Source organism: Ochotona princeps, chromosome 22, assembly GCF_030435755.1.
Source record: "Ochotona princeps isolate mOchPri1 chromosome 22, mOchPri1.hap1, whole genome shotgun sequence".
NCBI lineage: Eukaryota > Metazoa > Chordata > Mammalia > Lagomorpha > Ochotonidae > Ochotona > Ochotona princeps.
This window is the reverse complement of record NC_080853.1, coordinates 10737878-10845900: the sequence shown is the minus strand read 5'-3', so window position 1 is coordinate 10845900 and position 108023 is coordinate 10737878. Positions and strand designations below refer to the sequence as shown.

Genomic DNA, 108023 nt, shown 5'->3' with positions numbered 1-108023 from the left:
CTGCCCACCCTGGTCAGGTTGCACCTTCCTGTGCCTTTCGCATGTTGGGAGAGGGTTTAGGTGTCACAGAGGCTCATGCTTAGAAACCACCAAAAGCCCCCAATAAAGCATCCAGGTGGAGCAGCTGCTTTTCATTTCTAACCCAGTGGGGTCCAACCAATTCTCATCTCCAAAGCTGGGGCCTGAGGGGTGGAGATGCGAGGCTCCTGATTCCGTTCTTGGTAAGAACAAGCAGTAGAGTTTGGGGTGTCAGGTTGCCAGGCCTGTGGCTGGTTTCTAGAGACTTTCTGCAGCTCTGACCCCACTGCACTTGGGCATGGTGCTGTCCAGCTCACTGAGCATGCTGAGCCATCCAGGGACATCAGGCAGGTAACCAGGGAATGGCCCTCCACCCATCTGGGGGTGGGGGGAAGAAATGAGTTAAAATTCTCAAAAGAACATTAAAGTGAAGCATAACTGATGGAAGTAAGGCATAGTTGTATTTATTTTTTTAAAAAAATGACAATTTCTGTATCGTTTCATCAATGGAGGAAGAAAAAAACAGCCAGGGCCAGGCCTAGGGCGAGGGAGACCACAGACAGCAGCTGGCACTGCCCATCCCCTGGCTACTTGAGCACTGCCACTGGCCCTACACATTCATAATTTTTTCAAAAAGATGGATTTATTTTTATTTGAAAGACAGAATTTACAGAGAGAGGAGAGACAAAGATGTTCCATCTACCGGTTCACTCTCCAAATGGCTGCAATGTCTGGAGCTGAGCTGATGTGAAGCTAGGAGCCAAGCACTTCTTCTGGATCTCCCATGTGGGTGCAGGAACCCAAGGACTTGAGCCATCCTCTGCTGTTTTCCCAGGTCATGGAACTGGCACTCATATGGGATGCCAGTATCACCAGCAGAAGATCCGCATGACACACCTCTGCACCAGTACCCTGCCCCTCATAACTTAACCTGAGCAACATCCTCATGCCTAACCTAATAGGAGTATTCTCTCTCCTGCAGTGAGGACCTGCCCTTCTCCAAAAAGTGAGGCTCACCAATGTCAGTCTGTGTGCCGTTGGATTCTCTTCTCATTCTTCCTTAATCACATTTCCATATACCATCATCCCGGGTGAAAATGCCAGCCTAGCCATCAGCAGCATTTCTTGCAGTCAATGTGCCCTCATAGCATGGGTGAAGAAGAAAAGCCCCATTTTGGCAACTGATCTTGAAGTTGCCGCGGGCATTTACTGCTCTTGCCCTTGCAGCCAGCAGCTCGCCCTGGTGTCAGGATTTCAACTCTGGTGCCCCCTGGGTTGCTCTGCTCATCCACTGCTCTTTCTGTACTGGATGTGGAAGTGTGACACGGGCATTTCATTTCCATACAGTCATCCATTGGGCAAGAATAGCCCATTGCTGGCCGGATCAGTCACCCCAGCTGGAGGAGTCACCCACTTCTTTGCCTGTCATCTTGATGACATGAGGAGCTCAAAACAGCCGAGGGCATATTCTCTGCTTCTGGTTCAACTAAACCACTGAAGTCCAAGAAGCATTCTTCCCTTAACAGCTTATTCTCTAGATTACTCAAGTCCAACGTTTCGTGGATGGGAAGGAGTCTTGTGGATGAGCTCTGCTTTCCAGGGCCCTGTCTGCATGTGCATGGTCAGAACTCAGGCAAGGGGTAGGCTTTTACCTGACAGTTGAGCTGCCAGCTAGGACACCTACATTACACATCTGAGTGCCTGGGCGTTAAGTTCTGGCTCCATTCCCAATTCCAGCTTTCCTGGTAATGTGTATCCTGGGAGGTGGCAAGTGAACTCAAGTAGTAGATGGTCCTTGCTGCTCTGCCATGAATGTTAGGGCAGACTGTCTGAGCAGGGCCAGAGTAACACTGTTCCAGAAAGCTAATCAGTCGACTCCCTGCTCCCCTGCCCATTCACCTCTAAGGCACTCAGACCTTGCCAAGCAATGCCCTGCCGAGAACACAGGGCAGGTGGCAGGGCTCCAGGAGGAAGCTCTCAGCCCTGGCCCTTAACCTAAGCAGCCTGGGAACCAGGGACAGGCTTGCCTGTGAGTGGAACCGAGACAACAACCTACTTTATCTCCCCAGAAGGATACCAGCCTACACGATGAATCCTTTCCTTTGATCTCTTCTGGAAGCCAGCTCTGGGTTTCCAGCACCCTCCAGCAAGCCTGTAAGCCCCTGTGAGGTCTGTTCCCACGCTGGCTGGCGCTCTGGGGCAGGCTATGCCTGTCAGCCAACTCCAGGTCTATCACCACTGGGAAAGCACTCGTGTGCATTGCGCTACTTCAGCTGGATCTGAAGGGAAGTTGTGGGACTGACAGCCCAGGAGGGACCTGCGGTGCACTCGAGCACTTACACTGTGCCTTTGCTACTCTGGGTCAAGCATTCACCTGCTCACAGCCCTGGGAGGCAGGAGCTTAGCTCCCATTTTACAGGCAAGAAGACTGAGGTTGACAGAAGGTAAGGAACGTGTTCAAGTGCATGAGGCAGAACTTGGATTTCAACTCAATCTCTCTCCTTTGCTTTTCTAAATGATTTATGGAAATCGCTCCTACTTAAGCAGCGACACTCTGCACACCATTTTGTTGTGCCCAGCTAGACTGTAAAGCCACTATGAGCAGGCCCATGTCCATGTGAATGCATGCCCAGCAGAGCCTCAGCTTCTGGAATATGAACATGGGAACTAGATGAGACCTGTTAGCTCTGGTGCACACCTCACTCCCAGGGGCTCAGGACTGACCTGGTCAATGACACACTACGCTGAGTTAACCTCAGCCTGACCCAAGCCTTTCTGCTCCCAAACTCCATGCTCTGTAGTGGCTACACTCTGTGACTAACACACAGTCACTGTCCTTTATTTAGCATGTTGGTGTTTGGGTTCTTGACAATTTGTCACTCTGGCAGACGATGGCAAAGAAAACTTGGTGCTTGCTTTGGCTCATTTCTCCAAGTGCTTCCATGGCCCAAAACCCTACACTGTAGCTGCTGGATCTCACATCTCAAGCCGGGACTCAACAGGGTCACCAGATAAACAGGTAGTACCAGTCTACCCACCCCTTCCCCTGTGGTGGGAGAGTGCGTGTTTGTTGTTCTTAGTGTGTTCCACATTAAAACTCTGCAGACACTGCCTTAGAGATTTCTGGGACAGATTTTTTTTTTATGTAATTAAAAGGCAGAGAGAGAGAGAGCTCCCATCTGCTAGTTCACTTCCCAAGTGTCCACAAAAGCAGAGGGTGGGCCAGGTTGAAGTGAGGAGCTGCATCTGGGCCTGCACGTGTGTGCGTGTCAGGGGCTTGAGGACTTGAGCCGTCAGCTGCTGCCTCCCAGGGTGCGCATCAGCAGGAAGCTGGAATTGGCAGCAGAGCTAGGACTCGGACGAGGCACTGAGTGTGAGATGTGGCTGTCCTGCAGGCTTATCTTTGTCGCTATACCAAATGCCCACATTTGGGGCAATTTCTGATGGTGTTCAAGCTGTACCAGGGTTCTCTTAAACAAGCCTCCGTGCTCCAAAGACACCAATCATGGTCCACTGCAGTTCATTCTCCTGGGAATTAGGTCCAGTGAGCCCACAGGAACCCAAGGGATCCGTCAGGTACTACCTGGAGATGCCACGGCAGAGAAAAGAGAGGTAGGTGGTGATGAACTGCCCCCACGGCCTCCCTGGCATTCAACAAGAAGCCAGCTGCCACCTCAGCTCTGAGGGGGAGTTTCTTCTCATGTTGTTTCCTAAAATAAAGGCCGCGTTAGGTGGTACCTCATTGATGTTTTAATTTGGATTTCCCTTATTGCCAGGGAACTTGAGCATTTTTTCATATGTTTATTTGCCATTTGGGTTTGTTCCTTTGTGAAGTGTCTGCCCATTTCCCGTGCCCATTTCTTGAGTGGCTTGTTTGTTTTGGTGTTTTGGCTGTTTTGTAGTTCTTTGTATATTCTGGAGATTAGTCCTCTATCACCTACGTAGTGCGCAAAGATCTTCTCCCATTCTGTGGGCTGCTTTTTTACTTTATTGTTTCCTTTGCTGTACAGAAGCTTCTTAGTTTGATGTTATATGTTGTGTATAAACTAAAATTGAAATGTCAATGAGGTGGTCACAGAAGGTGGTTAAGAACTCGCATTTACTTTTAACATATTGGTTACTCATTACTATGTCAATTAATTCCATAATGATGTAAATTTTTGCTGATGGTATGTTGGAGCTTTTAACTGATCGGGATGATACTCTGTTGGCTCTGTCTTCAGACCAGAGAGGGTAAACCTAAGAAGCTGTTGAACTTGACTGGACAATAAGATGCTGGACTCTATGTTTGGTATATGCTTGCAATGGGGGAATCTCAACTGAACTTGAACTGTGGTTATGCAACAAGGTGGAGGAATCCACCATGGTGAGAGGGTTTGGGGAGGGGTGGGGAGAATCCAAGTACCTATGAAACTGTGTCACATAATACAATGTAATTAATGAATTAAAAATAATAAATAAATTTTAAAAAAGAGAAAAAAAGTAAAGGCCGCACGCCGCTCGGGAAGAACAGGGGAGCAAGCAAAGCTGTGAGCCCAAGGAGGGCTGGTGAGATTGTCTGCTGCCCCCACCTCATGGGTCAGACGAGGAAATGGAGACCCGGATGCATGGGCTAACTAGTTCAAGGTCACACAGAGCAGCAGAAAGAGCAGCTGCAGAGTCCAGGGCAGAGCCCGAGACCCTACCTTCCAAAAAGCACTCTACATTATATAGCAATCCTCGAGGCTTCCATCTTTAGTCCCAGCTGCTTTAGAAGACAGGACAGGAACGGGGCCAGCATGAGGGCGCAGTGGGGCCAGCCACACTGGAGTGCCCGTTTGGGTCCCAACCACTCAGGGACTAGCTTCCTGCTAACGTGCTGGAAAAGCAGCAGAGGTCGGCCCAGGAGGTGAACTTCCTGGCTCCTAGTTTTGGCATGGCCCAGGCCTGGCTGTTGCAGCCACTTGGGGGAAGAACTAGTGGACAGAAGACCTTTCTCTCTGCCTTTCAAATAAGTAAATCTTAAATCAAGAAATAAGACAGGACAGTTGGGTGTCTGAAGAGGGCTGAGCAAGTCAAGGTCCTGAGACCCTCTCTGTCTGCGGGTACTCTCCCATGGCCTTGGGCTCCCCTCTCTGCCAAACCATTCACACTCCTCATTCTTCAAGTCCCCAAAGACCTGCTACTCCTCTGAAAGCATTCCTTCATTCTCCAGGGCAACTGCTGGGCCCATGCCCCATGTCTGCAGGCCCCAACCTGGGCTCGTCCTATGGGGTCTTCAGGGTGGCATAGTTCCTCTCCCCTAGAATGCAACAGCCTAATATACAGAGGAAGCAATGCACCAAAATCACCTTCACAAAGCCCAGCAGCAGCGGATCGAGCAGGAGGACACAACTTTGAACCACAGCCTGCATGTGGCTTACTGCAGGCTCCCAGTGTGAAGCCAGGAAGAGTTAACTGCCTCCACAGGAATCTGAACTGGGGAATTTTGCCACAAAAGGAGATGGTACTCCTGGGGAGCCAAGGAGCTTCTGGGAGTTGACCGGGAGGTGCTGGATCCATCAGAGTGACCCAGAAAAGCCCAGGAGGTGGCCACCTGGGGACTGCAAAGCACCCGCAAAGATGACCTTACCTGGGGGAACTGAACTTGGGGATCTGCTCTGCAGAGCTCCCTCCAGGAGGCCAACCTGCGCTTACACCAAAACCACTGCTTCCCTGTCTGCCTCCAGACTTCAGGTCTGTAAAATGCAGAGGGAAGAAGGCAGCCTGGCTGGGGAAGATGTGACTGAACGGCCACTGCCACCCAGGGCTTAGGAAGGAAATAAAGAGTTAACAACAGCCCCAGAAGGCCCTACACATGCACAAGGTACCCTAGAGTTTGGGGGTTCCTGGACCCTGGCTCTCTGAAGGGCATGGGAAAGGAACACACAAGGCACTGGCATGTGAGGTCTCATTATCTCCAGTTTATTTCCATGTGCTTGTTTACACACACACGACATCTGTGTACATAGCAGCAACAAGAGCCATCTCCAAATACAATCTGGTACCCAGACAAGGACAGACACCACGGGAAACAAGGTGCCAGGGACCAAACCTCAACGCAGGGAGGCAAAAGCCACAGCAGGGGTCAGGGCTCTGGGACTGCTGAGGCCCCCGCAGCCCCCAACTCAGTACCTGGAGCAGCATACTCTCATCAAACCACGCCATGGGAAACCCAGGGCTCCACCATCCCAGAGATGCTCATGTCTCAGGCTTCTCTTCAAAAGCCAGGATGACCGGAAGGCTCCGCCAAGAACTGGGCATTGAGGCAACTGCCACATGCGTTATTCCTCGTGTACCTTACAAGATCCTCCACATCTGGCAGAGGACCAGGAGGCTTGCCTGCCGCCTCACCCTGCCGGGGCTGGGCTGAGGCCTACTTGCCTGAGTCCCCTACTCACTGCTCCACCTCTGTCGGGCTGCCTCACAGGGGGTTCCTGAGGGAAAGGTGAGAAAAGGGGGGCTGAGAACCAGCAAGTGGTGGGAGCTGAATGCTCCTCCATGCCCACTTGGTGCCAAGCCAGAGTCACGGCCACCTGGGGATGCGTCTGGAATGGAGCATGACTAGTGAGCTTCTGGGAGCTCATTCCCCTGTGGGGCCAACAAAAAGACACAGGAGAAGATGCCAGCAGGCCCCTGCCCCTGCCCCACCGGCCCTCCCACCCGTCTCTGCTCTACCCCACATTCTCATTGTCTGTGTTTGTTTCTCTCTGGGTACAATACTGTCACGTCTTATGTTTGGAAGGATAAAGCTAACCTGTAGCTGGGTGGGATATAAAACATGTATTTTAAATATACCTTTTTAGATATGTGTGTGATCCATATATATAAATTGCCCTGAAGACTTGCCCTCAAGCTTCTGACAAGCTAAGCTTAACTTGGGCCAGTCACGTGTAGTGTGCATCAGTTAATGTCACCAGGCCTGATGGGAGGGAGGGTGCCAGGGAGGCGTCCTGTGTTGGAAAGTTTAAGCAGCAGACTCGGACCGAGAGAAATGAGGAGGTGCCGGGTCCCAGGGTGTGAGCTGTGCCTTTGCCAGCTGGAGGCAGCAGGATTCCTACCCTTGCCAGCATTCTCCCAGCCAAGGCCACCGGATGGCTAGGGTGGACGCTGACAAGAGCGGCACAGGGGAAAGCCAAGGTCAGTTCATGGCAAGGGCAGGGGGACAGGCCCAGGTTTTGCCTTGTTTTGTAAGAAGCGGCTATGGCCAAAGCTGTTTTGGCCACAGGGATGCCTGTGCGAACAGGCCGGCTTCCTGCCGCTGGGGGCACAGCACCTCACACCAAGGAATCAGTTCGATTCTTGAAAACGCCTTGGGCCACAGCAGCACCATCAATGCCCAGCCCAGCCCAGGGTATGTAGCTAGGAAAGCTTCTGTCTAAACAAGTGTCTCCTGAAGCTGCTCAGGCTCAGCCTAGATCCACCCAATCACAATGAAAACAATGCTTTCCAGTTTTCCCATTTTATTCTTCATAGAGAAAGCAACTGCACAAGGTGGAATTTAATACTGTGAGCCAAGAGCCTGGTTTATAAAAAGCAAATTAGTGTTCTAAAATAGACCCTCAAAACCAGCTACAAGTGCCAACGCAGGGCCCAGGGGCTGCGACTTGCCCTCCCAGGACTCTGTCCATGAAGAAATGTAGGCATTGTCAAAACTATAAAGTGTTCACTTAAAGTACAGGCGGAAGAAGAGGGGACAAGATAAACTGTCGTTCCAAAAAGGGCCATATAAGAACAGTCAACCTGGAGCGGAAACGCTGATTTCCGTCACATGGGGAATCGTCTAGTGTTCAGTGGCAGAGGCACGGCAATTTTAAGGGCACATTTTGGTTGGGGGCTCACAGCCCGCAAGCCGGTGACAAGAGGGCGGGAACGAACGCTAGAACCAGGGGTTGGCTTTCAGGCATGAAGGTGCTTTATGAAGAAGCCAGCTGGGAACCGAAGTACCTGCAGACCGACCGGAGGGAGGTGCTGCTCCCGCGCACCACGAGGGCCCTTCACACTGAAGGACGCCGGGCATGAGGCACCAGCAGCTCAGGACCGCTACGCTGCCCTCTCCCCTCCAGCCACTTGTGGGGGTCCTTCCTGCTGAGCCTCAGCTCTCTGTGCTGGAGACAGAAAGGGGGACGTTCCAGGCCACGGTCAGGCCTTGCCAGGGACAAGGAGTGTCTGGCTGGGAAGGAGGGTGCTCAGGACCCAGGCGACATGGCCAAGAGTAGCTCTCCACACTCCACCACCAGCCCCCAAAACTGCCCGGGAGCAGCAGGACCAGGAACTTCGCTGACAACCAAACGAAGGAAGTGAAAACCATGCCGGCCTCGCCCTGCTGCTCCCTGCCGCCCCCCTCGCCCGCTCCCATCTCATTTCTTGTAACCGTCTTGCTTCACGTTCAAGCTAGAGCTCTGGGGCGGGAGTCCTGGTGAAAAGGGCTTCTGGTACCAAAACCTGTACGTCCCATACCAGCCCAGCAAGCCAAACATGGTGCCGAACACCTTCTGGGAGAAGTCGTGGAAGTACACTGCCGTGCATAGGAACATCCACAGCCACACGCAGGTCAGGAGGCCCAGGGCCACCACCAAGGCGGTGACAGCCATGTGCAGGAAGTGGGTCCGCTCTGTCCTTACCGCGTGCAACACGGCCATCTCTTCCACGATCATGAGGGCACAGAAGGCCAGCAGGAAGGAGTGGCCGGAGATGTCGAAGCCGTGCCAGAAGCCTCCCTCCTGCTGGCACTGCGGCTTGCTCTGGAGCCCCTTCCGGAGCCCGTCCAGGGCTGGGGACTGGTAGCAGCTGCCAGTGTAATGCTCGATGCTAGAGAAGAGGGCCGTGCAGACGTACCAGATGGCCGTACCCACCAGCAGTGTGCTCAGCCGCCGCACGACCAGGCTGGCCTTGCCCGTCAGGAGGTAGTTGGTGAGGGCAATGAAAGGCAAAAGGAGGCAGAACGTCCAGGCCCAGGCCAATTTGACAAAGTACCTGACGGGGGAGGAGAGCGCAGGTGAAGAGAGGAGCCCACGCAGATGGGAAGCGACGCCGGGCGGCCATGCAAGCTGCCCACCCGAGGCTACTCCAGCAGAGGCAGAGAGAATCTCTGGGGTACCACCACCTGGGCGCCCCTTCCACAATGCCCAGGGCGAGGGTGGGAGAAGCAGAGTCACACTCCTCACTTTGTAGGTAAGGAACTGAGGCATGGAGAAGTGTCCTGCCCTCGAAGGCTGGCAGTGGTAAAGCCGGGGTTCAAATCCGGGGTCTGCCATGCTGACCACTCTGCCACCAGCTGAGCAAAGTAAAAGAAACTGAGCGCCCATTGCTTTCTCTCCTGCCCTCCCCCGGCTTATACTGAGACGAAGGCATTGTTCACCCCACTATTCTCACAGGGGATCTGAGGTCACACCGTCAGCCCAGCAGGCGCAGCTGACACCAACCTGGCTGGCCCCAAGCCTGGCTACCATCCCACGCTTCTCTCCTCGGCAGCCAAAACCATCTTAGAACTCGCCTTCCCGTGGCCATCCCAGGTTCAAAGCCCTCACTCCAGGTGCAGCGACACCCTAGTCCCCCCGCCAGGAGTTGGCAACAGGAGATCAGAAACAAAGGCTAGACTTCACGGCTACCCCCAAACAACACCGGTCCCTGTGCCAGGCTGCTGGAGCTCCCAGCTCCCGGGGCCAGACACACCTGCCACGTGCTCACAAAAAGGGGCGGCCCAGGGGGGTCCAGGGGCAACAAGCTTCGCTCCCCTCCCCCCTGGGGTGCTGCTACTTCCAGTCTGTTCTTTTAGCCCAGCACTCGGTGTGTGTGAGAACAGCAAGCGGACGGAGGGCAGGAGGTCCCTGGCCTAGCCGGGCATTCAAGGGCTGCCTGGCATAATCTGTATCCTGCCCCAGACAAGCCGGTGGCAGCTGCTTGGGAGAGACACCCCGGGTATTAAGGTGTTACCGAGATAAGCTGGGCTCAAGGGCCAGAGGCACCCAATGGGGTTCACACCTACCAGAGAAGTAGTTTTACCTTCCCGAGTTTCCCTTAACTGTTGCAACAGTGTTTGTGCAACCAACCTATGATCTAGTTTTTCGAAAAGGCCTGAGTGGATGGAGTTACCATGTCCCCAAAGCCCGGAGGGAGATGGCTCTGCAGGGGTTGGCCATGCACTTGGCTGGGAAGGTCCAAGGAGGCCCAGGGGAAAGGTCAACGCCTGGAGGGGTGCTCGTGTCCTGGGTGGGTGCAGACCGAGGAGGTGCTGCCATCTCTCAAAAAAGGCAGGTGCCAACTCCGGACACACCCTGACCCCCCCCCCCCAAGCACGCACACACTCGCTCCCACCTGTCATGTCTCGGCCGACCCCCACGACCTGCGAGTGACAGCCGCTGCCCCGGGTCCCTCGGTCGCCCCCCTGCTGCCACGGCTTCTAGCCACCTCCCCAGGATCAGGCGGCGGCTGTGGGGCGCCCTGACTGACGCGCGGGGGAACACCGGGGTGCACTCACACGTTCAGGACGTTGCGCTTGTTGCTGAGGTAGCTCTCGGGCAGCGGGGAGAACTCCTTCACGAAGGAGCCCGCCACCATGGAAGCCACGAGCGCCCAGGGCAGGTAGCGCCTCACGGCCGCCCGTACCAGCGTGCCCCGCAGGAACCAAGCGCAGCGTTCCAGGTGCTCCATGCCGGCCACCGTCCGCCGCCGCGCGCCTCTCGGCCACCGTCTTGTCCTTCGCTCCGGACAGCGCCGGGGCCGCCTCTCTTAATGCGCCTGCGCACAGCCCGAGTGGGCCCCACCCCTGGCAGAGGGAGGGCGCTCCGGGGCGCGCGCTCCCCCTGGTGGCCGCCGGCTCTCCCTGCAGCGTGCCCATGCTCTCCTTAATATAAAACTTTCGCAACTTCCTTTGAGTTGGGGAAAAAGATTGCGGGTGGATTTGTTGCAGAAGATTAAACGCAGCCGAGTAGGAGCTGGAGCAGTGTTCGCGCCATCGTTTAGTCTGGGAGACTCCCCTCTGCACCTGAGCTGCTGCTTTCTTCTCTGTAAAGTGAAGGAACAAAAGGTCCGCTTTCCCCAAGCGTTAGTTTATGAACTTGGGGGGTCTTGCATGGGCATGGCATCTCAATAGAAGTAAATCCTCAAGCCTGATAAACTTTAGATATGAAGTCGTTATTTTCCCATTTGAGACAAGCACGTGTGTTGAATGAAAAGGCTGGGTGGCGAGGTGTACGGAGACGCCTGAGGGGGAGGACGACTCCGGCACCCTGTCCGCGAGCTGAGTCCTCCCCGCCGGTGCGCACGCCTCTCTTTCCCAGCCTTCAGCCCTTTCCCGAGCCGCTGGTCTCGTTACCGGGGGTGGTTGTGCCTCCCCCCGCGGCTCTGCTCAGGGCCTCCCCTCCCCTGCGGCGTCTCTGTGGGTTGGCTTTGCTCTGTCTGGCCGCTGGGGCTAGGGCTTACCCTCATGTGGAGGTCTTATTTTTAGGTCTGCAAAGACTCATTTCCAGAAAAATTCACACTTCTCAGTGTCACAGATCATTGTCAGTCTGCCACCAGTTCTATAACCCAATATTGTAATCTCTAATTGCTCTTCAAATAACACACATTAAAGCTTAATGACAGGGCCCTGGGCTGTGGCTCAGCAGGTTCAGGCACCTCCTGTGAGGTTGGCATCTGGATCCAGTTCCCTGCCAATGCTCCTGCCATCCACATAGAAAATCGGGATGCAATTCCAGGCTTCTGGCTTCTGTCAGACGAGCGCCGGCCATTGCAGCCATTTGGGGGTGAACCAATGTGGGGAGCCACCGACCCCACAGGGCTGAGGGGCTTCAAGATGGCGGCTGGCTGAGCGCCAGGAGGCGGGACTTGTCCCGCCAGTGGGCAGGCAGGAAGTCACAAGGATAGGCTAATTCTCCCTGGCTGCGATTGCTGGCCTATCAGATAGCGCCCCGTGGACTACGGGCAGAAGTGATTGGTGGAAGAACTGTATATAAGCAGCTCGCTTTTGGCAATAAACGCCCTTTTTTGGTTCTTCTGCGTCTTTTGGGTTACCCTCTCTTTTTGGTTTTGTCTCTCTCCTTTTTGGTTCGTGACATTCTGGTGGCCCTTACGGGGGGAATACAGAAACGGGAAGAATTGGGAAGAAGGGTGGCGAAGAAGCGGGTAGGGAAACTTAGACGGGGGCAGGAGCAGCGGAAAAAAGGTTTTAAAACGCAGCCGCTTTTGCCAGTTTTTCCCGGACCTCCAAGAATATTCCTCGTCATTTTAGTGTCACTGCAGGGAGGCGACAAGCCAATGTATAGAAAATCTGCCTGGGGGCTGGCAAGGAGATATAGCTGTCTAATCCTCCTCCTGCTAGTGCAAGCATCCAATGTGGGCACCAGTTTGTGTGCCAGCTGCTCCACTTCCATTCCAGCTCCTAGCTTATGCCCTGGGAAAGCAGCAGAGGATGGCCCAAGTCCTTGAAATGCTGTACCCATGTGGGAGTCCCAGAAGGAAGCTCCAGGCTCCTAGCTTAGGATTGGATCAGCTCCAGCCTCTGAAGCCATTTGAGGGACGAATCAGCGGACGAAAGATCTTTCTAACTCTCCTTCTCTCTGTAGAATAAAAGATAATACATCTTCATAAATATATTAATTTTTTTAAAAATTTCTCTGTCCATATCTCTGCTCTTTCCTGCTCTACTTTTCAAATAAATAAATGAATAAATAAATCTTCTAATGAAAGTTACAGGAGTGAGGACAGGTGGCATTGCAGTTGGGACTGGGCTGTGCCGTTTGGGCTTGCCGTATTGGCAAATGTCTGGCTCAAGCCCCAACTCCTCTGCTCTATTGCAGCCTTCTTGCCACCCCACCCACTGGAAGGCAGCAGAAAATGGCCTAAGTCGTTGGGTCCCTGCCCTGTGGGAGACCCAACCGAAGCTCCTGGCCCTGGCTTGGTCCACACCCGCCACCCCCTGTGCAGCTGGGTCTTCATCTCTGAACCCACCTCTCTGTCTCTGCTTTTTGAACAAAACAAACAACTTTTAAAAAATATAAAAACCAGCTGATAGCCATCCAACCAGTTATCCACGCAATTACACATGGTGTACATCTGTAGTATTTTTCTACCACAAAGAAAACATACTTATTGAAATACTTATTTCCATTAGCTACATTAAATTATCTCATGTCCCATAGCAAGGTATCCGGTGCCTTGAGGAAAACCTTGTCTGATTTCTACCTGTATCAGATTGCCTCCAATGCAGAGACACAGCAGATAAAGAAAAAGTAATAAATCTTAAAACCTTCTTTTTAAGAGGATTGTGTTTGGGCCCAGCACAGTAGCCTAGTGGCTAAAGTCCTCACCTTGCATGCGCCAGGATCCCACATGGGCACTGGTTCGTATCCCAGCTGCCCCAGTTCCCATCCAGCTCCCTGCCTATGGGCTAGGAAAGCAGTAGAGAATGGCCCAAAGCCTTGGGACTCTGTATCCATGTGGAAAACCCCAAAGAGGCTCCAGGCTTCGAATTGGCTCAGTTCCGGCTGTGGCGGCAACTGGGGGAGTCAATCAATGGATGGAAGATCTTTCTCTGTTTCTCCTTCTCTCTGTAAATTTGCCTTTGCAATAAAAACAAATAAATCTCTTAAAGATGATCATATCTCTAGATTGCATTTACTTAATGAGTTTTTTTTTTAACTTTGCTTACTTTTTTTTTTTGGGGGGGGGGACAGGCAGAGTGAGAGTGGCGAGAGCGAGATCTTGCGTTCGCTAGTTCACGCCCCCCCAAGGATCCCAACAGGTGGGACTGAGCCAGCCGGAAGCCAGGAGCTGGGAACTGCATCCGGGTCTCATGAAGCAGCTGAGTGTTTGCCTCCTGCCAGCAGGTGCATTCCCAAGCAGCTGTGCTGGAAGTGAAGGTAGGACTTTACCCCTGGCCCCCCAAAAGGGGTTAGGAGTGTCTCAAATGGCAGACTGGCCCACTGCCTCACAGTATCTCTGAGCTTTCAAAAAGCTGGGCTTGTAAAAGCAAACACAGCAGACCCTCGAAGCAGCTCCAGGGTGAGAGGCGCCCACCTCACCCACCACCTCAGCAGAAAACCCTCCTCTTAGCTCTCGCGGAACTATGAGACCCTCCGGAGGAGGGTGGGAAGGTTTGCCAACAGCATCAACAGCTGAAAGGTGAGTTTGTTCCATTTGAGTTGGTGTAACTGCATTCCTGCAGAGTGGAGATTGCTCTTATTCACCATTTGACTCCCTCCAAATGGCCACAGTGGCTAGGGGTGGGCCAGGCTGCGAGGCAGGGTGCAACTCAAATCTCCCTCAAGGATGACAAGGTCCCACATCCCAACATCACTCCCTTTTGCTCCCCTAGCAGCCCCCCCCCCCGCCACCGCTACCTCCCAGGACCTGCTCTGGTCGGGGGCGAGCGGAATGCAGAAATTCCGCGACGTGGGATGTGGGCATCTTAACCAGTGGACTAAACACGCGCCCCCATTCCTGGAGACTTTTGAAGACGGACTTCAACTCAGGCCTGGAACTGTGTTGGAGGTCTCTAGCACATTTCCATCCATTTCTTTTAAGTTTCATCCCAGACGAGGAAACACTTGTGTTGTGAGCTGGCTAAAGGTGCTGGGGCAGCTGATGGGGCCTGTGAGGGCTGATTAATGTTCCCAGACGTTAACAAGCTGATTTTTTTTTAAGATTTATTTTATTTTTATTGCAAAGTTATAATACAGACATCTGAGAGTTTCATTACTTGTCAACTATGCAACATATACTTTCTAGTATAAAAAATTTGTGATGAAAATATGTATGTGTTTTCTACTACGTATTCCCTAGAGAGCTGGCTCTTAGACATTTAGCCCCACACTGCTGATCTGACACACACAGAAGGAATACCTGGAGACAGGATCCCAGCAGGCTGCTTGGGATCCCATATCAGAGTGTTGGGTTAGAGTCTGACTCTGCTCCCACTTCTGGTTTCCTGACCACATGCATCCTGGGAGGCAGGAGGTGACGGCACCCACATGGAAGACCCCAGTGGACTTCCCAGCTTCATTCTGGTCCAGCCCAGCTGCTGTGGGCATTCTGGGAGGGCACCAAAAGATATGAGTATCTCTCCCTCTCTCCTCTCCCTCTCCCTCTCCCTCTCTGCCCCTTTCCTCCTTCCTCTCCTCCCGCCTCCCTCCTCTTTCAAAGAAATAATACTTTCCAATAATTTATTGGAAAGACAGATTTACAGAAAGATTTACCTACCATCCACTGGTTCACTCCCCAAATGGCCACAATGGCCAGAGCTGAGCTAATCCAAAGCCAGGAGTCGGGAGCTTCCTCCAGGTCTCCCACATGGGTCCTTATGTCCTTATGCCATCTGCTACTGCTTTCCTAGGCCATAAGCAGAGAGCTGGATGCAACATGAAACTTGGTACCATATGGGATGTTGGCCCTTGCAGGTGGAGGATTGGCCTGTTTAGTCACCTCACTGCCCCCAAATAAATAATAATTTTTTAGATATTAAAAAAGTATGCAGCATAAAATAAACATATTCTGCTAGTAAGTATATGTAGCTGTAGCTAGAACTGCATGACAGTTCATGGTGGGATTTCTATTGGTGTATGAGGCACTCTGACATTTTCTACTTAAATTTTTTTTTAAAGATTTATTTTATTTTTATTACAAAGTCAGATATACTGAGAGGAGGAGAAGTAGAGAGGAAGTGGAGCTGTCGGGATTAGAACCAGCAGCCATATGGGATCAAGGTGAGGACCTTAGCCACTAGGCCACGCTGCCGAGCCCTCTACTTAAATTTAAAATTCAGTTTTCTAAAATGCTAGTCATGATCCACAAAATTGCTCTATAACTTACTCAGAAGTAACTTGAAAACCAGTGCATCAGGAAATGAAAATGTTTGGGCCTGGCACGACGGCTCAGTGGCTAACTCCTTGCTTTGCAAGCGCTGGCATCCCATATGGGTGCTATCCCAGTGGATGAATCTGCCTTTCCAATAAAAAGAAATAGATGGAAAGGAAAGAAGGGAAGGAAGGAAGGGAAATTAGAGAGTGCTATCCCACTGTTGCCCACTAGAGGGGAATAAAAGGTTACAGACACCAGACTTCTGTCCTTTGGAGACAGAATTGTTGGCTGGTTCTGCAAGCGCTTGTTGGAAATAAGTGATTTTTGCACAAGGAAATGTGAAGATGTCCCATATTCATGAATCGGGAGAATTTGTATGTTAAAGTGTTCAGGCGACCAAAGAAATATGTAAGTTCAACATCATTTCTACCAACATTCTAGAATTGTTTTTCATGGAAGTAGGAAAAAAAATCCTAAAATTCATGTTACCCCCAACTAGCCAGGGTAATTATGATAACGTGTCCCATTATGTGGTTTCAGACCACCCACAAAGCAATAGTAAATAAAAGAACTTATTACCCATGTAGAAATGAACATCAACCCATGAACAGAAATGAAGCCCACACGTTTAGTTGATGGAATTCCAACAAAGATGCCAAGAATGCAGAAGATAAATGATGTTGGGAAAACTGGTTTGTCCTCTGCAGAGGAAGGGCATTGGAGCTTTATCATATGCTATGAGCAAAAACCACTCAGAATAGGTGAGTAACTTAAACACAACAAAGAAATTTCCACTAAAAGAAAATTTGGGACCCAGCACAATAGCCTAACGGCTAAAGTCCTTACCTTGCAAGCAGGTTTCAATGTGTTGGTTCATAACAGTACTTATAGAAACCCAGGATCCAACTCCTTGGTTTAAAATTAGCAAACAGGGCCCGGCGGCGTGGCCTAGCGGCTAAAGTCCTCGCCTTGAACGCCCCAGGATCCCATATGGGCGCCGGTTCTAATCCCGGCAGCTCCACTTCCCATCCAGCTCCCTGCTTGTGGCCTGGGAAAGCAGTTGAGGACGGCCCAAAGCTTTGGGACCCTGCACCCGCGTGGGAGACCCGGAAGAGGTTTCTGGTTTCCAGCTTCGGATCGGCGTGCACCGGCCCGTTGCGGCTCACTTGGGGAGTGAACCATCGGATTGAAGATCTTCCTCTCTGTATATCAGCTTTCCAATAATAGTAAATCTTTAAAAAAAATGTATATAAAGATTAATGTAAGGGCAAGTTTTGGAACTGTGATCAAATTTTCCTGGGAGTAGGAACCTGCCTCCCGTATCACAGTGTTTGGAGGTCCTGGCCACTCCCTGGAAGGCCGCAGGGGTGGCTCAAGGACATGGGTCCCTGCCATCCTCATGGGAGATGCTGACTGAGTTCTGGGCCCCTCCTGCCTGGCCCAGCCCTGACTGTTTTGGTCACTTGGGAAATGAACCAGCAATGACAAAAGATCTCTCTCTCTTTCTCAAACCAAAAAAGATTTATTTACTTATTTTTAAAGTAAGACTTACAGATAGAGAAAGGAGATCTTCTGTCCACTGGTTGGTTCCCCAGATGGCTGCAATGACTGGGACTGGGTCCAGCTGAAGCCTGCAGTCAGGAGCTGCACCGCCACACGGGATGGCAGCCTGGCAGGCAGGGGTTTCATCTACTACACCATACCAGCTCCTGAAAGACTTCACAGACCAAAATCAAATAGAAATTATAGCTCCTGATGCCTCCTCACAAAGACCTTTAGCTCTTCATAACCACATCACATTAGAATGCCAGCAACTAACAAGGGGATTAAATTCTGCAAGCACAAAAAGTCACCAAAATGAATGTTCATTTCTAGTCAAAAATGGGTTTTTGTGGGTTTTTTGTTTGTTTTTTGTTTTTAAGATTTTATTTATTTTTATTGGAAAGGCGGATATACAGAGAGGAGGAGAGACAGAGAGGAAGATCTTCCATCCTATGTTTCACTCCCCAAGTGGCCGCAACGGCTGAAGCTGAGCCAATCCAAAGCCAGGAGCCAGGAGCTTCTTCCAGGTCTCCCACGTGGGCACAGGGTCCCAAGGCTTTGGGCCGTCCTCGACTGCTTTCCCAGGCCACAAGCAGGGAGCTGGATGGGAAGTGGATCTGCCGGGATTAGAACCGGTGCCCATATGGGATCCCAGCGTATTCAAAGCGAGGACTTTAGTCACTACACTATCGCACCGGGCCCAGGTCTTTATTTTGATCCTGTTACAGAAAGATCTCAGCTAACAATAAGGAAGGATCCATATTTGATCCACATTTTTCTCAAAGATTTTATTTTAGTTATTTGGAAGAGAGAGAGAGAGAAACACAAAAAGAGAGATCTTCCGTTCTCTGGTTCACTTCCCAAATGGCCGATATGGCTGGGGCTGGGTGTCAGGCCAAAATGTTTTAGTATCTGTGGGGGGTCCCCTTAGTACCTTGGATAGAAAGTATACTTTGTGATTTACTTATTCATTTGTTTATTTTCTGGCTCTCCTATTTGAATGGCAGCTTCAGAGAATAAAGAATGTAGCCGGGAGGTGGGGGTGGAGGGCAGCCTTGTGGCACTGCGGCCTACAGCACTGGCAACCCAGATCAGAGCCCTGGTTTGAGTGTCTGCTCAATGCTGCACTTCCAGTCCAGCTGCCTGCTCATGTGCCTGGGAGGCAGCCAATGATGGCCCAAGCACTTGGACCCCTGTCACGTGAAAGACCGATTCATTGGCTTCTGGCTTCCACCTGGCCCAGAGCTGGCTGTCTCAGCCATTTTAGACAGCCAGTAGATAGAGGAGCTCCCCTCTGTCTCTCCCTCTCTCTGCTCTCCGTTCCGTGTTTCTAATAAAAAAAAAAAATGTTTTTATAAAAGGTTGCCTGTTTCAATCACAGAGGCACCCAAAGTATTTAAAGCAATGTCTGACACTTACTAAACATACAAAAGTTGTTGTTTGCTAAAGAAATGAAAAAATTATAATCAGTGTGCTGATTTAAGTCAATTGTGAATTTTTATAAACAGAAGAGAAATAACTGAAAAGATTTTTCCCCCCTAAGGTAAGGAATTCCCAGAATTGAACATGGTTGGGAAAGTGTTCCATTCTGGTGCATGAAGTAAGAGAAAGGCTGCAATAAACTAATAACTGGTCAGGCAGGCAGCTTGGGGCCTCGAGGAGCGGGAGGGGCAGGAAAGGGTTCCTGGAAGAGGAAGCTGCCAAATGCCAGGCCAGGGCTTGGTTTGAGGAATGGCAGACTGGTCATTCCAGGAAAGGCACCCGCTGGGAGTTGGTGGATGTGAAATAATCCACAGGGTTGGCAGTCCAGCCGTTCTGCCCGTTCAGCCCTCTCGTGCTCAGCGACTGGCCAGCACAGGGCCCCAGCGCTGGGCCCCAGCACTGGTTTCCTCCTTGTGAGCCCTCCTTCATCCATGATTAACCTCTGGCTCCAGGGACTGTCTCGCCACCTCCTGGGGTGAGGCAGTCTGCCTCAGGCCAGGTGCCCTGGCTGCCTGACCCAGAGAGCTAGGCTCCCGGACATACATAATCCCTGGCTCCCATCATCTGGGCCTGATGGGTCCAGGGTTGTCAGGACTGGTGCAGAATCTGATTCCGTGCTGTTAACGGGGTCGGGTGGTGCGTTCAGCACTGTGGCCCTTCAGCTATGAGCGGTCACCTAGCTGTGAGCTTTGAAGACAGCCATCACACGAACACATGAACTTCGTGAATCCTGTGCATTTATTATACAGCAGAAGAACGGTGTAAAAAATATACAGCAGCGACCACAAAACAAGGAACATCAGACTGGCGATAAAACACAGCAAGCCAATTTTATTGAGTTTTGCCTTGTTAGGCATTGTGTTCAGTGCCTTGCTGTTTGTTATGGGGTTTTTTGTTTGTTTGTTCTAATATTTATTTATTTTTATTGGAAAGGCAGATTCACAGAGAGAAGGAGAGACAGAGAAAGGTCTTTCATCCGCTGGTTCACTCCCCAAGCGGCTGCAATGGCCAGAACCAGTTCCAAAGCCAGGAACCAGAGGTTTCTTCCAGGTCTCCCACATGGGTGCAGGGTGCCCAGGCCTTGGGTCATGTTCCACTGTTTTTGACTTCTGTCAGGCAAGTGTTGTCATTACTCCCTCCACAATGGGCAACACCGAGGCACAGAGAGCTAAATGACACAGCAATCACACCCAGCTGGCAGCTAGGCTTCCTGTGCCCCATGGTGGGGGGGTACACTGCCTCCTGGGGCTGGAGGTGCCCCTCTGGCTCACCGTGCCTTGGCTTAAAGCCACCCAGGTGGCTACAGCACTTGGCCAAGTTTGCCCAGACACAGTTGGTAGGACTAAGGAGCCATTTACTACATAGATGAAGCACACAGCCAGAGATGTGAGTCCAAGTCTAGTCTTAGTATTGAAAACCAAACACCAAGCAGGACAGAGTGGCTAAAACACTGCTTGGGATGCTTGTTCTTATGTGGGAGACATGGCTCTGCGCTCAATTCCTTTTTCCTGCTCACATGCACTCTTCCCTGAAAGGCAGCAAGAAGGGGGTCCCTGAGACCCTGTGGGAGAGCTGGACTGACTACCTGGCTCCTGGCCTGGCCCAGCAGATGGGAGCGCTCTCCCCACCCCACCTCACCCAGCTGCCTGCATGGGCAGGGAAACTGTATTTTGCTGGTGTCTGGCATACAATAGGTACAAGAGAAACAGTTACCTCTGGAATAATGATGGTTTGAGAGGCAGATCAGGCAAAGGGTTACCTTCCCCATGTAATGGGTGGGTAGGATGGCTTGGTTCTCCCGTGACAGAGGACCAAGTACCGCCCCCCCCCCCCAGGTTCCATGGGTCCCTGTCCACCCCACCCCGTTGGATTCTTGAATCTAAGCGCAGGTTCGTGGCCTTGGGCCGCACTCCCCACCCGGCACAGGAATGCTGGACTCCCCGAAGCGCCCATGGCAAAGCAGGGGGTGCTGACAATGAAGCTTTTCCGCTCTGGCTGCACGGGGCCGGCGACACAGCAAATTCCACGGTCACACCTGGCGGTATAGCTGCAGGCTGCGCTGCCACGCAGATTCCCCAGTCCTCCTGGTGCTGACGCCCAAGGGCACGGCTTTGAGCTGGGGCAGCTGGGACAGCCGGGCCAGGGGGCTGCTCTGGAGCCCCCAGCACTCTCCAGGGGTCAGCGAGGTCCAGCGGGGCCTCTCTCTCCTGGCTGCTGCCAAACCCACACCTCTGGCACCCCAGGGTGGGAGGTTGGCTGCCTGGCACTGTCTCTGGGGTTGCCTGTGGTTCCGTGCGTCAGGGCATCTGTGGGAAAGCAGCTCCTGGGACTCCAGCCGCGGGCACTGTGCCCCTTGCCCTCTGCTCCTTTTACTGCTATGCCCTCCTCTCTCTCATTCCTCTAACCTCTGCTTGTTCTAGCTTCATCATCTTCTGTCACTTATATCATGATTAAACTCTGAAAAGTTTAGAATCAGCTTGCCAGCTTCCTCCAGAAAAGCTTGTTGGAATTTTCATGGAGATAATATTAAATCTATACATTGATCTGGAGTGAACTGATAGCACATGTAAGTCACCAATTATGACTGGTGGGAGTTCGTGAGGACACAGGCTCTTCCCTCAGGAGTTTATTGGTTTTGGGTCAGGCCCCCCCCGCCTCACCATTTTTTTCTTTTTTAAGATTTATTTATCTTTATTGGAAAGGCAGATTTACAGAGAGGAGAGACAGAAAGATCTTCCATCCACTGGTTCACTCCCAAGTGGCCGCAATGGCTGAAGCTGAGCTGATCCAAAACCAGGATCCAGGAGCTTCCTCTGGGTCTCGCATATGGGTACAGGGTCCCAAAGCCTTGGGCTGTCCTCAATTGCTTTTCCAGCAAGGAGCTGGATGAGAAGTGGAGCAGCCGGGACACAACTCTATGCCTAGATGGGATCCCAACACTTGCAAGAGGAGGTTAAGCCAATTGAGTCATTGCTCTAGCCCATAAGCATTTTTTTTTTTTAAAGGCAGGGGCTACAAAAACAACAACAGCAAAAAAGGCAAGGGCTTTCCATCTGCTGGTTCACCCCCTGATTAGCCACAGCAGCCAGAGCTGCATAGGTCCAAAGCCAGGAACCAGGAGCTTCTTCTTGGTTTCCCATGTGGGTATAGGGGTCCAAGGACCTGAGTCATCCTCCACTGCTTTCCCTGACCATAAGCAGGCAGCTGGATCATAAGTGGAGCACAGACCCATATGGGATGCCAGTGCCACAGGTGTATGCTTAGCCTACTACACCACAACGCCAGCCCCTATGGTCTTTTAACCTTGTTTCATTTCATGAGAGAGGAACCATTTTACAGATGAGCAAACTGAGGTTCCTGAGTTAATGATATGACTTGCCCTAAGTTCTAGGGTGAGGAAATTAGGGGACCCAAGCTTCCAGCTCTCTCTGTGTGATCCAAGAGTCTGCTCTGTCGGGACGGATGCTGGGCACAGCACTTAGGATGCCACTCCTATCAGAGTGGCTGAGTTCTCACTGCAGCTCAGCTGCTCACGTAGAAGACCTGACTGGGGTTCTGGTCTCCTGACTTGAGCTTGGCCCCAGCTGGGCTGTTGCAGGCCTTTGGGCAGTGAATCAGACAGAAGATCTCTCTGTCTCTGTCTTTGTCTTTCAAATAAAACACATTTTTCAAAGAACCTGCCCACTGAGGCGACTCAGCCCGCGGTTAGGCTGGCATGTTGGCATGGAGGGAGTGTTTGCGTGTGCCCGGAGTGGAAAAGCATCTGTGTTTAGACGTGGGTGTGCCATGGGTTTGAGTGGCAGACTCTGTGTGTCTGCTGCTGTAACTGTGACATCTATTTGTGTCCGTGTTGGGGTGCTTGTCTGTGTGGGCACAGTTTGGGGGGCTTTGTGAATATTGCAGAAGTATTTATGTGTGCTGGGTAGGAGGGATGTGGGGCAGGAGCAAGCTAGCTTTCTTGGTATGTATGTTTTTCCTTATGTGGAATTTTAATTTTATACTTGTTGAAAGAACTTCTGAAAGTTACACAAATATTTAATTTTTTTAGAATTTATTTGAAAGGTTGAGTTACAGAGAGAGAGAGAGAGAGAGAGAGAGACAGAGAGATCTTCTGTCCACTCGTTCACTCCCCAAATGGCCCCCATACCATGGTTGGGCCAGGCTGAAACCCAGATCCTGGGACTCCATCCAGCCTCCTATGTGTGTTACAGGGGCCCAAGCACAGACAGTGATTCTCTTTGGAGAAATTAATAGCTAATATTGAGTGAATTTTAGTGCAAACACTTTGTTTTACACATAGCAAGGGACTTTCTAGAACATTTTCATTCATTTATTTATTTTCATTGTATCTGAAAGGCAGTGAGAAACTGAAAAAAAAAATCATCCAGCTACTAGTTCACTTCTCAAATGCCTGTTACAGCCAGATGAGGCAACCAAGCCAGAGCTAGTCAAGGTTTGCCACATGGGAGGGATCCCAGTACCAAAGCTATCTATTGCCTCTCAGGGCACACACTAGCGGGGAGCTAGGAGCTGGAATTCAAGCAAACACTCCAATATGGGAGGCAGGGGTCCCAGCTACCAGCTTGGGTGGGTTTTTTGTTTGCTTTTTATATTTTATTTTTATTGGAAAGTTAGATTTACAGAGAGAAGGAGGACAGAGAGAAGGATCTTCCATCTACATTTTCACTCCCCAAGTGACCGCAATGGCCAGAACTGAGCTGATCTGAAGCAAGGTTCTGGGAGCTTCCCTGGGGTCTCCCATGTGGGTTCCAAGGCACTGGGCCATCCTCTACTGCTTTCCCAGGCCACATGCAGGGAGCCGGAAGGGAAATGGAGCAGCCAGGATATAAACCAGCACCCAAATGGGATCCTGGTGCATGCAAGGTGAGAACTTTAGCCACTATGCTATCATGCTGGGCTCAGCATCATTCGTCCCATTTCAGAGATGCACACAGAATGGCTTAGTAGCTCATGCAAGCATGCCGTGTTAGCGGGTGGGACAGTGTTTGTTTTCAAACACTGAAGCTACACACACCCCCATCTCCACCTGGCTGGGTCCTCTGGTGCACTACATGACCCCTAAATCCCATCAACTATGCTTAGGCTAATTTAGCAAAGCACCAAACACCTACCCCTATGCTAAACACTTCTTGTATCACACTGAATTTCTCGTAGGAGTTCAATAGGGTACTACCTATTTTTTCATCCCATTTTACAGGGAGAGAAAGGAGGTTGAGAGGGGCCCAGTGGCTTTCCCTGGGTCACCTGGAGCTCTCCAGCTCCACAGACTTGGTCCTTGCTCACCAGACCCGTACTTCCCTCTGGGTCATCTGCAGAAAAAGTGGCATTCTCCTCTTGGGCCTGCTTGCCTTTGAAGTGACAGAGATCTTGGATTCATGCTTCTTAAAATACTTATTTTTCATTCATTATGTATTCATCTTTCGTGTATTTGAAAGACACAGAAAGAGATGTCTTCCATCCACTGGTTCACTCCCCAATGCCCCCAGTTCACCAAGCCACTTGGCCTGGAACACTACTCTCTCTGGAAGATTTTTCCTTTGCTTGCCAGAGGCCAGCAAGAATTCCACTGGGGTAAGGATAGGGCAGTGGCTGAATCTGGCAGAGTGAAATCTAGCAGTGAGAAAGGCATTCTTACCCAAAGGTGAGATGAGTCCTAGGGCCTGAGTTTGGGCCATCTCTGATTGCTTCCCACCCTCAACATCAGGAAACCTGCCACAGAGACTGGGCACACACAGCCTTGGCTGATGGGGGCCACAAAGAGGGTCACCCCAGGCAGAGTGGCTGGGGGGTTGCTGTGTGCTTGTTGCTGCCATGCTTTGCTGGGGCTCTGCCGATGTGTGGGGCAGCCGCACAGCTCCTTGCTGGGTGGCTGGGCTGTACTCTCTTCCCTGTCTGTATGTCTGTCCATCCCTGCATGGGGAGGACACAGCTGGCCTCTGCCACCCAGCAGATGTGTGATACCAGGGAAGCAAATCACAGCATGGCACTATTTCTTCATGTGAATAAATATGGGCTTGATAAAAATAACAGGGGATTTCAGAAGACTGAATGAGCGCATCTGTGCAAAGGGGTTACTGCAAACAGAGTGGGGCATTGTCAAGATGCTGCCAGGGCACCTCTGTTTGCTTGTATTAGGATGCCAAGCTGGGAACAGGGTATTATGCAAGGACAGTGCAGGTGCACTACAGAGAGGGTGTGAGGGGCCAAGAGAATGGAGGCCTCTGAGATTTGAGGGAGGAGGATGGGCTGATTTGAGTGGGCGTGTGTGTGTGTGTGTGTGTGTGTGGAGTGTTTTGTGCGCAATGGATGCTTGTTCAACCCATGTATGTCCTGAGCATTCATTACCAGAACCCCAGTTGCTTCGCAAATGAGTTCCATGTCTGTGGGGGCAAGTCATCAAAGCTCACTTGATGAGTGAGCCTCAATATGTTCATCTATGCAATGGGTAGGGCTATCCTCAAAGGGAGCTGTAAAGCCCATGAGTCACACGTGTAAAGTGCCGGTTACGTGGTAGAGGACTGCATGAGGCATTCCCAGAGAGCTGGGTTTCACTGTTGACACACCTGTGCTCCCACACGCCTGGACTGTTTGCATCTGCCTCCCTCAGGCTACAGGGCCTGCCTCCTCAAGAGTCTTGAGTTCAGTTTTACATGGGCGATATCAGAGGTCCAGACAGGCGCAGACACTTGCCTCAGGACACACAGCACTCTGTAGGCAGAGATGGCTAGGTCTCTCTCATCCTGCTGGTGGGGCAGTGATGGGAAAGCCTTGCAAAGGGCAAGGACTTCAGCCCTCAGGACTCACGGCTCTGCCTCCCTGCCTCCCGCAGCCAGCAGCAGTATCCGCCTGGGCTGGGGAAGCCACTGCCGCAGGGAAGGTGTGTGCTTTGGCAGCTGTTACTGTCTGGGCTGCAGAGGCTGAGGCTGGTGGCTACCTGCGGTGGGAATTCCATGTGTCTGAGGAGGACCCAGCTGGAGTAGCCCAGTCCCACCCCTGGTCACACACTGCCAGCTGGGCCAGGGCAGAATCTGGCTGTCTGAGAATAGTTTCAGCCTAGGTGCCTGAGGCTTGCAAATGCTTTCCCTTGGGTTGGGTGCCTTTTTTGTTGTACACCTGCTTTTGCTGCTACAAATGCTTGCTGTTCCTAGCGAACACAAGGAATTAAGGAGAAAAACTCTTCATGCAGAAGTCAACAATTCAGAAATCAGTAGACACGCTGTACAGGCATCAGTATACCCATACAGGTGGACACATACGTGTGTCACACATATGCATCTAAGTGTTCTTGCACACATGATACCCAAGTACATATACACTCACACTAGTACACGCATGGGCCATAAATGCATCCATAGAGCACTTAACATATGCCCACACAGTACCTCCTGTACTGCTAGCGGCACTTCACGAGGGCAACTATCATTCGTCCCATTTAGAGATGTGCACGGAATGGCTGAGTAGCTCACGCAAGCATGCCCCGTTAGCGGGTTAGACAACAGAGTCCTGACCCATGGGCTACTTCATTACATTGCATGGTGCTTTTTCCGAGTGATTACTCAGTGACTATTTGCGCAAAAGTGACATCTTTTCTTTTACCAACTTGCAGGACTCCAGGCTCAAACACGGACGCGAAGCCTGGCTCCACACTGGGCGGCTGACATGACTTTGGGCTTGCTCCCTCCCCTGTCCGGGGCTCCATCTGTAAATTGAGGTGCGTTGGTGTCTGCTGCTGGGTGTGGCTGAGCTTGTGTGTGGAAAGGACTCGCCCTGGGCCTGGTACATAGTAGGTGTTCATTCATTAAGTGGGGCCGCGTTCACTACCCCTTCCAAGGCTGGGGAGCTGTGCAGGGAAAACATTCAGAAAATGCTCATCAGAGGTAAGGTGACTTTGGTACGTCAGAGTTTAGGAGACAGAAGCCTCTGGATTCTGGCTCCTTGAGGAGGGATGGTAAGACCCCCTCTGGGGACTTCTTTCCTTTCCATCCCTATCCCCTGACCGTGACCCTGACCCTGGCCAGCAGCTCAATTCAGCCCTGTAGGCTCCAGGTGGAGCTTAGAACAGCAGTCTCGAGGGGTGAGGAGTGAGGGCGGGGTAGGGAAGCCCAGAAACCAGCAGGCGGAGCCGCCTTGTCCAAATCTGGCCTAACTGCAAGGGGAGGGGGCTGTGAGGCCAGGGACGTCAGATGCCATCAGCTTCCAGGGCACCATTCAAGTAGCCAGGCCGAGTCGAGCTGCCAGGTGGGCCAGGGTATCCACAGAGGCCCCCGCCTCCTCAGTCATTTCCTGCCACCTGCCCTGCTGCCCAGGTCCACTACCTCTTGCTGCCAGTTGGCTCTCTTCCATTCTGCTTCTTTTTCCATTGTCTCCGTCTCCCCGTGCTTTTCTCTGTCTTTCTCTTGTTTTCCTTCCTTCCTTCTCTGTAGCTTGGAACCTTTTTTCCTGCTGTCTTTTGACTGTCCTTCTCTTTTTCTCAACCCTCTCTAGTCCTTTCTGCATCTCGCTCTCAGGCCCCAAGTTGCCCCAACTCAGGCACCAGGGTTGGCCCAGGGTTGGCTGAGCACACTGGGGAAGGTTGGCCCTGCCTGCTGAGGCCACTCACTGAGCCCCCTCCTGTGGGACTGGGGAGGAAGACATTTGAGCTGCTGGTTCCTGGGTGGGTGAGACAGGGCCCTGCCTTTGAAATTGTGGCCCCAGCTCACCCCAGGGCCTGCCTGGTCTGGATTAGCCACCGTCTGGGCATTTTTTTCCACTGCCCAAACCACTCAGCACCCGGTGGAGGGAAAGAAGAAGTATTAGGTACCTAGACCAGAGCTGGGTCAGGAGACCTTTGCCACGTTCCAAGGGGGTGCAGTTTTCTGGAGGAGAATTCTCAGGGTTGGATGCTCTTATGCCTGCCCCTGCCAGGCAGCCAGCCCTGACTGCCCCAAGCAGACTACAACCCCCACAGCCAGCCATGTCCCTGCTGCCTAGCACCGTAGGCCTGGCTGGCCTGCTCCTCTGGGCAGGCCAAACAGTGGATGCCTTGATGATGTCCAATGCTACTCTGGCACTGCCCAGACCTGAGGACACAGCCACGAGGCCCCTGAGTGGCCTAGGGGTGCTCCGGGATCGCCGGAAGCGTCACATCTCTGCCCGAGACATGACCACCTTATTGGATTATCACAACCACATCCGAGCCAGCGTGCACCCACCTGCTGCCAACATGGAGTATATGGTGAGTCCCCCTGACTGCCCCAGTACCTCTTCCAGCAAATAGCAGCCCTTCTCCTAGGCCCGGAGTCATGGCTGGTTCTGAACACCTGGGCCATTTGCTGGTCTGGCCCCACTAGTCAGTGTCTGGGTGTCTGGGTCCTAGGCAGAGGGCAGAAATAAGTCTGCCCATTGTATAGATGAGGAAACCAAGGCAACTGCATGGGGCCTTCCGGGAGTCTGGGGCACAGGAACAACTATTTACAGGGCACCCCAGTTTTCTGCAACTTCCCTCACCCTCACATTGCACATACCCCCAGCTGGGGTTCCAACCCAGGGATACCTGCTGAGGTTGTATGTATTGTATTATTATTATTATTATTTTAAGATTTGTTTGTTTTAAAGGTAGAGTGACTGGCGGTAAGAGTGAATTTAGAGAGAGAGCATCCAGCTACTAGTTCACTTTCCAAATGGCCACACCAGCTGAGCCTGGGGCAGGCTGAAGCCGGGGGCCAGGAACTCCGTCTGGGTTTCCCACATGATGGCAGGGATTGAAGTAATTGAGCCATGATCCGCTAGCTGCCTTCCCAGGTGTGTTAGCAGTGCATGGGGTCAGAAGCAATGCAGCAGGGACTCCTGCGGCTAGCCCACCTACCCCTGGGGTGTGATCTTAAACAGTGTAATACTATTGCTCCAGACCTGGCTGCACTCTGCGGGCTGTGCTTCTACATGTTGTCTCTTGCTCCAGGGCTAGGGTGTGTGTGTGTGTGTGTTTTGTGTGTGTGTGTGTGTGTGTGTGTGTATGATTGTGATTGACACGCCCAGGCTGCCCTTAGCAAGCCCTGGAGCCAGGGAGGGGAAGGGAGGGGGACAGGTGCTGCTGCCCCCAGGCTGAATGAGGCAGCTGGGAAGGCTGCACTGCCCAGGGCCCTTACTCCAGCCTGCAGAGAAGGCAAGTCCCCTGCATGGAGGAGGCAACCTTGCCCTTAATCCCTGCTCCTTCCCGGGACCATTGTCCCCAGGCAACCTGCAGTGACAGGCTTCTGCGCCCTCCCCCACCACACGCGTACACACAGATTTCTTTAGGGAAAGATGGCCCATCCATCCTCTCTACACACAGCTCTGCAGCCGGGGAGCGCTTCTCGTTGGGTAAGAGGTCAGTTCCATCAGATACAGGCTTCGGCATGGAGCCTATGGACACTGCCAAGATGAGGAAGGATGAAGTTCCTCTCCCCATGGAACTTACACTTGGTGGTGGGGGCAAAACATCAGTCACGACATGCCATGTCATGTCATGCCAGGTCGTGTCATTAATGTGCCAGCTCATGCCAGGAGGCAGCACAGGGCTGGGGAGGGGCAGAAGCAGGAGCCAGGAGGGCAGACAGCTCAAGCTAGGTTAAGTCCCTTATTTGTTCACAGACTGACTCATTTACTTATTACCATTTTCCAAACAAATGACACATTTATTCAGCAGCAGCTGGGCATGCGTGGCACTGATTCTTCTTGATGTGTCAGTGCACAGAGCCTGGTGCCCCTCCAGGGACCCGGGGAGCAAAGGATGGCAGTGGAGGTGAGTGTAATATTCAGCAGGTTCCTTCCCTCAGTTTATCCCCTTTGGAGCAGGTGTGGGCCACCCAGTGCATCTGGGCCCACGAACCCTCGCAGCAGATGAAATATGTGGTGGCCATTCCTCCACCTTCTCCAGGAGATCATGCGTGTACCTCTGTCCCCCCACCATCTCTTCCTCACCACAAATATAGGAATCAGAGGATGTTCCCCTCATTCCAGCTGCCCTGGCTGCCACAGCCCCATGAAAGTTGGGGTCCCGTGTCACCTTCTCTCCCCATCCTCATGGGTAACAGTTATGATTTGCTCATAGTTCCCAGCTAAACTGTTGGTCCTTGGGGTCTAGCACTATCATTCCAGAGTCCAAGAATGATTGGAGTAGAGTGTCCATCCCGTCCACTCCCCTGCATCCTCCTGGGCTGGAGTCCCAGGGGAAAAGACCATCGCTGTGCAAGGGCTTCTTGGCCCTAGTCCCACTGTTGCTTAAGGCTAGTGCTTGTGGTTCCTTCCTCCTGAGGAGCTCAGCAGCACCTATCCACTCGATGCCAGGGCTGGCCACCTCTGTGACAACTACAACATCACCATAGTGCAGGGTTAGCACAGTAGTTAAGATGCTTGTCGTGTTCGATTGCACCTGAGTTTGGGAGTTTAAAATTCCAGTGGAATTCAGAGGACACATGGAAATCACAGTGACAAGTAATACAATAGTCCCAGAAGAGAGCCCAAGCAATGCGGATTGCCCCTGGGGCAGAGTGCAGTGTGACTGGGAACAGGTGCAGAAGAGAGAATAGACTTCCCACGGCTCCTTTGATGTCTTAAAAATTAAACTTGTATATTTTCACATTTCAAAATCCAGTTTTAGGTTTAAAAATTAATGGTAATATGAACAGACTTAAAAAAATCTGACAAACAAGGCATCCCCCTGGGCTTAGTCACTTCCAGGGGCTGCTGGAAACTTTTGGGCAAACATCCTGGGATGCCACTCAAATCGAGGCCCTCGGGCTTTTAGTTCAGCAAGGAAAAAAAAAGGCAGCAGACTTGGAGTAGAGACCTGGGTGTGAACCTGCATTTGACCCTGAAGCCACAGCCCTTCCCAGAGCCTCAGTATTCTAATCTGTCAGGTGGGTTTGTGATGGGATTCCAAGGTGATAAGGGAGGTGTGGCTCCAGTTAAATGCCCATCTACAAACACTGTAATGATGCTGCTGGAAGTTTACAACCTTCCTTCCCCCAGGTCTGGGATGAGCAGCTGGCCAGATCTGCTGAGGCATGGGCCACCCAGTGCATCTGGGCACATGGGCCCTCACAGCTGATGAAATACGTGGGCCAGAACCTCTCCATCCATGCCGGCCGGTGAGTGACCCTCTGCCTGCTGTCATTCAGTCATTTGACAAATGTGTATGGGCAACTTACTCCATGTCAGGTGCTATGCTTGGTGAGCGAGGGAGACCAATTCCCTGCACATGCAAGCCTACATTCTGCTTACAGAGGCAGAATGTCACAGAGATAAGGAGTGACTTACAAGGAGACTTATAAGGATGATTAAGGCAGCAGTGGGAGGATGGGGAGTGGGAAGGGCATATCTGGCCCCAGGGGGCTCCAGCAAAGTCTGAGATTGGCAAACCCACTCCTCTGTCTGACCTCTTCCTGCCACTCCCACTTGAACACGGGGTGGGGGGGTGGGGGGTGGGGTGGGGGGGTGGGGGGTGGGGTGGGGGGGGGACCGACTTCCTCAATGAATGAGGGTTGTCACATTTTTACTCTGCCAAATGAAGAGGCGAGAAAAGCAGCGACCTTCCCTGCCTCCCCACACCAGCCTTGGCCCCAGAGGAGCAGGAAGACGCAAACAAGGCTGGTGCTTTCAGCTGTGCTGGGTGGGCACTGGGCCCTGGCTGCCTCTTTCCACTCTGGCAGCCGGCTGGGGGCTAGTGCCAGAATTGGGGAGCAGTGAATGATCCCCCAGAACCTTCCAGAGCAGGCGTTGGGGATGTGCTCTTTTGCCCGAGACTTCCCCGTCCACCGTGTCCAAAACCTTCCCGTCAGGCTCTGCCCGAGCCCCACAAGCTGTCATCAAGAGAGGGTGGTAGTGGCCTTAGGGAAAGAAGCAGCATTGCTGGAAGTTTCCAGCCTGACTTAACCCAAATTTTCTCCCTTAGTGACCCGTATGTAGATCTCTGTCTCTGACAACCGAATCTGATGGGGCCCAAACTGGGCATTCCTCAGGTCCTCAGCCTCGTGCCTGCCTCCAGCCTGGCCCTTTGCGTGACAATGACGAGCGTGAGGACTTAGTGACCTTTTAACTGCAGTTGGGATAAGTCTCCTTATCCCAAGTGATCTTGCACATACACACCTGTGAGGAAGGGGCTTCTGTCCTCATTCTCATTATACAGGTGGTGAAAACTGAGGATGGGGACTGAGGGGACCCACTCCAGGCCACCCAACAGGCGGGGGCGGGGGGGGGGCGGCGCTGCTCCCACCCCAAACTCTGCCCTCATCCCTCACGTTCCCCGCCTCCGCAGGTTCCGCTCCGTGGTGGATCTGGTAAAGGCATGGTCTGAGGAGAAGCGGCATTACTTGTTTCCTGCCCCGAGGGACTGCAACCCACACTGCCCCTGGCGCTGCAGTGGGCCTGTGTGCTCTCACTACACTCAGGTACGCCTCCACCAGAGCTCGAAGTCCCTTAGAGGAAATGCAAAGGGGAGGACCAGAACGAAAACTCAGGCCCTACTGCCTGGCCTTGACTCGGGCGCCAGATCCTGCACAGCTTGGGGAATGTGGATGCAGCTCTGTGGGGAACTGTCTTGCCTAGTTTCTATTTCTCAAGGCTCTTGCTGGCAGAGTCTGCTAATGGCAACTACAGTGTAGGCGCAGAGTAGCTCTGAAAACCCACACAGAAAATCCAATGTGATACAAGGGCATCATCCCTGGCCTTCATATTATCTGAAATTCGAATATTCCAGAATCTGTGACCTTGTGTGCCAGGCCACAGTACACAGTACACAGGCATGAGCAGTCACTCCTAGGCCTCTGTGGTAGTTAGCTGGTTCCATGTGACTGTCCATTCCTAAGAGCTTGGAAGGTGGACATCTCTTTGGAAATTAACACCCAGTCCTCAGACCACAATGCCAAGCCCATGTATATGCAGGCCACAGCTCTACCAGCCTTCCCATCTACAACCCTTTCTATGACCCTGTGGCAGGCTGGGTTCCACCTACAAGAAAGAGTTCATCAACACATATATTCAATGAGAAGCATTGTTTTTGTCCATTCTATTTAACAAAATGTTGGTATAGCAACACAGTAGTTGAGGAGATGTAGCCAGTACGACCTAGAGAATGAGGAGGCTGGTGCTGTAGTATGGTGGGATAAGAAGAGAGGGAGAGAAGAAGAGACAGATAATCCTCCATCTTCACTCCCAAAATGGCCACAACAGCCAGAGCTGGGCCAGTCTGAAGCTGGGAGCCAGAAGTGTCGTCCAGGTTTCCCACGTGGGTGCAGGGGTCCAAGCCCTTGTATTAACCTCCCCTGCTTCCCTAAACACATTAACAGGGAACTGGATTGGAAGTGCAACAGTTGGGACTTGAACAGGTGCTTATGTGGAGGGTTGGCACTGAGGCAAAGGTTTAACGCGCATGCCACAGCATCAGCCCTAATAAATCTTAAAAACAAAACAAACAAAACAAAACAAAAAATACCCTGGAGATTTAGAAATATTAAAACAGCAAATACACAAAATCATGTGAGCAACGACACAGGTGCATTAATGTCCCTGTATATCAGGACTGGCTTTGTGGCCCCCTGAATCCTTCCCCCTGACTCTGCCTTTCCTCAGATGGTGTGGGCTTCCTCCAACCGGCTGGGCTGTGCCATGCACACTTGCAAGAGCATCAACGTCTGGGGCAGCACCTGGCATCAGGCAGTGTACCTGGTCTGCAACTATGCCATTAGGTAAGCACCTACTCCAAGTGCAGCCACACCCTCTGCCAGCCAAACAGGCTTGCACGTTGCTCAGTGGAATTTTATTATTTTCAAGTGCTTTGAAAATATACTTATTTATCCATGTACATGGAAAGCAGAGGACGAGCAAACTAAAGAGCTAGAGCTGGAGATAGAACTAGAGAAAGGGGCAGGGAGAGAGATCTTCTGTCTCTTAGCTTATACCCCCAAAGGCCATTGATGGCCAGAGCTGGGTCAGGCTGAAGTTGGGAACCTGATCGAACTCAAGCCACATCTCCCACTTGGGTGGCAAGGATCCAGGTACTTGATCTGTCATCTTGCTGCCTTCCCAAGTTGCATGTCAGCAGGTAACTGGAAGCAGAACATTGATTCAAACCAGGCACTCTGGTCCAGGCCGTAGGCATCACAGGGGCATCTTAACCATTGCACCAGCTCCACCACAGCCCTGCTGAAGACCTGAGTGAGTCATTGTACCTCCACAGGCCTCAGTTTCCTCTTTGAGGATTAATGCTGCCTGCCTCACAAAACTGAAGGAATGAAATACGAGCACAGGGCTATGTGCTGCTTTGATCGTGCCGTATGCTACTTACACGTGGCCTTAGGTTCTAGCAAGTTTCTCTGTTCTAGATGCTTCAAGTTTTCAGCTTCAGTCAGTGATTTCAATTCTTTGTTTCTTTAAGCAGAACTTTCCCCAAGGGATCAAATTCTTCCAAAAAGAATGAGATTTGCTCTTTTTAATTAAAGATTTATTTATTTTGATTTGGAAGGCAGAGTTACTCAGAAGAAGGAAAGACACAGAGAAAGATCTTTCATCTGTTGATTCACTCCCCAAATGGCTGTAAGGGCTGGAGCTGGGACAGTCCAAACTCAGGAACCTGGAGCTTCTTCTGGGTCTCCCAAATGGATAATGGGGTCCAAGCTCTCAGACTATCCTCTGCTGCTTTCCCAGGCACGTTAGTAGGAAGCTGAATCAAGAGTGGAACAGCCCACGAACCAGTTTCCATATGAGATGTTGGGACTCTACAGGCTTAACCTACTACACCACAGCACCCACTCCAAGAATGACTTTTATTCTATCATCCCAGGCATCCCCACCTAACCCTCCTGCCCCTAAACTTCTGAGAGCCATCTTTGAAACCTGAGAACTGAAGGCGTCTGGCTCACGCCTCAGTGTTCCATAGATGCTCTGCAGGTGTTGGTTGAGTGAATGAGTGAGCTGCATTCAGAAAGCAGCAGTGCAGACTCAGTGCTGTGGGGGACTTGGCTCAGTCATTCAACATATCACTTTTGGAAGAAAGAAGAGCCCACCTCTCTCTACTAGGAGGATCCATGTAAGGGGTTTAAACCTAACATGCTGGGACTTAGAAAATTAATACCACAGGTCAGCAGGGAGACAGGCACTGTTAGTGGGAACTGGGGAAAGTGATTTTAGATCTTCTGGGGAGAAAGTGGAGTAAAAAGGAGAGGCGCCCATGGGTCAGGACTGAGCCACGGGGGTGGGAAGATGAGGTGTGGAAGTGACCCACGTGCTGCCAGGGTCGTCTGGAATTCCTGACCAATAGCTGTTGCCGTACCTCTATAAGCCCGAATCTACAAAGGGCCATGGCCAAATCTGGTCTGCCACCTGCTTTTGTAAATAAAGTTTTATTGAGACATGGCCATGCCATCTTTATTATGGTATCTACAGCTGCTTTCACATGATAGGGATTGTCTGGCCAGCAAAGTCTAAAACATCAACATTCTTCAAAAGGTCATGGAAAATAGATTTTTTTTAAACCTTAAATTTGTACATAATTTGCATTTCCATGAACTTTTTGAAGAGTGTTTGTATGCACAGATTTTAAACAATTTTTGTACCAAAAAGAACTTATCCTCTAATTCTGCTTTCCATATGCGTTCGAAGTCTCCTTGTCTTTGTCCTCTGGTCATTTATGGGGCAAGCTTGCCATTCCATGCCTGCCAGGAAAAAGGGAAGACCCCAAAAGCTGGCAAGTGGGACAATGATGGGATGGAAGTAGGGCCTTATGTTATCAAAACAACCGCTTTTGAGAGAGAATTCATTTGCCATACAACTCATCGCTGAGTTTTAGTATATCACACACACATAAACACCCAGATATACATGCATATATATTTGAAAGAGGAAGAGAGAGTCCCTCACCCTAGACTAGTCTACTCCCCAGATGCCCACAATGGTTGCACCAGGCAGAAGCCAGGAGCCTGGAACTGTCTCCAGGTCTCCCCAGTGGGCAGCAGGGACCCATGCAATTGGACTACCACCTGTTGCCTCCCAGGGTGCACAGCAGCTGGAAGCTGGAATAACGAGCGGGATCAGGGCTTAAAGCAGGCACCTCTGTCCAACCTGAGAGTGTCTTAAACTTAGGCCCAAACACCTGCTCCTATAGTGTGTTGTCACATGTTAAACATTCTGACAAATTCTAAGTAACATAAAGTGTGTGTGTGTGTGTGTGTGTGTGTTTAACAGTATTAAATGCACAACCATATGGAATTACTCCTTGTCACATTGTTGGGCAACCAAATCTTTTTAATCACCCCAAAGAGAAAGGTTGCAAACGTTAAGCACCAACTGCCTGCCTCTCCCTGCTAAAGCTGGTGGTCTTTCTACAGGATTTGATGGGGAACAAGTAGGAGGAATTTGAGAGAAAACCAGCAAAGACGTAGATAGCCATGGCAATGATGAGACAGCAGCTGCCTTCTCCTGGGGCTGAGCTGCACTTGCCATCTATCTATGCCACTGTCACTTGCACAGCATTCATAAGTTAACACGTGTTCTCTCCTCTCATGTCACTTTCTTGGGCACGTTGTCATTCTTATTCAGAGGATAAACTCAAGACTCAAGAAATGAAGCAGCCAATCCTGTCTCCAGTTGGAGGTGCCAGGACACAGGGTCAGAGCTCAGATCTGCCCAGCCAAGGATTAGAGATTACATCACTTACTTGCCTGGCATGGTGCTGGTTGCACCCACATGTGGCGGTATTTGATCTTTGCTGCATCCCCGTGAGGGTGGTGGGGTAGGTGTGAAAGGGGATGTGACTCGCTCAGGGTCACGCTGCCAGTGGCCACCATGCTGTCCCGGACACCGTGTGTAGGTTACTAGCTGCACTCTCCCAGCCCCTGACCCCGCTCCCTGGGCCTCTTCTTTCTCTTCCAGGGGCAACTGGCTGGGTGAGGCGCCATACAAGGTGGGGAGGCCGTGTTCTGCTTGCCCTCCCAGCTACCAAGGCAGCTGCAGTAACAACATGTGCTTCTCCGGCCTCAAGTCTAACAGGCTCGTATGGTTCTGAAAGCCCTGGGCCCCTAGGCCACTTCCAGCCAGTCAGGCAGGAAGGAATTCCCAGACATCTGGTCAGTTGGCGTGAGAAAAGGCCCTCACATCCCTTCTTCTCTTGTCTCTCCCCTGGTCCCTCCGCGAAGGAGACTCCTAGTTTTCATGAACCCGTTTTCAGACAGCCCGTGTTGCATAGCACCATCCCAGTGGCTCAGTTACGCAGCTATGAGGCTTCCAACTCAGTCAACATGACCAATCCAATAAAAGGCATTTATCACGCAGTCTGTAGCCTGGATCCCACCTCAATTCATCCTGTCTCAACCAGCCAGTGCCCGGGCACTCTTTGACTCAGACATATTGCAAGTCCGAGCTTTTTGCAAACTTGGGCCTGAGCTTGTGTTTGCCTTACACCCACCTCTGTTGCAAGTTCCTAAAGCCACTGCTTGGTCTGGACCCTTTTTACAGATGGGTGTGCTGAGACTAGCCAAGGGTAAGACTTAGAGCTTGCAAGTTGGTGCCAGGATTCTCACTGAGTGCACATCCCTTAACTTTCAGAGCTGAGGAGGGAACTTCCAGAACAGGCTGGAAGGAACCCTGCCTTCCAGGGCCCTAGCCTTCCTCCTCTTTATCTCTCTGCCTTGATTTCTATCCCTCTGTCTCCAGTTTCAGACTGTGTGTCTCTGATTCCCAGTTTTTTCTCCCTTATAATCTCATTCTCATTCCAATAAAGAACTTCCCCTCTCCCCACCCCATCCCACCCAGGGATCATAACACACAAAAGTCCTTTTGTCTCCTGAGATAGTAAAATCTCCTCCCTCAGACCTTGCCCTCTGGCGGGGGGCCCACCCCCTGCCTGGCAAGAGGCCCTGCCTGTGAGTGCTCTAGGACAGGACACAGGCCTAGGCTCACAGTCCCTCCAGTGTTCCCAACCAGCCAGCATTCTCCCGTTTTGGTCACTCCCAACAGGACACAGCTGGTGTTATGTGATCCCCGCCCCCTCTTCCCTCCTGGGGGCTCCCAAGAAAGTCCTTGAGATCCTGGGCAATGTTTGTTTCTGGTCCCCTCTCCTTTGGTTCTTGGAGAGTCTAGAGAAGAGAGAAGGGAGTGGGGCGTAGGAAGGAAGCCAGAAGGAACCTGGCGAGGCAAAGTCCTCAGTGAGTGGGTGCCTGTGTTGGGACTCTACTTCACAGAAGAATGAGGGCAGGAATGAGACCACTTCACAAGAGTGGCTCAATAGCTAATCCTCCCCTTGCAAGCCCACTGGTTCCTATCCTGGCTGCTCCACTTCCCATCCAGCTCCCTGCTTATGGCCGGGGAAAGCAGTGGAGGATGGCCCAAAGCCTTATGAGCCTACACCCGTGAGAGACCCGGAAGAAGCTCCTGGTTCCTGGCTTTAGATTGGCTCTGCTGTGGCCATTGTAGCCGTTTGGGAAGTGAATGAACCAATGGAAGATCTTTCTCTCTGTCTCTCCTTCTCTTCGTAAATCTGATCTGCCTTTCCAACAAAAATAAACTAAAAAGAAAGAAAGAAAGAAAGAAAGAAAGAAAAGAAAAGAAAAGAAAAGAAAAGAAAAGAAAAGAAAAGAAAAGAAAAGAAAAGAAAAAAGAAAAGAAAAGAAAAGAAATCCAGGACTTTGAGTTCATTATTCTTAGCTTGTATATCCCTGACTCTATTTCAACGGAGGGTGAGGATGCAAGTTAAAAAACTCCTCTCTTGGACCCGGTGTGGTAGTCTAGCAGCTCAAATCTTCGCCTTGCACGTAAAAGGATCCCATGTGGGTGCCAGTTCATATCCTGGCTGTTCCAGTTCCCTGCTTGTGGCCTGGGAAAACAGTTGAGAATGACCCAAAGCCTTGGGACCTTGCATCTGCGTGGGAGACCCTGAAGAGGCTCTGGGGTCCTGGCTTTGGATCAGTGCAGCTCCGGCTGTTGCGGCCACTTGGGGAATGAATCATCGGATGGAAGATCTTCCACTCTGTCTCTTCTCTCTATATCTGACTTTCCGATAAAAATAAAATAAATCTTTTAAAAAAAGCTTCCTCTCTTTTGTAAAATAATGATGACAGGGAGGGTGGAAAAGACTGGCTGACCTCTTGTCAGTTCTGTAATGTTTTGGAAACTTCAGTGATAATGACCCTCTTGATAGCCAGGAAAGAGCAGCTGCAGGATTTGAATTCAGCATCCTTCATGATGTTGCAACAGCTCCCTCCTGGCCTTCCTGGGTCCTGATTGGCAGGGTAAAGAGGATGCCAGTCACTGGCATTGCTGAGCTGCCTAGGAGGTTAGCATCTCAGCTCTTAATCACCCTGAGTGATCACAGCTCAGGCCATAGTCACTGTTCCTATCCCCATGCTACAGAGGTAAACTGAGGCTGAAGAAGCTGGATTAGAACCAACTCTACAGGATGCTGAATCTTCATGATCGCCCCTCCCACTCACCCAAGATGGGATGTGATGAAATGCAACCCTGTTCAGCTGTTTGTTGGATGGGACTTGCAAATGACCCCAGGTTTCTGGCATGGCTTCGAGAAGAATTCATGGCAAAGGAACAGAGAGCTAGTCGGGCTGGTTCATGCCACGGGCCTCGCACACTGCAGATCTGGAAGGGGTGGAGGTTGTCCAGGAATCCTGGCTTCTGAGCTGCTGTGCCACCTGTGAAGGCATATCTGCTGCCACCGGTCTGTCGCTGTCTCTGTGTCACAATGCTTTTGCCTTCTGTAGACTTTCACATTCCAGTTGTCTCTGATCCCTGATGGTTTCATTCATTCCACAACCAAGAGGGTTGACTCTGGGGCCCAACAGCCTGGGTTCAATTTGAACAAAGGGGCTGTGCATACCTGGCTGAGTTACTGAGGCTGTCAAACTCTTAGCCTCACCACAGACGGGGATGCCAACAGTATCTGCCCCGAGAGGTGGTGCCAAATGTTAGATGGGTAACAGCCCTTGGCACAGTGTATGAGTGTCAACTGGGATCACAGAAGTCATTAGTGTCACTTACGGGACAAGCAAAGGTCCACGGGCAAATTTGGTTCACCCCTTGCTTTGTACATAGTTTCGCTAAAGTGCAGCCTTGCCTGTGGGTTGATCTATTGCCTGTGGCTGCTTCCCACTCTCAGTGGCAGAGAGCACAGTATGTCTGACCCACAAATCCTAAGATATGTCCTCTCTAGCCCCTTGCAGGCAAAGCATGTGAATCTTGGCTCTGGGCAACCTCGCTTAATTCTTGCAGCTTACAATCCTAGTGCAGCCAGGCCTGGCCTGGTGTAATTGCTCAATTGGCTAATCCTTCCCTCTGCAAGCACCAGCATCACATATGGGCACCAGATGCTCCATTTCCATCCAGATCCTTGCTAGCAGCCTGGAAAAACAGTAGAGGATGACCCTTCACATCCATGTGGAAGACCCAGAGGAAGCTCCTAGCTTCTGGCTTCAGATTGGCTCCACTCCGGCCATTGTGGTCATTTGGGGAGCGAGCCAGTAGATGGAAGATCTTCTCTCTGTTTCTCCTTCTCTTTGTAAATCTGCCTTTCCAATAAGAATAGGTAAGTTGTTTTTAAAAACAACAACAAAGCAAAACTAAGGCAGCCATCAGGTAACCAATGGGAGCGCAACAGAAATACAACACTACCAATCAAATAAAGTGTTGCTTGGGAGAACTGGATCCCATGGGAGCCCTTGAAGAGGTATCAGGTAGGTTGGCCTGCAGGGGAATTTGTTTGGAAATAAACTTTCCCATGGTGAGAAGTTGTAGATGCATGGCAAAATTGAGCAGAAGGTCTATACAAGGCCCACATGTCACTATGGCAACTCACACTTCCCCATGCTGGACCTCCAAGGGTGGTGAGAACCTCAAGTTCAGATGGAAAAACCTGGCCAGACTCTGAGAAAATGATGGTGGCATGGGTGACAGTGGAGAGCTGGGGGACCAAACTCAATGACAATCTCAGGCAATCAAAGCAGAAGCAGGGAGCGAGAGCAGCCTGGGGAAGGAGGAGAGGGGGCAGGCGTGGAGAGGAAGCTAAAGGAGAACAAGTAAGGGGGAAGTAGGTGGGAAGAAGCCCCTGACATTGCTGGGGCAGGGACCTGGAGAAAGAGGCAGTGGACAGAGGGACCAGGTCAACTTGCTCTTCTCTAGGTAGAGCAGCCTGAAAGGTAGATTTTTGCGTTAAGGAAATACAAATGTACTGGAGTCCATGCAGCTGGGAAGGAGCTGGGGTTAGTGGATTATTCTCAGCCGGAGTTTGTTTCAGTGCCTCTCACATGTAGTCCCTGCAATATGGTGAGGCATCCAGAGTTCAGAACCCCAGAATAGGATGTGAGATCCAAAAGAAGAAAAGAGGATGGGGGAGAAGGTCCAAAACACTCCAGGTGTGCAGCATGCAAGCACACGAAGACTAAGGGGTTCTGCTTCTGGAAACCAGGGTGGAGATTGGCATGGCAGGCTCCATTCAGGATGAAAGCCCCAGCTGTGTGCCCCCAACTCTCACAGTCCCCAGCGAGGACTATGTGACACGGGCTTGTCTCCTCTGCTGTTAGTTTGCAAGCAGCCTGGGACAGGCCTGTGTCTGCCATGTTCATTTTTCTTTTCTTTTTTTTTTTAAATTTTCTGATAATACTGGTACAGACAAATGTCAGACAGTCCAACATCCCATTGCTTAGATATGTCCAATACTTTCGTTGGCAGTCCATCTTTTGTTTGGAAGTGGAGATGCATGTTGCATTGTGTCTTTGATGTTCTATTTTTCTATCATGGAGTTTGTCTAGCACAGGGCCTGGCCTATAGTAGATGTTCCAGTCTCACGAGATGGAAGAGGAGAATGGGGTTGTAATTCCTATTCCCTTGGGTCTCCACTGGGAGACTCTGGGTCCAGGGACCTCTCTGTGTGCCTCAATTCCTTCTTCTCAAAGTGTAATCCAAACACAGCAATACCTGCATGCAGCTCCCGGCATCCAGTAGGTCTCATAAATTCAGGGCTCCACCCTCCTGTGCTCCTCCACCCTCCTTCAGAGTCTCAGCTTCCTGCATCAGACCACGCCCATGGTCTACAGCCATAAAACCCAACCCATCTGGGACTGTTGCCTCCACAACTCTCCTGCTAAGATCTCTCCCTCAAGTTGGGGGGTTCGTGTCTCTTACTTCTGGCTCTGGCTGCCCCGAACTTCTGAGTGCAGGACCAGGACCCGAATGGACCTCAGGCCTGGCCAGGGCGCTGTTGCCATGGTGACAGCGACCGTCCCCAGTCGCAGGTTCCCTAAGTGACTGGTTACTCTTTAACGTATCCACCCACCTTGGGTGATTAGAAGAATCAATAAGATAACCGGGCGGTGGCAGCTGGCTGGGCTCTCGGCCTTCCTGGTGAACTGGCTGCGGGCGGCCGCGTTGCCACCTGTGTGTGGGCCCTTGGTTCTTCCACGCTCACTGGACTTCAGCTTGGCCATGGTCAGTGTGAATACACCCCTCGGGGCCCCTGTGGAGAGTCGCTATGGTGAGTGGGGCCAGCAGCCATGGCTGGGGGAGGACTGGATATGGTGGGATCGCAGTCCAACTGGGAGGTCAGAAACCAGCCCTGGGTTGTGGTGCTGGTGGGCCCAAGAGCCTTGCATGCCTCCTCTGGAGAAGCAGGAGGTCCGGTGTTGGCCTGTGACAGAACTCCCTGCTGCGGTCTCCACTGCATCATGGCTGATTTGGTGCACCGAGTGCTGGGAGAGGCTGCAGGAGTCCCTTGGGCAAGGGCTTGGCTCCTGTCGGCTGCCTGGAGGCTTTCTTGGGAATGTGTCCCAGGAAGTCTGCAAGATTCCAGGCAGGGTGGGGGTCCAGGTGTATGTCTGCTTGCTGCAGGGCAAAGTGAGGGTTGCAGAGAGCCTCCTTGGGCCGAAGTCATCTGGCCACGGCATGGTCAAGCTGCATTGGGATACAGGGAGGACAGGGGGAGACTCCCAGAGCAGTCCAAATTCCCTGTCCTCCAACCTCATTGGTGCTGGGTAACTGACTGGGGGCAGAGGCCTGCAGCGCGGTTCTGTGGTGGGATGTGGTAAAGTGACAATGCCCTTGTGTTGGCTATGTGGGACTTGGAGGCAAGACCAGGACAGGCAATCCCCTCCTGACTGGAAAGCACTCTAGCTTTATGGCTTGAGGCCGCCTCCAACCTGGAAGTAGCTAAAGGGCCACCAGTAGAGGGAGTGGGGTCAGCCCAGGGCAAGGCATCCTCAGGAGGCAATGCATTCAACCTGCATGCCAACAGGGTAGGACTCGTGAGCTGCAAACAGCACAAGCAGCCAGCGGTGAGTGGGAGGTCCTGCTAGCAGGATGGATGGAGAAGATCGAGGCATCTTCATGCACACACACATTTGAATTGCATGGAATATTCCATGGGAGTGGGATCACCCCAAGAAATGTGACAATTTTGTTTGTTAGGAAGGAGATTCAAGAGAATGTTCATGTGACTTTATTGGCAAGGCAGGAGGAGATGGGGACTACAGTTTGGAGTTCTTGAAGCTTGGGTGATGTTTGTAGCCCTGTTCGGGTCATAGATGCAGGCACAGAGCTTGCTCTCTGGAATTCAGCTGGGCTTGGTTCAGGTTCCATGATTTGAGTCAAATTATTTGGTGCTTCTGTACCTCCCCTGCTTTCTGGAGTGGGTGCAAGGGGATAAACCTTAGGATTAAGGACTCAATAAATATTACTAAGCATCATTGTTAGCTGTACACAGATGGCCTGGGTAGGACAGAATCAGGAGCTGGTTGCTCTCTCTGTTGCAGAGATCTGCTTGGCTTTGAGCAACCATCAAGCATGAGTATGGGATGCAATGGAAATAGCCAAGGCTGAAAGCCTAAAGGGCCTGGGGGCCCACATCCCTCATCAGCTATGTCACCTTGGACCAGACACATTCCCTCTTTGAACCTATTTCCTCATCTGTCAAGTAGAGCTAATATCAGGGTCAGGCTGACTGGGGTGGGGGAGTTAGCATAGTTAAAGGGCAGGTTATACCGCAGTCTTTATGGTTGGATGAGGTTGAATTTGTCTCCAGTAGGGGCCTGAGAGTAAGTTTTGGGGAAGGACAGCCCATGTTATAAGCCCAGGCTAGGGTTAAACAAAAACCCAGTGGAAGCCTTCCTAAAGGATCAAGGAATTACAATATAACCTGGCAACCAGTATTGTCTCCCAGGTCTATATAATGTATTGGATGTCCTTCTGTCCCTTCATCCTAGCTCCTATGTAGTATACTTCATATAGTAAGTATTCAGCAAATATTCACTGGGATGGACAGACAGATGGAAGGGAGGATAGAGGGATGGATGGTGGATGAAAGAATGGATAGGAGAAAAAATAGATGTATCATGAACGGGTGGCAGAATGATGAATGGATGGATAGATGGAGTTGACTCATCCCAGGACTTCCAGAGCTTGACTGGCACACTCAATTTTCTCTGTGGTTTTCCTCATTCCCTTGATCAGGTAGTTGCTGCTGTGAACTGTGATGCTCTGCGTCTTTCCCAGATGACACACTCCACGAGGTCTGAAGTGTCAGTGGTTTATTCTGCCTTGTTTGTCCAACACAGGGACTGGCACAAAACAAACATTCACTAAGCACTGAGGGGCGAATGCATGGAGGAGGTGGAAGGTTTTAAAAAACAGTTTTACATTTCAGGATCTTCCTATCTGGTCCCTCTGCCTTCCTCCCTGTGTGGCTTCTGGTCCTTGTGTTTGTCCCATGGCAGACCCAAGGTGGCTGTTCCAGCTTCTGGTGTCATGTCAACACTTGATTATCTATAGCTGGAGGGACCAGGGGGAAAAGTTTCCTCAATATACTTGTTTCTTTTATCACCAGGCAAATTTCCCCCAGAAACCTTGCAGCAGACTTGCCCAATTCAGACACCAGGGAAGTCTCATGCCCAGTAGAAGGACACAGGAAAGCCACGGCTGACCTGGCCCAGTGGTGCTCTTCTCTTGCAGTTGGCCCAACCCCAACCAAGAGATGTTCAATGGGCTTCTCCATCTCAGCACTGTTGACCTCAGGCTTGGAGAGTTCCCTGGGGTTGGGGGTGCCCCTACCTTCTTGGATTCTACTCATTGGAAACCAGTGCCATATCTCCCCATTAGAGATGCCAACCAAAATGTCTCCAGACAGCCAAACGGGCTCTGGGACACGCAAACACGGGGTCAGGAATTGCTGTGTCAGTGTGGCTACATTTGAGTAGGCTGTTACTTTCATGATGTAGTGTTTGCTTTGGGTGTGAAGATCCAGCTCAGGGTGAGATTCAGGGCTGCCCTGGACCAAAGTAAAGATGTGATGCTCCGGTACACATGTCTGTGTGCTAACTTGATTCCCAGTTTTATTATTTCCATATCTTTGTTCTTTCTTCTCCACAAGTTTTCTTTGCTTATTTGCTTTAGCCTTTTTTTTTTTTTTAAGATTTTATTATTATTGGAAAGCCGGATATACAGAGAGGAGGAGAGACAGAGAGGAAGATCTTCCATCCAATGTTTCACTCCCCAAGTGAGCCACAACGGGTCAGTGCGCACCGATCCGAAGCCGGGAACCAGGAACCTCTTCCGGGTCTCCCACGCGGGTGCAGGGTCCCAAAGCTTTGGGCCATCCTCGACTGCTTTCCCAGGCCACAAGTAGGGAGCTGGATGGGAAGTGGATCTGCCGGGATTAGAACCGGTGCCCATATAGGATCCTGGGGCTTTCAAGGCGAGGACTTTAGCCGCTAGGCCATGCCGCCAGACCCATGCTTTGGCCTTTTGATAAACTGTCTTTCAGGGAGATGTCTGTATTTCTTTTGAATTTTTTATGATTCATGTTTCCAAAGGGCCTAGGGACTTTGTAGAGGTTAATTGAGTGGAGGAATGAATAGGAATATGAATGAGTGAGTGAGTGTGTAGGTGGTTAGGTATATGAGTAGATGGATTGATGGACAGATGGATGGATGGGTAGATGGGTGGGTAGCTGAATGAATGATGGACAGCTAGAACAGGTGAAAGATGGATGGATGAGACAAAAGGGGAAAGTGGGTAACTGGGAAAATGGGTAGATTAACGAATGATGGATAACTTGGTGAGTTTGGAGGATAATGTGTGGGCAGGTAAGCAGATAGATGGGATAGGTGGTGACATAGATGAATATATGTGATAAATGGATGGAAAAGTAGCTGGAAAGGGGTATGGATGATTAAGGGGTAGACGGATACATAGCTGTGATGGTTGAGTAGACAGATGAAAATATGGATGGATGAGATGGGATGAGTTGAGAAGACTTGAAGTAGCAGCACCTTCAAGTACCCAGGGCTTGGCCACTGCTTGGCACTGCTCCATCAGGCAGCATGTCTGTCTCTAGGTGCCAGAAGAGCCTGATGTCCCCCAGATGTGGGACATCGGTATCTTCTGCCTAAAGCCAGTCAGAGGCTGCTGTTGGGCGACTGGCTAAGCAGCTCTCCTGCTTAAGGCAGTGAGGCTGGGCCCTTTGCCTCAGCTGTCTGCTTCTCAGGTGCTTTAGCCACCAAGCAAACGTTGGCATTGGGAGGACTCCATGAGCTCGTGAAGGGGAGATATTCTGTAATTCACAGCAGGTTCTGTTTCTGTGACGTGTGGCATCCCAAAGGTGGCTCAGACTCCAGATGCTGGCCAGCTAGGGACTGTGCTCCCTGAAGGTCACAGCTGTCCCCACCTGTGTTCCCCCAAATATAGCCTCTGCCATTCCCCCCCCCCCTTGCCTTCTCTCTCATTATCTCTTGACTTACCTCAAGGCAAATTTCAGTTCCTGGGGTTCCAACAGAACACAAACCTAGTCACACCTGTGTTTGTTTGTTTGTTTGTTCTTAAGATTTATTTATTTATTTGAAAGGCAGAGTTACAATGAGAGAGGTTTTCCATTAGCTAGTTCACTTCCCCCAAATGGCCACAACAGCGAGGGCTGGGCAAAGCTGGAACCAGGAGCCACAAACTTCATCCAGGTCTCCCACCTGCATACAGGAGCCCAATGACTTGGGCCACCTTCTGCTGCTTTTCCCAAGCACATTAATCATCAGGGAACAGGATTGGAAGTGGAGCAGCTGGGACTCGAACCAGAGCCTATATGGGATGCTAGTATCATAGGCAGTGGCTTAACCCATTGAGTCAGAGTGCTGATCCCTGAGGTAAACGTTCCTAAGCCGTCATACTTCAGGGCTCCATTCCTGGCCTGGGGAATCAGAACTCCTGGGGTGAGCCCCAAGAATGTATATCCAGGTCATCTACAGAACGGAAACCCGTTTTTCACTTGGTTCTGTTTAGTAAAGGCAGAAAATGGTAGCCAGAGTGCATCCTCTCTCCAGTTGGAAATCTCCTGCATTAATTAATTCACACTTTGCATATTTGTTTCCTTCACCACATGCCCTGGGGGTTCATGATGTGCAAGCCATTCCTCTAGGCACCAGGGGAGTATAGGACAAGGAGAAGTGGCTTCAACTTTCTGTAGTGCCTGTCTGGGAGGGGACAAAGCAGCCAGCAGCAGCCAAAGACCTTGTGTTGTGATGCCGACAGCGCAGGAACTGTAGCAATGGGATTTAGTAGAAGGACAGGGGTCAGGGCTCTTGACTCTGGAGCAGGCTGACATCTAAGCTGGAATCTGAAGGGTTGGCAGAGTCAGCCAGGGAAAGAGGAAGGGAGCAGGAGTGGAGAACCAGCTGTGCAGGACCTGGCTCAGGCCACACACGGCTCCAATGCTACAGCTCTGTCGTTAGCGCCATGTTTTCCCGAAAGGATCTGGGACTTTCTGCACTGTTCTGTGAATGATTTCTTTTGTTCCTAAAGACATTAGCTGATTCAAGGGCAGACCTGTGGATTTTCATTGTTTCTGATTCCCAGACCTCTTGTATAAGTGTCAGCCTGTGAGAAGGAAAGACAACTGTTTCCCTTGAAGTCCCTTCTGTGTAACATGGGCAGGGTTTGGGCTACTTTATACTTACTTGAAAAATAAAGGAGGACCCTGTGTGATAGTGTAGTGGTTAAAGTCCTCGCCTTGAACACACTGGGATCCCATATGGGCGTTGGTTCTGATCCCAGCGGCTCCACTTCCCATCCAGCTCCCTGCTTGTGGCATGGGAAGGCAGTCGAGGACAGCCCAAAGCTTTGGGACCCTGTGCCCATGTGGGAGACCTGGAAGAAGTTCCTGGCTTCAGATTGACTCAGCTCCAGCCATTGCGGCTGCCTGGGGAGTGAACCATAGGACAGAAGATCTTCCACTCTGTCTCTCCTCCTCTCTGTATATCAGCCTTTCCAATAAAAATAAATAAATCTTTTTTAAAAAATCTAGCCCCCAAACCATCATCCAGCTAAGCTTGTTACCCGTCATAGCAGCATCTGAGGGGCCGTGCAGCATAGCATGTAAAGTCAGGCTCTTTGGGTTCAAATGGTCCCCGTGTAGCTGAGCAACCTTGAGCTAACTATTTAATCATCTGTATCTCAACTTCTTCATCTGTCAAATGGGGGAGATCACAATACCATCTACTTTGTAGGGCACTGTGAGAATTCAAGATGGGGAGTATTTGTAAAGCTCTGAGCATCTGGCATGTAGAAAGCCCCTGTGCATTTGAGCTATTGTTCTAATGATGTCTATACAGTGTGCACCTGCTATGCGCAAGGCACACCTTCTGAGCTGTGACAGAGTAACAGAAATGAGTGAAGGTCAGGAACTAGTCCCAGAGGCGGCTGGCTGACTGGATGTCAGGGCGAGGCTGGTTCCCAGGGTCCAGGTGCTACGTGAAACCTGGCCATGCTCCTTCAGGGCTGGTTCCCGGGTGTCGTCAGAGAGGAGTGGGAGGCACGGACATGAGGAAAGACACAGCTGCCCTGGCTGAAACCTTGAGTTCAAGGCCCCACTCAAACCACCCCCTGCTGTCACTCCAGGTCTTCTTTGGAGAGGCTGGTATTCCGAGACCTGGGAGGTGGGGAAGCAGTGTCAGGGTTCACTTGGAGGTGGGGAAAGGGTTGTGTGAATGGACCCAGCTCTTGGTCTCCCCCAAACCTGAAACCTCTGGCTGAGACACAGAAGCGCCTCATCTTCTGAATGAAATATTTTATGAAAAGCCTCCATCGTTACCAAGCATTCAGAAAACCAGAGCACGACCCCAATGTGTTGCAAACCCGTATCATCACCCCATAGTGGCACACAAGATTTATTGGGTTATGTTAGTTTGGGGACTACTAGCTAATGTAGTCAGTAAGGCCCAGACGTAAGGTAAAAGTTTGTTTACATCTATCATTGAGTCTTCTAGGCATCCTAGAAGTAGCCCTGCCCAACGTGATGCCCAACATTTCTACTTATATTCCATTGGTGAGAATTAGTCACATGACTCCAACCAAAGGCAAAGGAGTCTGGGATATGTAGTCCTTCATTTGAAGAGCCTCTTATAAGGAATAGCTCCACACTCTGGGAAGAAGAACATGTATTGCTGGCAAAGTTGGTTATTATTATTATTATTATTATTATTATTATTATTATTATTATTATTATAAAGGCAGATATACAAAGAAAGGAAATACAGAGAGAAAGATCTTCCATTCTTTAGTTTACTCCCCAAGCGGCCACAACAGCTGGAACAGAGCCAATCTGAAGCCAGGAGCCAGGTACTTCTTCTGGGTCTCCCACACAGGCATAGGGTTCCAAGCAGGGAACTGGATGGGAAGTGGAGCAGCCAGGGCATGAACCAGTGCCCATATGGGATCCCAGCAGATGCAACGAGAGGATTTACCCACTAGGTTATTGTACTCGGCCCGGCTGACCAGTACTGTTATAGGGTTGCACACACACACACGCACACACACATGCACACACACACACACCCCAAATATGTGTGACTAACACAAAATGCAATTTTTTAGATCAAGTATTTTACTTTAAAAGCATATAGATATAGAAATAGCCATTAAGCAAATGTGTCAGAGTGCTCCAGATGAGTGGCATTTTGGGGAAAGCATGCATACCTTAGTGTTCCCCGTGTTTGTCTTTCAGCTTTGCACAGTAAAATGTTGGAGGAAAGGCACTTGTTAAAGTTCACTGGAGTTACAAGTAACAAAATTACGTACAAATAGGAGCAGATTTACTGTGACCGGAAGGGTTGAGCTGTAACTCTAGAACTGAGGTTGACTTTTTTTTTTCTGTGCAAGACTAGACAGCAAATATTTTTGGTTTCTGCATGCCAGAAGGGTTCGTGGTAGCTTCTCAGCTCCATGGTTATGGCACAAAAGTAGGCACAGTCCCCAAGCAGATGAGCAAACATGACTGTGCTCCACACAGCCTCCCTCACCCACATGGACGGGTGGCCAGAGCTGGTCTATGGGCTGAAGTTGGCTAACCTTTGCTTTTGAGCATGGGATGCTATTTTTAAAAAAAAGCCCTTGAAGCCCAAATGTTTGTTCTTAAGCAGACATGGTATTCCTGGAATATAATTCACCAATCCTTATTAGAAATCTGAAGTCTGTTAACATGCAGGCCCCATGGGCTGGGCCAAAGCCCTTCAGCATGCTGGCTGTCCACCTCATCCACCGTTTCCTCCTGCTTTCTTGTCTGTTCACAAAGATGTTTAGATGTTGCATTTTTTTTATTACCAATCAAAAGTAAATTTCACATATCGTTTTGCAAATGTCATCATTTTTTGTCAAAAGATGTAGGAGTCATAACTCAAACTGCCCTGGAGTTATAGACATCACAGGGCCAACATGAGTTGTAAAACTAGGCAGAGGAAGAGCTGACAGAAAACAGATAGGCGTTACTCGGTGTGGTGGCTATGAGCTGCCAACACATTTCATAAGACATTTCTTCCCTTTAAATAAAAATGTATCACTTAGAAAAACAAACATTTTAACTTGAAGTATTTTAATGTTCAGCGCAGAGGAGGTTGTAAAGTTCTGTGAAATTTCATGAAGATGATCATAGTTTTACACAAGAATAATGTAAAATAGAAAAAAATATAATGATGTTTTCCATTTAGGAAAAGGTATGGGTGTGCAACCTTTGTGTGGTTTTTGTGTGTTCATGAATATGTGCTTGTGGTTCTGATAACAGAGAAAAATCTAAGGAGTACTTCCTAGGGCCTTTACGCATGTGGCTTATTTTCAGGGTGACCCTTGGGGTGCGGACGAGATGGAGGCCCACAGGCGTCCCATGGCCTCAGAGGGACCCTGCCAACCCTGGTCGGTGGGCCCAGGCCTGCATCTGCTTGCCCTCTTTACCGCTGTATATGAAGTTTGGGAAACAGGATATGTTTCTTCCTGAGGGCCGTGGTCAAAGGTTGAAAAGCCGCTGGACAGAATGTTCTCCGAGTTCTTTACAGGCTTAAAAATAGCACATTTTTCAGTAGATGTTCCCACAGTGCTCAGGAACTGGTTCCAGGGAGTATGTGAGCAAGCAACTTTACGTACTTGTGAAGCTGTTTTATTGTGGTTAGAAGCATTTATAACTAGTGTATGAAAGTCTTCATGTAAAATATCCTTTACAAGTGAGTGTGCAGGCTTGCGTGCGAGTGTGGCTCAGTGGTTTCCCTTATGGGAGCCCATCCATCACACACCGGCTGGGTTCATCTCCCAGCTTTGCGCCCAGTGCCAGCTTCCAGCTCGCATGCACAGTCAGAGGTGAAGTTGAAGGTCAAGCACTGAGTGAGTCCCCCTCTGCCAGGCGGTAGACCTGGGCTAGGCTCACAGCTCCTGGCTTTGACCTGGCCCAGTCCCTGATCTTTGAGCATTTGGGGAGTGAACAGCTAGTTGAAGGACCTTTCTCTGTATCTCTGCCTTTCAAATGGATAAACATAATTTAAAAGTGACTTAAAACTTTTGGAGAAAGAAAAGCGTCAAGCCAACAACATTTACAGATGAATAGAGTCCACGTCATGGGCAGGTGTGGGATAGACCACCAAGTCGAAGGCAGGTGTCTCCCACGTAGACGCAGGATTCAGCTTCAGAAGGTGCACATCTGGCTCTGGGGTTGTTCATTTCCCAGCCCCCATTCTGTTATCACTTATCTAGTCCTCACTGTGGGCTGATGCTGTCCTAAGCACGTCATGAGAAGTAGCTACTTTAATGAAAACTGCTCCTTTGGGTGGGCATTGCCATCCTACCCATTTCTCAGGAGACATAACAAGGCCCAGCGCCCTGAAGTGGCTGTCCCCAAACCCCATAGCCCAGCAGAAGCTGAGCTCAGCTGCGAATGCGGGCTCTGCACAGGTAAGGACACCACCCGTGGATGTAACAACAAACCAGCCCCAGTGCAAGATGAGAGTTAACTTCCCTCACACAACTGACCTTCTTTCCTGGCTGGCAGGTGGGTGGGATTTTAGGCACTGCCCAACTCTATCCTCTCCTGGAATCAGGGTCAATGCCTACTCTGCTGGCCTCTGCTGATCAGCAGGTGGATGCATGAGTCTGCGAAGATGTAGTCAGTGTTGTTATCATGGTGACCGGTGCCTATGGGGAGTGCCATCATGGGGGTTAACTGAGATCACGCATCCCAAGGCCTCAGGTGTCACGCACACAGCTGTTAACAATAAACAGCACTACTAGCGCTGTGGCTTGGCAGAGAGAACCTGCAGGTACAGATTTTCTAACCATCTAGACAACGGCTGCTTCTAGTGAGCAAGCACATCACATCTAAAACAGGAACATTAGCAACCAGTGGGATACTGAGATCCTCAGGGGTGTGGCAGACTGTGGGTCGGAGAAGCAGAGTGCTGACACAGCTACAGGGGTTGCCTCCATGTGCTGGGAGGCATGTAGAGCTGGGAAAGGGCAAGGGCAAGTGGCCACCTTTAGAAAGCCTGCAGTGTTGGGCATTTTCTGTATATCTGTACAACTGTGACTAAACAGGAAAAGGGGAGAATTCAACACTATTCCAAACACCTCCGTGTCAGCATAAAAACAAGCAACTGGAGCAGTATTGTGGAAGCGAACAGCAGGTCCGGGGGAATGTCAAGTGCAGCCGCGTTTTTAGATTCCCTATAAAAGATCTGGCTTTTTCTTGCACTCGCAGGGAAAGCTGAACTCCTCTCTGTGCTGGCATGGCCCCACAGGCCCTGCTCAGGCTGCTGGTCTCTTGTGTCTTTCTTGGCTTTTGTTTACTTCATTTCAGCTGCACCAGCCTTTTCACCATGCTCCTGCCCCAGGGCATTTGCATCCTTCCTTCTCCCCAGTTATTTTCACAGCTGACTTCTTCCCAAAGCTTGGGTCTCAGCTGAACTATCCCCCCCCGCCCCGCCCCCAGAGCAGCCTTTCTGGACCACCCCCCCAATCTACCCATACCCCAGTTTGTCTGTGCCCCAGCCTGCTCTATCACCACCAAACCCATTATCCTCTTCCGCTCCGTTCTGCTCGTCATCTGCCTCCTGGAGTGGGAAGCGTGGACATCTTGTTCCCAGCAGGTGGAGCAGTGCTTGGCACGCAGTAGGCGTCCCATTCATATTTCTGGAAGAAGCAAATGCAGAGGGGGACAGTCCAGTCAGTGTGTGGCACAGGGAGATGGGCCGGCGGTGTGTGGAGGAAGCTGAGGCCTCAGCCTGGGCCCTGCCCTGGGTAAACAGGCCTCCCTCTGCCCAGACAGCCTCTGTTTGACGATCGTCTGCTATGGGATCGGCCAAGGCCCCAGGATGGCCTGAGACACGCTGTGCAGGCAGCAGCCACACCTCGCACACAGCCTGTGAAGGAACAGGTCAAAAAGTTATCCCAACAGGCGGGAGACCAAGTAGAGGAGGTGGCAGGCAGGACATGGAGGGAGTGGATGTCCCTGCTCCCTGGGGCAGAGCCAGAGGAGCTGTGAGCGGCCTTGGCACACTCTGGCACAGGGGCCCATGGCACAGCATGGCGTCACGGCCACCTGCTAGGGCCAGCACCAGGAACTAGAAGACTGCGCTTCCAGGCCTGACCTACAGAGGGCCCTCAGGATCTTCCCACCTCTACTTTTTAGTTCCCTCCATGTAAACCCAGGGTCATGATAGCCCAGTGGTTATTAAGCTTTCGAAAATATTGTATATTTGGTTTTTAAAATATTTATTTTTATTGCAAAGTCAGATATACAGAGAGACGGAGAAACAGAGGAAGATCTTCCGTCCGATGATTCACTTCCCAAGTGACCACAATGGTCGGTACTGCACTAATCCAAAGCAAGGAGCCAGGAGCTCCTCCAGGTCTCCCCCGCAGGTGCAGGATCCCAAGGCTTTGAGCCATCCTGGGAGCTGGATGGGAAGCAGAGCTGCTGGGATTAGAACCAGTGCCCATATGGGATCCCGAGGCATTCAAGGTGAGGACTTTAGCCGCTAGGCCACCACACCAGGCTCTGTATATTTGTTTTTTAAAAAGCAATTTACTTGAAAGGCAGAGTATCAGAGAGGAGGTGTGTATGTAGGAGAAACAGAGAAAGAGGGAGAGACAGAGCAGATTTGGACCAGGCAGAAGCCAGGAGCCAGGAACTCCATCCAGGTCTCCCACATGGGGAGTAACCACCTGTACACTGGGGCCATCACCTGCTGCCTTGCCAGATGCATTAGCAGGGAGTTAATTTGGAAGTGGAGCTGTTGGGAACTGGCTTACGCGGAATGCCGGCATTGCAGGCAGCAATTCAACCTGATGCACCACAGCACCAGCCCCTAAAAAAAGATTAATTTAATGGCTTGGCAGAGCTGCAAGAAGTTGCTATCCTGTAGACTCCTGCCTTTCAGAGTAGCCCAGCCTCCTTGATCTCAGGTTGTTTATCTTGGTGGCATGGAAGGCTGTGCAACAAAAGGAAGCTTTTAGAATCTGGCAACCAAGTACAGACCCAAGTCCCAGCCTCCCAGGGTGATACCGGCTGATTCCTTCCACCTTTCTGAGCCTTGGTTCTGTGTCCCACGTCTCCAAGTTGTGCCTCCTTCTGATGCCATCCCTGTAGGCTCGGCACAAAGCCTGGCTCCCCACTAACCCCCTGTAGAACCTAGCCAGCCAGCCAGCAATGTCGCTCCCTAGCATCTCAGCTGAAGCGACCGGGAAAGGGAACCTGGTGCTCGGTCTATACTGTGAGATGAGGAAATATTTAACCACTCTGAATCTCAGTTTCCTGCTCTATAAAACACGGTCAAAGGTTTAAAGCACACACAAGAGGCTGAGACCCAGCCCGTCCCAGGTTTGTTGGTTTGGTTTTCGTTGTGTGTGTGTGTGTGTGTGTTTAATTTGAATTGCCTGCTAACGTTTAAAATTTTTGACTTCCTGGTTCTTAAAAAGAAAAGAAAAAGTTAGAAGCTGTAGCATCCCTGATTTCCACATTCACAAGGCAGCTAATTTAGGTCACATTGTGTTGCTAAATTTGCCACAGTCCTTACTCTTCTCTAGTGCCCCTACACCAAGCAGATTCACGCAGGCAAACCATTGTGCTTGCCCTGGGCAGTGCAAAGCTTGCTGCGAGGCTGTCTGTACCACCCATACCAGTTATTCATCCAGGCACTGAGGGCACCTGAGTTAGGGACCCTGGTCATCAAGAGCTGGCAAAGTTCATTATTTGGAAATGCAGTCTCCTGTTTCAGAGCTTTACAACTTTTTAACGTGACTAGTAGAAACCTTAAGATGACAGCTGTGGCTCGCAGGACATCTGCAGCACAGTGGGGCTGACCTGGTCACATGGGTACATGGCAGCCAACACGTTCATGGCTAACACCTTTACCTCCATTGTCCACTGGTCCAGTACCTCTGGCTGGGTTTCCTGCCCACCTCACAATTTTCTTCGGTGTCCCCACATGGCTCCAGAATTCCTGGCATTTCTAGAAGTCTCCGCAGGGGTGCTTTCACCCCCAGCCCTGCCTAGCAGCCATTGTGTTTGTTTTATCAGACACATGCAGGAAACAATAGTGTGAGACTTACTCACAGGCCCAGTCTTCTGTCTTCCTCTAGTGGTGTTGACCTTAAATCCAGTGATTTGGGGGTGGAGTTGCGGAAGAGGAGAGAGGTTTGTTTGGGATCAATCATGGGGGTTTTTGTGGTTTTTTGTGAGTGGGTTGTGGAGTTTTTTGGGGGTTTTGTGTTTTTTTTTGTTTGTTTGTTTGTTTGTTTGTTTGTTTGTTTGTTTTGAGATAGCAAGGGAGTTCCTGGGGAGGCCCTGCCCATAGCTCCTGGCTGCTCTGGGGAGCAGTGAGAACCCTGAGGACACAGGAACAGGAGTGAAGAGGACCTTGGCAATGACCGAGACCTCATCAAGTGAGGAGGCCTGGGACTTATATGAGGGATCTTGAGGAAGTTTGTGGATAAACCATGCATGGGTTCCCACCACCTTTCTCTCCCCCCCCCCCCCCCCGCCATGAACTTTTTAAAGAGTTAAGCTGCTGTTTGCAATGCTAGGATCCCACATCACCAGTTGGATCCCACCTGCTCTGTTTCTGGTCCACTTCTTGCTAATGTGCCTGGGCAGGAAGCAGAGGATGGCCCAGACACGTGGGCCTCTGCCACCTTTGTGAGAGATCTGGCCGCAGTTAAGGGTTTCTGGCTTCATTCTGGTCCAGACCTGGCTGTTGCAGCTATTTACTGGAAATTCAGAGCTATACAGAGAAGGAGAAACCAAAAGGAAAATCTTCCATCCACTGGTTCACTCCCCAAGTGCCCACAATGGCCGGAACTGAACCAATCTGAAGCCAGGAGTCAGGAGTTTCTTCTGGGTCTACCATGTGGATGCAGCATCCCAAACCCATCCTCTACTGCTTTCCCAGGTCACAAACAAGGAGCTGAATGGGAAGTGGAGCAGCCAGGATATGAATCAGCACTTATATGGGATCCTAGCAATGCTTGCCAAGTGAGAACTTTAGACACTAGGCTATCATGCCAGGCCCAGTAGTCATACTTTGTAAAAAATTCATAATCCCACAATTACATCAAAATTAAGAAAAAAGCATCTAAAATTATTTCAATGACATATTTTATTTAACCCAGTATATCTAAAATATCACTTCAAATCTAGTTAATAAAAATTTTAGATTAATAGGAGGTCTTTGAAGTATGATGTATGTTTTAGACTTACAGCACAGCTCAACATGACAGACTACTTTGTATGTGCTTAAAATTCATGTGTGGATAATGGCTGCACAGCATAGCTATAGCTTTGTAAGTGTGTGTGTGTACGTGTGTGTGTGTACATGTGTGTGTGTGTGTTATTGTTTGAAAGGCAGAGTCAGTGAGAGAGAAACACACACACACCAGGGATAGGAGAGAGGGAGAGAGAGATTATGCATGTGCTAGTTCACTCCCCAGATGGCTGCACGAGCCAGAGCTGGGCCAGACCTAAGCCTAGAGCCAGGGACTCCATCCCAATCTCCCGCATGGGTGGCAGGTGGCCATCACCTGCTGCCCTCCCAGGTGCAGAAGAAAGGAGCCGAATCAGAAGTGTGGTGCAGCCAGGACTCAGATCAGCACCCTGATAGGATACCTGTGTCACTGGAGGTGACTTAGCTTGCTGTGGCACAAGGCCAGCCCCAGCGTTCTCTATGGAAGAGCAAGGCCTTGCCATGTTATCACTGCCATTTCAAATCAGCTTGTCTGTTTTCTTTGAGCATTCATCTAAACATTGAGAGGAGGCAGAAGAGGGCAGCATGAAGGCTGCAGGGTCATGGTGCAGTTGCCTCCTCCACTGGGATTCAGCAAGAGCAACCTCCATCTTTGCAACTTGCCAACCACTGTGCTAAGTGATTTTTAGCCTGTAGGGCTTTTAGTTGAAATTTCTAGAATTTATTGCTTACCTTGGGGGAGAGTTGACATCTCTTCATAATGAATCTTTCTGTCATGAGCACAGACAAGATTCTGTGTCTTCACTGATATAGGTTATCGATAACATTTTTAAAAATAAAGCTTGATTCTTTTCATTTAAATCTTCCAGTAGGTTAATTCCTAGATAACTTGATGCAGCCAGTATAAAATATGGAATAGAAGTAGTACTAACGGGCACAGCATTCGGGTTTAATTTGTCCATGAGTATTGAAATGTGGAATAGCAGGTGCTTGACAAGACAGAGGACTCCTTACTTTTGTAAGGAGGTGGGGATGCTGAGGTTGGTATTGTGGCTCTGTCTCGTAGCAGTCCTCCTGCCCCCAGGCTCCTTCCACCTCCTTCAACTTCAGGATCCACGGTGGCTGCCAAAGCTCCAGCATACATCCACAGTCAAGGCAGTAAAATGGAGCAAGGGGCCTGAAAGAAAAATATCAGTGAACTGTCAGGAACAGTTCCTCGGAACTGTTACACTATATTTTCTTTTGCATTTTAATCAGCAGTCACACTGACCTTTAAGGAAGGCATTAGGTCTGTCATTTTAGGGATGATCGCCATGCCTTTGTGGAACCTGGACATTATATTCCAGAGAACAGGGAGACCAATGACACAGGGCAGCTTGCTGCTTCTGTCCTAGTGGGCAACCTTGCTTTATTCTCAACTTTTTAAAAAGGATTTATTTATTTTTATTGGAAAGTCAGATATACAGACAGGAGGAGAGACGGAGAGGAAGATCTTCCGTCCGATGATTCACTCCCCAAGTGATCACAACGGCCGGTGCTGCACTAATCCGAAGCCAGGAGCCAGGAACTTCTTCCAGGTCTCCCCCGCGGGTACAGGGTCCCAAGGCTTTGGGCTGTCCTTGACTGCTTTCCCAGGCCACAAGCAGGGAAATAAAATAAGCAGGGAGCTGGATGGGAAGTGGGACTGCTGGAAGATAAACAGGCACCCATATGGGATCCCGACATGTGCAAGGCAAGGACTTTAGCCACTAGGCCTCTGCACTGGGCCCTACTTTCATCTTTTTCAGTATGTTATCTGTTTTGGGGCTTTGATAGCAATTTTTACATTATAAAAAATGCCTTTGGGCCCGGCGACATGGCCCAGTGGCTAAAGTCCTCGCCTTGAACACACCGGGGTCCCATATGGGCGCCAGTTCTAATCCCGGCAGCTCCGCTTCCCATCCAGCTCCCCACTTATGACCTAGGAAAGCAGCAGAGAATGGCCCAAGTCCTTGGGTCCCTAAACCTACATTGGACACTCAGATGAAGCTCCAGGCTCCTGGCCTTGACCTGGCCCACTTCCAGCCATTGTGGCCATCTGGGGAAGTGACCCAGATATAAGCTCTTTCTTTGTAACTCTTAACTTTCAAATAAATAAATCTTTTTATAATTAATTTTTAAAGATTTACTTATTTTTATTGGAAAGTCAGATATACAGACAGGAGGAAAGACAGAGAGGAAGATCTTCTGTCTGCTGATTCACTCCCTAAGTGACCACAACGGCCAGAGCTGAGCAAATCCAAAGCCAGGAGCCAGGAGCCTCTTCTGGGTCTCCCACGCAGGTGCAGGGTCTCAAGGCTTTAGGCCATCCTTCACTTCTTTCCCGGGCTACAAGCAGGGAGCTGCATGAGAAGTGGAGCACCCAGGATACGAACCAGCACCCATATGGGATCCCTGATGTGCAAAGTGAGGACTTTAGCCACTAGCCTACTGCGCCGGGTCCTGTCTTTCCTTTCTGTAAAGTTGCCTTTCCAACTAAAATGAATCAATCTTAAACAAACAAACAAACAAACAAAAAACCTGATTCTGTCTCTCCCTCTCCCTGTAAATCTTTCCAATAAAATCAAATCCTTTTACAAGAAAGCCTGAGAAACGAAGCTGAAGACGTAGGAACATAGAAACCGGGCAGGAGTTTGATCCCAAGCACACAAGAAATAAACGTGTCAGTTTGAGAGGGGTCTGCCCCAGCGGTCAGTGTCCATCAGGTGACACCTGGGGGCAGCGGACGGGCAAGCGGGAAAAGCAGAGAAGCCGCGAGACTCAGGCAGAACTCTGGGGATCACGGGGATTCTGCCGTGGCCGGCTGAGGTGGGAGCAGGAAGGTGAGAAAAATTCTAGAATGAGGTTTTTCTGACGCGTTGGGAGGCATGGGGAAGAGACCCCCAAAGCCAGCCTCTTAGGTGTGTGTAACTGAGCTGCGGCAGGGAGGTGGCTGTGTAAAGTGTTGTGTGTGGACAGCGTGGCTCTCCGCTCTCGGCTGCGGCAGGTGGCGCCTCGGGCCTTCCTCCACAGCGCCCGTACCTCAGGGCCACACGTGAGGAATAGACGTGTCCAACATGGCGCCATGGCGGGCCTGGGGACCTGGCTTCTAAACCTCGCGTTCTGATTGAGTCAGCGACTGCTGTATGATTGGAAGGACATACGCCTGTGCGTGGCGATTGGTGAGCGCGCCGAGAGCCGGCACTGGCTGGATTTAGAGAGAAAACTCGGTCTGGACCCGTGAATGGGATTGTCGCGAGGCCTCCGCTGCGAAGGGCGAAGCCTGGGCCACCGGTTGAATTTCTGAGCGCCAATTCCTGATCTAGCCAGCAGGAGGAGCCCTGGAAGCGCCCAGAACACGCAGGCGGTGTTGGGGTGGGGTGGCCTCTTCCTCTGGGATGCCCTCGGGGGCCTGCTGCCCCGTGCCCTGGGGCAACCGCGGGACTGACCAGGGGGATGGGAAAGTGTGTCAGGGCGCCTGGCTCTGCGGATGGTGGCCACGCTTCTCTGCACAGCTCCTTTGCCCCTTGCTTCCTCTGGCTCCCAGCCCGGAGGAGGGCATTGGCTGACCCAAGGGGTGGGACTGCGGGTTCGAGAAAGTTTGTGAAAGCCCAGATCCCAGTTGCAAAACTGCGGAGTCTACCAAGTGAGACTGCCCCTTCCCTCCCCCCCACCCCCGGGGAAAGGAGGGTCCCCTCTCTACTACAACAGCCCACCTTGTCCTTTAGGGTGCGCTAGGACCTTCTCCTGGGCAGCGAACGCCACCCACTCCCCGCCCCCCCCCCATCTTGGGGAAGGAAAGATCCCTCCCCCACAGTCCACGCTGGGCTGGCTACCATCCAGAATGCTCTGTGACACGTGGACATGCTTACACTTCCAAACAAGCCTTGCTGTTTGTGGAATCTGAGCAGGCTGCTCATGGATTTGCATGCCCTGAGCCGCAGCCCTGCCAGTGCAGCCAGCAACCACAGGGTGTGTACTGAACGCAAGGGAAGAGCTGTGTTTCAAACTCAGGTCCTGGGCCCCAAGCTGCACACCCGCCTGCCATTTAGGAGAGCCCTGGACATAAGGATTGGAACCCCAACGGAAGGATGCAGGAGGAAGCTGGGAAAGCCACAGCGCTCTCTCTGTGCCTGTGGCTTGGCCAATCCAGCAGAAGAGCTATGTGGGCCCCAACCCTTCCAGGGTCTGCAGGCACTAGGCATCAGGCCACTGTAGCTCCTGTTCCTTTTTGGGTTGGTCTTCAGGAGGCTCAGGCTGAGCCCTGTGACTAATTCCCTGCACTGGTCCCCAACAGCCCCGTGGTTTCCATGAGAACTTCCTCCTACCATTCCAGCAATCTCATTGTGACCAGTATTAAAGGATTAACGCTGCTGGCAGCAGGCAGCGAGCTCGCTCGCAGGGGTCCTGAGCGACAGGGTGGCAGGAGGTGCTCTCTCCAGGATGAGGAGGTCGGCCTTGCTGCGGGATCCCAAGGCTGCGCCTGGAGGATGGCAGCCTGGGGCCAGGGTTTCCCCCACAGCCCCCCAGGTAGGGTCCTGACCGGGCCATGGCCTGGAAGGGTGGCGTGGCTGGAGTAAGACAGCCAGAGGGAGGAGGCCCAGTGCTGGGGCAGTGTGGAGAACTAGGACAAACACTCACCCCCCACGCCCTCTCCCCACTCCCAAGGCCAGAAGGCCAAGGGCGCTGATGGGGGATGGACATTCCATGGCTAACGGGGTGAGTGGAGCCCCACGGGATCTTCCAGGGGTTCTGTAAGTCTTCTGTCTTCTTCATTCTACAGCTGGGGACATTGAGACGCCTTGTGGGGATGGTGACTTGTGCAGTCAGTGAGCTGAAGCGGCCCAGGCACCCAGGGAGGGGGGAGGAGCAGCTCTGACCCTCTGGGGAGAAGCTCCCTGCTGCTTTGAGCTTGAACTCCGGTTCTTCCTCCCTGACCTCCAGGAGTGAGTCCCCTGGGCTTCATGCACCTGCTTTTCTGTGCTCCTCATCTCCCTTGCTTGCTGGGTGCACAGAGTTCCAGTTGGGCTTCCCTGTGCTGGCGGAGAGGGAGCGCCCAGCCAACAGGCCCTGACTGCCCCGTGCAGGGGACAGTGCTCTCTGGGTCCCTCTCCAGATGACTTGGGAAAGATTTGGTCTGTTTCAGTCTCTCTTCAGAACTTTGGGGCCCAGACATGGCGGAGCCCTGACAGGCTAGCTCAGCCCCGCTGTCAGCCCAGGAAGGCCAGGCCCGACCTGGAGGGCTCCAGGCCCAGGGCTAGAAAATACCTGTTGGGCTGGGATTCTTGGAAGGCTCTTCCAGGGCAGGGCACAGACTCCAACTCGGGGCCAGGTGGCTGGGATTCCAGGCACCCCTGACTCAGTTCTCTGAGAGAAGTGGTGCTCTTTCTGTGAGCCTCTGTCTCCCCCATGGGAAGGAAAGTGACTCTCCCTCCCCATAAAACCTGCCCTTGGCTGTGATGGACAAGTCTCGGGTGTAGCTGAACAAAGCAGGGAGCTGAGCAGCAAGAGGCAGGAGTGCTGAGCCTGCGGGCTGTGTGAAGCTCCAGCAGCCATTGTCACAGCAGCAGTGCCCCTGGGCTATGCTAGGCAAGGGCCATGGGGCCAGAGGCCAGGCTGCTCAGTGGACACTTATTTTTTCTTTAAGGATTTGTTTATTTTGGAACCAGCATAGTAGCTTAACAGGCTACTCTTCTACTTGCAAGCCCCAGCTGCTCCACTTCCAATCCAGTTCTATGCTAATGGCCTGAGAAAGCAGTGGAGGATGGCCCAAGTCCTTGGGACCCTGAACCCATGTGGGAGACCCAGAAGAAGCTCTTGGCTCTTAGCTTCAGATCAGCTTGATTCTGGCAGTTACAGTCACTTGTGGGAGTGAATCAGCTAATGAAAGATCTCTCTTTCCTTCTCTCTGGAAATCTGCCTTTGAAATAAAAAATAAGTCTGTTTTAAAAAGATTTATTTATTTTAATTGAAAGATTTCCAGAAAGGAGAGACAGAAAGATCTTCCCTCCCCTGGTTCACTCCCCAAATTGGCTGAGCCAATCCAAAACCAGGAGCCAGGAACTTCTTTTGGATCTCCCACGTGGGTTCAGAGTCCCAAGGACTTGAGCCATCCTCTGCTGCTTTTCCAGGCCATAAGCAGGGAGCTGCATGGGAAGTCAAATATATAGCAGCCAAGACTAGAACCAGTGCCCATATGGGGTGCCAGTGCTGCAGGTAGAGCTGTTGAACTACCATGCTGGTCCCAGTGAACATGTTTTAATCTCCTGAATTTGCACCATGACTGTATGAGCAATTCATAAATAAATGGGAAAATGTTCACCGATGAGGTGAGGCAGCCAGCAGCAATAATAACGTCAGAGATGGGACAGGTGCACAGCCATGATGAAGACCAGTGTGTTAGGAGCGGGCACACCAAGGGGTTGCTGGCCTTCATTCCTGGGAGCGCCTACGTGCCAGGCCCAGTACCAAGCACTGCCTGAACATAATCTCCATTGATTGGTATCCTGGCTTTGGGAGAAAGCTGTCCTTGTTCCCATCTTACAGATGGGAGTGCTGAGTCTCACAGAAATGTCTGACCAGTAAGCTGTAGAGCTTAGATGCACTTCTGAGCTTTGCTGGCTCTAAGGTCCCAGGGTCCTGGACACAGCGGGTCAGAGTCATGTGAGAACTTCAAAATGTGCAGGTGCCTTGAGTCCACCCACTCATTGTTGTGTGATGGGGCCTTAGCAGCTATATTTTATAAAGGTCACTGTCAGGATTGAATGTCCACTGTATGCTAGACAAAACTGATCACAGGGTAAACCAAGGCCAGGCAGGGAGATGACCTTAGCCAAGGTCACAGTGGCTGTGACCAGAGCTGGAGCAGGGCTCCCAGCAGCTCACTCCAGGCAGATGCAGCTCACAGGCCCTGGGCTCGGCAAATGTGGCCATGGCTGAGATTTCTAGCCCTGTTCACTCCCTTTGCTGGAGAACATTTGTGCAGTGAGCAACGTATACACCTGTAAACAGTGATCCTGGTCTGTGTCTCAGGACTTCCCAACAACTCACCCTGTCCATCTCTGGTGCCCCTCAGAACACAGGGCAGGGCTGTGGCTTCTGGGCGTGGATTCATTCCAAGATGCAAGCCTGGCCCAGGGCTCAGTCACCCTTCAGAACTCAACAAGGGCAGGCTGACCCATCTCACGCCCAAGGTCACTACTACAGATAAGGTCAGGAACATAAACAGAATGGAGGGACATAAACAGAAGAGCAACGGCTGCAACCCAGATGTCACAAGCCACCTGGCCACATGTGGACAGTGCACAGGGGCCTGCCCGAGTCATCCTGGCTCCCTTCCTGGGTGTTCCTGTCACCCTGCTACCTGACCTCCCAAGCCAACCCATGCCAGCCTCCTCTTCTACAGTAATGCCCTGCTCCCAGCCCATCCCCCCCCAACAAGTTCCTGCACCGTGGCAGCCCCCCAGTGGCACACGGTGGCCCAGGAGTTGGGAGCACAGACTCTAGAGTCAGATTGTTTGGGGTTGTGTTCTGTCCCTTGCCTTTCAGAAGCTGTGTGGTTTGGGGCCCGTGTCTTAGTCTCTCTGTGCTTCCAGTCAGGAGCACAGTGAGAAAAACAGGACCTGCCTTAGCTAGTGGCTGTGGGGATCGATCAATCAGCAGGTGTGATCAATGTGCAGGTTACGCAACTGAGGCAGGGCGAGGTCACCGGGGCTAGGGCAGGGCTCTGCGTGTGTCTGTGGGGCCCGATGTCTCTGGAGGCGGGACAAGGCTGGAACAGGATAGAACATGGAAGCTCCGGCTTATGGCTCATGGCTGCCGGCCACTCTCCTCTAGACAGTGGTCTGCCCTCAGCGGCTGTCTGCTTCTGGCCAGTCTGGGAGGGAAGGGAGTATGACTGGAGGAGGCACTTGGGAACCATGTGTCACCCTCAGCTGGGTCCAGAGAGAGTCACAGCCCAGGGTGGGCAGTGGTGGCGGTGTAGGGGAAGGGGAGAAGGGGAGGCGGGAAAGCAAGCTACTCCTGTCAGCTAGCCTCCATCTCCCTAGCTGTACCCAGTGCTGAAAACAAGGCTGAGAGAAGCTGGTATGGAAGTGGGAACATGCCGCGCCCACAGGTGCACTTCCTGGCTCCCGCCTGGCCTAGCCACACTCACAGCCCAGCCCAAGCCTTTCCCGATTGACGATTGACGCTGTGGGATTTCTAGAACTCCCAGCTCAAAGCTGCCGCACGCGGCCCAGCACATCCCTATTTGGAAAGCTGCCCCCTGCCCACAGAGCTGTCTTTATCTCTCTTTGGTAACAGAGCAAATTTGCTCAGGACCCGGAGCAGGGGGCCGGGCAGGCTGTTGACTCTTGAACAAAACCATCCCCTTTAGAGCGTGATTGAGGAGGCTGCTACTGGCGGGGGCTGTGTGTGGGGAGGCCAGTGGCCTGTTGCATAACCCAGGAGGCCACCTGCCCACCCCCAGGCCTTCACAGGGTGAGGGGTGAGACAAACCGCAAACTCATGCCCAGTTAATTTTTTAAGGCAAAATCAACAGGCTGAGCAATGATTAGCAGGCAGCTAAGTTGGTCTTAATCAAGCGGAGGACAGGAGGGAGGAAGGAGGCTGATGGAGGCCCCAGGGATGGGGCCCGGTTATCAGTTAACCACATGAATGTTGTTTCCTTCCAAAGCCGCTGGCCTTCAGCCCCCTGCTCCCTCATCTTCCTCCCTGAAACACTTCCATGGCAGCCCAGGATCCATCAGTGGTTGAGTGAGCAAACACTACTGTCCACCATGGTCTGTAGAGGAGCTATCACACAGCCGCAGGGTCCCCCGGCGAAGCAGGGCTCACCACCACGGCTTAGTGGTCCTGAGTGAGTTTCTTCACCCTCTGGGGTTCAGTCAAGCACCCACACCTAGGCTTCAGGTCTCTGGTCGTGCCTGCAGCCAGCTGCCCTTTCACCAAGGGCCTCGGTGTCCCCATCCTTTGAATGGGTGGGTCAGCCTTCTAGTCCCGAAGTCCCACGAGACTGTGACCTGACGGAGCCCTGGTGGCCTATATGGGGACACAGAGGGAGATGTGAGGTTGTAGGTTCCCAGAGGAAAAGGCACCCACTCAGGGCGGGGGCTTACCTGTTCTGGGTTCCAATGAACGTCCAATCCTAGCTGCCTGCCCAGGGCTCTCAGACAAGAAGCAGGAATCCCTGTGGCGTGCGCTGCAGCTGCGTGGATGGCAGACCCTGGCTGGCTCAGGACCCTTTCTCCCTACCTCCCTACACCCTTCTAAAGAAGCAGCCCCGCCAGGCCGGGTGGCTGCCAGGACTGGTGTTTAGTTACTGCTTGGGGACCTATATTGTGAGATAGTTAGGACTTTGTCCACAAACTGGAATTTGAAATTTCAAAGGGGCGAAGCTGAAGGGCCCTACCCCAGAGTGGAGATGGCGCTTGGCTTCTTTCCTCCACGACTTTTGTTCTCTGCTTTGATAAAGTCCTGCTTTACCCTGTGCCACACCCCAGGTGGCCGGTGGGGGAGGCAGGGTAGGAGATAGTGGTGGCCTGGGGAGCTCCGAGGGGAAGTCGGACGCCGGCAGCCAGGTGGCGGCCAGGTGTCTGAGGATGCTGCCAGTCCCCTGGTGCCCGAGGACAGGGCCTTTGAGTCTGGCTGGATGCTTGGACTCCCCAGCAGGGGTGAGACCCAGGTAGCGCCTGGCGCCAGCTGCAGTGCTACCAAAGAGGGTAGGGTTAGCCCCATGCAGCAGGCCAAGCCCTTGGTCCTGCATGACCGTGGGCAAGTGGCTACACCCCTCTAGGTGCCCTTAAATCACCTGTGAAATGAGGGGGATGAGAGCTCCTGCCTTCAAGCACCTTACAGTGAGATGGGTGCCAGGTTCATCAGCCACTGTGACATTGTAAGAGGTAAACGATGCTACCCACGGCCATGACTGCCCAGCCGAAGCACCTGCTCCCTGCCTGTAGCCGGCTCTACAGCATCTGCTTCCCCACAGCTGCCTGCCCAGGCCCATCCTTGCCTGCCTTCTCCAGGTCTCCTCAGCAAGCTCTGACACCCTTCCTTTTCCCTTGCCAGCCTCTGCCCTCGGGGCTGGGGACTGACAGCCCTGGAAGGTAAGGTCCACACTTAGGCATGGCTGGACCCAGGCGCTCTCCACAGCCAGGATCCTGATTCCCAAAGATGGTATGGCGTGGCCAGTGGCAAGAATCCCCGCTGCTGTGGGATGTCCCTTGGTGTCCTCAGGGGGTTAGTTCCAGGCCACCCCTGGGGACACTAAAATTCAGGGTGCTTCCTCCAGAACAGTCTGCTATTTCATGTTTGCATAGATCCTACACGCCTCCCAAGAAGTTAAAATCACCTCCACGGGACTTGCGCTGCCTGACACGTGGTGCTGCAATGGGTTAGGACTATTTTACAGAAGGAGAAATGGAGGCTTGGAAGCCTCCAGTCCCAGAGCCAGAAGGGTGGCTTCTAGAAGACCCTGTCTGGAGTGGGCTGAGTGGCAGGTGTAACTGATCCTAGCGGATGAGCAGGTGGGCTCCCTGGGAGAGGCCCGTTGTAATGCGGTGGGCCGCGGCTAGAATACACCCCACAGGCAGTCATGCGTGTTGTGCCTTTGTTCAGTCATGTATCTCGTGGTCCACGTACTCACCATGTGCAAGCTGTCTGCCTAGTGGTTCTTATGTATAATCGGCCCTGGTCCTGGCATGGCTTGGCTGACCTGGCTTGGTCACAGACCTTATGTCACCTAAAGAAAAGTGCATTTAAAAGATACACTTGATTTATTTTTGACAGAATGATGGGGACAGAGGAATCATTGTGCAAATGGCTGTGACAGCTGGGGCTAGGCCAAGCCAAAACCAAGAGACAGGAACTCTATCGAGGCCTCCCCCATGGGAATCAGGGACCCAAGTGAGCCATTCATCTGTTGCTTCCTGCGTGTGTTAGCAGGGAGCTGGAGCTGTGTGGAGTAGCCAGGACTTGAATCGCCACTGTGACACAGATGCATGTGTGCCAAGGGGCGGCTGTAGTGCCTGTCCCTGCATTGTGATTTCTGTTACTATTTTTTTTTAAGCTTTTGTCAAAGATATGTTTTTTGGGAGAAGATTTTCACATAGCCTTTGGTCATGTTTCTATTGATGTTTATTTTTATCATATGACATAATTTTTTTAAAAAAGATTTGTTTTATTTATTCAAAAGGCAGAGTTACAGAGAGTGGGGAGAGACATAGAGGAAGAGAGATTGTCCATCTGCCAGTTCATTCCCCATATGGCTGCAATAGCCATTCTGGGTTAGGCTAAATCCAGGAGCCCCAGGATCCATCCATGTCTCCCACATGGGTATCAGGGACCCGAGCACTTGGGTCATCCTCTACTGCTTTCCCAGGTGCATTAGCAGGGAGCTAGATTGGAAGTGGAGCGGCCGGACTCAAACTGACTCTGTGCTGTGGGATGCCAGCTTCCTTAGTTACCAGTCACATTCTGCCAGGCTGACAGTCCTCTTGTACTCAGCAGTGTGGCAGGTGCCTCTCTGAGGCAACAACGGGTACGACATGCACTGCTCGATCATGCAGGGAGCATCCAGGCATGTCTTGTCACAGAGCCTTGCTGGTGACAGGGACTGAGGAGGCCCTCCCAAGGGCTATCGTGCATTTGTCTCGAGTACTTACTCCTTAGCCAGTTTATCTGCTCCTGGGCAGCTCAGTCCTGTCCCTAGGTCTCTAGACCATGCCAGTTGTCTCCAGGAGCACAAGAGGAAGCCTACAGTCTCGGATGGAGCTCGCCTGTGGGCCTCAGGGATCTACAGTATGGGCTGGAGTCCCCTCCCTCTTGTCTCCCTCAAACAAACCACTGGGCCAGGATCATACATGAGGTTCTGAAATGAGATGAGAGTTAAACCAATCCATTCCAAGAGCAACAGCTCATTCTAAGCCCGGTCTCCTGCTGCTGAATTCAGCCCCCTGCCTCCAGAACTATTGGTCTGCATTCCACTTACCTCCCCTTCCCATCAGCAACTGTCTTCCCGGAGCCTCTGGCTCAGGGTGGGCTACAGCTGGAAAAGGCAAGGGCTTCTGTGGAGGGGTCCCCTTGCACCCCTCAGACACACAACCCTCACTCTAGGCCCCACCTTCACATACACATTAATTCACTCTTTCACTGATCCATCCACTCTTTTCCTCAACTCACGTGATTTCAGCCTGTCTCCCTTCACTCCTGTCCCACCCGTCTGCCCATTCACGAATGGATTTTCCTACAGAGTCGCCCATTCTTGCCCACGTCCCTCCCAACTGTCCTTTGTGCTAGGAGAGGAGACAGGCCCCCAGGAGCCCTGGCCTCCCCATCTACCTTCTATCCTGCCTGGCTGGAGTGGGAGCTCTTAGAAGTGATGGGGACGACCCCTAGCTGAATGGGCCAGATCCTGTCCTGAGCAAAAACATGAGGCCGCTTGTCTCAGAAAGCATGGAGAATTTCATGTCACCAGCAGCATTAAGTCAGACGTGGGGACTCTCTGAGCACGGGGTCCTGGGTGACTGCACAGGCAGCACCTCTCATGGGAAAGGGAGAAGACAGGTGCATAGAGGCACAAGGGAGGCAGAAAATGGGGAGTACAGCAGGGGTGGGTGGAGGCGGACATGAGGGTGTCTGCTGCCACGGCTCAGCGTCTACTCAGCAGCCCTTTTAGGGCAGTTGCTTGCTGCCCAGGGAAGGAAGGAAACGTCGCAGCAAGCAGGGGGCAGGCGCCTGAACGCAAACTCAGGTCTGTGGGAGGGGCGAAGCTGCCTCTGCCTGCTTGGGGGCCTGGGTGGGGGCTGGGAAGGCAGGACGAGGGACAGGGCGGAGCCATCAGAGGTGAATTCTGGCTGGGTCTGGATAGTAGGGAGCTGTGGGGACCAGTGGACGCCATGGTGGGACCTCAGAGAGCAGGGGGAGGGGAGTGACAGGTGATCATTCCTGCCTCCATGCCAAGCTTCTGGCCCCTTCTGCCCCTGGGGAAGGCAGGGAAACGGGGCAGGGAGCTCCCGGAATGAAGGTCCTGAAGGTGGGCATATGGGCCTGTGGAATCATGTGCCACTTTATCTGGGCAGATACCTTGAGGACAGAAGTCAGTGTGATTTGAGAAGGGACTGAGTCCGGGGCACGGCCAGACTTGGGGTGACAATGGCGGAGGAGGATGGCCACACCAGCGCCCGCCTCACAGGATTGATAGCTGACTATTGGCAAGTAGGGCCCCCACAGTTGTAATTAGCACCCGGGGTGTCAGTCAGAGAGCAGCAAGCAGCCAAATCCCTGCTGCCCCGCCCAGCTTGTGGGCCAGTGGGGGACGATTAACCATTAACCCCCACCCCTCCCCGCCAGAGCCTCCGCCCCACCAGAGGCTAGGCCCAGACTCCTGCAGATCCTCCCAGAGGACGGTTTGAAAGGCAGGAAGGCAGAGAGGGCCCCTGGGAGGAGGCCGTGGGAGGGCGGAGGGCGGGGGGCCTCCGGGGTGGGCATCCTAAGCAGGGCAGGCGGCCGAGTCGTGGAGGCTGGGGGAGAATGCGCCTCTCGAAAACCCTCGTCGACATGGACATGGCCGACTACAGCGCCGCCTTGGACCCAGCCTACACCACCCTGGAATTTGAGAATGTACAGGTGTTGGCCATGGGCAATGGTAGGTGGGGGCAGGTGTGCTCAGGTGTACCAGTGGGGGCAGGTGTGCCCAGGTACGGGAGTGGCACTTTGGCCCTTAACTTTGGGGTGGGAGGAGGATGAGAGAAAATGGTAGGCTGGGCCTACACACACAGGTGGTGCCGGAGAGCGCGGCCAAAGGCCTTGTGGGAGAGGGAAGGCCGGTAGGGTGAATTTCCAGCCAAAGCAGATCCTAGATCTTCCTTCCCTGGCTTTTCTGGTCCCTGCTGGCTCCGGGCTGGGAGTCACGGAGTCAGAGACGCCATGGTGAGCTGTCTCTTGGCGTGTGGCTCTGGCAGCTCCGCCCAGCATGGCTCTTTCTTGCCTGCAGTGGGTGTAAGCGCAGGGAGATGGAAAGGTATGGCCTCGTCCCCATAGATGCTGCTTGGAGGCAGAGCTGTACCTCGGGCTGGCTTTGGGGCTTTCCTGAGGGACCTGAGGTTTCAAAAAAGAGGTCAGGAAGGGGGGCGGGGAGGGCTGGTAGAGAAGGTGCCGACACGGCAGTGCATGTGGTGCAAGCACACATGTCCCTGCAGACATGCAAGTGGGCTGTGTGCTGCCTGGGCAGATGTGTGCCCATGCAGATGCACTTGTATGTCTGTGTTCCTTTGCATGCGTGTGGTCTGGGTCCATCTGCAGTTGCCCTTGCTCGTTGGGTAAATCTGTGTGTATTCACATCTCCTGGAGGTGTTCATGTCTTGCTTGTGTGTGTACATGTGTCTGAGGATATATGTACAAGTGTGCTGTGAGAGTGGGTCATTGGCCAAACAGGCTTGTGGATGTGGCTACATGTATGTGGCCCCCTGTTCCTTGGGCCAGCAGTTGCCCATACTCATGATTATGTCACCCTCAGCCGAATGAGATTCGCAGCAGCCATGCATCTGCGTTGTCTCCGAGCTGGTTCTTGGCCACCCATGTCTCTGCTCTGCCATGATTGGTGGTGGTTCTGGCCGGGTGTCCCCCCCCCCCCCCAGGGCGGTGGGGTAAGGGATGAGGCCAGGAAGCCAGGAGCCCAGGCCAGCCCTCATAGAGGCTGAGGGCAGCCTGCCACCTGCCTGGCTTCCGCGGCTCTGAGCTGCACATTGGCATCAGGAGGAGACCTGGAAAGTTTGTGGTCAGGCCAGCCTGGAAGAGCAGCCAACCAGCCAACCAGTCAGCCTTCCTGTGCCTGCCTGCCCCTGCCGGCCATGTGCGGTGTCACTTCCTCACTCGGCCCCTGTGTCTACTTTAAAACAGATCTGATGACCCAAGCCTGCTGGCTGGCTGCTTTTACAAGTGCCCCAGGGAACACATGAGGGGTCAAGTGATGGCTGCTACGCTAGGCGGGACAGTGTGTGTTGCCACCCTCCTGGCCCTGGCCAAGGCCTGGGCTGCTCCCTGGGGCTCTGTCATTGCTTCAGAGCCCAGGAAGCCCGTGCTCTGAGACCGGGGTCCTCAAAAAAGAGACCCTTGCAGCTCTTGGGCCAAAAGATAACTGGGCTTGTCAGGCATGGTTCCTTCCCTTTCCCCTCACCGAGCCTCAGTCTCCTTATCTACCAAGTGAGATAAAGGTATGCCTGGTTCCCTGGGCTAGGTCAGCAATGGGCCTGAGCAATGAGGATGGCTCCTGGCCCCCATGAGTCGCCCATGACTCGAGCAGCCCTATGGAAAGTGGGGGGCCAGTGAGGGTGTCTACCTGGGCAGGTGGCTCACACGCTCCAGGGCTGCCGCAGCCCCTAACTCATCAGCAGCAATGGCAGCCCTTCTCCTTAATCCTCTTGGTGTAATAACACGGGGCAAGTCTCTTGTCAACACCCAGACGACGAGGTGACCCACTGACCTCAGTAACACAGCACCTGGCCTGTCTTTCCCAGGAGTTGGGAGCTGCTTCCCCAGCTTCCGCCTAAACATCTGGAGACTTGGGGTCAGTTCTCCTCAGGGGCCAGGGCTGGAGAGGCAGAGGGAGAAAGGGCACAGATACTGCTCAACAATTATTCTCATCTCCAAAAATAATTCACTCAGCGAAGGGGCTGCACCCTGGGCGCACTCAGGCATCTCAGAGGTGTTCGGCCAGGGACGGCAGGAGAGCCGCACGCTAGTGTCTGGGTGCAAGGCTGGGCGGCGTCTTCATGTCACCAACACAGCTGCACTGCTTACCGCATGCCTAGGACTTCTCAGGCAGTGAATCAGAGAGCAGCTCGAGCCCATGACACTCCCATTTTACAAGTGGGGAAATCAGCGTGTGGGGAAGTCAACTCAATCGGCCAATGCCAGCCAGCGACGTGGCCCAGCCAGGACTCCAGCTGGACTTCAGGGCCTATGCCCTCTGGCTCTTAACTACATGTGCCTTAACAATCCAAGGTGGGAGGCAGGGCTCCGATGAAATGTGTATGTGGGGTTCATGTGCTCACGAATGTCTGCTGTGTGTATCTTTAGTCCATAGTGGAATCTTTGCTGATCCCAAAGGGAGTTCAGCTGGGTCAGTCCGACTGCTTCCTTTTACAGCTGGGAAAACTGAGGCCCAGGTGACCAGTGAGTTGGAGGCTACATCAGTACAAGGAACCCCTTGTGCCCAATGGAGCTCTCTGTGGTCACCATCCTCATCCCCCTGCCCTGCATGTTTGTGTAGCTGCTGTATTGGCCTCTGGGACAGGAAGTCTTCAAGAGGGGTGTCCAGTGCCTTGCTTGGCTCTCCCCATTGGGCTGGGAGTACTTGTTGTGGTTGCCCTGGGAAGGCCTCAGGGTCCCTGGGCAGCCAGCTGAATGCCACCCAGCCAGCCCTGGCCACCCAGGAAGGATGAGGGACTGGGCTTCTCCAGGGAGGAGTGGGGGCGGGGGTGGTGTTTGTCTTTCTGCCCAAGGAGGAACCATGTGCCCCCTGGGAGGCAGCCAGGTATCTGTACCTTTCCACAGAAGCTGTGCTACCAGCTTCCACCTTGCAGAGAAGTAAAGATGATGAAGGCAACATCACAGCCAGGCCCAAGTCGCAGATGAGACTCCAAACACCAAGTAATTTGCCCAAGGTCAATGGTGGGGCAGGAACGAGCATCGAACTCTAGTCCAGCTGAGGCCAAAGCACTGGCCAGATACCTGCTGGGATGAAGATGGTCCCTGACTTCCTGCCCCTCCTGAGGTTTCCACCTTCTCTTCTGCTGCAGATACATCTCCATCCGAAGGCACCAACCTCAACGCGCCCAACAGCCTGGGCGTCAGCGCCCTATGCGCCATCTGTGGGGACCGGGCCACAGGCAAGCACTACGGTGCCTCCAGCTGCGACGGCTGCAAGGGCTTCTTCCGAAGAAGCGTGAGGAAGAACCACATGTACTCCTGCAGGTCAGGACCCCTGATCGGGCCTTGTTTTCTCCTGCTGGGTGTGTGTGGGCTCGTGTGCCCTCAGGGTCTATCTGTTCTCCAAGTGGCTCCCAGAGCCTTTAAGGCTCCTTGCAAATCCATGTCTCCCAAGAATGCCAAGCAGTGGTCAAACAGGTGCCAACCACCCCTGATCAAGTGTGTCCCCAGGCCAACCCCTATGCCAGGTCTCTGAGAGCCTATACTTGTGCCACTTAGTAATGGGGAGCCCCAGGTCTACAAGCAAACCCAGGCTGGGGCCTTCCCTGGGACATGTTGAGAATGCGCCCCATGCCTTTTTGCCTACCCAGGGGCTCCCCAAAACCTAGGAACCTCCTTCTTTCAAACACAAGCTCATGTGTGACCATGGCCAGTCACATCCCTCTGCAGTGGCCACTCTTATTATCCCCAATTTATGGGTGAGCATCCTGTGGCCTGGAAGACTAGGAACTTGGCCTAGGGTTACCCAGTTTGAGTGAATGTCAGAGACAGGACTACCGCTTTGGGCTCTGCCCGTGTATAACACTGCTGCTGTCTCCTATCCTCTGTGGAGGGAGAGACTTGTATGCACCAAGTATGGCCTTGGAGCTCATTCCAGGGCCTGCTATGGGTTCTGGGTGTCTGTGCAGTACCCTGGTACTCCAGAAGCTAAGCTTCCCAACCCAGGTGTCCCAACCTTGGGCGGAGTAGCCCCTTTGCCACCTGTGGCCTCTCTGAGCCTGCTTCCCCAGGATTAGCAGGACAAGTGGGACTTGTCAGGAGCCGAGCCCCAAGGTCCCTCCAACTCAAGGCAGGTTGGCAGGAGAGCACCCCATCCTGTCTCCCTTGTGCCCCAACCCTGGCCCTGGGAGGTAGGCATAAGGCGAGGTGGCAGGGGCCAAGTGAAGGCCAGGGTGCTTGTACTGGCCTCTGAGGGGATCTGTAGGCTGGTGTCTTCTCCATCCAACCATCCAAAGCCCTCCCCAGATTTAGCCGGCAGTGCGTGGTGGACAAAGACAAGAGGAACCAGTGCCGCTACTGCAGGCTCAAGAAGTGCTTCCGGGCTGGCATGAAGAAGGAAGGTGAGCCTTGGCTTCCCCCACTGCCCTGCCGCCCCACCCGCAACCGCGCAGTCATTTACAACAGGAGCCACGCTTTATGACTTGCTCACAGGTCCCAGAGTGACTGGCTAATGGCTGAGGGGAGGGAGGGCCCAGCGATCTGGCCATAGGGAGCGGCTGGGCTTGGTCTTGAGAAAGATTCAGTGAGATAAGCTCCTCTGCTCTGACTGCCCGGCCTCCTATCCCAGCGGCCACTGCCCCCACCTGCCTGCACCCGCCCCGAGGCAGGCAGTGGGAGCAGGAGGATGTGGCAAAGGTGTGACGTCACAAACAGCCCCGTGCCCACCCCGGCCTTCACAGGTGGGACCGGCTAGGATGGCTCTAGTCCTGGGCATTTTGACCCCATGTCAGGTGCACCAAGTCCCTTTCATCCTCGTTCTTACGTCTCAGATGGCCTCCAGAGCTTTTGCATTCTAGAAAACAGGAACAAGACATCAGACTGATTCTACATGGATGAGAAGGGATGGTCGGGACACAGCTTTGGCCAGTTCCTGGCAGTCCCCTGATCAAGTTCAGCTTACTCTCATGACAAGCTGTGGGCTGGCTGGAGCTCTCACCACTTCCTGCTTGGCAAGGAGAGAACCGAGATCCCCAAGGGATGGGCCGCATGCCCTATGCCCCACAGTCACTCACAGGAAGGTCCGGGGTTGGAACGTGAGCTTCTCACTGCCTGCCTGACACCCCAGTGCTGCCCACAATATGCTCTGAGGACCCTGGGCGCCTTCAGCATGGTTCCCAGCCCACACACCGGAGGCACAGCGCTCTCAGCCTCTTCTGGGTTCCTTTGCACGTCTCTCCATTTCCTTCTTACCTCTACTCACGCATCCCCATGCTGAGATGACCCACCATTGTGCCATAGCCGCCAAACCCCCAGCTGGTCCTGTGCAAAGTAACAGCCCAGGCCAGCGCAGCCTGGAAGTAGGAGCCCAGGACCTACCCCCTCCTGCTAACGATGAAGAGGAGGAGGGTAAGCTCAGCTTGGCAGTTCCCCCAAATCCTGCTCTACATCTGAGCCCTGTTGTCTTTGCACCTCAAACACCTTCACTTTGTAAAGATTTATTTATTTATTTATTTATTTATTTATTTATTTATTTATTTATTTGAAAGCGTGATCAGGAGGAAGAGGGAGAGAGAAAGAGGAATCTTCCATCTGCCAGTTCATTTCCTACAGATAAATCATAACAGCCAGGAATGGGCCAGGCCAAAGCCAGGAGCCTGGAATACCATCTGGGTCTCCCATGTGGGTGGCAGGGGCCCAAGCAAGTGAGGCCATCTTCCACCTCTTCCCCAGGCATATTAACAAGGAACTGGGTGGGAAGTGAAACAGCCAGGACTTGAACCTGTGCTCTGACATGGGAAACTGGTGTTGTAGGTGGCTGCTTAATATGCTGTGCCACACTGCCAGCCCCCAAGACACCTTTCAGTCTCAGTCTGAACGCAGGCGTTCTGTTGTTAAGCCAGAGCCTGCCAATGCTGATGAAGGAGTGTGCAGCCCAGACCCCTTCTTCTCTATCTGGTTTCCAATGGAGCTGAGCCTCTCTCACTTGAGTTCAGAACCACTTTTTAGAATGGGAATGTGATGTGTGATGACACAAGTAAAGACACGCCAAAGATCAGGGACCCCAGCCTACTGTGGCTCCTGTAGGGGGGCTTCAGATAGTGCAGGTGTTCTGCCTGTGTGTTCAGGAACCCCGCAGCTGTCTGCTTGGCAGCTGCCTGATTCACTGACTCTACCCTGGACCAAGTCTCCAGGTGTTATCCAGAGGGCACAGGGTTTGGGGGAACCGAGTCTCTTTGATCGAACTTTAGGCCTTGTGATGGGCAGGTGGGAGAGGGGTGGGCAGCCCTGTGGCCACCTACCTAGGCTGCTGCCAAGAGCCGCTCCTACAGGGGTTCCTGATGTAGGTCCAGAGGCACTGCCGTCCATATGACTTCAGAGACGTTTCTTTCTCATTCTCCCACCTCTGAAAGGAGGAGGTTGAATACGGAAGTTGCCCAGCCCCACGGGTCTGGCTGTACAGTCACTGGCATAGCTGGGCACCCCTGTCCACATTGGCCGCAGCATGTGCACGCTGTCTGCTGGTCCTCTCCTGAGCTGAGGCACAGCCAGTAGGTCTCCAGCACACCAAGGTGCAGTAAGCCCCAGGCCACCGGGTCCTAACTCAGCCTGGAGAGGCGCCGAGGAAGGTTGGAGAGTGAGGGTGGGCTGGTGAAGGTCAGTGCCTCCTCTCCAAGCTGGAATGATGGAAAGTGGAGACACGGGCTGTGCTGGATCGCTTTGAGGGAGGGCCAAGGAGCAGGGTGTTCTGTGGTCACTGCGGTCAAGCCCTGGGAAGTCTGATTGTTCCCAGCTGAGTCCTCTGGTACCGGCACCCCTCCACAGTCTGCTGGGAGGTTGCCAAAGCTAAGGCCAAGCCTCCATGGGAGCCTTTCTGGTCAGGAGAGGAGGCACAAGTGCTCATGTCATTCCCTGATGGCCTTAGGAGCAGCTGGAGGCTGATACCCCCAAAAGCAGTCCCTTGAAGACCAGACAGTGGCAGCTACAAGTGTAGGATTAATGACCAGTGAGTCCGGTCTGTAAGATGCCGCTGAGTCTCCTCCTGCCCCATTTTACAGAAAGGGAACCTTAGGTCCCAGTGGTGCTGTAGTGAGTCACAAGTGGAGTCACCAAGCCCCTGGGACTGAACCTGAGTGGTGGGCATGGGAGTTTAGACCACTGAACCTTTCCCTCAACCACAGGGAAGGACCCTAACTCTCAGGCCAGAGGGTAGGAGGGGAGTCCCAGAGAGCAAAAATTTAGGAAACCTGGGATCCATGAGCCCAGCAACCAGCAGAGACTTTTGACTTATAACCAGGCAGACAAACACCTGCCTGGCCTCAAACTGGCTACCCAGGCCTAAGATCCAGCAGGTGTTGCAGGAGGCGCAAGGTGATGATGGGCTGATGGGGGCGGGGGAGGGAGGTGTCTGCTGAGTCCCACTTGCTCTCCTGCCAGCCCTTCTCCTCCAACTTCCTCCCCCCGAAATTCTCTGGGAAGACAGGCTCATCTCCCGCCTCTGCCTGGTCAGTTAATGATTCAATAGAAGTTACATTAGGTCCCCGACCCTGCTAATACTGAGCAAACATTTGGAAAACATCATTCCGTGACTGAGCTTGCGCTGGGCACTGATAATGCAGGCCCAGCCTTGACGAGCTCCAGCTGCTGACAGCAGCCCTTTCATTTTGTCTACCTCTGCTACCCGCTCCCGGCAAGCCTGGCTGCCAGGGGACAGGAGTGGTGGGAGGAAGTTTCCCACCTGGGGTCCCTGTCCTAGCCCACCCACTACCTGTTGGTGGGAAAGCTGGAGGATCAGCCTGCCTGGAAGGACAGGACACTTGGAAGAATGGGAGCCTATCTCGCCCCATGCCACCTTGCATTCATTCAACCGAGTCTTAAGGAGCACCTGCTGTGCCCCAGGTTCTATTCTAGGCATCAGGGCTTCAGCCATGAGCAAAGTGGAGCAAGGGTTGACTTTCTGACACTTTCCATCACATAGGGAGACGGGTAGTAAAGAAATTGCCTATAATTCTGCAGTAAATGCCTTGGAGGGGGAAAAAATGAGGAGAGAGAAGGAAGGAGAGACTGAGGACATTTCTACACCTGTGTGATAGGGAGCAGCAGTACGCTCTGTGACCGGGACAGGGAGCCCATCCCAGGCTGTGCAAGAGCACCTGCTGCTGGGCCTCCAGCCATGTGCAGCAGTCCTGGGCCACCTCTGTGTCACCATGTGCAACCTATTATGTTTGCTTTGCCCATCTTTGCTTGCAAAGAACCAACTGCATTTCTAAAACAGAGCTTGAAAACCTGAGGCTGGGTCAGCCGCCCTGCACAGGCCCTGCTGAGCCGTCGCCATCTTGCTTGCTGCTGGTGACGGGTGTCTCTTTCCTGCAGCCTCCCCATAATGGGGGGCAGGGGCTGCAGTTCTGAGATCTGGAAAGTTCTTCAGCATGTCAAGTTAGCCTCCCTGCACCCTCTTTTGTACCATTGACCTGGGCTCCCTCCTCCAGACTGTCCTCCAGACTGCTTCTTCCTGCGCCTGCCCCTAACTGTGCTACTCTCACTCCAGAGCAACCCACACAGTGTCCCTGCCTGCACTGGGCTCTCTCCTGGCACCACATCCACACCCATTAGGGCCAGGCCCCTTCCTGTGCCCTCCCTGCCCCCTCACTTGCCTCCGCCTCTTCACAGCTGTCCAGAATGAACGTGACCGAATCAGCACTCGGAGGTCCAGCTATGAGGACAGCAGCCTGCCCTCCATCAATGCGCTCCTGCAAGCAGAGGTCCTGTCCCAGCAGGTACTGGGGGCCGCCTTCTCCCTCTCTCCCACGTGGCCAAGGGCTCTCCACTTCTGTCCTCCTGTGCTCCCCAGCTAGGCCCTGGGCCTGCACACAGCAGGGAAACAACCCAGCATTGCACAGCAGACATTGCACCCCATGCTCTGGGGTGCCTTCTAGTCATGTGACTGCCACTTCCCCAGGGCTTAGCTCTGACACAGAGCCTGAGGTCAGCTCATGTCCTTGGGGGCACAGGAGACAAGCTGGGTGGGGCTCAGTCAGCCCCTTGCTGTGTGACCCGAGGCAAGCCCCAGCCCTCATCTGCTCTGGGTGACAGCATCATGAATCAGAGGAAGATGATGGCTTTTGCTGTGCCTTGCCTTGAGGGCCAAGGGAGTCCTGAGGGCTCCAAGGGGCTGGCGCAGGAGGGAGCCCTGTCCTCCCTCCACTCCACCCTGTCTGTATCCTCCCACCTGCCCCTTCCTCTGAGCATCCCTCAAAGCTAGGAGAACCCACAGTCCAGACCAGGACACCCTCCCAGGAGGTGGGCATGGAGAGACAGAGTATTGTGGCGTCTGCAGCAGCTCCTGGTCTCCTGCAGATCACCTCCCCAGTCTCTGGGATCAACGGGGACATCCGTGCTAAGAAGATCGCCAGCATCGCAGATGTGTGCGAGTCCATGAAGGAGCAGCTCCTGGTGCTTGTCGAGTGGGCCAAGTACATCCCAGCCTTCTGCGAGCTCCCCCTGGACGACCAGGTGAGGACAGTATGCACAGGGGCAGCCTGTGCCCACCCGGGCTAGAGCCTTGGACTGGCGTGGACTCAGGGGGGCCCGGAACTGTGTAATTGCTTTGCAAATATTGACTTGCTTAAGCCCTCCAGTGACCAGAAGGCAGGTCCTGCCATTCTCATCTTGTAGGTGAGCAGACTGGGGCACAGAGAGGTTAAGTAACTTGCTCAAGGGCACACAGCCAGGATCCAAGACAGTAGGGATTAGAACCAGACAGGAGAACTTCAAAGTCCAGCCTCCTCACCCCTGCCCCTGACAGCTCTCTAGAGGGCAACGAGGGTGCAGAGTGGTGGACAACACCCTAGGACCAGGAATCAGAAGACCTGAGCTTAAACCCTGGCTCGAAGACTGGTTTCCTAGGTGATCTTGGATTAATTGCTGCCTTTATCTTAGCCTCAGTTTTCCCATCTGTGAAGTGGGAAATATAATGCCCGCTTCAGAGTGCCTTGGGGAGGATTGAAGACAATGTGAGGACAATGCTGTGCCCCACAACAAGGTACCCACCCAAAGCTGGACCCTAGCTGGCCACCCCGTATCCAGGCTTCCTGCTAGTGTCCCACAAAATGGCTCAGAACACTCAGTGGCACAGACAGTGTCAGGAGAGGCAGGAGTGAGGATGAGGAGCTGCTGAGACACACCACCTGGAGATCTGCGTTGGCCTCTGCAGACATGTTCCCCGGCCATGGAAGGGGAGCCAGGCTGGGCCACCCTCCCCTCTGTGGAGGACGCTGCCTGCGCAGCTGCATAGGAGCTGGCTGGGGCCACTGGGGTTTGGAGCTTTGGAGAAGCTGGGCAGCCCAGCAGCCACTGCGTGTCATGGAGCTGGGGAGGCCCCGCCTGGCTGATCTTGGAGCATTCACTTCTGCCTCCCAGTAGGACACTCTGAGCTCACAGCGCAGCTGCTCCTCAGTGTCACGCAGGGGGCAGGAAAGTGACAGGGCAGCGGTCTTGTGCCAGCTGCCCGTGCCCTCTCCCCTGCAGCCCATGCTCAGGCCCCCTGCTGCAGGGTCCACATTAATGTTTAATCCCTTCTGTTCCTTCTCAAGGCTCAGCAGGGTGACAGGACACCCCTGAGCCAAGCAATTGCTAACCTCAATTTCCCACCCAAACCTCTCTGGCTGGGGCTCAGAGCATTCTCAAAGGGCAGTGATGGGTGGCCAGTAACATGGAACAATCATTAACTGCCCCCCCCCACATACACAACCCCACCACCACTGACCACCTTTTCCTAGAACAGCCACCATGTCAGAGGGGTGAACCTGGGAACCCATTCATGGTGTTTGAGGAGCCCATCTTGCCCAGTGCAGGTACAGCTGTGGAAGATTTGGGAGCCTTTTTCTCCAAACACCCCAAATCTGACAGGTGTGTCCCAGGGACCAGCTTCCAAGTTTGCCTGCTTTTGGACCAGTTGATCCATTGAGGCCCAGATGGCAGGCAGGCAGGGTGCCATTAGGTAAGCAGATTGAGGACTAGAAGGACAGGGGTTGTTTCTGTGAAAGGAAGAGTTCTAGAGAGAGAGGGAGAGACAGAGAGAGATCTTCCATCAACTGGTTCACTCCCCAAATGGCTGCTTCAGCTAGAGCTGGGCTATTCCTATACTAAGAGCAAGGAGTTTTTTCCAGGTTTCTCAAATGGATCTAGAAGCCCAGGGATTTGGGCTGTCCTCAATTGCTTTCCTAGGTACATTAGCAAGGAGCTGGATCGGAAGTGGAGCGGTCAAGATTCAAACCAGTGACCGTATGGGATGCCATTGTTGTAGGTGGGGCCACATCACTGGCCCTGTATCGGGAGCTTTCTTTTTTTTTTTTTTTTTTTTTTTTAAGATTTATTCATTTTATTACAGCCAGATATATACAGAGGAGAGACAGAGAGGAAGATCTTCCGTCCGATGATTCACTCCCCAAGTGAGCCGCAACGGGCCGATGCGCGCCGATCCGAAGCCGGGAACCTGGAACCTCTTCCGGGTCTCCCACGCGGGTGCAGTGTCCCAATGCATTGGGCCGTCCTCAACTGCTTTCCCAGGCCACAAGCAGGGAGCTGGATGGGAAGTGGAGCTGCCGGGATTAGAACCGGTGCCCATATGGGATCCCGGGGCTTTCAAGGCGAGGACTTTAGCCGCTAGGCCAGGCCGCCGGGCCCGGGAGCTTTCTTTACCAGAACTTCCCGTGCCTCAAATAAGTCCATCTCCCTGGAGAACCCTTCTCCCACCTCATCTCACGCAAGTTCACCAGCCCTAGTGTTCCTTTCCACATGGCCTCACCCTCCTCCGTTTCTAACACTTTTTGATCCTCTGTCTTATCTGCTTATTTGCTACTCTGTTCTCTGTCCTCCTTGTGGAAGATGAGTTTTATAAGATTAGCCATCTTGTCTGTCTTTTTTTACCATAATGGTCCAACTGTCCAAAGGCGAAGCTTCGGTGGTTGGGGAGCATGTGAATGTCATAGCTAAAGGAACGAGTCTTCCAAGGGATGAAGGCATTTGAACCTTCCAGCTACAGGACCTGCAAACCCACTCACCCAGCCTTGCAGATGGCATTCTAGAGCTAGCAGGCTGGCACTACCATGGGCAGCCCAGCCTGTAGTCTCCATGCAAACACTACCCCACCTCCGACTTAGTCTCCCCTGCAGCTTGTCCTGCGCCTCATCAAGGGCCAGGGCTCATGCCTTTGCCTCTGCCAGGGCCAACACTGAGAATTTGGCTCCTCCCCTGAGGTCTGGCAATGCTCTCTCAATTCCCAGCTTCTCACAGAGGCAGGTAGAGGGACACTTCTTTCTTTTTTTTTTTTTTTAAGATTTATTTTATTTTTATCACAAAGTCAGATATACAGAGAGAAGGAGAGACAGAGAGGAAAATCTTCCATCTGCCAGTTCACTCCCCAAGTGACCGCAACGGCCAGTGCTACGCCGATCTGAAGCCAGGAGCCAGGAGTTTCTTCCAGGTCTCCCACACAGGTGCAGGGTCCCAATGCTTTGGGCTGTCCTGAACTACTTTCCCAGGCCACAAGTAGGGAGCTGGATGGAAAGTGGGACTGCCAGGATTAGAACCAACACCCATATGGGATCCCGGCGCATTCAAGGCGAGGACTTTAGCTGCTAGGCCACCGCACCGGGCCCGAGGGACATTTTTGTAGGCCCATAGTGTCCCTGATACACAGGCACTCAGAATCCCCCAAAGACTGATAGGATGTAGATCCCTTGCCCCACCTGTCACCCACAGATTCAGAACCTCTGCCACGAGAGCCCAAGAATCTGTTTTCCTAATGTACCCCTCATATTTCTCCATAATGTTGGTGGGAGGTGGCCAAAGGGTGGGATTTGGGCCTCCAACCTTAGTACCTTTGGGGTCCCAGGGATGCTTGCAAGGATCTGATGAAACCCTCTGAACCTGTGCTTTTAACTAAAACACATAGCACCTTACTTCCAGTTCCACCAGGACTATGGATGAGGCCCAGCAGGGAGCTGTGACCTGCCCAAGGAGGCAGCAGCTCAAGGGCAGGGTCAATGCCAGGCCTCTCAGCTCTGCGTGTATTCTCATTCTCCTTTCAGGTTTCTACAGAGTCCTTTCCAGGCCACTGGGTTTACCAGTTATGGGGCATGCCCCTACCCCTGATCCTGGTGCAGGAGAGGGGAGCTTTATGCTGACTTCCTCCATGTCCTTGCCTGGGCCAGAACAGACACTACACAGTCTCTCTTCATTTCCAGGTGGCCCTGCTCCGAGCCCATGCCGGCGAGCACCTGCTACTCGGAGCCACCAAGCGATCCATGGTGCTGAAGGATGTCCTGCTGCTGGGTGAGGAGGCGGCCTGGCCTGGCCAGAGCTTCATGGGTGGGCAGGAGAGAGGGGCAGTGCCCAGCATGGCATATCCTCATGGTGGCTTGCAGGGCCAAGGGAGAAAGAAGGAAAATGGCCCTGCTTCAGGGCTTGCCACTGGAGCACTCTGGGACTCAGTTCTCAACAGCATGTGAGGAAATGGGGCTGCAGGGAGTAGAATTCCATGGGCATCCCAGGAGTGACACCGACATTCTGGTGTTCTTCCTGGAGTAGGCACCAGGAGGTGGTCATGTATGACACAAACCCCAGCCCATGTACCCCACAATGTATTAAGCATCTTAAAATACTTGCTTAGCCCCCTCACTATGCTAAGGCTCACACATCATGCTTTACCAACAGTGCCTCATTTAATACAGCAGGTCTGGCAGAGAAGTTGTGTTATTTATCAACATTTTATAGATGGCAAGGCACAGAGAGGTTAAGTAACTTATCTGTGAGGGACAGAGCCATTCAACCAGACCAGTCCAGTTCCAAGAGATTGGTCCCTTCATCTTGATGCTTGCCTGCTTCCCTCATGGCCCTTGCACAGCTCTCACCTGAGAGTCATGTGGGGACAGCGACCCTGTGTGATGTGACAGGAGGCCTGGGGAGCCAAGCCTCAAACTCAGTCTGGTGACTTTGGGGATCCTGGCTTTCTCTTCTCTGAGATGAGGGTGAATGGCTCGGTGTTCCTCTGTGGAGCACATCTCGAGGAGCAAGGTCCGTCCAAGAACTCTGCTCCATCCTTCTCTCTCCCCACCCACCCAGGCAACGACTACATCGTGCCTCGGCACTGCCCGGAACTGGCCGAGATGAGCCGAGTGTCCATGCGCATCCTCGATGAGCTGGTGCTGCCCTTCCAGGAGCTGCAGATCGATGACAATGAGTACGCCTGCCTCAAAGCCATCATCTTCTTCGACCCCGGTATGCAACTCCTCTGCTGACGCAGAGCCCTGCCGGACCTCATCTCGTTGCCATGACAACCCAGAGACAGTCTGCTGTCAGCCCTCTGTCTTGGAGGAGGCGAATCAAGGCTCGTTGGGCTGCTTTGACCAGACAGGCCACACTACACCAAAGGCTTGGACAGTTCTTCTTTCTCTCCTTTTCCATCTTCCTTCTTTGATTTTTACTTCTTTTTTTCCATAAGTTTTGCCAAAAGAGTTTCTACGTGTCTTTTAATGCAGACAACTCTCTTGCCCACTTCACGTTTCCAGCCTAAAGCACGCTCCCCACGAGAATCATTTTCTGACTTTCTTCACTGTGTCTCCTGGCAATGACCTTGACCACTCTAAGTAATTGGATACACTGTCTTATTTCTTGATCCCATTTCTTGACTCATCAGCTTCTGGGGATGTTTTTGTTGTTGTTGTTGTTGTTTTTCCCTGTGAAAGCTGAGGATTTTGCCTTTCTCCACCTGCCCCATCTCATCCGTCCCATCCTCCTGCTGTATCCGTGTCTGACTTGATTACCTTTGCAACTTTCAGTTATGTACCTTTCAAAAAAATTTTGGCATCCCTACATGTGGGTCATGGGCACACATACAGGCAGAGAGAGCTTACATCTGCTAGTTCACTCCTCAGATATACACAGTGGCTGAGACTGAGCTGGGGCCAAGGCCAGGAGCACAGAATTCAATTCGGGTCTCCCATGTGGATGGTAGGGATCCACCCACTTAAACCGCTGCCTCCCATGGTCTGCTTTAGCAGGAATCAACAGCCAGAGATGGGACTCAAACCCCAGGCATCTCAACCATCAGGCCAAACACCGGCCACCAGTTATGTGCTTTGCTGAGTCTTGGCTTGCTTGTTCAGCACTCCAGTTAACCCTTTATCAGGCAGGAGGCAAACACTGCAGCCCTGCCCCTTCCTTTCGCTAGTAGCCTCCAACCATCTCCTGGCTTTCACATGCACAGTTCACAGACATGACTGTAAAGCCTGAATTCATTTCAAAGTGCATCCCCAAGGTGGCTTGCCTCCTTGCCTGCCCCTCACAGAGGGCTGACTATGGCTGTGCACTGACCCTAGCGTTAGGACCCTGCGAGCACAGAGGTCATCTCCTAGGACCAGCACAGTGAAGTGATCCTGGGTGCCCACTGGTGCACTAGTACCAGCAACACCTGGTGTGGATTATCTCTCAAGGCGGCACCTGCGCAGCAGGAGTTACCTGGTCTCCCATTTACAGATAAGGAAAGGAAGGTATAGGGAGATTATGGCTCAAGGTCACCCAACCTGAAATTGGCAGAGCTTGGATTTGAACTCCAGACCATCTGTCAATCTCTGCCTATCTAATATCAAGCCTGCCTTCTCATTCCCCATCTCCTGAAATGTGAGGTTTTTGTCTGAGTCTCATTCCATCCAGAGCCTGGTTGGGACCATGTTCCCTGCAGGGTACAGCGCTCAGCCTGAGGGCTCAGTAACAGGTGCAGGTGGCTGAGGCTGGCTCACCTTTGGCAGCCAGGCCTCGAGGTGCTGGAAACCTTCTCCAGGACCTGGCTTGCAGAAGGTCCTCGAGGCATGACTTGTTGACTCAGTAAAAGAATGTGATTCAGTCCAAAGAGCTACAGGAGATGAGGCTGAAATCTCATCCTGCCAAGGTCCTCGTCGGTTAAAGAGGAAGTACATGCATGACTTTTATGAAGATTGAGGTTAACGTATTGGGTGACTTCTTGAACATCAATAATCCATTCATGGATTTCTTTCTTTTTATTGTTCATCTGTTTATTCACCTACCCACTCCTTCATCCAGTTATCTGATCAATAAATACCAACCACACGTGGCAGCAGGAAGTAGAGTTTAAAGCACTAACAGGCTCAAGCCTGTGCGCGCAGAGAGCTCAGGGTCTAATGGGAGAGACAATGGCACCCTGAGTGGTCAAGAGCGACAGAAGAGGCCCAGACAGAGGAGTGAGGATATGGTGGTGGAAACTGACAGGACAGACTTTGTGGGGTGGAATAGCAAACTGTCTGGAAGAGGAGCAGCCTGAAATAGAAGGCAGGAACAGGAAGGCATGAGTTGCTGGCACCGCAGCTGTGGGTCACGAGCCCCAGGTTATCATGACTGTTGTTTGGTGAAGGGTGACTCCTTTGCTGGCCCATGCCTCAAGTTCCCCTATGTGGATGGCGTGGTGGTTGCTAAGCTCCTACTGGGCATGTCTACAGTCCTCCCCCATGCTCCACGCCTTTTCTGTCACGGTCTAGGAAGTCACATTTGTTCTTGCACACCCTGATTATGAGGCCTCCGCATCCTACTGCTGCTAAAGATGCCCAAGTGAGTTTGGGCCGTAAGGTGTTCCCTGCAAGTCAGGGAGCTTCAGGGTTCTGACTCCCCAGCTGCTCCAACTGGGCCCTGAAGCCCTGCCCTGCCCCCTCCCCATCCTGTTGCAGACGCCAAGGGGCTGAGCGACCCGGGCAAGATCAAGCGGCTGAGGTCACAGGTGCAGGTGAGCCTGGAGGACTACATCAATGACCGCCAGTACGACTCACGCGGCCGCTTCGGTGAGCTGCTGCTGCTGCTGCCCACCCTGCAAAGCATCACCTGGCAGATGATTGAGCAGATCCAGTTCATCAAGCTCTTCGGCATGGCCAAGATCGACAACCTGCTGCAGGAGATGCTCCTGGGAGGTCTGTTCTGGCTGGCCCTGGAGCTGGGAATGAGGGGATGCAGAAGGGGACCCCCGCCACCAGGAGACCAGTCTCCCCTGAGCATGCCTGTCAGCTCCATCACTTCCTTACTGTGTGGCCCTGGAGAAGTTGCTAGACCTGCCTGTGCCTTTGTTTCTTCATGAAAACATGGGGACTAGGGTGATGGTCCATTTGTTCAGGCACCAAGCCTTGCATGGGCCAGTCACTGTTTTAAGTGCTGAACATTTAGCCAAGACCACAGTGATTTTGTGGGAGAGTAGGTTGAGGGAGGCGTACAAAGTAGAGCAAAGGAGCCCCAAGCACACTACATCCTCACAGGGAGGACCTCAGAGGCTTGGGCCATGGAAGTGGAATGGGGCAAATGCACTTGGCCGTCTGTTTAGGGCATGAAGCCTCAGGGTTTGCAGATTAAGCAGATGTGGAGAGTCAGGGGAAGAAGAACTAAGGGTGAAGATGTGATGGTGGAGTAGTTTACGGAGGTGGAGAAGACAGAAAAACTAGCTTGAGACTAGGTATGGGACAGGTGATGAGAACTGACCCAAGTGGTCACGTTGGACATTAGTTATTGGCGAGGTGGCTATTTTGTATCCAGGTTGAGTGATCGAAGAGGCAGTAAAATCTACAGATCAGTTGCTCAAATGCAAGGTGAAAGGCAGCTCTGGCTTTCCAGCCTCCAGGAGTCAGGGAAAGAACGGGTGCTGTGGAAGGCAGTGGAAGAATACAAGCCTGGGTGGGGGGAGGAAGGGAGGCGGCAGGGTAGGCATGAGAAGGGGCATTCCAGAATCCAGCAGCAGGGCATGGTTTGTCTTTCCAGGATTTATTTTATTTACTTGAAAGGTAGAGTTACAGGTTGAAAGATACAGAGAGAGAGAGAGAGAGAGAGAGAGAGAGAGAGAGAGAGGTCTTCCATCTGCTGATTCATTCCCCAAATAGCTACAACAGCTGGGGCTGGACTGGTCCAAAGTTAGGAGTCAGGAACTCCATCTGGGTCTCCCGTGTGTGTTTGGGGGGTTGGGAAGCAGTTCCAAGCACCTGGGTCATCTCCCACTGCTTCTTCAGAAACATTAATGAGGAGCTGGGTCAAAAGTGGAGTATCCAGGACTTGAACCAGTACCCATCTGGGATGCTGGCACTGCAGGTGGTGGCTTAACTCAGCAAGCCACAGTTGATAGCCCCAGGATATGTTTTTAAAGAGGACAGAACCTTCAATAGTCTTAAATTCTACAAAGGGAAAGATAAAGAGAAGAATGGAAGGAGAGGTGAAGAGGATAGAGAAAGAGGAGGAATGGGAGGGAGGTGTTCATCTCCTTGGTGACACCGAAGTTCTTGGCAGGTGCTGGCAGCAGTGTCAGAGGCCCACGGGACTGCAGACCAGATTGGAAGTGTTAAAACAGAGCAAGTGAGTGGGAAGGTCCAGAAGTGGCGATGGAGTAGACAACATGGAAATGTTTTGTTGTGAAGAGGAGCTATGAGGGAGTTAGGATGGCTATAAGGGAGTGGTTATAATGCTGGGTCATGGAATTTCAACTAGACTAGAAGAGAAATAACACGGGGGTGATAGGTGGGGAAAACCAGGGGTCAGTGAGTGGTAGGGATGGACCTCAATTGAGCTAGGAGAACAGGGGGTAAAATTGGAGTGAGGATGCTCAAACTCAAGACTTTGGGGCAGTGTGGTTCCTGCTGATGATGTGACCAAGGCCAGGTGTCTCAGTTCCAGCCCTGTTGCTGTTTGAGACTGCACAATTGCCTTGATTTGGGAGAGGGGCTTTGCTGTGCATAGATTAGCTGCATCTCTGGTCTATACCCACAAGATGCTAGTAGTATTTCCCCAGGGATCAAAACTGAAAATGTACTCAGATCTTGTCAAATGCTGCCCTAGGGACAAAGTCATCCAGGGTGTAAACCATTGTCATGGAGACAGTCAGATTTATAACAAAAAGGAGATACAGAGAGAAAGATCTTCTGTTCACTAGTTCACTCCCAGTGAACAGGAGCCAAAAGCTTCTTCCAGATCCCTCATGCGAGTGTAGGGTCCCAAGGCTTTGGGCCATCCTCTACTGTTTCCCCAGACCACAAGTAGGGAGCTGGATAGAAGTGGAGAAGCAGGAATGCAAACTAGTGCCCATATGGGATCCTGGCATATGCAAGGCAAGGACTTTAGCCACTAGTCTACTGTGCTGGGCCCTGGATCGCTCACTTTATCCTCATTTTGTGAACTCTGGGTACCAGGGAGTCAGGTGTCAGTGACACCAGGATTGGGAGGTTGTTGTCTGTTGCCGGGATGACTTGAATAAGATCGTCCCCCTGGGCCTGTTAGCTGATCTGTAAAAGAACAGGGTAAATATGGTATCCATGCTATAGGAAAGTTGTGAGGATTAAATTGTGTAAAACATGAGGTATAAGCATAATGGAAAGTCCCAGGCACAGGTTCAGCACTCCGTTGCATCCCAGAGGCCCCTTTTCAAGCCCTAAGTCTGTCCTTGTCATACTGAGGACCACGACCCACTACCAGACCACACTCTCAATGACACTGTCACTCTCTGATATACTTTTTAAAAGAAACGATCATTCCTAAAAACTGGTTTCAAACAAACTACTATGAGAATTCCAAGGAAGAAAAGGCCTCTAGAGGCAGGAGAAACTTCCAAAGGAAGCTATAGCTGAGCTGGTAGTTTGGATGTGTGGATGCAGAGGAGCAGAGGAATTCTCTCCGATTGAACCAGCAACATGCATGAAAGCATCGAGATAGGAAAATAGAGGGGACATGTTGATGCTCACTGTAAGTCAGCTTGGCTGAAGCTGAGTCAGGGTCGATGGCTGAAGGACTAATATAGGCAGGAGTTTTAAAAGTCATTGACATAATCCATTTATACTACTATGCAGCCAACATGCTACTCTGTAAACCATTTAAATGATCTCCGAACTTCCTTATGTACTGCTGGTTACTTTCCAATCACTTGTTTTCTTAGTTTTTGGGTCCTCCCAATTACCCCTGTTGAAACCCGAGTTGCCTAACGTGGGGATGGTTCTGTCAGTGTTGGATGGACAGGCTGATAGGCTACACCCAAGGAATTTGAGGACACAGAGCCTGGAGCTGGTCCCCTCCTGGACTCCATCCTGACTTACACTCTTTCTTGCCTGCAGGTTCCTCCAGTGATGCACCCCATGCCCACCACCCCCTGCACCCTCACCTGATGCAGGAACACATGGGAACCAACGTCATCGTTGCCAACACGATGCCCACTCATCTCAGCAATGGACAGATGTGTGAGTGGCCCCGACCCAGGGGGCAGGCAGGTGGGCAATCTAGGTTCTTCCTTGCAGTGGGCGAGGATGGGTCCTAAGAGTATGGGCAGGAGAAGGCTGCATCTAGAAGGAAGAACTGGATGCAGTTTTCTGTGCTGCACTGTAAGGAATGAGGTGGTATTGATTGCTTGTTGTGGTGATTTATTCATTGATCTGACAACCTCTCCACTGAATGAAGCAATGTGCCGAATGAGATTATGCACTGGGTGATGAGAGTCAAGGGGAGAGGATTGCGCTAGGTGACATGGTCCATCAAAGTAAAGCTGCCCAACTGGGTGAGGACCCTGCATGCAATGGGTAGGGATGCCTGCTGGTAGGAAATCACTGCAGAATTAATTTGCCAATGGTGAAAATAAGATTCTCAATGGGAAGACGAGGTCCCTGGGATGAGATGGCATTTGACAGAGACTGCCCTTTAGGTGAGTTGTCTGTTGAATGAAGTTGGCCAGTTTGGTCAGAGGGAGCTCTCTGAATCTGTAGTGGGGATGAGGCCAGTTATTTTCTGTTGCTCATCTCCTCAATATCCAAGAAGTGGTATTTTGAAAGCCAGCTAGCCTTGGGTCTCATCATACTAGGTGTCATCTAATCTAATTTTCTCAATTTATGAAAGAAGAAGCTAAGTCTCAGAGCTCATTGACTTCCCTCAGGCTGGAGCTTCGAGAGTCTTTCTTTGTCTCTGCAGCCACCCCTGAGACACCACAGCCCTCACCGCCAGGTGGCTCGGGCTCTGAGCCCTACAAGCTGCTGCCAGGAGCCATCACCACCATCGTCAAGCCCCCCTCCGCCATCCCCCAGCCAACCATCACCAAGCAAGAAGTCATCTAGCAAGTCGCCGGGGGTCGGGGGCTCTGCTGGCTCCCCCATCCCCCTCAGAGAGTGCCTGGTGATCCCTCAGTCACAGCGATGGGAGGCGTGGCCACAGGGCCAGCTCCAGAACAGGAAGGGAAAGGGCCAAGAGCGCAAAAATGCAGACAGGGGGCTCTATGCCATCGCCACCCTTTGACAACCTATGCCCTGGATGTTGGGGCTTTGACTTGGGGAAACCCTGCCTGGGAAGTTCTCTGCTGCCTTGGACAATGTTTCCATGGTGAAGCTACTGCCTTCACCTTCATCCACATCTCCCCACATTCTTCACCCCCAAAGGACAGCTGTTGGGAGATGCTAGGAGGCCCTGTTCCAACCCTGCTCCCTTCTTTTCCACTGGTTCCCCTTCCTGTCCTACTACAGTCACGGTGGTCATGGAGTCCTTCTGCAGAGCCCTGCCAGGCTGCATCAACTTGTGTCTCCTTGCTCTGCCCCCTTCTACTGCCCCAACTTCCGATGACCTGTCCATCCCCCCATTGTCACCATCTTCATCCATCCTGTCTTCCCCAAAGCTGCCTCTCTGGGGGCTGAGAAAAACTTGGAACAAATTCCCCAAGTCATCTCAGGAACATTCCAGAAACACTGGCTTCTGGGACTTGTCTTGGGAAACAGACATCCCTCCCCTCCTACAGTTGCACTGTACTTCCCTTCCCCGGGGCTATGGTGTCTGTCTGAAACCTGGATCACTAAAGGTGTTCTGGAATGAAAGAATTGCTGCAGGCTGACAGCTGCAAGATGACCTCAGTGGGGAAGGGGCTGGGGGGTGGGGTGGAGGGGGCAGGGCAGAGAATGCTTCAGGCAAGAGGCATTTGAGGAGGGGAGACAGGCTATCCCAAGGGAGAATAGCCTGAGTGAAGGCCTGGCCCCAGAGCCAGAAGAACTGGGTGACACAGGCACAATGAGGAGAGCAGGCCCCCTTGAGTCCACAGGGCAAGCCGGGGAGCTTGGGGCCCTGAGTGTCAAATGAAGCCAAGAGTAGTTAGGGGTGTGCAGTGAGCTAGATTTCACAAGGTGAATGTGCTAGCGCTGTGGTGGTGGAAGGTTGGGAGGAAGCAGGGAGATGAGGAGGGGCCATGATGCAGTGCTAATGAGAATGCAGGGGACTGCACCTGCAGAGAAAGGGAAGGGCGAGCCCTCAGGTAGGGGGCATGCTGGCTCTTGCTGGCTCCCAGGCACTGCCTGAGACTGTTAGCCAGCTTCACCTCACTGCTCACTGTTGTCTAATGATGGTTACAGAAGCAAACCTGAACCCTGGAGAGGTTAGGTGAGCTTAAATATAGGCACATGTAAGGAGGACGCCAAGTCAGAACTTGAACTTGGTCTCCCTGGAAGAGAACAGGCGATCCATCCCCACTGTGGTTGAACTAAGGCAGAAATGGGCTTTCTGCCCTCTGCACCAACCTCAGAAACCAAAAGCTCGTTCTGAGCAGGAGCTCTGCCCACACTGGGGCCTCAGACAGCACTAAAACTCACCGGATGAACAGGAGGGAGAATGCATGACTCCTTACCTCTTCCCTGTCTCTTCCCCAAGCCCAAGGAAGAGACAGAAAAGATCCAGTTCAGTTCCTTCCTTTGAGACAGACCCACCTGGCCTGGCACCTGTGGACAAGAGAGTTTGAAGAAGCAACAGGGAAGGGAGGTGAAATGGCCTGTCACCACTTAAGGAACATTCTGGAACAATTCAGTCCCAGGATGGAACAGTGGCCGGTTCACTCATACAGAATCCTGGTAGCTTTGAGGAAGATTCTGAAAATGGTCACTGGCTGGTGGGATGATAGCTGTGTGTCCGGAGGCCAGCGGTGAGGTGAGGTGAGGTAGTGGCAACCACTATCCTTCCACCTAAGGTGGCTCTTTCAAGCAAGATGGGGCAGCATGGCAGTGCCCAGCAGTGTCCCCATTTGTCACCACACTTTTTCATGGAGAAGCACAGAGAAGATCTGCGGTTGAAGATCTGCAGCCTTGCCAGGTTTCCCTGTGCTACCAAGCCAAGCGCCTCACCCAGGAGATGCTTTCTGCTCCTTGCTCAGAGTCACAGACCTTCCTCAGTTACTCTAACCTGCCCAGTGCTCAGACTGGTCGCTACTCCATTGGGGAGGCTGGGATCCCACTGTCTATCATGGTCTACTATCTCATGTTAAACAGAAGACACCACATTGGAAAATCTTTTTTTCTATCAGCATAGTGGTCCTAAAACATAAAATCTGTTGGGCTACAAAGGGTTGTTGAGAGAGCAAGTGAAGGCACATGAATCCCTTCATCAAGACACCCCTTTCTTCAGGAGCTCCCAGAATCTTCTAGAATTCACATGGCTTCCCCTGTGTGTACTCTCAGGGCCATTGAAAATGAGTGCTCCTCAATTTCTTGGAATGACCCAAGCCACTTTTCTTTGTCCACCCTGATTAGGGATGAATTGCCAAATCCACATCAAGCAATTCTGGAAGTACACTGGGTGGCACCAGGCCAACCCACCCTTCCCCAGGGACATCAACATCCTCTGGTCCTGTGCCACCCGCCACCCCCACCCTGAGTCCCATCACTGCCACCCAGTGGGGCAAAGAAGCAAAAAAGCATTTCTTACTCATATGTGTTTTAACAAAGTTTGTAAAACAAAATAAATGGCAGATATGTTTTCTAAGTCCTTGGTTGGCTGTGTACTCTTCCTCGTTGGTGTTGGCTCTGGGAAGAGGATGGTCTGTGGTTCTCTGGGTGGGTAAAACACTTTCAGAGACATTAGCAGCTTTTAGTCTCTTCATCAGACATGGCAGGTGTTACAAGGATTTTCCCCTTATCTCCCCCTTTATTGATGATAAGGAAATAGGCTCAATACTTCCTTGCAGCTGAAGCCAAGCAGTGAATATAAGGGATATCCAAAAAACTCATGGATAATGAAAAAAACCTATTGTGGGTTCTGAGAAACACACACACATAAACATCTTTCAGTTCCACTTTTCATGAACTTTTTGAGTCATCTTGGAAGGTGTGGAGAAATTCGATCCTACCAAAGAGAGGAGGGGTGAGGGAGATGGTGATGGAAAGATCTAGAACAGCAAGATTTGGTGACAGTCAGGGATGAGGGCAGAGCAGGGGACCCTTTCAGCTCCCACAGAGGGGACAAGAGTTCTGGTCTTGGAGCCATGAGTCTTGGGGACCAGTGTAGCACTGGTCAGATGATGCTGCCTCTTCAAGTGCATCTGCAAAGCAGAAAGGATGCCTCCCTGGAAGGAAGTTGTCAGGACAACAGTGCCCATGAGAGCTACCATGCTACACCGTGTACGAAAAAGCTCATCACATTGCCCTTTCCTGAAGAGGTGCCAACCACCAAGCTCTCCAGCCTCAGGAGCCTCACTCAGCTGTCTGCCAAGGGCCTGGGCTCCCTGTTGCCTTTCCCTGTCTTTCCCTTCCCCTCGTTAGCACTAGCAAATGGTTTCTGTGATGTTGCAATGGAGGCCCTGTCCATGGCACTGCGAGCATGGACTTGAGGGGGATGGTAGGGGAAAAGAGGCTATTTCAGTCTTACGTTGCTAAATAAATCCATATCAAAACCATAAACCCTGGGCTGCCATAAAGGTCTTTGACCTTGGCTCCTCCACCTCATCAGCCCTTTGCTCTAGTTAATCTCAAATCTCAGCCTGAGTGGCCAGAGCTCCACATTTGGTTTCCATTCCAGTTGCTAAGCAACAAAGATGACAAACAGCAAAATCCCCATTATAGAGATGATGAAAACGAGGTTTAGAAAGGTGAAAGAACTTGCCCAAACCTACACAGCTAGTGTGTGTTGGGTCAGGATGAGAGCCCAATTTGCTGCTACCTACCCATGCATCCTGAATTAATAAATAGGACTTTTGGGGATAGCATTGTGATGTAGCAAGTTAAGCCACTTCCTGCAGTACTAGCCTCCTGTATCGGAGCACCGGTTCAAGTGCCAGCTGCTCTGCTTCTGTTCTAGCTCCCCACTAATGTGCCTGGGAAAGCAGTGGAAGACGGCCAACGGCTTGCACCCTGCCACCCATATGGAGACCTAGATGAAGTTCCTGGCTCCTAGCTTTAGTCTGGACCAGCCTTGGACATCATTGCGTTGATTTGGGAAGTGAACCAGCACATGGAAGATTCTCTCTCTTCTTATCTCCATCACTCTGCCTTTCAAATAAATTAAAATAATAACTGGGACTTCCAAGCAAGCACCTTATTGTAGTCCCTCTACAAATGTGTCACCCAACTCATAGCTCCTCAGGTAGTCATCCACACGAGTGCCTCAGGACCCAGAGCTGGGACTTGAAGCAGACAGGACTCAGAGTTTACAGGCTGAAGACCCAAAGAAAGCTCCACTTGGCACTAACAACCTCTCCCCCAGATTGGTGAGGCCACCCTACTTCTTCCTTTACAGAATCCACTCACCTTTGATTGAAGCTTCCCAAATTGGTATATCAGGTGTTAAATTCCAGCAAGCGACCTTACACCTACTGGGTGATGGTGGAGTTAAAAGCCAAACTACAACACCAGGGATGGCGTTTATGATGCTCTTCCTCTTCACCAAACCTTGCTGGACAGGATGTCATTCTTGTTCCATTTCACCATCAAGGAAACCTGCTTTGAAGCAGGAAGCAGCTTTTGGGAGGTCCTAGCTGGTGTGCCAGCTGCTCCAAGGCCCATCGACCTCTCCTGGTACCACCACAAGGCACTGAGAGGATCCTGCTGACTCAGCTGGTACATGGTGGGCCCAAGGGTAAAGACTGGAATGTTCATTGATGCATACCCTGACCAAAGCCCCGGCAGGGGCACCCTGGAATTACCAAGTAGCAGCATCCCAGGGTGCTTCTCCCCCTGTAGCTCATGGTACATAACTTCTGGGAAAAGTCACAGCATCTTAAGAGCCAGGGAGTGAGTGACAGCCGGTAAGCTAGCGGGGATGGGGAGGGTGCTAAGGTTGGAAAAGGAAGTGGCATGAACTCAGAGGGAGGCTGGCCAGAGGCAAGAGATGGCCAGGTTAGGGCGCTACACCCCACACCTGTGTTCAAGTGCTGCCTCCTGCTCCCACCGCCTACTACTGTGTGCTCTGGGAGGCAGCAGGTAATGGTTAAAGCACTTTGGTCCCTGTCACTCCCATGGAGGACCTGGGTTGAGTTCTAGGCTCCTAGCTGCAGCCTGGCCCAGCCTCTGGCTTTTGCGGGCAGTGGAGGTAGAAAACCAGCAGATGGGAGCTCTTTCTCTGTCACTATGACTTTCTCTCTTTTTTCCTTTCTTTTTTTTAAGATTTATTTATTTTTATTACAAAGTCAGATATACAGAGAGGAGGAGAGACAGAGAGGAAGATCTTCCGTCCAATGATTCACTCCCCAAGTGGCCAGAATGGCCGGTGCTGTGCCAATCCAAAGCCAGGAGCCAGGAACTTCTTTCTGGGCCTCCCACGCGGGTACAGGGTCCCAAAGCATTGGGCTGTCTTTGGCTGCTTTCCCAGGCCACAAGCAGGGAGCTGGATGGGAAGTGGAGCTGCCGGGATTAGAACCGGCACCCATATGGGATCCTGGCGTGTTCAAGGTGAGGACTTTAGCTGCTAGGCCAAGCCGCGGGGCCCTCTTTTTTTTTTCTTAAGATTTATTTTATTTTTATTAGAAAGTCAGATATACAGAGAGGAAGAGAGACAGGAAAATTTCTCATCCACTAATTTACTCCCCAAGCGGCCACAATGGCTGGAGCTGCACCGATGCAAAGCCAGGAGCCCGGAGCCTCTTCTGGGTCTCCCACGGGGGTGCAACGTCCCAAGTGTTGGACTATCCTCAACTGCTTTTCTAGGTCACAAGCAGGGAACTGGATGGGAAGCGGGCCTGCCAGGATTAGAACCAGCGACCATATGGGATCCCGGCGTGTGTAAGGCAAGAACTTGAGCTGCTAGGCTACCTTGCCCGGCCCCACTGTGACTTTCAAAGAAATGCAAGTAACAATACCAATAATTAAGAATGAGGTGAAGGGAGACAGAGTGTGCTCAAGAGGGAAGAGAGAAGGGCCCTGGGTCAGAGCAGGCAGTGCAGGGCCTGCAGTGGGAGGGAGGACGGAGGCCAGCATCTCTCTACCTCCAGGCACTAGGCCTCCCAGACCCTCTGCATGGGGACCACCGGGTTTTCCAGTCCTTCACAACCTCCTCATTGATTTGATTTTCTCTGAAAGAGAGGAGAGAGAGAGAGAGAGAGAGAGAGAGAGAGAGAGAGAGAGAGAGAGATCCAACTCCCTGGTTCACACCTCATCATGCCTGGACCAGTCAGGACAGAGCTAAAACCAGGAAACGAATTGAAGCTGAGCCTCACTTGTCAGGGGCCGGACCCAAGTACTTGAGCCATCACTTTCTACCTCCCAGTGTGTGCATTAGCAGGAAGCTGACATCTGAAGAGGAGCTGGGACTTGAACCCAGGCACCCCAACACGGGATACATGAATCCCAACCTACAAGGCAGCCACCGTGTCAGACACTGGTCCCACTTATAAACATCCTCTTCAAACGAAGTTCCTGACATCAACAGGAAAGCAATATTACTTGCTGTTAATATGAAGTGATCCAAAATTAAAGTGAGAAAAAAGCAATATTCTTCAACTGTAACCAGAGAAAAGTGCTCCCAGATAAAATTCTGCCCTTTCTTCAAGAGGAAAATTGACAAATGCCACAGACAGTAAAGGCAAACACTTATCCGATGAAGACTTTCTCCTTAAGGTAAGACCTGTGGGGGCGTGGCTGGAGATGTGATGTAACTTTTTGCTGTTGCTAAGGGTCCCTAAAATCTCCCAGCATTCCACTGGAGGCCAGCATCCTGCTGCCACCATGGGGCTGATCTGCATACGGATGATGGGGCCTCAAATACTGGAGATGCACATGGGTCTCTGGCAGGTCTTCAGGGGAAAGAGGCAACCGTGGAGCTCAGACAGGAGGGACGGTTATGGCCAGATCTGCATCTTTATACACTCACCCTGAGGTGGGAATTGGGAACACCAGTTAGAATGCCTGAGTTCCATACTGGAGTACCTAGTTCACGTGCCTGCACACTCCTGACTCCAGGTTGCTGGGAGGCTGTGTTAATGGCTCATGTCACCGGGTTCCTGTTAATCCATGGTGGAGACCTGGATTGTGATCCTGACCCCCTCCCAGCTTCAGTCTGGCGCAGTCCTAGCTGTTTGTGGGCAGTAGATGGGCGGTGTCTCTCTTTCTTTCATCTACATTCATTTCTGTCTCTCTACCTTTTTCCCCTAAGATTTGTTTATTTTTATTGGAAAGGCAGATTTAGAAAAGAAGACACAGAAAGATCTTTCATCCACTGGTTCACTCCCCGGGTGGCTAAAATGGCCAGAGACGAGCTGATCCAAAGTCAGGAGCCAGGAGCTTCTGCCGGGTCTCCCACACGAGTGCAGAATTCCAAGTCTTTGGGCCATCTTCTACTGCTTTCTCAGACCACAGGCAAGGAGCTGGGTAGGAAGTGGAGCAGCCAGGACATGAACTGGTACTCATATGGGATCCTGGTACATGCAAGGTGAGGATTTAGCCACTGAGTTATTGCAGCAGGCTCTCTCTCTCTCTCTCTTTCTCTCTCTCTCTCAGACTTTTAACCTTTTTATTTGAAAAGGCAGATTTACAGAGAAAAAGAGAGACAGAGAGAGAGAAAAATCTTCCATCTGCTGGTTCAATCCCCAAATGGCCACAATGGCAGAAGCCAGGCGCTCCCTCCAGGTCTCGCACACCCATGCAAGGTCCCAAGGTTTTGGGTTAGCCTCCACCACTTTCCCAGGCTACAAGCAGGAAGCTGGATGCATAAACTGGGATGCAGCTGGGACATAAACTGGCACCCATACAAGATGCTAGCACTTAAAACAGGAAGATAGCCAGTTGAGCCATTGCACTGGGGCCTGTCTCTCCCCTTCTCAAATATTTTTTTAAAATTGATCTCAAATAAATGAGATACCATGCTGCTGTTCTGTGCAGGACAGAATAAAGGGGGTTTGAGTATAAGCAGAGAGAATCACCTGCGCTGGATCAGGTGTGAGATGGCAAAGACTGCACCAAACCCGTGACAGCAGACTCGAGGAGGCACCAGTCCAATAGAAACTCACTCGCTCATCATTGGCAAAACACTCCTGAGCACCTGAAGGCAGGGGGGACGCTTTTCAGAGTCCCAAAGACGAGGAGTGGTAGGACCCAGCAGGGCTTCCCATGCTGTGAGGAAGAGCTTGTGTTTTGTTCTAGCAGCAACAGCAAAAAGGAGAGGATTCAGATCCGTAGATGTTCGTGAACAGGAAGGGATCTGCCCAGCTTCATCTGCGATGCCAGGAGAGAAGGAAGGGGTCACAGTGGAATAGGGAGGGAAGGCGAGAAGCCCACAGAGTCTGCACAGGACTGAGGGCAAGGGATGACGGCAGGCTCTCTGAACTTCGGCTGTGTGCCACGTGGCTGTCCAAGCTGGCCCCCAAGAGTCCCGCCCCTGTCTACACACACCTGTCCTGGATGCTTCAATCATTGTTAAGCCACATGCCGTCAGAAAAAGTGTCACAGATGTCATTAAGAGCTCAAACCAGCTGGCTCAATGAGAGCATGATTACCTTAAATGGCAAGACTTAATCAGGTGACTGGGCTCTTTGCAGCAGATGAAATTGGAAGTATAAATACTGATTTTGAAGGTGGAGTTGGGGCAGGAGGGATATCAAGGCAAGACTGACCTTCACCCCGCCCCCCGCCAGACAAAAGGCAGCCAAGAAATAGGGACCTCACTTCTATGGTCACGAGGAACTCTGCCGACAACAGAAGTGAGCTTGAATCCTTTCCTGGCACCTTGGGGTAGGAACTCCAGCCCAGCTGATGCCTGGCTGTCAGCTGTGTGAGACCCTGAGCAGAGGACTCCATCAGGCAGAGCCCAGACTTCAGACAACCAGAGCTGTGAGCTCACACAGGGCTGTCATTTGAAGTGATCATGAACAACTCGCTTATTACGTGACAATAGAAGATGAATACAGGCGGCAGTGGCAAGAGACCTGCAGAGTGAGAACAGAGGCCAAGAACTTGCCAAGCGAAATGACAGAATGACAAATAGCCTTGGAGCGTGTTACTGGTTATGGGCACAGTGACACAGGGAGGTTGGCAGAGCCGCAGGCCTGGGTTCGAGAACAGAGCCTGGTTCTGGATGTGTCTGGATGAGATGCTGGTGCACACACAAGGAAGCACCCCCACATGTACACATTCAGAGCTCAGGGTAACGAGGGAGGCGCCACCACTATAAAGTCCATGGCAATAGCGCACAGATACACATGCACGCTTGTTACATGTCGATTATAATTTTACAAGAATTTTAAAAGCATGAAGCCCAAGACAAAGGCAGCTTTAAAGTCAGATGAGGGACAAGCGTTTGGCCCAGCAGTTAAGACATCCACACTCCCACATCACAGTGCCTGGGTCTCCAGCCTCATGTTAACACAGACCCCGGGAGCCGACAGCTGACGGCTCCAAGTCCCTGGATTCCAGCCACCTCACATGGCAGATCCGGAATCATGTTCCTAGCTCCCAGCCTTGAACTCTGGCCCTGGCTGTGGTGAGCCTTTGGGAATGAGTCAGCAGATTCTCTGCCTCTCTGCTCCTCAGATGAACAATGTTTTGAAGTCAGACTGTTGTACTAGATGTAAGCTGTGAGATCTCAAACACATTACATGGAATGAAAGAAGCCAGACCAGGCATCATCCTTTCATTTAAAAAAAGAAGAAGAAGGAAGGAAAACAAGAGCCAGCCAGAGAAAGTACTGGTGCTTGCTTACAAGGTCTTCAGGTAGCAAACAGGTTACAGGGGAAAACTTTAGTCAGGGTCCAAACACTGCAAAAGGAAGAAAACTCAGAAAATTAGAAAGCAAGATGGTGACCTGTTGGGATCCAGGCTCGGTCTCCGCAGGCCTACTATGTACATAGTGCTGGCATACTCCTCCAGGAGGCCACGGAGTAAGGTGCGTGAACTTGGCTTTATTTTACAGGGAAGGGGAAGGACTTTCCCAGTCCACTTGCAGCGTAACAGAGACCACGTGAGAACGTCCAGGCTGGTGTGTCCTACACATCTTCACCTCTTTGTCCAATGATGAGCGAATGAATGAATAGCGCCATGTGCCAGGGCTAGGTTTTTCCGGGCGAACTCAAGCAGAGGATCTGAGAACGTGGTATTTTTAGAGAAGTTGGGGGCCATAAAAGTTGTCCCTTTTCTTTCCTGGAGCCAGGCCTGGCCCCTCCCCTTGGGTGCTGAGATTGTTCCTGGCCTTGGGAAGGGCTGTGCTGGCTTATCGGGGTGAGAGTGAAACTGTGACAGCCTTTATGGCTTTGAGATCACGTCTGGCAGGGGCAACAATTGTCGCCATAAACCTGAGCTGGAGGGCGATGCCCTGGGCTGCGAGGAGCCAGGGGACAGTTGAGTAATGCTAAGGGACCCGCCCTGCAGAGCCTGGCACACGGGGCGCGGTTGGGAACCCGTGGTCGCAGGCTCAGTTCTCTTTGCCCTTGTACCACGCCCAGGGAGCAGCAGTTAGGGCTAAATTGACAATGTCCGTGATGTAGCCTTGTTCCCATCAGGACGTCTGGAGAACTCGTGTGTTTAAACCAATGGCCTCACGCAAGGCACTGTTGGTCCAATCACAGTTTCCTGAAAGAGTTTAGCACAGTAGCTAAGTCCTGCCTGGGACACTCAGATCCCATTTCAAAGTGCCTGTGTCATTTCAGGTCTTGCCTGCACTTCCAATTCCAGCTTCCTGCCAAGGTACACCCTGGGAGGCAGCAGGTGACAGCTCAAGTGTGTGGATTCAGTTGGCAGTGTATTTTCTTTCTATGTCATGCATAAAACGCCAGTGCTCCTTACGCTGCAAGCAGCTTAGGTCAGGCTTTCCCATTTCACAGATGAGAGAACTGAGGTGCAGAGATCAGAGAGCAAACGTGATGGAGTCCGGGTTCTGACCACAGCTCCTGTGCTCTCTCTACTACTAAAGGGGGCTGTTGTAGAGAAAGACAAAGCCCCAGGCCCTTTCCCTTTCAGAGGTCTTGCCTTCAGCCAAACGACTCCAACTCTGCCACCATCAAGGGGCCGACCCTGAAATTGGCCTGGTTGTTCAAGGTTCAAGCAGGAGTGGAAATGCAGGAAGCCCGATGAGTCACCTCCCTGCTGTTTCCAGCCATGTCTGCAGCCCTGGTGCGGCCCAGGACTCACCTGCCTGCGCCATCACATCCCCACCCACTCTTCCTGGGACTAGGATATCCGGCATAGCCTCAGCTTCTACCCACCAGTCTTCTCCCAGATGGTGGGAGGCCAGATGGTGGCCTCGTTTGCTAGTTGTGAGAGATGAGAGGCAGGTGGAGACAGGGTCTGGGATCCAGGGTCCAAAATCAGTACTTGTCACACTGCACAGATTTCGTAGATTCAGCAGCTGGTGGGACAGGGAGAACGAGGGACCCAAAGACTTCCAAGTTAGATTAGCTTGATGCTACAGGGCTTGGCCAGGGTCATACCAACACCAATGAGCTCTAGAGCTGGCGTTGTGGACATGTTGTATGTTAAACCACCACCTGGATGCTGAGTTTGAGTCCCAGTTGCTCCACTTCCAATCCAGCTCCCTGTTAATGTGTCTGGGAAAGCAGCAGAGAATGGTCCAAGTGCTTGGGCCCCTGCTATTCATGTGGGAGACCCAGAAGAGGCTCCGGACTTTGGTCTGGTCCTAACCCAGCTAATGTGGCCATATGAGGAGTAAAGCAGTAGATGAAAGATCTCTCTCTCTCTCTCTCCTCCTGCTTTTAAAAGAAACAGATCTTTTAAAAAATTTTTTTTAAGATTTCGTTTTTAGATTTATCTATTTTTATTGGAAAGTCAGATATACAAAGAGGAGGAGAGACAGAGAGGAAGATCTGTCTGATGATTCACTCCCCCAATGGCCACAACAGCTGGAGCTGAGCCAATCCAAAGCCAGGAGCTTCTGTCAGGGCTGCCATGCAGGTACAGCATTCCAAGGCTTTGGGTCATTCTCCTTTGCTTTCCCAGGTCATTAGCAGGGAGCTGGGTGGAAAGTATAGCAGCTGGGATACGAACTGGTACTCAAATGGGATCCCACACTTGAGGCAGGGAGGATTAGTTAATTGCCCTTGGGCCCCTCTACCCTATTTCCCAGTCTTTATCCTGGTGCTCCCTTTACCCAGAATATTCTCTGCTCTCCTCCAGGCCACTTTCTTCTAGCCGTTCAGATCTGTGCTGTGATGGTGCTCTGTGGAGAATCCTTGTGAATGTAGTTCAAGATGGGAGCCCTCATGCAGTCTGTGGGCTTTGCTGTAGCTGCTTTGATCCGCGTGACTGCAAAAGCAGCCAGGGAAGGGAATGGGAGAGCCAAGTTCCCACCAAGCCTCACGGAAGCAGGCAGCAGGTTGCATTTGGTCATGACTATGGCTTTCCAGCTACAGCTCTAATGCGTTGTTCTGTTTGATTTTCTTTATGGCACTTAACAACTTATTTGTTCATCAATTTATTGTCTTCCTCTACCCTCTCCTCTCCAGATTGTTGACTCCATTAGAACAGGGCACTTTGTCAATCCTGTTCAATGCTGCAGGAGTAACAAGCCCCCAACAGGGACCCCAGAGAGCCCCGGTCCGGGGTATTTACCCCACTTGGGGGAATTCCTCAAACTGAATGGGGCTTTTCTGTGTAATGATTAGCTTGCTGTGGAAAATGATGCAGCATGGATTAAAAAATGATTCATTTATTTGAAAGGCACAGTTACAGGGGGGCTGGGGGTTGGGGGCTGGGGAGCAGATATAAACACACAGAGATTTTATCTGCTAGTTCACTTCTTCAGTTGCCACAACAGCCAGGGCAGGTAAAGGCTAAAGCCAGATGCTCCCACCTGGGTGCAGGGAGCCTAGCACCTTGGGCCATCTTCTGCTGCTTTCCCAGGCTATTAGCTGGGAGCTGGATCAGAAGTGGGACTTGAACTTGTGCCCATATGGGATGCCAGTTAAGGCAGCATGGTTTTTAAAAAATTTTTTATTTTATTTTTGATGATTTTTACATAGTTGAGAAGGATGGACACCCATGAGGACCACTGATTAAGGTGGGGGGGATCGAGGAATTGGTCAATGTGGATGAGACAATTGTTTCCAATTTTTTTTCTCTTCTGTATTTGGGAGGAGAGGAGAGAGGGCTGCTCCCAGCAGCCTAACTGCATCAGTACCCAGAGAGGTGGAACAGTTGTCCTCCTAGAGTCCCCAGTGTGGAGCATGTTCCAAGGGTACTGCTTAAGTAGTTTTGGTAGTTCTCAGGTGTTATTGATACCATTGCTCAAGGATGAGGAAACCCTTGCAAGGTCCATTGCCTAACACAGTCCAGCTTAGCTTCTCTGCTCACCCAGGTACTTGCTGTCAAAACTTGACCCAGAGAGTTGTCCAATTTGTTCTGTCCTCCATGGTACCAGACATTCTCTGCAGGTTCAGTGTCCTCCCCGCCCCCCATGAGCATCTGAATGTGCTGTCCAATGCACAGGCTTCAGCAACCAAGGATGTCCAGTTCTTTTTTTTAAGATTTACTTATTTTTATTACAAAGTCAGATATACAGAGAGGAGGAGAGATAGAGAGGAAGATCTTTCGTCCGATGATTCACTCCACAAGTGAGTGCAACGGCTGGTGCTGTGCCGATCCGGAGCCAGGAGCCAGGAACTTCCTCCAGGTCTCCCACTCGGGTGCAGGATCCCAAAGCATTGGGCCATCCTTGACTGCTTTCCCAGGCCACAGCAGGGAGCTGGATGGGAAGTGGGATTAGAACCGGAAGTGGGATTAGAACTGGATGGGAAGCTGCCGAGATTAGAACCGGCGCCCATATGGGATCCCGGTGCGTTCAAGGTGAGGACTTTGGCTGCTAGGCCACGCTGCCGGGCCCGGATGTCCAGTTCTGACACAGGCACTCCACGGTCAGGCCACAGGTCCACAGGCAACATCTTAATTTTCTTTGCCACAACACCAGCCCCTGGCATGTGGCATTTGAAGTGCTGTGGCTTCCAGGCTGCTGTCTAGGATCACTTGCTTCATTTGCTCCAGGGACTGCAGCCATGCTGTGCGAATACTCAAGCAACCCTGTGAAAAGGAGCAAGCAGAGAAGAGCTGAGGACTCCTGGCAAAGGCCAGGCACAGAAATGAGCCAAGATCGAAGGGGATGCTCCTGTCCCAGTCAAACCTTTCACACTGAGCTGGGTGTTAGATTGCAACCTTATAACAGGTCCCAGCCATTCTAAGAGCCCGAGGTGCTGGAATTCCTGGTTTCTGTGTTCATGCGCTTCTCTGAGTTTATGATTCTGAAGTTTTAGGTTTCCATTTCACCAAGTCCATGGTTCTCAACTTTGGTGAAGTTGCGATTCTGGCATCTTATGACTCACTCATCAACATGTACCTGTTCTCAGCAACTCATCTCTGCCAGGTACAGTGCTGGCAGCTAGGGATCCCATCAAGGTGACTCTTGTTTCTGCCCTTCTGTGGCCCAAGAGCTGATGGGGACACAGGCAAGCACTTGGCTTCTGGGAGCTCTTGTTGCAGATTAGCACAGAGGCTGACATTGAAAGTATATGGTATGACATAGGCACCTCCCAGACTGGCTGGGAGGGATGGAAGCAGAAACAACTTCCCAGAGGAAGTAGGAACATGTGGGGAGGGTACGTTTCAACCAGAAAAGAGAGTGCAGGTATGGCCCAGGGTCCAAGGGAAAGGAGCGGCTGGCACAAAGGCCCAGGAGTTGGGGAGAAGGAAAGCAGACAGCTATCTGGTGACCAAGTACAGTGTGAGCTGGTGGATGCGCAGAGCATACAGAGACCGTGGCCGGAGGACAGAGGACCTAGCAAAGCCTGTCAAGGAGTTTGAACTTTATCCTGAGGGCAAAGGGGAGCCAGTGAAGGGTTTTAAGGGGGAGAGTGACAGAGTCTACTTGGTAATTTGGAATGAGGCCTCCGGGCACTGTGTGAGGTGTGGAAGGAGGCAAGACAAGAGGAGAAGCAAGAATGAGACCCACGGCAGAGAGAAGAGGTCTCAGTGGACAGAAGCTGGGCCAAGAGCGACCTTTCCTCCATGGTATGGTGGCCACACCGGGAAGAGGGGTGGGTTATGCTGTTTACCCATGAAAGCCCAGGACTCTTGGATTCTGTCATTCAACACCAAATGCCATTAGCATTGCTTTACACCTACGATGCTTGACCTCCCACCTTTTCCCATTCCTCCCCTCCAAGCTTCAGTTTTCCTTGTCTGCCAAATGGGTTCCCTCAGCACTCTCCTCAACCAGGGCTGCTGTGCAGTTGGTACCTGTCCAGGAAGGGGGTCCTTCGTGTATCGACCTTGAATTACTCAACACAGAGTGTTGTCAGGAAAGAACTGGGTGTTGAGTGAATAAGCAGGAACAGAACAGAGCTCCAGGGAGTGATGGGTGGTAAGAGAATCCTGTCCTCTTTGGCTCCTCGTGCTCTGGGCTCTGGCTCCCAAGATTCAGCCTGGGCATCTGGCATCCAGATTTGGATGTTTGCTTCCAGGCACTGGCAAGTCCATGAGATGGTTGGTTGGGGACGCAGGTTGGGGGGGTCCTCATTTCTGTACCTGGCCAACTCTCCCAGTGCAAACTCCAGACACCAACTGGGCCCAGGCAGGATCTGGTATTCCTTGGGCAGGTCTGAGTCAGGTCAAATGCAGCCAAGGTGGTTGAACCCAACCTGCTCTCAAGGCCTTCCTCTTGCAGGAAGCTGTTCTGTTAGATTCAGCAAGGTCAGGGACACAGAGACAGAAACCTCACTCATCTCCCTCAAGCAACAAGTGCTCTCCTGGACCTCACCCTAGGCTTCCACGCCCTCCTGTACCATAATCCCTTCCTGCAAGAGGCTCACTTTGCATTTACTTCAGGCTGCAAAACATCAACCAAACAGCATCCAAGGGAGCTTTGCATAGTTTATGGACGAGGACTGTTGTGAAATTGTGCATGGGTTTCAATGTTTTGCACCAAAATAAACTTTCCTTTTTTTTTTAAGAGGCAGAGACACAAACAGAGCATTCATCTGCTGCCTCACTCTCTAGTTGCCCACAGCACCTGAGGCTACAGTGGTACAGGCCAAAGCCTGTACCATTACCCCAGTCCAGGTCTCCCACAAGGGTAGCAGGAGCCCAACTACCTAAACCACCATCTCCTGCCTCCCAGGGTACGGGTTAGCAGGGAGCTGCAATTGGGAGCCAAGCCAAGACTCAAACCCTGGCATCCTATTATGAGAATTTATAACAGGAAGAATTATAATCCTATTGCCTTAAAAAAAAGATTTGTTATCTGAAAGAGCCA

The 108023-nt window shown here is 52.0% G+C and overlaps 3 protein-coding genes across 7 annotated transcripts; 2 read left to right on the top strand and 1 right to left on the bottom strand.

The window, feature by feature from the left end:
- Window positions 1-8366: 8366 nt before the first annotated feature.
- FITM2 (fat storage inducing transmembrane protein 2) lies at window positions 8367-10762 on the bottom strand. Its single transcript, XM_004585827.2, has 2 exons — window positions 10517-10762; window positions 8367-9012 (listed from the first exon to the last, which is right to left on the bottom strand). Exons 1-2 carry the CDS (start codon window positions 10687-10689, stop codon window positions 8397-8399), a joined length of 789 nt encoding a protein of 262 aa, XP_004585884.2. The 5' UTR covers window positions 10690-10762; the 3' UTR covers window positions 8367-8396.
- Window positions 10763-27832: 17070 nt separating this feature from the next.
- On the top strand, window positions 27833-37024 carry R3HDML (R3H domain containing like). Its single transcript, XM_004585828.2, has 5 exons — window positions 27833-28093; window positions 30868-30986; window positions 32153-32285; window positions 33466-33581; window positions 36763-37024. The coding sequence occupies exons 1-5, from the start codon at window positions 27833-27835 to the stop codon at window positions 36893-36895; spliced, it is 762 nt and encodes a 253-aa protein (XP_004585885.1). The 3' UTR covers window positions 36896-37024.
- A 4961-nt stretch (window positions 37025-41985) lies between these two features.
- Window positions 41986-93254, top strand: HNF4A (hepatocyte nuclear factor 4 alpha). 5 transcript variants are annotated; one of them, XM_004585832.2, is made up of 10 exons: window positions 41986-42364; window positions 73682-73856; window positions 74838-74932; window positions 79200-79306; window positions 79887-80042; window positions 83777-83864; window positions 84654-84809; window positions 87269-87505; window positions 90671-90793; window positions 91515-93254. In XM_004585832.2, the coding sequence occupies exons 1-10, from the start codon at window positions 42316-42318 to the stop codon at window positions 91655-91657; spliced, it is 1329 nt and encodes a 442-aa protein (XP_004585889.1). In that variant the 5' UTR covers window positions 41986-42315; the 3' UTR covers window positions 91658-93254. The 5 variants fall into 5 exon arrangements, with proteins under 5 accessions (XP_004585889.1, XP_004585888.1, XP_004585887.1 ...); XM_004585831.2 differs by having other exon boundaries at window positions 90671-90823; XM_004585830.3 differs by lacking the exon at window positions 41986-42364 and adding an exon at window positions 69755-70527.
- Window positions 93255-108023: the final 14769 nt, after the last annotated feature.

Bases quoted from the DNA above. Each gene is read 5' to 3' on its own strand.
- FITM2 (XM_004585827.2), bottom strand. From the start codon at position 10,689: ATGGAGCACCTGGAACGCTGCGCTTGGTTCCTGCGGGGCACGCTGGTA. The intron at 9,013-10,516 runs GTGAGTGCACCC...CTCCCCCGTCAG, and splicing joins AAGCGCAACGTCCTGAACGT to GTACTTTGTCAAATTGGCCT.
- R3HDML (XM_004585828.2), top strand. From the start codon at position 27,833: ATGTCCCTGCTGCCTAGCACCGTAGGCCTGGCTGGCCTGCTCCTCTGG. The intron at 28,094-30,867 runs GTGAGTCCCCCT...TCCTTCCCCCAG, and splicing joins CTGCCAACATGGAGTATATG to GTCTGGGATGAGCAGCTGGC. The intron at 33,582-36,762 runs GTAAGCACCTAC...TTTCTCTTCCAG, and splicing joins GTCTGCAACTATGCCATTAG to GGGCAACTGGCTGGGTGAGG.
- HNF4A (XM_004585829.2), top strand. From the start codon at position 70,413: ATGCGCCTCTCGAAAACCCTCGTCGACATGGACATGGCCGACTACAGC. The intron at 74,933-79,199 runs GTGAGCCTTGGC...GCCTCTTCACAG, and splicing joins GGCTGGCATGAAGAAGGAAG to CTGTCCAGAATGAACGTGAC. The intron at 90,824-91,514 runs GTGGGCAATCTA...TTGTCTCTGCAG, and splicing joins CCGACCCAGGGGGCAGGCAG to CCACCCCTGAGACACCACAG.